Consider the following 144179-nt stretch of genomic DNA (forward strand, 5'->3'; position numbering starts at 1 on the left):
TCCTTGTAGCACATCAGAATTACCTTCCTTTTTAAGGCTGAATATTATTCCTTTGTATGTATACATCGCATTTTGTTTATTCTGAACATTCCATGTTCTACGATCATGAGTATACAAATATTTCTTTAAGACCCTGTTTTCAATGTGAATATATACCAAGGAAAGGAACTGCTGGATCACATGGAAATTCTATTTTTAACTTCTCTGGGAACTGCCATATTGTTTTCCACAGTAGCTATGCTATTTTACATTCCCACCAACAGGGCACAAGTGTTTCAATTTCCCCATATCCTTGACAACTCTTGTTTTCTATTTTTTTAATAGTAACTCCCTTAGTGGGTTTGAGGTGGCATCTCATTTTATTTTTGATTTGCATGTTCCAAATTATGAGTGATGTTAAGCACATCTTTCCATATGCTTATTGGTCATTTTTATATCTTTTCTAAAGAAATTTCCACTCAAGTCCTTTGCCTACTTTTTGAGTGAGGTTGTTTGTATTGTTGTTGTTGCTGTTGAGTTTGGGAAGTTCTGCCTATATTCCGGATATTAATCCCATATCAGACAAATAATTTGCAAATGTTTTCTCTCGTTCTGTGGGTTGCCTTTTAAGTCTGTTGATAGTGTCCTTTGATGACAAAATATTTACATTTTCAGTAAATTCAACTTGTCTATTTTTTCTAAAGTTACTTGTGCCTTCAGTCATAGCCAAGAAATCATTGCCAAATCCAGTAGCCTGAAGGTTTTGTCTTGTGTATTTTTTTGTGAGTTTTATTATTCTGGGTCTTACATTTAGATTTTTTATCAATTTTGAGTTAATCTTTATTTACAATGTTGGGTGAAAGTACAATTTCATTCTTTTGCATGTGGATGTCCAGTTTTCCCATCACCATTTGCTGAAAAGACAGTCCTTTTCCACACTAAATGATCTTCTTTGTTCACATACTGTCTTCTTGACTTTCTCTAGCTCTTCTGTTATGTCTTTCAATAGATTTAAAACAATTATTTTAAAGTCTTTGTCTAGTAAATCTTTCATCAGGTCTTTCTTTAAGAATGGTTTCTATTGATTTATAGATACACATTTTTTAATGGGCCATACATTCCTGTTCTTTGTATGCCTTGATATTTTCTTGTTGTTGAAAACTAGACATTTGAGTGAAATAATGTAAATCTGAAAATCAAATTTTCCCTCTTCTCCAGGCTTGCTCGTTCTTGATATTGTTCTTGTTTTCATGATTGCTGTGGATGGTCTCTGGGTTGAGGATCAGCCTGAGATATAAACTGAATGCCTCAGATTTTTACTGAGTCTTTCTCTGGGCGTGTGTTGTCACTCTCTGTTTTGCTCATATATGCAGTATCCTTTGAATATTCTAGTCTTTAATATATGGCTCCCAAAGGGAAAAAAAGGAAAAAAAAAATAGAGGAGAGGATAAGGTGCTGGCCCTTTAAATGGTCTTTAAGTCACTTTGGTGAGGGAGAGGGACTTCAACAAGGTGAACAGCAGCAACAATGACTGCCCACTCTGTCAGCACCTCTGTGATCAGAAATAGTAATCAGTAATGAGAGCACGTGTCCCTGGTATTCGGAATACAGGGTCCTTTGTGCACACCCTGGCTCCTGCAAGCTGTGTGTGAGCTGCTCCAGGAACAGGTGCACGGCTGCTGCCATGTTACTGGGAGTGGGGATAGATAGCTGCCTTTATGCTAAGAACTGAAATTGACTAAAACTAACTGAACTTTATGCTCTAAGTCTTCCCCTGGAAGCTGCAAGCCTTCAATATACTCCAGGATTCTGAAAGGGCTTATGAGAGAGTTTCTGTCAGTGTTACAGTTGCCTAGAAGGAAAGACAGACTCCTGGTGCTTCCTGGTCTTCCATCTCCCCAGAATCTCCTATGTGATTCATTTGCAGTAATTTTTTAAGGAAAATAGCTGGATATTTTAAAAGATGTTTGTAAAGACTAGTCATAAGGATACTATTATCATTGCACAAAGTAAAACTTATGGTTCCAATAGTAGAAAATGACCCAAATAAATTATGGTATGTTGATATAATACTATGACATTAAAAATTGTGTTATATGTCAAGGTTTTTATTAGAAAAATACATCATAGGGGTGCCTGGGTGGCTCAGTCAGTTAAGCTTCTGCCTTTGGTTCAGGTCATGCTCCCAGGGTCCTGGGATTGAGTCTTGCATCAGGATTCCTGCTCAGCAGGGATCTGCTCAGCTAATTTTACAAAAAATATTAGATTGGTTCACAAAACATAAAAAATAGTATGATTGAACTTTTTATAAACTAAATGTGTGTGTACGTGTGTGTGTAAAACACAAGCCCAATAAATTGTAATTTCTATGCATGAGAAAAAAGTCAAAATCCACCTGTATTTGTTATGCATGAGACATTAAGTTACACTAAGAAGAGCCAACTGCGTTTCCACCTTTACTATTTAAATATAATTCACATTCTTATTTTGGAAAAAGACCACAACATAAATTTTGTGTCTAGCTTGGCACAAGCTAAGAAATAAATAACTCAAAAGTATTTTAGGGAGAACTCAATCATAACAAGTTATGAGAGAAGGATGGGCAAATTTGTAAAGGGACCAAGAGAGTTTTGTGAGAAACAGAAGAAAATCTCTCTCTTCTGTTTTGAAGTTCACCATTACGGGAAAATTCCCAGTGGGTGGAAACACCATGCAGGCAGCCCACTCGTGCTCTTAACAAGATGATCACCATGAGAGATGCAAGAAGATGGACGCATAAATTGTGCTGAACACTAAGGCATCCAGGCACAGCATAGGGCTCCTGCTAAAACTTGACCAGCTCTGCTTCTAATGCCTCTTCTTCTAACTCACGCTCACTGTTTGGGGAAAGCACAGTTCTAAGTGCTCTGGGGCAGCTAGGTTATGCGGTCATGCCTCAGTGTATGGGCTCATGCATGTTTGTCCCAAAAGAGTTCTGTGCTGAAGCACAATATGGAAGACCAAGAGCAAAAGAAAAAAAAATGGCACATAAAAAATGCCAACAGTGGGGCGCCTGGGTGGCTCAGTGGGTTAAGCCGCTGCTTTCAGCTCAGGTCATGATCTCAGGGTCCTGGGATCGAGTCCCGCATCGGTCTCTCTGCTCAGCAGGGAGCCTGCTTCCCTCTCTCTCTCTCTCTCTGCCTGCCTCTCCATCTACTTGTGATTTCTCTCTGTCAAATAAATACATAAAATCTTTAAAAAAATATGCCAACAGTAATTTTCTTAGAGTAGTTGGGGACTTTGCTTGCTTGCTTTAGAACTTATTTTTTCTGGCTGTTTTGGAGAAAAGTTTGGAGACATACCAGTCATAAAATGGATTACTCTCCCTTCTACTAATTCATGCAACACAGGTAAGACATAAAATTCAAAGTAATATTTTTATAATCAGCTCACAAAATGGTTGAGGCAGCTTTTGGGCAAACTGTATTATTTTCTTTTCTCTCTATTTCTGCATTCTGAGAGTATTTATTCTCTCTGCAGATCTGTTTTGGGGGATTGATCAACATTTTTGCTGACTGCCTTTTGGAACTGAATCCTTTAGGAGCAATACCAGAGAGAGATAAGCCTCTAGGTTTCCATTTCAATAAATTACACAGGTTCTGTAAAAATAGAATCAGGACACCCATCACATCTGTGCTTTCATGATTGTGGGAGAAGAATATAAGGAAAAGATTTCCTGTTCAATGGCTGTGTGCCCCTGGTTTCAGCCTTCTCCTCGTGTTTCCTTTTAAGGGCTTAGGGTTGAGGAAATCTGGGGAAACTCCCATCCTAAAGAGCAATAAGGGAAGAATTCCTATCTACTCACACATATTCTTAGTTCCCTTCTGTGCTTGCTTATTTTGTCTAGTTTTTTACCTTTTAGTGAGAATTTGGAAGTTACAGAAATGTGCCAAGCAGACAAAAGGTAAAAATAAACAAAATTTGATTGTGTTAACTGTTTATTTTTATTCATGCCAGCCCCAGGCCTTTATAATAAAAAAAGAATTGGAAGAATTTTGGTTAAAGTGGTAAACCATACTTGTTTCCTTTTTTTTCTTTTTTCCAAAACTCTGCTAAAATGGCAATAAATAATTTTTACAAGACCTTAAGCCACGAGGACAAAAACTGCAAGAGAAAGAACAGTAGTCAAGAGGTTTCAACTAATATTTGAAAACCAGAAGTGGGTAGAGATGGCTTGGCAACCATGGCAATCAACGGTTCTACAGCCAAGCACCTGCAGAGGGGACCGCCTCCCACAGAAATCCCGCGGGCTGCAGCACCTGTGAGCACCAGGAACATAACAGTGAAGATGAGAAAGGGACCTCAGAAAGAGAAACTGACAGAAAAGTACAGAACAATTGGAGCCACAGACTCTTCTCCTCCTTAGGCAATGAGGTAGGAATTAGAAGTTTGTTACCTCACATGTGTTCATTCTTCTTTTACATTCTAAATAAACAATTCTGTGATCTTTATGTAAATTTTGAAAACTAAGTATTTAAAAATACTTGAAGAAAAAATAGATTAAATTGTTATCACGAATAAAACAAAATAAAACTGTTTGTACATTCATTAAAAAAAGAAGAAGAAGGGGCGCCTGGGTGGCTCAGTGGGTTAAGCTGCTGCCTTCGGCTCGGGTCATGATCTCAGGGTCCTGGGATCGAGTCCTGCATCAGGCTCTCTGCTCAGCAGGGAGCCTGCTTCCTCCTCTCTCTCTCTCTCTGCCTGCCTCTCTGCCTACTTGTGATTTCTCTCTGTCAAATAAATAAATAAAATCTTTAAAAAAAAAAAAAGAAGAAGAAGAAGAAGTTTCTTACCCGAAAACATTTCAAACCTGTGGAAAGAAAATACATTAGTGAAAGGTTATGAAGGAGACTACAGAAACCCCAGCCAGCCATCAGTCTGCCCCCATGTGGGACCCCCTCGTCTCTACCCTTCCCCCACTCCAATCACAAGATAGAGGCTTCTCTGAAGATACTCAGCAGCCCCACAGAAAATGACTCCAATACTGAAAATCATGGGCCCCTCCCCCAAATGTCCTCCCACAGCTTACTTACGTGAGAGTGGTTTATGTTTTCATTGCAGGTGTCCAGTAAATAACTGCAGAATGAAGTCGCAGGTCCACAAGCATTAAGTAGTTGCCCACGGTCCTCTAGGTGCTGCGGGTAAAGCAGGAAATAAAGTCCCTCTCTTGACCCAGCTTGCATTCTGCGGGAGGAAGGACCGAAGATAAGGAAAGAAATTAATTAATTAATAAAAATAAGTACCAACAAATAGATAATATGGCAGCTGGTGGGAGGGTATAGAGAGAACCAAAGCAGGGTAAGGGCATAACAGTATCGGGGTGAAAATTTACTGTTTTATGTGAGAATGTTAAGAGACAGCAAGATAAGAGGAATGTCAGTGTGAGGGAGAGTCCAAAAAGCTAGAGCCCTCGTCTTTTTAAAAGCAATGATAAAGCCCTTGGCCTTCCTCAGAATAGCTAGAAAGCCACTTGAGAGTTTCAAGCAGAGAACAAAAAGGATCAGACTTGCATTTTCGAAGGTTCCTTCTTGCCAGTGCGTGGGGAAAAGACCCTCTTTGTTCTGCTCTCCCTCCTAAGAGGAATAGCAAAGAGCCCTGAGATTTGTAGCTCCTCGTGATTCCAGCAGTTAGCTTTACTGTCTCTTAGCCGACCCTGACCACCTCAGAAAATTGAGGAACAGGCAGAGGAAGAAGCTAGGTCTTTTTCTCCCTCTCTCACAATTTCAGGCAGCAACTTTGTGGTGTCAGAACTCACTGTGCAGCCCTCACATGATTCTAGGTTTCCTGTGCAACAACTTGTTTTCAGAGTCTGGAAACATCATCTCATCCAGGAGTACCTCCAGCCCTAGGTCATTTCCCCACAATCCCAATCACCTTCTCTGCTCTTCCATCACAATTTCCTGTAAAAGTCCCTCTGTGTGAAGTACCTAGAGGTTATGGTTGTCCTGGTGGGACCCTGGTTAATTAAGAGGCTCCTGACATTATCAGGCAAGACTAATTGAGGTTTGGACTAGGATTCGATGGCTAAAGACCAAAACAGAGAAGCAGGAAAATGGACACTCAGGGATTGAGGGAAAGTTTCCAAAAAGCTATAATTACCCTTGGAGAGATTAAAAAAAAAAAAAAAAAAAAAAAAAGATGAAAGAAGAACCCAATGATAAAAAGAAAAAAAAATAAGACTAAGTTACTTAAATTTGAAAACATCATAGATAAAACAAAAATTTAATAAAAGGGTGCCATGGACTAAATGCTGGTAGCCCCCCAAAATATATTTTGTAGTCCTAAACCCCAATATGATGGTTCTAGGAGGTGGGGCCTTGGGAGGTAATTACATTTAGATAAGATCTCGAGGGTAATCTCCATGATGGGAGATTATAAGGACAGAGAGACCAGAGCCCTCTCCCACCTTCTCTCTGCAATATGAGAACATAGCAGGAAGACAGCCACCTGCAAACCAGGAAGACAACGGTCACTAGACATGGTATCTACCAGCATCCTCCAGCCTCTAGAACAGTGAAAAATAAATGTTCCTTGTTAAGCCACCCAGTCTACTGCGTTTTTGTTGTAACACTCTGAGATGACCCCGACAAAGAGTTGAAGTCTAAGAAATAACCAGAAAGCAGAACACAGCAACAACAGAGACTAAAACTACCAAAGAAATGAAAATCAGGGACTAATCTTGAAATCCAGTTTCCAGTAATAGGATTTCAAGAGTGTGAGAACAAAGAAATTAGTGAAGCAAATATTATTCAACCAAGAATACCACATTTACTCAACTTTCAAATCTGTGAGAAAATGGTAGCTGCCTGTTTTCAAATTTTCCCCCACATGAGCAATTAAAGCATGCAGGAGCTATACCTTTAGTATTACTACACAACAGAGATTATCATAAGCTTTAAACCCAATTCCAAATGCCAGCAGAGCTTCTACCGCCACCAAGCCTTTGAGTGTGAAGAGTAGGGAAGGGGTGACTTAGACACTTTGTAGAAGTATAGAGAAGCGAAGGGGGTGTATAAAAACAAAGAAGTCACTCCATGAAGAGAAATTTTGACATTAAAAGCCAAAATACTTAACATCAGTCAGGACTTGCTAAGTCACAGAATTAATTGCCGGGCAAGTCTTGAAAGTGAGTGAGACAAAAATGGCGGCCATAGGGAGCAGAGCTTCTGTGAAAGAATCGGCTTCATAGAAAAGCAGTTGGTGCCTTTAGAGACATAAGAGAAAGAAGAAATAGGAAGAGAAGTTAAGTATTCTGGGCAGAACAATATTGTGTTAATGTTACAAGTTCAAACAGTAAAGACAAAGCAGCTAAAAAATGGGGAGAGAAAGGAAAAAGTAGAAGAAGATAATTAATTGTTATCTAGGCAATTAGTAGGAGTCAAGGATACTTCTAAAAACTGATAGATGAGACAGTAAAGTGTTAATTATGAAAAAGGAATTGGGAATACAATAAAGGCAACTTCTAGGATAATACAAGTTTTGCTAAATACCAAGTGAAATTATTTTTAAAAAGCAATAAAAGACATATTAAAGACACCATATGACAGGAAAACATACATCCACATAACGGAATTATGCCAACTACCATATGAATATAGAGGAGCCCAAGCTCCAGAAAAGAACCCAACCAACCAATACCTTGATTGCAGCCTGGGAGACCCTAAATGGAGGACCCCACTAAGCCACAGCTGAACTCCTGACCCACAGAAACTATGAGAATTTAATGAACATGGTTACTTCAAGGCACAATGTTTGTGATGACTTAGTAGACAGACATGGAAAAAGAATATAGAAGTCGACAAGAAAAATAAAATAAAATAGACCTGATATCATCATGTGCTTAGAAAATACTTCTCTTTCAACCAAAATAAAGATATCAGAATATATGGGAGAAAATTCTGTAGACATAAAGAAATCAACCAATCAGAGGTGAGGAGTATTAATTCCAAGAACATATTAAGAATTTTATAAGAAAGGAGATGTTAACCATGTGGCTGAAAGTATATTTTCTTTTACTTTTTTTAAAAAAAATTTTGTTTGACAGAGATAGAGCAAGAGAAGGAACACAAGCAGGGGGAGAGGAGAGGTAGAAACAGGCTTCCCACGGGTAGGGACCCTGATGCAGGGCTTGATCCCAGGACCCTAGGATCATGATCTGAGGCGAAGGCAGATGCTTAACGACTGAGCCACCCAGGTGCCCCTGAAAAGTACATTTTTATACTATTGAAAATACTGATATTTATTTATCTGTAAATTATAATGTAACTAATGTGGGAAACAAAGGCAAAAGAAATACAGCTTAAATTAAATCTCCTTATAGCTTGCAGCCCACTGAGATCCCTGAAACACGCAGATCATGACGGTCCTCAAGGACCTCATGGCTGCCTTAGTACCTTAATGTTTAAAAGTAACCTTATCTTGGCAGCAGCCGGCCCTTCAAGGTTCTGAAAACCAGATTCCTTGAGATTTGTGCTATCCCTAAACCCCCATTAATTAAAAAGTACACAATCAGTCACTCCTCACAAACCCAGTATTGCTTTTTCTGCCCACAGGTCCTGTCTCATGAATAGGGAAGGGGTGAAGTTCTAGGTAGGTGGGTTAGCAGGCCCCTGCCCCCTCCCTCCAACTGGGCTCTGGAACTATTCCTGTCAGGTGGAGATGCTGAAACAGAGCTAAGCACGAGATAAGGGAACAAACCAAGAGAGCACAAGAATCCCAAGGCCACAAGCTTCTCAAGTCAGCTCTCAATAAAAGACTGGCCCTAAAATCCCTCAGGGGCAACCCATTTGGGTCCCTTCTCACACTACAGAGTTTTTTTCTTTCCTTTCTGTTCTCACCTTCCCTTAATAAACTTCTGATTCTCTTCACCCTTTTCCGTCCTCGAGGTTCCTTCTTCGACTCCAAGAGACACAAGAACCCTACAATCTGGTGACATAACTATGTTGGGTGAACTGTAGGAGAGCAATGCAAAAAGTCAATGCACTATGTCCAATAGGAATAAATCAAGAAAAAAAATAAGGCTTTTTGGTTTTGGTTTTGATTTTAACGTGGAGATACACCAGTGGAATTGGCAAGAAGATTTGAAGCGAGTCACTCTTTGGGAGCAAGTCTGTCAGGTGGGAAGAGGTGGCATGGTTACTGCTATTTTTTATGATAAGACATTAACACTTTTACTTGAACTATGTGCAGATGAATTTTTTATTATATTTGGCTTTAAGCAGTGGCATACTAGGGCCACCTCTTAACTGTTCATTTTCAAGTTTACTTTCACATTTTCCATGATTTCACATGTTTAGGAATCTTGCATGCCAGTTAGTCAACACAACCATATTAAAAAATTTAATTCCATAAACAATTAAATAAATTATACTTAAGAGGTAATAAATACTCAAAACTCATGACTTCCTAACTATTTTACTACATTTTACTATTGATACATTTTTTGAGATTACTTACAGCTATTGTGTTTATGATAGAAATATGATAGAATGGTGTGCTAATGTGCATTTCTTCCCCATTTCCCATTACTGACATCGGCTTATAGTCTGAATTGGCCACGGTGGGAGTACTTGCAGCCTGGAAATGAACAAATGTTTCAATTCAGAGCTTGGTTATTGTCTTTTTATTGTCTAAACTTCATAAATTGGGAAACAAAATGTTAATAAGACTAGATTTAACATTGTGCCATATTTGTAGCTTCCATAATGTGAATTGCACAAAAATCTTCAAAAATATTCTCTCAGTGTTTGAAAACTATCATTTAATTCAGTAAAGAAGCTCCCTGACATATGAGAACAAACATCTACATTGTTTTACTTTTGCCTCACTTGTTACCACAATGAAAACATCAACCAGTCAGAACTATGCTGACTCATCAATTTCAAGAGCAGATTGGCTACAGATAAGAGTTTCACAAAATATCACTGAATGCCTTCTCTGAGAATCGACTGACTATTTGGAATTTCAACAAAGAATATTATATATTTTATTATTATTTATAAATTAATGTTATCATCCCTTATATCAATAAAATCTATAAAAACTTCTGTACATGTTAACACATATCCATATTCATAACCCAATTGTTAAAATGCACTAACATGTTAGTGGGACTTAATATAATTCATTGATCTCTATTGCAAGAACTCTCTGTTCTCTCATTTCTCTGTGTTCAAAAATATGTATAATTTAAAATAAATTGATAATTCCTTTTCCAGAATTAGAACATTATAATATTCCAGATTGAAAGTGGCCACAAAATGAAACACAATAAATAAATTCTGATGTGAAGTCTTTAAAAGTGACTTGCCTTATATTTCAAGAGCCTTAAAAATATCCAAAATGTTTACCAGGTAATTATTACACTTAAATATATTTCACAATCGGGGCATCTGGGTGTCTCAGTCAGTTAAGCATCCCATTCTTGATTTTGGCTCAGGTCATGATCTCAGGGTTGTGAGATCAAGCCCCATGTTGGGCTGTATGCCAGGCATGAAATCTGCTTGAGATTCTCTCTCTCCCTCTCCTTCTGCTCCCCTCCCCCAACTTTCACATGCTCTCCCTCTCTCTCTATAAATAAATAAATAAATTTCACAATGGAAATTATTAGAAAGGTGAATAGTATCTATATAATAGGATGTTCAAATCATTATTTGAAAAAGCATAACTTATGGGAAATTCAATATTTAAACTTAGGTAAGGGGTTAAAGTCCTCATAATACATCGATGTGGTAAACTGCTCTGTAATTAATGATGAGAGTTGCGGATAATTTTTATGAAATTAGGTACCTATATAGTAAAATATTAGAAATGCACAAAGATAATATATAAAAACCTCAAGTATTAAAAGAAAAAACAAATAGAATTTTAAAATAATATCATGTTTATTATTATTACTGGGATGAGTGGTTATTTTCATTTTTGAATCTTTTCACATATCAACAATTACCAAATGTCTCTAATAGTACTTTCATAATGAAGAAAATATAAGATTGAAAAAATATAAAAGGAAATTGAATGGAACATTTTCTGATCCTCGGAGAAAGAAGAACATGTTATATTTAGAGACCATGAGATGATGAAGAAATTACATAAATAGGCAAAAGACATACACTAGTGATTCATTTTTTGTAAGAATATGATATAGTAAACAAGCACATGGGGACAAGCACAATATCAGATGTAAGTGAAAAAGGAAAGTAATATAAAATTAGTAAAATAAGGACTAAGGCAACATATGGACAAACTGAAATGAAACAGTAACAAAAACGTTTGGATTATAAACTGGAATGAGGCCTTTTGAAAGTATATATACACATTATATTTGTGTGCATATGCATATGTGTGTTATGTATCTGTCTATACATACATATATATGTATATATACACCCACATTTACCGATCATTCCTAGTCACTGATGGAACAACTTCAGTTCTAGATTCTTATCCTTAGCAAAAATTCCAAAACAGATAAAGCTTTTCACAATGTAAACTACTAGAGCAAAACCAAACATATAACAGGAAAATGGTAGGTTTAATCACACACACACTCACACACACACTCATATACAATGATATACTTATGAATTATTATAGATTATACACCCAGTTAAATTGTGTTTAAAATTTCTCATTGAAAGTATTTATATCTGAGTGGGGAAAAGGATACAGTATCATGTGAAGTGAAACATAGTGTAAAGTTGTAGAACCATGTAGGTAAAAAGTAATACTTAATACTAATTAAATAGTATATGTTGAATAGTATGCTCAATGTTCAAACATTTAATTTTGTTAATCCTCACAACTCTGAATAGGTACAAATATTACACCAATTTTATAAATGATAGAATCTCATAAACTAAAAATGATACATAATAGAAGTTAAAATATAACAGGTGTTAAAAGATTGTTTTCAATTATAAGTGAGTGTTTCTTTCTTTATGAGTGAGTTTTTCTTATTTTTACTACTCTGTATTTTTTAGAGAATCTTATAAATTGGGAGCCATTGTTTTGATAATTGAGATTAAGAGCAATGTACTTTATTTTTTAAATTGGTTATTTGGCAACAAAAACATACATCAACTAAATACAGTGAACAAACAATGAGAAAATGTTTGGTCTCAGATAGTAGCAATAACGGAAAACAAGTAGAACGGTCACAAATAGTGTCATTGTATATTAAAATGTATGATTTGATCAATAGAATGTCAAGAACAAATATATATTAAAATGTCATTTAATTAGATGTTTTTTTAGTGCCTAACAGTTGTGTAAGAATATTTAAGGTAAATACAAACAAATTAACTTCCAAATCAAACAAAATATAAAACTGTAAAAATCTAAAAAAGAAAACCCAAAGTAATATAATAAAATATTTATCAGATCTGTATCATGAGGGCAATCTCAGCTTTGAAGCAGTAGAGGAAAATCACAGAGGAATAAACAAATGTATTTGAATATAAAATATTTACCATATGCAGAAAGAAAAAAATAACTAAGATGGAATAGACCAAGAAAAATATTTTTTTAAAAATTCTGCAATTGGGAAAAGGCATCTGTCAATTTCATTTTGCATCTTGATTGATCTTTATATTAACATCTGATTAGATATTTGGGAAAAGATTAAAATATGTCACACACAAAACTGTATCCAGGCTTACAAATAGTAAACAAAATGTAAGAAAATATGCTCCTAAATAACCAAAATACGAATTAGAGCAATGGCCAAGTGTCTTTCATTTAACAGCAAAAAATACTGTATAAAAATGATACAAGCACCCAACGGATGCAATTACCATGAAATAATCTTGGCTCTATTTAAATTTTACAGCCTTTTAGGAAAATTCTGTAGCACAAAACAGTCCCATCATTTGACTTCATACTTCCATTATGGGACTTTCATTTTATGAATTTATTCAAAGCCCAGTGAATTTAGGATCATGCTATTCCCACAGCCAACCTGAAAAATAGAAATTACAGTCCCCATCTGACAAAAGAGAAAGTCAAGGCTCAGAGCCATTTAACAAGTCAACCAATGCCGTTTTCAGAACTTGACCTCTGCTTCCGAAGATCCAGTTTCTTGCAATGATACATGTTACTGCCAAGCAGTGAGGAAGTCCCCAGTCTCAAGGGGATGAGAGGATGAATACGGAGCTGCAGGTGTCCCTGCTGTGTCTGGTAGGTCGGCCCGCCATAACTCCCATAGACATAGACTGCCTCAGTGGATCCACATGGCTTATCACTTACAGCAAAAGCCAAATAGTGGAGCGCCCGGGTGGCTCAGTAATTAAGCGTCTGCCTTTGGCTCAGGTCATGATCCCAGGGTCCTAAGATCGAGCCCCTCATCGGGCTCCCTGCTCCATGGGAAGCCTGCTTCTCCCTCTCCCACTCCCCTGCTTGTGTTCCTCTCTCACTGTGTCTCTCTCTGTCAAATAAATAAAAATATATAAATAAAATCTTAGAAAAAAACAAAAGGCATGGTGACATTTCCCCATGTCCTTAGTTCTACAGGATGACTCTGAGCCAGAGGATCCAGATGCCGAGCAGCATGGGCAGTGGGTTACCCAGCCACCAACGAGCCATAGGACTTTACAAGGTGCAACTACACCCTAAAGGGAATTAAGTGGTGTCCCAAGTTTTTACTGACATGAGAGGTACACATGAAAGCCTCACAGAAGCCTCCTGTGAGATAGAGAGGAGGATGGATAACTGCCTTGACAGCTGCCTACAAGGCTGCTTATCTCCCCATGCATTGGGGCAATACAGCATGTTTGCAAAGACTCGGGTCAGGTTGTGGTGAAGCCTCCCCTTCCTGACCTATATGGAAACATACAAGATCATCAGGGCACTACAATGACACTGATGTCCATGTTGCTTCTTCTTTCTTTCTGCTTGGTGCCTGCTTTTTCCTTATTGACCCATGTTCTACTGTTACGGTTCCCTGGATAACCATCTTTCCAGTATGCCACCAAATTCAAGAGCGTCATCTGAATCCAATGAGGGCTTCTGGACCTGACTTTGTGCAGTGTGAGTCCTGTAGGTACATCCTGGGGTCCACATATGGGGTTGGAAGGAGCTACCAATGTGTACTAAACCAAGTTACAGAACTTGAGGGTAGATTCTCCACTTAGAGTATAATAGTTGTTTTAGTAGAAGAGGCCCCATTACAACCACCACCATTACCACATTGCACAAGTCCACGGGCATCTATTGAGTGGGACTGGCTTTACCCAGGCACTGGCTCAAGTAAGTGTTGTCATCTGTCTGCTGAATTCTCTCTGTCAGCAGCAACCATGAGGCAAGAGGACTTCTTAGGCCAGAAGGTCCCCCACAGCAAGGTCTTCTACAATACCTGCTCATATGGCTTATGTGATAGGACCTCTACTGAGATGTTTTAAAGGTTAGACAGCCACTAGAATAGAAATAGAATAGAAAATTCACAAAGTACAAAGGGAAAAAACAGCCCTGAACTCCCTTTTTTCCTGCTTGTGGACTCTGATCACCAGACTCTACCAATAGCATTTTGCTGAGTAAAGGTATTACATTCATTTACTAGAATTGTGTAACAGATGATCACATACTGGAGGCTTAAAACAACAGAAATGTATTCTCTACAGCTCTGGGGATTGGGATTCTGAAATCCAGGTGTGGGCAAGATTGGTTCTTTCCAGAGACTTTCTGAGACCCTGAGAAAGCCTTTGTTCCATACTTCTTGCCTAGTTTCTGGTGGTTGCCAGTGATTCTTGATTCTTGGCTTTTTTTTTTTTTTTTTTTTTTTTTTTTGGTAGATGTATCACTCTGATCTCTGGTTCCATCTTTGCATGGTCTGTCAGTCAGGGTCCTCCAGAGAAACGGAGCTGATTATGCAATTATGCCATTAGGGAGGCAGGCAAGTCCCAAGATCTGCAGAGTGAGTCAAGTGGAGACCCAGGAGAGCCAATGGTGGAGTCGCAGTCCGAGTGAAAACCTGAGAACCAGCAGAGCCAATAGAGTAGGTCTAGTCTGAAGGCTGGGAGGCTTCAGACCCAGAAGAGCCCAAGTTTCAGTTTGGGTCCAAAGGCAGGGAAAAGGCTGATGTCCCAGATCAAGGGAGAAAATAATTTTCCCTTACTGCATGAAGGGTGATGTCCCAGATCAAGGGAGAAAATAATTTTCCCTTACTGCATGAAGGGTGCAAGTATGTACTTGTCCTATTCAGGCTTTCAGCTGATTAGGTGAAGCCCACCCACATCAGGAGGGGCAGTCTGCTTTTCCAAGTCTACTGATTCAAATGCTTATCTCAACCTAAAATACCCTCCCAAAAAACATCTCAAGTAATATTTGGCCAAAAATCTGGGCACTCATGGCCCAGTCAAGTTGAGAACTAAAATTAACTATCATGCATGACATTCTCTCTGTGTGTCTGTGTCTAAAACTGTCCTTCTTATAATGGTACCAGTCAATAGATTAGGGCAATTAATAATTATTAGTTATAATTAATTATGACTTGATTACATCTACAAAGACTCGATTTCTAAATTAAATCACTTTTACAAGTACAGGAGTTAGGATTTGAACGTTATCTTTATGAGGAACACAACTGAACCCACAACAAGTATCCATAGATAAAAACTGTCTCAACTTCTAGCAGATTACAACCTCATGGGATGGGGCAATAGACATTTACTGGAATCATTTGAATATTTTGTTGAAAAATAGGAGCAATTTCCACCTATGCTAGGGCTCTCATGGCATCCACAGTAAGGGAGTGATCAACTCTGCACATGTTAAAGTGAATTTGATCTGGACACAAAATGGTGTAGTTCCTGGTATGGTATAGTGATGATTCCAACTAGATGAGCAATTTCTCTTTCCTGATAGAACCATGATAGAAAAATGAGGGGATGATACTAGTAGTTATTGCTGGTGTGGGTTTAAAGTGGTCCAACCATTTTGGAAAGCTGTCCGGCAGTGTCTACTGAAGTGAGACACACAGCTACTCTGTAACACTACAATCACCTACTAGATATATACCCAAGAGAGATGAGTACATACTTGCACCAGAAGACATACACAAGAACATGCACAATTGTAAAGAATTGGAAGCAGCCTGAATTTCCACCCTGTAGGAAAAACAATAAATATACGTATGTTTATACAAAAAATACTTGCCGCCATAAAAATAAGAACTATTGATACTACAGCAACATGATGAAAATCACAGACAAATATTGAGCAACAGAAGCCAGACAGACTTATACATATAAGGTTCATTTACATGTCATTCAAGAATAGGCAAAACTAATATGTTGGTGGTTACATCTTGGAGCATGTACTGACTGAAAAGGATACAAGGGAAACTTCTAGAGAGATGGAAACGTCCCACATCTTGATGGTGTTTGCACGTGTGTATATGAATACTATAAAAACTCATTAAGCTATACACTTAATATGTGTGAAATTTACTGGATGTGTTATGTACTTCAATAAAACAGTAAAAGATGTATTGGAGCCCTACGACATGACAAGCATTATTCCAGGCATAGCAGTACAAAAAAAACAAAGTATCTGTTCTCATGGAACTTTCATTCTAGGGAGAGAAGACATTTTATAAACTAATAAAAACCAATGAACAAACCATGTGTGTGTATGCCCATGCAAGTAGAAAAGAGAAAGAGACAAAAGGAGAATGAGCAAGAGATAGGAATGGCATGGTGACAGGCACTGAGTGAAAATGAATTAGATACAAGGAGATAAATCGATAAGGTAGTAGTTAAGCAGAGGCCTGAGTGGAGGAGTATGGAGGCAGCCAGGAAACTATCCAGATGGAGGAACGTTCAGGCTGAAGGACCAGCAACTACTGAGCTGGGCTAGCATGCGGACCTTGGAGGAACAGCAAAGCCACTGGTGAGAATGGACCAGAGCAGGAAAACTAGAGCATAGAAGGAGTGAGGTCCATGGGGCCGTGATGGAAATGGTAAGATTTAGGAATATTTCCACTAGAGCCAATGGGATTTGTTGATGAATTTAAAGTAGGATTTTTTAAGAGCATATTTTTATTTTGGGTCTGACTGTCTCATAATGCAGGTTTGAAGAACAAAGTGAGGAGTTCAGTTGTGATCTTATTGATCTGTGATTCTTCCTAGACATCCAAGTGCCATGCTCAGGCAGGCAGCGAGGCATACCTGTCTAGTCAAAGGAGTGGTCTACACTCGAATTTTCTATTTGTACTTTTATAGCATATATTTGGGTTTTTTGCTTGTTTGTTTGTCTTTATAAAATGGGGCTTGATAAGATTGACAAGAGAGAGCCTGAGGGGATGGAGAGGTTGGAAACTTTGGGGTTTTAAAAGAAGCAACTGCTATAGAACTACTTCACTGCTTAAATTATGTGCCTGTGTACCTTTGATAAAACAAAACCTAAAAATAAATGTAATAGCTAATTACATTTACTCTCACACTTAATTAATTTCTGTACACATTACATTCATATCTTCCCTCCAAGTTCATTTTTCTCCCTGATGAAATACATCTCAATATTTTAGCATTTGTCATACCTCTTGGTCTTTTTAATCTAAAAATGTCTAAATTGTCTTGAATGTTAATTTAGTTGATATAATGAGATTTCAGTAAGAAAACTCAAGGCACCCAAGTCCAAAGTAAGTTTTAAGACAGACAACACCTTAGTGGGTTTTTAAGTATATCATTGCTCACATTTTTCATACAAGCTATTTCTTTTTACATCTTTTTTACATTCTTAAATATAATTATTGCAAATATTTACCCAACTATTCTGAATAACCTTATTTGCAGTAAATTTAATATTTTATTTCTTAATTTTATACTATATCTTTTTATCATAAAAGATTCTATGCATTTTATACATTTTTGCAAGCCTGTGTTTGGAGAAGTTTTTGTTTGCTTTTGCTTTTCTTTTCTTTTTTCTTATTCTCTCTGTTTACCTCTTTTTATGTAGAGACTCTGTGTTGCCTCCACTTAGTCTCCCAGATACCAGGTTAGAAACAGTTAATCCTAGGAATCCTAGTTCATATTCATATGGGGGACAATATTATTTGAACAATGTGTTTTGGTCAATGCATATTAAAAAAAAAAAGGTCAATTGGTTCAGATGTGGACATGAAACTATGCCTTTGTCCAGCTGTCTTCAAATGTCAAAATCTTCTAAAAATGAGCCTTTGTTTGTTTTTCTGTCAGAAGGCTCATCCCTCACCCAACTTCAGGTCAGGAGCCTGGTTCTCGAATCTACCCAGTAGGTGCTAAACCCTGCCCTTGCTGTGCCTATAGCCACATTCCAGTAATCTTTGCCACCAACATATGTCCTGTTGTGTATTTTTTAAGTATTTTATCTATTATTGCTTTGAGTTGAGAATGGAGACAGCACCAAAGCATGAACTTAGTATAGCATCTTAACCAGAATCTCATCTGTTCTAACTTATTGAATTGAATACTTTGTTCATTTATTTCATCTCTCCTTTTAAAATAAAAGCAGTCTCAGCTAACATAATAAGAAAAAGAAATAAAGCATATACTGATTTGGAAGAAAAAAATGAAACAATCTTTATTGCTCATATGATTGCCTATGTAGAAAATCTAAAAGATTTAGTCAAAAAACTCCTGGAACTAATAGCAAGGTTGCAAGGTACAAGGTTAATAATATACAAAAGGTCAACCACTTTCTTGTGTAACAGTAAAAAACAAATGAAATTTGAAATGTAAAATCCAACACTTTTTACCTTAGCCTCTCCCAAAATAAAATACTTAGACATAACTCTAACAAAATATAAATACAAGATCTATACAGGAGAAACTATAAAACTAATGAATAAAATCAAATAACTAGATAAGTGGGGAGATATTCCATGTTCATGGATGGGAAAACTCAATATTATCAAGATGTCAGCTCTTCCCAACTTGATCTATAGTATATTCAATGCAATTCCAATCACAATCCAAGCAAGTTATTTTCTGGTGATGAAAACCTGATTCTAAAGCTTATGTGGAAAATCAACAGACCAAAAATAACCAACAGAATATTGAAGAAGAACACAGTTGTAGGACTGACACTACACAATTTTAATACTTATTTTAAGCTACAGTAATCAAGATTGTGCAGTATTGGCCATAGACAAATAGATCAATGGAACAGAATAGAAAGCCCATAAATAGACCCACATAAATAGTCAACTAATCGCTGACAAAGGAGCAAAGACAACACAATGGAGCAGAGAGTTTTTTTGTTTTGTTTCATTTTGTTTTTAACAAATGGTCCTGGATCAATTAGACATGCACATAAAACAAACAAACAGAAAACAGACTTTATGTAACCTGAAAGATTAACTCAAAGTGGACCACAGACCTAAATGTAAAATATAAAACTATAAAACTCCTAGAAGACTAGAAGATAACATAGAAGAAAATCTAGATGACCTTTCATCTGGCAATGACTCCCCCCCCCACCAGTAGAGAGTGCTTCTATGTTAAAAAGTTTAGAAGATGGAAATATCTCTTGGAGTTATATCCTGAAGATTTGTTCAGGAAGGTTAGTGTTAGCAGGCTTCATCCTCTGGGGGACTCAACAGCAGGTAAATAAAGGAGGACTGGAGACAGCAGCTTCTTCTGGAGGAAAGAAAGCCTATTTGCACACTGGTGTAGAATGCACTAGCAGCTCTCTTACGTCAAAATTTCTTTGGGATCCAGCTTTACCAATAAACTTGTTGCCTCTAACTATATATAGGGCCTTCTCATCTGTGCTTTGAACATCACAGAAAACAAACAATTTCCTTCCTTCAACTTTATCAAGTTGGCTGTTTATCACAACAACAGAGCAAAGGGGGATTCACAGCTTAAAATTAGTGCTGAGATTGTCAGTCATGACAGTTCCCCAACTGTAATCGCAGACATACCAACTGTAGCATCAGTCATGGCTGCAATGGCACCTCCATGAAGGAAGCCAGCTGCTCCTTGCAGGTAAGGACCTCCTTGAAATATGTAAACTATTCTTTCTTCAACATTATTATGAAATATCACATATTCAAGGCCCAGGCCTTCCTTAAAGCTTCTAGGGAAGAGCTGGGGCTATGACACTTGTTATTTTACAGGCTTTATGTCACAAAAAAGATTTTGAAGTCTTGAATACTTCCAGTTGATTTACATTTGTATTAAGGCAAACATTCCTAGGAGTCATCTTCATGTTTCTTCGTGAACTGGTCAAAGAGGAGGCTCATGTCCTTGTTCCAGCTGGGCACGAGAGAGAATGGTTCCTATTAATGATCTCAGAAGAAAACTACCTCTGCACAGCTGCATGGCCCCTCACCAGTGGGGGAACACCTCCTTGTGGAGGATCACTCCCCTTCAGCCCCCAGTTACAAGCAACAGCTCCACAGCTTGGCTCTCAGGGTGCCCAGGCTTTATCAGGATGGCTGCCTAGTCACCTGCCCACCCACTTGCTCCTGCCCATTCATGGAGGGGTATGTGACACCCAGCAATGACTTTTCAGATAAAACACCAAAGGCACAATCTATGAAAGAAATAGTTGATAAACTGGACATCATTGAAATTAAAACTTTCTGCTTTTTAATAGACACTGTCAAGAAAAATAAACAGACAAGCCATAGACTGGAAGAAAATATTTGCAAAGACATATGTGATAAAGATCTATTATCAAAAATATGAAAAAAAAATTTCTTAAAATTAAACAATAAGAAAATAGTCTCATTAAAAAATGAGATAAAGTCATTAACAGACATCTCATCACAGAATATATACACGTGGCAAATAAGTAGAGGAAAAGGTACTCCATGTCATGTCATCAGGGGAATGCAAATTAGAACAGTGAGATACTGCAGCATACCTACTAAAATAGCCAAAATGTCAATTAATTAACTAATTAATTAATAATACCAAATATTGGTGATGATATGGAGCAAGAAGAACTTCCATTCATTACGAGCATACAAAATAGCAGCCAATTTGAAAGATCGTGTGGTAGTTTCTTATAGAACTAAACATAGTCTTACCATACTATCAGCAAAAGCACTCTCTGGTATTTACCGAAAGATGCTGAAAACATTTATCTACACAAATACCTGTATATGGATGTTTATAGCAGCTTTACTCATAATTGAAAAAACTTGGGAGGAAACCAAGATATGCTCCAGTAGGTGAATAGATAAACTGTGATATAGCTAGACAATGGAATGTTATTCAGCACCTAAAGAAATGAACTATCAAGCCATGAAAAGACATAGAGGAAATTCAAATACATAGTTCCATGTAAAAGAAGCCAGTATGGGAAGGCCATACATTGTGATTTCAACTCTGTGATTTTCTAGAAAAGGAAAACTATGCAGGTAATAAAAACATCAGTGGCTGCTCAGGATTGGTAGGAGAAAGAAATGAACAGTCAGGGCACGGAGGATTTTTAGGGTACTGGAAATACTCTTTAGGCTACCATAATGGTGAATATATGTCATTATACACTGGTCAGAATGTACAAAAGTGTACCCTAATGTAAACTATGGACTTTGGGTGATAATGACATATTAATGTAGGTTAATCAGTTGCAACAAATATACCACTCTGCAGCGATGGGGTGTTGATAATGGAGGAGAGGGCATAAGGGATCCCTCTGAACCTTCTTCTCAATTTTGTTATGAACCTGAAAATAATAAAGTCTTTAAAAAACAAAAGCAAAAACAAAAAAAAGGAAGTATTTTAGTCCTCAGAGTTTGACCAAATTCTGTAAGTTTTCATAAAATCTTTTCATTAACTTTGTTTTCTCAATAACCTATGATAATATTTTTAAATTTCCTCTTTGGCTCCAGAGCTACTTAGGAATTTTTGTTTCTTTTGCACTCAAAATAGGAATCAGTGAATAAGTCACCTCTTTTTCTAATTTTAAACCTATTTTCAGCTCATCTATATATACATTTACCACTATATGCACCATGAAAAAGAAGCTCCAAGTCATCAAAGTCCCTATTTATCCATTCTCAGGAAGAGACACAAGAAATCCTACCTCAGCAACCTTCATAGCCATTTCCTATCTTTTACTGCTGATGAGATCCTGGCTGAAATTCTCCAGAGCTGACAATATAACCAATAACATTAATATGAGAATTTTTAGTAATACATGCCTCCATTCCACAATATTAGTTTTATGCTATTTTTTCCCTCTATCTTACATTCTGACAGTTCAAATTGAGAAGAGAAATGAAAACACTTCAGGAGACTTATTTATATCCATTTTATTAAATTCAAACTCAATCCATGAAGGCTGTAAGAGACTGTGTATCAGAGCTGGAAGCTACTTGGGGCAAATTTCTGCATTTTGTCCCACTTCACATTGTTAAATTCAGTAAAAATGCTTTGAGGAAACAGGCAGGAACATTGAATGAATTTAAATCTATTTCAGCTGCTGATTTAATCTGATAAACGTGCACCCCTCTTTAGAGAGTAACTAAAAGTTAAAATTTAAAATAGGCTCCATTTTACCTCACTCTATGTGAAGAAAAGGGATATTGCCAAAGGAAAATGTCAGCAGTGATGTCAGCCTTTCCAGCCTTCAGGGCCCGTGGTTTTATGTCAGTCCTTTGGTGCACGAGCACCTCAGCAGCGAAAATGAGCAGATAAGAAAATTAAGTGAGAAGTGAACTGGATAGGGGTTTCGAAGAAACAGGGAGGTCTTCCCTCTAGACCGTGTTTACTTGAAAACACCAGTTCTCAAAGGGTGTCCCTTGACCCAAGAGTATCAGTCTCTCTTGTGTGCTTGTTAGAAATGCAAATTCATGGGCACTTCTGAACCTATTGAATCAGAATCTCTGGGGATAGAGCTCAGAAAACTGTGTTAAAACCTCATCAGAAGATCTTATGCATATTAAAGTTTGAGAAGCATTGAGGTAGGGAAAGATATTCAATTAGGCAAATTGGGTAGAAGAAATTCAAAACGTCAGAACTAACTATGAAGACAAATGGGAATACTCACTTAGCTTATGGGATTGGTACAGCCAGAGCAAGACCATAGCCCACAGCTTGTGCAGAAGAGTTCCAGAGAGGAGGTTTAGATTTTTAATTAGCAGAGTTATTGGCAGGAATTATGCAGGATTTGGGGGCCTAGACAAGCTAAGGAGTTTTAACAGCTCTTGTCTACTCCCAGCAGTGAACTGGATTGTTAAGGAGTTAAACCAAAATTCAAGTCTGATTGTAAAGGTTAGAATCGAATTAGAATCTAATACAATCATTAGATAGATAAATAGGGCAGGGAACAAAATGAACACTACCACATATGCTCCACAAATGTCTGGAGCTAATCTCCTGCACAGAAACAAGAGGTCTGTAGTCAGTAACATTAGGTGTGGTCCCACTGGATGAGTGGGTTGAGGGCTCTGACTTAGTTTCTGCTTTGGTCAGTGCTGATTTAAGAACTAGCTCCACCAAGGCAATGCCTGGCAGGTGAAAGAAGGAGACAATAGTGGAGAAAATGGGAAACTACCCATTCTGACATTAGCATTGAAATTCTAAGATCCTAGAAAAATCCTAGTTCCAGAAAAACCAAGAGGTTCAGTGAGCCAACAGTCAAGTAAATTAAAATTCTCTGAGGTAAATATAACACCTGTAATTTACTCTTTGTTATCTTGGCATCTTGTTAAGTCAATTAAAAATATTACCTTAATAATAATTTTTAATAATTTAAGAGATTCATGTGATTTGAAGGTATATATTTATAGAAATTTGCATATCTGCTTACTCTTTATAGACTGTGGACCAAAAAATAATTGTATTATGTGAAATCATGTGCTATAGATTTGGGGTGGGTTTTTTTTTTTTGGTAATAATCAAAAAGAAAGGAAAAATTATATTTTCAGCTTTTAATCAATGCTTACTAGGTAGGCGGATATTTGAAGAGCTACGGGACACCTGGAGTAACAATACTTGAAACTAAGGGACAAAACTTTGGAGCAGATGTGTTGTGAATGAATTACAAAGTGGATGAATGAATCAATAATCACGAAACTATTGGACACATAAAGAGATTCCAAACAGGTGCAGGATAAAGCAACCAACTCTGATCTATTTTACCAAATTAGAGAGCTTATGTCATGTTATTTAGAACAACTTGTGAAGAAAACCAGTTCTCCTTAACTTGAAAAGAATTATTTCAGCTCTTGCTTTATACTTTTGATATAAATCACTACTATTAGAATTTTCTCTAGAAAATCATTCTGAAAAAAAACACATCTTTTAAATAAGGCTAATTTTATAAAATCTATCAATAGGTGTAAGGGGCTTGGGACTCATTCCTATAAATTATGAGTCTATAACAATGCCTTCTAGGTTTAAGATTACATAAATAAAAAAATCAAACATTAATTGAACTTAAAAAATGCATTATTTCTTGCAGAGAAACAGCTGCATGAGAGTCAAGAATACAATGATTTGAAGCCCTTTCAAAAGCAAACATTTTATATAAATTTTTATATAAATGTTGTTCAAAAGAAACCCTTTATACCAAGTCAGCATTGCAAAAACTATGAGGAAAAAGATGACTTTTATAGAAAACAACTGTTCTGATAAACTGTATCTAATAGTTTGGATCTTCTTAAATTGTCTGAATTCTATTTATCATGGTCCAAAAAGTCCTCAGGATCAGTCAAAGTAAGACAATTACCATATGATTTCACTCATATATGGAATTTAACAATGTATGTTAACAATACCGGAATTAAAATTAAAAACTTAATTGAGAAAAGCCTTCAGGAAATAAATACATACATAGGAAGTCGGTAAAATTTATTCTAAAATAGTTACCCAGGAAAAAGAATAAAAGAAGATCAATTTTTAATGTCTGGATCAAGCTATTCCACTTTAAAACAACCTTAATTCCTGGGGGAATGCAGAAAGACTGCCTGGGCTCTTCCACTCTCTTATAATTGGTATGAGGCTTGAGAATATTCCTGAAGGTTTTTTCAATCATTTGTTTTAACATATGTAATTAAATGACAAAAAATTTCTAATACTAAATAATTTTCAGCATGGAATTATTAAGGTTTCTTAGTATGGATGACCTGTTGGATACAATATGTTCAACAGGTGACTCCAACATTCTGAGTGTGTGTGTATGACACTCACTTGGATAAGAGAAGAAAGAGTACTTCTTGAGTGTGAGATATTAAATTTTTCAATATGCAAATGTCTCCATGGTTCAGTTACAGACAGTTTTAAGTAAATAATCACAGGGTAGAGGGTCTGGTTTTAAACGGTGAGTAGCTAGCAAAGTCAAATTGCCATTCCTTAGCTTGTTGTTAAATTGCCAAGGAAAATGGGTGGATGGATGGATGGATGGATGGATGGATGGATGGATAGATGATAGATACATACATACATACATACAGAATGATGACAAAGTAAATAATTATCCATGGGGAACTTAAGAGAAGTAATATGTTTAGGGCAAGGGTGGGTAGTGAATGTGTGGAGTGTAAACTGGTAGTGAGTTAGAGTAGGGAATAGTTAGTGAGTAGGTGAGGTTGAAGCCTAGTAAACAAGCATGGGGAGTAGATGATGAATGGTTGGTAAAGAACTGGTATGGGTCAGGGATTAACCAGTGAGTGGATAGGTAGTGAGTAGGTGTAGGTAGCAAATGGCATGAGGTAAATGGTAAGGAATGAGTGGGTGTGAGGTGGAGAGAGGTAGAATATTATGGGCATAGATTGTAGGGGAGGGAAGTAACTAATGAGTGTATAGAGGAGAAAGATTAGGTATGAGTGGGTATGCATAGGGAGGTTGGTAGAGAGTGAATGTGGGGTGGGAAGTAAATAATGGGTGTGTGTGGTTAGAAGTTAAATATATCTAATCATTTAACTCCTAAGTGAGTGGTTGAGGGGGATATAGAAGTGTGTAGGTAAGGAGTAGGTGTGAAGTGGGTTGTGTATAGCAAGTGGTTAGGTAGCATATGACACAGTATAGTTTTTAAGTCACTGTAGGGCAGGGTGTTAACAGGAAGTAAGTAGGGTTTGGGTTAGGATGTATATAGTAAATAGGTAGGTAGAGAGTGGATATGGGCCCTGGACATGGTCCTCATGATGAAATTTGTCTAGTTCATTGGACCTGATTTTGGGCATGGAACTTGGTTTTGTAACTGTACTTTGAACATGAATTTTACCAGGATTTTTAATCTAAAGTTTGATTCTGCACTGGGACTGGACTTTGATGCTAAGCATTAAAAGAGAAACACTTGCCTCAGACCTGAACTTCCTGGACTTGTCATGAAATCTAGATCTGGACCTTCAACCATGTCTTGGACCTGGACCTAGACCTTAGAAGTAGAAATTGAACCCAGTATTTGAACCTTGGATGCAAACCTCAAATTGTATCTTTGATCTAGACCCTGTACTTGGATCTTAACCTTAATCTTAGATCTGAAATTGTTCCTTGGATTTCGAAATTGAACCATAATCTGGATCTTGAAACTAAATCTCAAATCTCTGACCAGACGTTGAACATGACCTTAGGCATAGAAATCAGACCTGGACATGGATCTAAGGTTTAGAACTTATTTCTGATTTAGACTTTAGAATTGGACTTTTGGCCTGAGACCTACACATCAAATCTCAAACCTGAACCATGAGATACCCTGACCTGAAACAGAAACTGGACCTTGGGCCAGTTTTTATCCAGGATTTTGGACTGGAAATTAGTGCTGAATCTTGTACCTTGTATTGTACCTTTGACTGGCGTTTGTACCTTATCTTTTGGTTTTCTCATGTCAGGACAGGTTCATCTCCTCACAAACTTGGTTCAGATGTCAAGGCTGATGATACGACACACACACCAAAAGGATATAAAAAGTTTATTATTTACATAGTGAGATCTTTCTGTGGAAAGCAGGGAAGGACTCTAGGGTGGTCTAAAGATGGCTGAGAGAGCAAAGAGGGGCAAGTCAAGAACCCAATATTGTGTATCCTGAGAAGTTAAGAGTGTCTTGGCTATTGTCAATAATACCTCAAACATTAAAGGGAATAAGGATTACTTTATGAGGCCTTGAATTGTAGATGATCTTAGACTTACATTTTGGGTAGGTATGGGGCAATAATTCCCAAGTTCTTCATGCTAAACATTATGTTTTTTCCATTGGTTAAACCCAACGGTCAGTTTGTGAACAATGACCAAGAATCTACAAAAATGTGAAGATGAGGGTGATTGTTGCATCCAGGCAGGGCATCCAGTGCTAAGGTAGCTGCCTAAAGTTCAGTCAGTTGCACCAAGCTTTTGATTCTAGACTTTATCTAGACTTTGATTCTAGACTTTATTTATCCTCTTGTTTCTAGAGGGGTCTTCAGGCAACCAAAGGGTCCAGAAGAGGAGTGACTTCCTCCAGTGCCATATGGCAAGGGGCTGAGGGCAAGGGGAAGCCACTTTTTACTGGAAAGGCAATATACCATGTGGTTTGAGTCTCACTTTATCCTAAAAATGTATTTATTTTTGTAGGGTTTCAATGGTCACCCCCAACCTACAGTCTATTGTCTCGAAGACCTAAGACATAATGACAAATGGGTACAGTCACAGGCTCAGGACCTGTGAGAAACCCCCATCTCTAGAAGGACTCAACATGGAGCCAGTATCTTTCATTATACTGGTATATAGCATGGGGAATAGGAGATTAGAAGTTTATGGGTGACATGGCCTTTCCAGTTGGTCCACAGATTCCAGGAGGCAGAAAAGGAGGTTAGTAAAAACTCTAAAATAAAAGACTTTCTGGGGGCAGGGGGCACTAATGTAAGTGCCTTTTATATTACAATTTGTACAGATTTAGAGCCTTTTGTGGTAGGGGTCCCCATTCAAAGTGGGCCAATTGATGAGTAACAGAATAGTCTTGAGTAAAATTGTAAATGAAGTATATATATTGCCTCCAAAACCCAAAAAGGCTGTGAAGATGCTGTCCATTGTAGGTGATGACAGTCAAGGGTTGTTTCTTGACATTGTGAGGAATGAAATGGCCTTCAATTAACCAAATATTGGCCAGGAATTTTGCTGAGGTGATGAGGCCTTGTACTATGTATGGGACATCCCTTTCTGGTGAGCTCCTTTGTGAATGTTTGTATGTCCTGAACGAGTATGCCAAATGAAGCTCCTCAGAGGAAGATTCATCAATATAATGTCATATCTACATTCCTGGAGAAGGTTATATGTGGTGAAAAGATGGTGTTGGATGGACTGTTGAGATACTCCATGGGTAGCCGGGTTAAGGTATATTGTGTTCCTTTAAGGTAAAGGAAAATTGGTGATGAGAGGCTATGTAAATGGGCCTGAAAAAAATGTACTAGTCAAATCTGTGACTGCAAAGTATTTACTAGTTGCTGATTGGATGGAGCTAATAATTTCTGTAATACTGAGTTTTAGATACCTTAATGGATGGGACCATGGCATTTAATAATTCATTGTAAGCATCATTCATTCTTTCCAGGTGTAATAACGAGCTAAACTGGGCCTAAATAGACTTCATATTATAGGTTTCAATCCTTGAAAATGTTGTTTTAATTTATTCTGGGCTGTGTTAACAATTATAATAGGTTGGAACAAATCCACAGGGTTTTTTGTTTGTTTGTTTGTTTTGTCAAAACAATTTTAAGTGCCAAAGACTTAATTTAATTTTAATTTATTATTTATTAGGTTAGAGCTTCCTTCCCCACTATGAGATTAGAGAAAATAGAGCTATAACCATGGGGAATTTAGGCAAGGCAATAGTTTTAAGGTGAGACATACTTATGTTCCTTCTATTTTACATTTGCAACTCCTTTAAGATTATAGGAGGTACCTTATGCAAACTTAGTGAGAACCCCAGGTATCGGGTGACTTATTTAAATTTAGTGGGATTCCCCAGGTATAATTCTAATTTGAGCTCCAATACAGATTAAGGTCCATATTGATGAAAGTTTACCATTTGGAGCATTTCAGCAGATGTTAAAGTTAATTTATAATTTAGATGTTAAAGTTAATTTAGATATTAAAGTTAATTTTATCTTTTTATAGTATAATATGTGTATATTAAGTTTAGTAAATCTTTGGTTTCCAATTAGGTCAAATTGTGGTGCAAATGTCCCACATTCAGGTCTAAAGTCTAAGTCCAAGTCTAATTCTAAGCCCAGTCTCCAGGTGCAAAGTATGGGGCTAATTTCAAGTTTAAGACTATGTCCAAGGAACAGAGAAGTTCCAGATCCAAGTTTCATGTTCAACATACATGTCCAAAATTAGGTCCAGTCCCAGGTCTAAGGTCCAGACCTTAGTTCCTGGTCCAAAGCAAGAGGAACAGTTACTACAATCACAACCATGGTACTAAGAATAGATTCAAAGCATAGGTCTTTCAGTTCAAAGACCAGGTCAAATCAATTACAAATCCATGTTGGATGCTTAACTGACTGAGCCACCCAGGTGCCCCTCCTACTAAAAACATAAGAATAATGTATGCTACTGAACTTGCTTATTCTTATACTTATTTTCACAAATACTGCCTTGATACCTTAACTTGTTTGAACTAATATTAAGAAGATACACCAGAAAAAAAAAAAAGAAGCTACATTTGAGAATAATATATGATTATGTACCCATATACATAAATACTTACTGAGTTCACTATATTTGCTTTGATTTAAAATAAGAAGATATTTTTGAAAACAGTATGTGGCTCTCAGATTCTGTTCACAAATACTGCCTGGATTCATCACAATTTCCTCAAACACTAAATACGTGGTTTCTTTTAAAAGAAATGTGTAAATAAATCCTGCTTTTCAAAACTACTAAACCTGGACATTGAACCTAAACATTTGACCTGGGTCTGGATATGACCCTGGACCCTGGAATTTATACTTAGCCCTCAATATTGGACCTAGATTGTGGACCAAGGACCTTGGCTCTGGACCTCGAACCTTGAATTGCACCTAGACCTTGACCTTTGACCTTGGATCTAGACCTCAACTTATGCCTTTGAACTGGACCTTGGATATTAATCTCTAAATTTAGACCTGAACAACACACCTGCACTTATAACCTGGTTATGGACATGCACCTTGGACTGGGAAATAGGACTTGAACATAAATTCTGAACCAGAATCTGGTTCTGGATTTTTCTAATTCCTTCACTTGACCTAGAATATGTCTTTGAACTTAGACCTTTGACCGGGGCCTGTAACCAAAATTCAAACCTGTATATGGATGTCGAGCTTATACCTAGACATTTCAGGTCCAATGTCCAAGGCAAAACTAGGCATGAGGCCTCCTGAAAATACCAAATGTACAGTTTCAACATCAAGGTCTAAGTCAAGGTACAAGTTTAAAATTCTGGGCCCAAGTCCAGGTCAAATGTAGGCCCCATATCTAATACAAAGGTCAAAGGCCCAGTTCCAAGATCCAGGTCCATATCAAGGCACAACGTCAAAGTCCATGTCCAATCTTCACAAGTAATATCAGATTAACTGTACTGAAAGTCAAGGTCCCCTGGAAGAATCTAAAGTTCAGATCTAGAATCTAAGCTTAAAGTCCAAATTACAGGTCCAAGTCTTGCTCTAGTGCCTGATTTGATGTCCAAGACCCTGGACATTTGTGTCCAGGTCCACAAGCAATTGCAAGTTTTAAGTCATGTCTAGGTCTAATGGACACTAGACTGGATAGTTATAATGTCCAAGATCAAGGTAAAATCCAGATCCAGATTTCAGATCCAAGTCCTAGTTTGAAGTAAAGCTCCAAATCAAAGATCTAGACCTACTACTGAAATCTAAAATCCAAAGAAAATGTTCAAATTCCAGGTCTGAAGCCAAGTTCAAGGTCCTAAACAAATGTCCAGGATCAGGCACAGATTCTGGTCCAGTTCCAAGATCCAGTAAAATCAATGTCTACTTTTAGCATTAGTGTCCTAGACTCTCAGTTAAGATAAATGTCCAAGTCCAAGGTCAGGGCCATACCTAGCTCTGGAATCGAGGTTTGTGTGCAAGTTTCAGGTTTAGAGTCATAGTCAGGCATAGACATGAGGTGTAGGTTCAAGGTCCAGTTTCAGGGTCCAGAGCTGAGGTATATGTCAGAGTTAAGAGGTCCATGTCTAAGACCTAGCTCTAAGATCAGCCTCTCTAACCAAGACCAGGTCAGATCCAAAGTCCTGGACAAATCTGGGTCCATGGTTGAGACGTGACTTCCTTTTTTTTTTTTTTTTTTTTAAGATTTTATTTATTTATCTGACAGACGAAGATTGCAAGTAGGTGGAGAGGCACGCAGAGAGAGGGGAGGAAGCAGGCTCCCCGCTGAGCAGAGAGCCTGTGGTAGGGCTCCATCCCAGGACCCTGAGACCATGACCTGAGCCAAAATCAGAGGCTTTAACCCACTGAGTCACCCAGGTGCCCCCATGACTTCCATTTTTAAGGCACAAAACCAGATTCACATCTAGGTGAGATCCAAAAATAAAGAGCAGTTTGTGTTCTGAGGTTGGAACAATGTCCAGGTTCAAAATTCAGGTCCAAAGTTCTAGAACAAGGTCCCAGGTCCACATCCAGTACTCAGGTCAGAGCCAACTTTCATGTCCATAAATAAGACCCCAGTCACTACCTATCCTTACTTCACACTAATTCAGTACCTACAACCTGCCGCATACCTACTTGCTACTTACACTTCACCTCACAGTCACTTACTACCTATCCCTACTCCATAGCCATTAACTAGTTACCCCAGCAACACTAACTCTAAGCATACCTTGCCCCACCTCTACTCACTACCTTGCTTCATATCACCTCATTACCTGCCCCTCACCCCATACCCAATCACTAACTATACTCTGCCCCAAGCCTACTCTTTATCTCACTCCACCCCCTGACCTACACTCACTCTGTCTACATATCCATACATATACTAACGACCTACTCCTCACCCCATACCCACTCAACATCTAATCCACCCCACAACTAATAGTTACCTATCCTCTGCTCCAAAAACTCACTACCTATATGCTGGTTATACAGAAAGTACAGCTAGATTATAAAACACAGTAATTAGCCTGAGTGGCTCAGTGGGTTAAGCATCTGCCTCCAGCTGAGGTCATGATCTTGGGTCCTGGGATCAAGCCCCACATTGGGCTCTCTGCTCAGTGGGGAGCCTGCTTCCCCCTCTCTCTCTGCCTGCCTGTCTGCCTACTTGTGACCTCTCTCTGTCGACAGAGAAATAAAATAAAATAAATAAATAAGATCTTTAAAAAAAAAACCACAGTAATTAATTATAAGGTAATAAGCTGGTATTGACTAATTTGCCCACTTATTCATTCACACATTCATTTCACAAACATTTATTACTTACCTCATGCACTTATTTAATATCAGAAATTGTTTTAGATAAAAAATAAGAATAAAACATAAGAACAAAAATTAAACATGATTCCAAAACTCCAGAATACTTCAGCCTGAAGAAGGATATCCACAAGTAAATTGATTATCATAATTAATAAAGTGAGTACTAAAATAGAAAAAAGGTAGAGGCTCTGATGAAACAGTGAGACATCTGGCAGAAGAGTCCATGGGAAAAGGGGACACTTGCTCCAAACCCTGAAACACAAGTTGGCCTGAAGCAAAAAGAGCCTCATGGGTAAAAGAGCCTGTGGCATCATCATAGAATGACCACACAGATAATCAGATAATAGCAAGGCTATTAAATAATGTATATAGCAAGAATCATGTTGAAAACTGCAATAATGATTCAATAATGCTCACATACTTCTATGATGTAGGTGCTATTATCATATTCCTTTGTTAGGGGAGAAAACAAAGGCAAAGAGAGGCTGACAACTTTCCTAAGGTCTTGTGGCTACTGAGGAGGAGAACCAAGACTGCAGCCTAAGACTGTTAGGAAGCCAAAGCTTGGTATATACTGCTTTCCTATACCAACAAGAATAATGAAGGTTGAAAACAGGAAGTAGGAAAAGATAGATCATAAGGGTCTCATGTAGATTTGATAAAATTTGGGGCTTTCTCTTGAAGTCCATTGATAAATTCACATAGTAACATTTGTTAGGCATTTTGATGCTAATTATAAAAGTAATTTCATTATTGTTATAAAAATTATACAATAGGAATCCCCAAAATGGCAACATAGGAGGCCCCTGAATTTCCCTCCTCCCACAGACCCACCAAATATACAACTACACATGGAACAATTTCCTCTGAGAGAAATTCAGAATCCAGTTGAGTGACTCCTAAACAGTGGACCACCAAGAAAATAACAATATTGAAATGAGTGGGAAGGGCTGAGACACTCTCTCCTCATAAACTCCAACCATGCACATCATGCAGTCATGAGGGAATGTCCAACTTCCAGCTTTTCCCTGAGTAACAAAGGGTTTGGAACATACAACTAGTGCCCCACGTTTCAAGTCTACCATCCAAAGGATGACCTTCAAATCACCTAGCTCTGAAAGCCAAGAAGACTTGCATGTATAAGTTCCACAAGACTATAGCAAAAAAAAGCAGCAGCTGTTAATGGGCACACGGCACTGTCCATGGCTTTCCCTTTGAGCTCAGCACAGAGGGTAAAGGAAAAAAATGCCCACCTCCCAGTCTTTCCGGGGAAGGGGTTGGACTGCATGCTAGCTGCTGCTCCTCTGGGTGCTGAGTAAGAGCCTCCCCAGAGCCTGAAAGAGCCTGAAAGAGCCACGGGGTTCATCCTATACCTTCTCCTTTTGACTCACTCCAACTAAAACCAAGTCACCAGAGTCTCTCTAGAAGGAGTTTGTCACACATCTACTGCCCCAACTCTTATGACTTCTACTTGAAGGACCGGTCTTCAAATCTGTCCTAGATCTGATAGCGAAGAGGGCTTGGAATTCAAAAGTCCCACAGGGACATATTTTAAAAACAACAAAGCGGTTTTCAAACAGGCACACAGCAGTTGCTGTACCTATCCTTGGGCTCAGCACAGAGGAAAGCAGGTAAAAACATCCAAGATTCTCCCTGGCAAAGGAGATTTGACTGCCTTCTCTCCCTGCTGCTCCCTGAACCCCTTCAAAAATATCAGCGTTTTTTTTTTCAGCAGAATTCTTGTGAGCAGAAGGCAGTGGGATGATATATTAAAAGTTCTGGTTGGGCGGGACTGCCAACCTGAAAAAAGCGTCTTTCAGAATCAAAGGTGAGTCAGTTTTCCAGACAAACGAAAGCTGATAGAATTCGTTACCACTAAACTGGCTTTAACAAGAAATGTTAAAAAGACTTCTTCAAGTTGAAACCAATGCATGCTAATTAGTTACATGAAAACATATAAAAGTACAAAACTCACCTGTAAAGAAAAATACATAAATTTATAATACTCCAATAATGTGAATCATTCCGTTAGCTGAGAAGGCTCAATTATGTTCCAGACAACTGAACAACTCTTGGGCATGAACTCCTGCCCTGCCCAGACATCCTTTCAATCCTTTATATAATTTGCCACTCATTCATTAAATAAGAATGTTCATTGAGAGTTTAACTGATGCTGAACTCAGTGCTGGGCACAGAGATACACTTGTAAGCACGACAAATACAGTACCTCTCCTTGCAGGTTCACTGTTGAGTGACAGAGACTAACTCTGGACAAGAAATGACAGGTGAAATGTTTACAGTGATGGGAAGGTCCATTGACACATGAAATACAGGCACCCGACCTGGCTACAACGTCTCGAGAAAATTTTGAAGTTAAATCTGAGATCTGAAAAAAAAGACATTGGCTGGGGAAAGAGTGAAAGAAGAATATTCCAAATGAAGCAACAGCAGTATGTGTTGAAGGCTCTAAAGTAGAGGAAAGTCTGGCACTTTTGAAGGACAGAAAAATATTCCAATATGGCTGGGACATATAGAGTAAGGTGGGTGAGCTTGGAGACCTTGGCCATGACCCATTAAGGCAGGACTTTGGAGGCCACTTAAGAGTGACAGGACCCTGAAGTTTCTTCCACAGCAGAGTTCCATAGAGATGTGGAGACATTTAGTGTAGCCCTCTGAGTCACGCAGGCTTGAGTGATGTGGAAAGGTAAAACAGGAGACGATTCTTTTCCAGTGAATGATGAGGACATTAGACTAGACTGGTGTCAGTGGTGTGTGTGTGTGTGTGTGTGTGTGTGTGTGTGTGTGTGAAGTGAGAGAGAAATATCTCAGTTCACAAATTCAGATAAACAAAAAACCCTTCCCTGATAATAGATTCTGTACTATTTCAGTAATTTCTCATCTTCAGCATCTAAAATCCTATTTGCCCTGGTATCACCTTTTTTTTTTTTTCTGACTCTCTCTTCTCCTTCCGCTCTCTCTCTCTCTCTCTCTCTCTCACATACACACACATGCTTTCACTGCCTCTCTTCTTACCTAAGGCAATTTTAAATCATGTTGACTTCTCCAATTTCTCCATCAAATTCACTCAGCACTACTTTTTCTCTTCATTAGAAGGCAAGAGGTGGATAGCAAACAAAACATTTATTATTTTTACATAGTTCTTTTTTCTGCATTAAAATTAATTCATTGTGTGTTGTGAAGTAAGCTTCTGTCTTTTTAATCCAAATACTTGGCCACTTTTTCCAAAGCCATGTACAGAACAACCTGTATCTCCCTCTTTTGTTCTTTACATAGTGCTTATACATACCTGACTTACTTGGGATCTGCTTCCTTACAGTGGTTTATTTTCCATTTTTAATATTGCCTTGGCTAGTCTCATCTGTTTATTTTCCAAGACCTTTAGAATTATTGAATCAAGGTTTAAGAGACATAGATTCAAATTGCATTAAACCAATAAATCATTTATACTCAGTGGTAGCAGTGTCTAATTTATAATAGTTGACATTTTCAGCCATGAACTATTTGCTTCTCTCAATTTATGTCTTCTTTTATGTTTTCAGTAATAATTTTTACTATTAATTTTAAGGTTTTTTTAATACAACTCTCACACATTTCTTATTCTTTTGCTGTCACTATTTTTTTTTTTTACAATGCAATTTATATGTGGCTATTTGTTAGTCACTGAACAAATTCTTATTGAGCACACACCAAGTGTTAGGCATTGTACATAATAGGTGTTGATGAACAAGAGAAATGTTTTTAAAAGGGAGTTCAAATGTGCTTTGACATATATAACAGGAATGTTTACCCAGTCTCAAGACATTTCTTAATGAAATGATGCAAAACTAACTGAACTCAAACAGGACCCTTAGGTGGCATTTTGGAACCTGTGTGGGTAATTTTGTTGTCACAATGAATGGGGTACTTCTGAGATTTTGTATATGGTGGATGTCATTGACATTTTAGATTCAAGAAAGCCTAGTCACTAAGTAAAAGGATGACAAAACCAGATTGGAGGCAATGAGAGGAATATAGATGGAAATGCCCAGAAATCTCTGAAATGAACACATGGATATTTAATATTAAAACACAGGACAGGCCACCTGGCTGGCTCAGTTGGTTAAGCAACTGCCTTTGGCTCGGGTCATGGTCCTGGAGTCCGCGGATTGAGTCCCACGTCAGGCTCCCAGCTCCATGGGGAGTCTGCTTCTCCCTCTGTCCTTCTCCCCTCTCATGCTCTCTCTCACTGTCTCTCTCTCAAATAAATAAAAATCTTAAAAAAAAAAAAACAGGACAAAGCCATACTAGTAGTAACTGCATCACTGGCATAAGGATAGACACGACAGATTCCTGTAGAATATGAAAGGGTCGTTTCAAAAATTTTATTTATTGAATGCTTCAAGTTTTAATTTAAATTCTAGTTAGTTAACATACAGTGAAATATTAGTTTCAGGAGTAGAATTTAGTGGTTCATTACTTGTATATAACACCCAGTATTCATCATAGTAAGTGCCCTCCTTGATCCTCATCACCCATTAAGCCCGTGCCCCCCACCCCAACTCCTCCCCAGCAATGCTCAGTTTATTCTCTATAGCTAAGAGTCTCTTTTATGGTTTTCCTCCCTCTCTTCTTGTTCTTTCCCCTATGTCCAACTGTTTTGTTTCTTAAATTCCATGTATGAGGGAAATCGTGGTACTTGTCTTTCTCTGACTTATCTCACTTAGCATAATACTCTCTAGCTCCATCCATGCCATGGCAAAAGGCAAAATTTTATTCTTTTAATGGCTTGCTCTATATCACAAAAATGTTTTCATTTATGAGCCATTGTAATGTTTCTATTAAGGAGTATAAAGGCAGTGCAACTCTGTATCTGCTATGAGAAAGAAAAAAAAATGTAACTGGATGCCATCCTTGATAGTCAGCCCTCACATTAAAGAGAGAGGTGGGTCCTTCACCCAGGGAAAAAGCAGTGATGAGACTGTGTCCATGAAGGCTGTCCATAGACCAACCACATTTGGTCCTCATTTTCTAAAAGAGAAGTAGAGTATGATTTTGTAAGAATCTGGGAAATAGATGAAAGAAATCCACCTTGCCAATAACTAGCTGTAAATCCAATGCAGATTACACCCAATTATTAACACTATTTGTCCAGAAAGGTAAAGAGGACTTAAAAAAAATTTAAAAATAAACATTCCTCTGACTAATGTCACTCTCTTGAATTCTTCTATTACAGGGAATCAATGCACAAATTAAGGGAAGGCCAACTCCTCTAATTTTTATTGAGAATGTCCTAGAATATACACAAGATACAGAAAAGGTTAACTTTTTTAAATTTTTTTACTTAATTTTATTTTTTCAGTGTAAAGTTTAATTTTTCTTAACACATAAAGACCTCTTACAAGCCAATAAGGTAAATATTTTTAAAGAATGAAACATATAGGGGCTCCTGGGTTAAAGCCTCTGGCTTCAGCTCAGGTCATGATCCCAGGGTCCTGGGATCAAGCCCCACATCAGGCTGTCTGCTCAGCTCCAGCCTGCTCCCCCCACACACACTCTGCCTCCCTCTCTGCCTACTTGTGATCTCTCGCTGTCAAATAAATAAATAAAATCTTTTTTTAAAAAAAGAAGAATAGAAACATATGGAAAAGTCACAATCATAAAATATACAAAATTAAGAAATTTAAATGCAAAGAGACAAATGAAAACACGTTTTTTTTTTTATTTTTTTTTATTTTTTTTTTTTTAACTTTTTATTTTTTATATTTTTTATAAACATATATTTTTATCCCCAGGGGTACAGGTCTGTGAATCACCAGGTTTACACACTTCACAGCACTCACCAAAGCACATACCCTCCCCAATGTCCGTAATCCCACCCCCTTCTCCCAAACCCCCTCCCCCCAGCAACCCTCAGTTTGTTTTGTGAGATTAAGAGTCACTTATGGTTTGTCTCCCTCCCAATCCCATCTTGTTTCATTTATTCTTCTCCTACCCACTTAAGCCTCCATGTTGCATCACCACTTCCTCATATCAGGGAGATCATATGATAGTTGTCTTTCTCTGCTTGACTTATTTCGCTAAGCATGATACGCTCTAGTTCCATCCATGTTGTCGCAAATGGCAAGATTTCATTTCTTTTGATGGCTGCATAGTATTCCATTGTGTATATATACCACATCTTCTTGATCCATTCATCTGTGGATGGACATCTAGGTTCTTTCCATAGTTTGGCTATTGTGGACATTGCTGCTATAAACACGTTTAATGTTACTATTAATCAATGGAAAGCAAATTATAGCAACCAAAGATAGTCATTTTTATCTATCAGAAAGGCATACATTCTTTAAAGGATGATAGTATGCAGCAATAGGCATTTCTTAATACTACTTATATATGAGTTATGGATGAAAATTTGAAGAAGGTGATTTAGAAAAATAGGCAAAAGTCTTAAATGTATGTATATATTTATAATATGTGAAAGAATAGCCAATTAATAAAATAAATTATAGTACATCTTTAAGACAGTCAATAAAAAGTTGAATTAAAATATTTACAATTTAAGCAAGTAAAGGTATATATGTTATGATTCTAATATTAACATAATTATATATTCACATGTAGGCAAAGAAAAAATATTGAAAGTTTCCCACCAAACTTCCAGTATTCACCCCTCTGTAGGAGAATTCTGAGAGCTCCCCCCTTTATCGTGTTGCGTATACTCATTTTCCATGAACATGAATAATTTTTATAATTAAAAACGCACTATCAAAAAGAAAAAAAGTGTGAAACAGGGATTCATATAGGTGTATCATAACTTAACAAAAATCAAGTTGTAACCAAACGGTGAGTTTGGACCTTGGTGAGTCACACTTAGAAACTACCCAAGGAGGAATTGTCACACAAAGTAAACTTACTTGGAGATCACAGGGAATGACCTCCAAGCTCTGACTCCTAGAGCATGGCCTCCTTTTATTTAGGGTTAGGATGAATATTTAAAAAGGGGAGTCTTGTCATTATATGTAAAGGCAGGGACAGGTGCCTTCAGGAAATACACAGACACTGTAACTATGTTATGTAAGTGAGGCTGTGCTCCTCCTTGGGCGGAGATTTTAGTATTATAATGAGGTAAGGGACTGTTGGTCACTCTGTGGTCCTGGATGGTTCATCTCCACAGGTGTGAGTCGGGGTGAAAGTCAAACTGGTCTGGGTGGTCTGGGTTACCAGAGCTCCTGGTCCAGGTGGTTGATACTGCTTAAGGAGTAGTTTCAGTTTCCATTACAGGCTGTTATGCCCCTCAAGTCTTTTGCCTGAGTTAAGAGATAAACAGGAAAGAAGAGCTTAAGGAAAAATGCTGGACAGTCAGTGGGTATAAGTAGGTGAGCAGTAAAGGTCAGGTCCAGGGGTCCAGCTGGTGAGAAAATTGGTGATAAACCAAAATACAACATGCGTGCTTTTTCTTCTAAACTCCGTGTTTTTATTACTATTACTGTTACTTGCTAGTTGGAAATAAATATGTAAGTTAAAATAGCAAAATCAGAATACGCAGCTCCTAAAAGCACACAGGGGGTCCTTTCTGAGTGGATGGATCAGAAAAGTGTCCCCTCCCTCCTGGCTGATATAGCTTGATGCCAAGACCCCTGAGGCATGGCCCACTGCACTTGAAGCAGTGGGCACCACAGCCTGGTGGTCTTTTGTGTTTTGCACCAACTGCAACACGGGCAGTGGGACCAGGGAATATGAAAGATATTCAGGCTCGTTCAAAGGGCATTGAATATAAGATTTACAATCTCTTCCCTCAGAAAATAGTTGCAAGAAATAAGTCAGAACTTCACTGGCACCAAGTGAAACTCTCCTGAATTCTAAGGAGGAAAGTCCTTTATTATATAAAATACTAATTATGCGCTGTGTAATACTAATTATCTCACTGAGAGAGAGAAGTAAATCACATGGAACAAGCAGAAGAGCAGGTACTTATATCAACCAACGCAAAGATGATGGACCATATCTAATAAAGAACAATAGACAGTTAATAAGACCCTAAAATCAATATTTTTCCACAACAATGCAAGAGTAATTCAGGGGAGATGAAAAAATATGTAAATATGAGCAATTTTGTCTAAAGATGTGCAGTGCCTTCAAAGTGAGAACCATTTAGGAGCGATTCTGTGAAATAACCATAAATATGCAGTTTTAATAACACAATGTGATTAATAAAAACTATAATTAATCTAAGGTACTATGACTTATATAAGGGATATACCTATTAATTCTAGAAAAATCTTCCCAATCTTAAACTGATTATACAGTGTTCTGTGCCCCACACCATGATCCAAACATTTCATTTCTGTGCTTCTGGCATTTTTTTTTTTTAACAACATAACCAGAAATACACTACGAGGTTTCACCCGCTGACCAAATGCTGATATTTTAACACATTTAAGAAGCTTGGGTTGTCACAGAAAATGGTATGTTCTCCAGTAGCTCCCCAGCCAGATTTCCACTGACCCACTACTCAGTGACTTGCCTTCTTTAATTTCTTGACAATGTTGTTTGTGCTCCATTACCTAGGTCATGGAGTATCCAAATATTTGTTTAAACCTTGTTTCTGGGTGTGCCTGCGAGGGAGTTACGGAATGAGATCAACATTTGAATTGATAGACTTGAGTAAAGCACATGGGCACTGGCAGCCCTCCCGACACAGGTGGGCCTCATCCAACCCACGCAAGGCCTGAACAGAATAAAAGACTAAGAAAGCATCAATTCTCTTCCTGCCGGCCTGTCTTTGAGTTCAGACATCTGTCTTTTTCTCCCTTCAGACCCCTACTCAGACTGGAACGATACCATCCGCTCCCCAAGGTCCAGCTTGCTGACTGCAAACCCGGAGACTTCTTGGCCTCCCTAATCATCATGTACGCCAATTCCTTATCATAAATCTCTCTCCTTCAATGGATGGATGGATGGATGGATGGATGGATGGATGGATGGACAGAAAGACAGATACATAAACACATAGACAGAGGTGGAGGTAGAAGTAAAGATATAGAGATTAGAATATATGTCTATTATTGGTTCTGTTTCTCTGGAGAACCCAGATTGATAGAGATGATTACAAATAAAAGCACAAATATACACACGTACACACAGTGGAGATCATATGAGAAATTGTGCAGCTCCCAAAAGCAGTATATATACTCAGCATGCAGAGGAAAAGCTGTCTCTGAAAAAGAGTTACTGAGTTGGAAAAGTTCAGCATCTTGATCTGTGCGGTGTTTACATGAGTGAATGTATGTGTCCAAATTCATCAAACTGTACACTTCAGATGTGTGCACTTTACTGCATTTATGTTATAGTTGGGTGTAACAAACGAAGGTACACTGGGAAAAAATTCAGTAAAAGATTGAATGGGAAACTGTAACCAACAAAGTCTACATATGCCAAAACTGAATCTACTAAAGGATGTTAGACTGCTCCCACAACCACTATTACCACTAATTAAGGAGATGGAAGAAGGATAAGCAATTTGAGGGCCTGTCCTCTAGACCCAAACTGGAAACCAAAGTGGGGGTGGGGGGAGAGAAGAACTACTTATTGATGTGTTAATACTCTTTGCTAAGAAGACTGGTCTTTTGGTTGTCATGTGTATCATGACTGTGTTGTGTCAGTTAGCTGTAAATAAATCATCCTCAACCCTTAGTGACTTAAAACAAGACTGCAATTTCCTCCCAGCCCTATAGATTAGTAATTTGGGGCTGGGGTATACTCAGCTGGGCTTACTTGTGCTTTGTAGCCATTGAGGGTCAGCTGGGAGTTGATTGGTCCCAGAAAACCTCATTCACAAGGAGGCTCAGCAAAGATGGCAGAATGTCTGGGACAGCTGGACCCCTCTCTCCATGGGGTTCCCCATCCCCCAAAGACCTGGATGGGGCTTGTGTAGAAGGCACAGTGTTCCAGGTGTTCCAATGCTAGGGTGGAAGTAGCACAGTATCTTATAGTCCAGGACCAGAAGTGACAAAACATACTTTACCACATTTTTGTGTTCAAACAATCACAGAGTCAGCCCAGCTTCAAAGGGGAGGAGAAACAGATTCCACTTCTCACGGGAAGGACAACAGAGTCATGGAGGCATGGGAATAGCATGAAAGGAATTATTGTAGCCATCTTTTATAAAATGTTTCCCAGTTTATCATTTGACTTAGAACACCTTTTGAAAAATTAATATTTCCAGTATACATCACCCTGTATTTTGTGGTTTCTTACTTAGCTGTTACACTGAAAAACTCCTATTCCAAATCAAATAAACATTTACCTACATTTTCTTTCAATTATTTTAATTATTTTCGTTCAGGGTTCAGCAAACTTTTTTTCCCATAAAGGATCAGATGTTAATTATTTTAGTCTTTCTAAGCCATAGGGTGTCTGTAACAATTCTGCCTGGACAGCAGCCATTGGCATTATATAAACAAATGGGCATGGCCATGGACCAATAAAACCTTGCTTACAGATGGGCATGGCCATGGACCAATAAAACCTTGCTTACAGAATCAAGAGATGGGCTAGATTTGGACCTTGGGCTGTAATTTGTTCACATCTGCTTTAAGATATCTGGTTTAGTGTTTGTGGATATAGTGAGAAAAAAATATATATCTTTTCAAACAGTTGTCATAAAATAATTATTAAAATACAATCCTTTTCTTACTCTTTGTTACACCATATTTGTCATCTAGTCTTAGGATCAGTTTCCATGCTATACATGTAGTTCCACTAATCCCTCTATTCGTGCATTTATTTTTAAGTATCTAGAAAACCTTATCATCTTTAATTATGTTTGCCCTTAAACTACATTTTTGCCAAGAAAGTGAAATATGTCCTCATTATTCTTTCTTTTTAAATATACCTCTGCTTATCCTACAAAAATGTGAGTTTTTGCAGGTGAACTTTAGAATAATTTATTTTTTTTAATATTGTGACAATTTTTCTTTGGTATTCTCACCAGAGCAGCATTAAAATTTTATAGTAGTAAGGAAAAAATTCTTTACAGTATTAGGCCTTCTCCTTCAAAATCATGGCACTTCTCATTATTTAGTCCTTCTTTAATCTATGTTATGTTCAGAATCATAGTTTTCTTCTTAATTGGTCCACAAATTTCCTAGCTTCTTATTAGATATTTGTGGCAATATCTACATTTTACCTCGTCTTCTGGGTCACAGAGGAAGACTACATTTCCCAGCTTCCCTTGATGTAAGGTGGATGATGAGCCTGGATTCTGGTCAACGGAATGCGGATGGAAGTAATCTATATCGTCCATCCTCCTCCTGTGGTCTCTTGGATGGATACAGAAGATGCCACGGAAAGCTCTAAGGCCCAGGAAGATGTCAAAACTACTAAACGGAAGAAATTTGGACCAGCTAAACTAGTATGAGGAAGCCTGACTACCCAAATCCATCTGCATTATGATGTGAAATATAAACTTTCAGCTGTCCAGCAACTGAAGTACCATTTTTTTGTGATAACTGTTATTCTTCTCTGATTTATACAATATTTTGCACTTTTATTCCCATTGCAAATGAGTCATTTTTAAATTTTTTTCGAATTGATTATCTTATACATAGGACAACTTTTGTATTTGTAAATCATTTAATCTTGCAAGTTTACTAATTTCTCTGATTGTATTGTTTTTCCACTTGATACTCTTTTGATTGCCAGTTGGATGTGAGCCAAATAATGTTATTTAACTCTTCGTTTTGGAGTAACTGTAACTCAAATTTCTATTTCTTAATTTATTGAATTCCAGAAACTCTGCATTAATTATAAAAGAATCAGGGAGATAAAGATCATTTGACTTAACCTTGACTTTACTGAAAATGTCAAAATGTTTGCCACTATTAAAAATATTTCTTTAGGGCGCCTGGGTGGCACAGTGGGTTAAGCCACTGCCTTCGGCTCGGGTCATTATCTCAGGGTCCTGGGATTGAGTCCTGTGTCGCGCTCTCTGCTCAGTGGGGAGCCTGCTTCTCTCTCTCTCTCTCTCTCTCTCTCTCTCTGCCTGCCTCCCCATCTGCTTGTGATATCTCTCTGTCAAATAAATAAATAAAATCCTAAAAAAAAAATATTTCTTTAGGGGCGCCTGGGTGGCTCAGTTGGTTAAGTTTCTGACTCTTGATTTTGGCTCAGGTTTGAGATCAAGCCTCCACACCCAGCATGGAGCCTACTTAAGATTCTCTCTCTCTCTCTCTCCCACTCCTTCTGCCCCTCCCACCACATGCATTCTCTCTCTCAAAAAAATAAATTAATTAATAAAGTTAAAAAATATTCTTTTATAAAAGATATGTAGTCTTTACCATGATATTTTTCTACTTATTTTTTTCAAGAATGAGTACTGAATATGAAAAATTTATATATACTGTTCTCTTCTGGCCTCTGTAATAAAGTATATTCATTAGTTTTCTAATGTTAAACCATTTTCCTATTCCCTAGTTGGTCATGGAAATTCAATTTTTGGAAAACAGTGTTGTCTTCAACTTACTGGTAAAGGAATTTATTTATCTACATTTAAGGAATTTAAGTATCTATATATTTCAGTTAAAAGTTGTAGTATCTGTTTTGGATTGCATATATTAGGTTTTACTATCAATAATATATTTTTTAATTTATTTTTTATTTTCAGCATAACAGTATTCATTATTTTTGCACCACACCCAGTGCTCCATGCAATCCATGCCCTCTATAATACCCACCACCTGGTACCCCAACCTCCCACCCCCCACCCCTTCAAAACCCTCACATTGTTTTTCACAGTCCATAGTCTCTCATGGCTCATCTCCCCTTCCAATTTCCCCCAACTCCCTTCTCCTATCTCCCCATGTCCTCCATGCTATTTGTTATGCTCTACAAATAAGTGAAACCATATGATAATTGACTCTCTCTGCTTGACTTATTTCACTCAGCATAATCTCTTCCAGTCCCGTCCATGTTGCTACAAAAGTTGGGTATTCATCCTTTCTGATGGAGGCATAATACTCCATTGTGTATATGGACCACATCTTCCTTATCCATTCTTCCGTTGAAGGGCATCTTGGTTCTTTCCACAGTTTGGCGACCATGGCCATTGCTGCTATAAACATTGGGGTACAGAAGGTCCTTCTTTTCACTACATCTGTATCTTTGGGGTAAATACCCAGTAATGCAAATAAAAGGTATCCAAATTGGTAATGAAGAAGTCAAACTCTCTCTCTTTGCAGATGACATGATTCTTTATATGGAAAACCCAAAAGGCTCCACCCCCAAACTACTAGAACTCATACAACAATTCAGCAACGTGGCAGGATGCAAAGTCAATGTACAGAAATCAGTGGCTTTCTTATACACTAATAATGAAAATACAGAAAGGGAAATTAGAGAATCGATTCCATTTACTATAGCACCAAGAACCATAAGATACCTGGGAATAAACCTTACCAAAGAGGTAAAGGATCTGTACTCGAGGAACTACAGAACACTCATGAAAGAAATTGAAGAAGACACAAAAAGATGGAAGACCATTCCATGCTCTTGGATCGGAAGAATAAACATTGTTAAAATGTCTATACTGCCTAGAGCAATCTATACTTTTAATGCTATTCTGATCAAAATTCCACTGGTATTCTTCAAAGACCTGGAGTAAATAATCCAAAAATTTGTATGGAATCAGAAGAGACCCCAAATCGCTAAGGAAATGTTGAAAAACAAAAATAAAACTGGGGGCATCATGTTACCTGATTTCAAGCTTTACTACAAAGCTGTGATCACCAAGACAGCATGGTACTGGCATAAAAACAGACACATAGACCAGTGGAACAGAGTAGAGAGCACAGATATGGACCCTCAATTCTATGGTCAAATAATCTTTGACAAAACAGGAAAAAATATACAGTGAAAAAAAGTCTCTTCAATAAATGGTGTTGGGAAAACTGGGCAGCTATATGTAGAAGAATGAAACTCGACCATTCTCTTACACCGTACACAAAGATAAACTCAAAATGGATAAAAGACCTCAATGTGAGACAGGAATCCATCAGAATCCTAGAGGAGAACATAGGCAGTAATCTCTTCGATATCAGCCACAGCTACTTCTTTCAAGATATGTCTCCAAAGGCAAAGGAAACAAAAGCAAAGATGAACTTTTGGGACTTCATCAAAATCAAAAGCTTCTGCACAGCAAAGGAAAACAGTCAAGAAAACAAAGAGGCAACCCAAGGAATGGGAGAAGATATTTGCAAATGACAGTACAGACAAAAGGTTGATATCCAGGATCTATAACGAACTCCTCAAACTCAACACACACAAAACAGACAATCATATCAAAAAATGGGCAGAAGATATGGACAGACACTTCTCCAATGAAGACATACAAATGGCTATCAGACACATGAAAAAATTTCATCATCACTAGCCATCAGGGAGATTCAAATTAAAACTACATTGAGAGGGACACCTGGGTGGCTCAGTTGGTTAAGCAGCTGCCTTCGGCTCAGGTCATGATCCCAGCGTGCTGGGATCGAGTCCCACATCAGGCTCCTTGCTCGGCAGGGAGCCTGCTTCTCCCTCTGCCTCTGCCTCTGCCTGTCATTCTGTCTGCCTGTGCTCACTCTCTCCCCCTTTCTCTCTCTGATAAATAAATAAAATCTTTAAAAAAAAAAAAAAAAACTACATTGAGATATCACCTTACACCAGTTAGAATGGCCAAAATTAGCAAGACAGGAAACAACATGTGTTGGAGAGGATGTGGAGAAAGGGGAACCCTCTTACACTGTTGGTGGGAATGCAAGTTGGTGCAGCCTCTTTGGAGTACAGTGTGGAGATTCCTCAAGAAATTAAAAATAGAACTTCCCTATGACCCTGCCATTGCACTACTGGGCAATAATATATTTTTAAAGATTTATTTATTTATTTTTAGAGAGAGAAAGAGAGAGCATGCAGTGGGGAGAGGGGCAGAGAGAGAGAGAGACTCTCAAGCTGACTCCATGCTGATTGCAAGCCCCACAAAGGGCTCAATCTCAAAACCCTGAGATCACAACCTGAGCCAAAACCAAGAGTTCAATCATTAACCAGCTGTACCACCCAGGCACCCCTACTGTTAATATTATTTTGAATTTCATTGAATTCTGGAGTTTTTCATCAATAATCTAGTTTGGAGTCAAACTTGTTGCCTTCTTGTGCCCAGGGATGGTGAATAGTTAGATATTATAGAGTAACATAAATAAAGTTTAATAGGCACTTCCCCTTTCTGCATAAAAATCTGACCCTCAGTCAAATTTCTAGATCTGATCTCCTGGAGACATGATAAACGCAGAATATCAACTCAATTGCTGATAACACCATTTATGGTAAAACTTGGTTGTAAAAATGCATCTGGACTAGGAGAATTATATATACCTAGAAAATCATATAGTGCTTCTGAGTGTAATAACTCTTATAAATTTGTATCTCCCTCACAGGTACCCTAGAAGCATACCCTTGCAAATATAAGATTGTGGCTCCTGTGCAACATCAAAGTTTCAAGCTAGGGACTTCTCACTTTAACCAATAAATGTCTCATCCCTTTGAACCTAAAAACAAAAATATATTTGCCAGGTGACTCTGTGGACTACTGCCAGGGATACCCCAGAAGAGAAATACCTGCTTCCACACTGACGGCATGCTGTGCTTCTTGCCCTATCTCTTCCTTGGTGATTACCTTGCCAAGAGTGGCCTGTAGTAATCTTCTGAGTCTGAATGTTTAATTCAGCTTCAGAAGAAGATCTTTGGTGGGTGTTGAAATACCATCCTGAGCACATGCTCTTTTTCACCAGGATCTTCATGTAGCTCAGTATTGCAGTCATTAACAGGCTATGTTGGTGACTCCAGTTTTGCAAGCACAACACTTACATGCCTTAGAGCACAGGACTTTTTGCTGCCTCCTTCCACACTGTCAATATGTGGGTGGGGGTGTGATCTTTGTATTGCCTGATGGTCATTTCAATTCACTTTTCTGCTTCTTGTACATAGGGTTTTCGTGTACTCCTGTCTCGAATACTTGTAGCTGTCTTAAAAAATGCCCTTCATGCCACACTGACAGAGGTTAACCATTGTTATTATAAAGTATTTGATAAGGTCAATGTCTGAATCACACGTGGTGTTATTTTTACTGTCTATCATTACTCCTGGTCATCACTCATCTGATCTTTTTTCCAGACATGCCAGGCAATTTTGTTTGAATGTCTGAGTGTTCAGTCTAAATAACTGTATTTTTTCATTTTCAGAAATTCTATTTACTATTTTTCAAATCTTTTTTGATGTCTTTTTATTTGACCATAAAGTCTATGTTCCTTCTTTTACAATTATTTAAAAATAACCTGTATTTAAAATAAAATAGTATTATACCTACTTGGCTCATTCAGATTTTTTTTAGCCTTCTTGAAGTACCATATTTTGGATTGTTTATTAGTGGTCTTATACAATAGATTATTTCCTGTGTGGTTTATTTTGACATACAAAGTTATGTTATGGAAATAAATAACTTTCAAATTTAAATGTTTTAAAAGCTCATATCCACTGAGCTGCTGGTTCAAATTACTCTTCAAGGCAGTGTCCTCCTTATGACACTCAGGGCTATAAGGCTCAGAATTACATGTTCATTATCGTGATATGCTTCCACAATTTATCACCATGGCAGAACAAGAAAATTACAAAGAATAGTACTCAAACTCTTAAGTGCTTCCAGCAAGAAATGGCCATGTAATTTCCAGTCACATTCCATTGGCCAAAGCAAGTAATATGACATTCGAAGGGAAGGGGAAATGCATTAATACTGAGTTACCTAAATGAAAAAAAAAAAAAAAAAAAAAAACCAGAAATGTTGGTGAATGACCTTAAGAACTACAATCCATGACATCTAATTTCTTACTGTGAGCTCAGTTTGTTTGGAAGCTGTTTTTTCTGTGGGTACTCTGTGCCTTATATATATATTTTTTTCTGTGCCTTATATATTAAGGTGTCCTTACAGAGATTTGTATTAATTTCTGCCTGATGTTCTAACAATTTTATATCTATAATCAGTTTTCTGTGAATTTTCCAGCTTTGGTTATCTCTACTTGCAAATTATTGGCTCCACACTCATTGGTTGCTCAGATTTAGAGTTTCAATATTTCACTGGATGGTTTGCCTAGAAATTTTGGACCCATTACATGAAAGACATAGCAATCAAGGCTCCCATTTTTTACCTTTTCTATTCCTGTTCGTATCCAAACCCCAGCTTCTAGCATTTAAAACTTACATCCTCTGTGATGTCTTCATAAACAATGTACTGTGGAGAGCCATGCAATAGAAACTAGGAGTCACGTACTAGGCGAGGCTTGAGGAGAAGGGCAGACCTATGGTATGTGGGAGCGCTCAAGGGTAACGCACAATCTGTACTAAAGTATTGGGACTAGTATAAGATTAACCAGGGATCACGGGAAAGACACAGGAGTAAGTGAACAATAGAGTTCCGGGAGCTCACGCCATTAGGCACGAGCACCCTGCATGCTCCGGACTGAAGTCATCTGTATCCCTTCTGATTGGGTGTTATACTAGTCGTGTTATGTGGTGATTGGTTGCTTTATATCCGCTGTGTTCTATAATTTGGGGCTATAATCGTTGTACGGGGTCCCGGGGCTGAAGATTGTGAATAAAGAAGTTTGCCACTCACCTCGTCTGCGGGTCGTTCTTGCGGGCCGAGAGCGACAATGTACCATCAATTTTTGCACTTCAAATGTTTTAAATGAATGTCCTCTTTTTATGTCACTTGATATTTCCTAGTAGTGCATTCAAAAACTTATTAAAATTTATTCTGCATTTATATTTTGTCTATATTATTCAATCTGCCAAGTTGCCAAAACACAACTGCAGTGCTGCATATTTGTTTAATTGCCAATCTCCCCCACCATACTGTAAAATTATCTCAAAGATAGGACTCGTGTCAATTTATGGGCTCCATCCTCCTCTTGTTCCCCAGGACTCAATAAATGTTTGACAACTGAGAAATAAATAACTATTACCACTTTAAGGTAATAGATAGTGTTAATGAAAGCAGTCATCCATTCTTTCTGTTCCTGTACATGTATGCCCTTTAGCCTATCAACAGATGGAAACTGTTTTCCTTCCCATGAATCTGGGCTGGTCCTGTGACTTGTCTTGTCCAGTGGAAATCAATGGAAATGATGTTCTCGGACTTCCAATTCTAAGCCTTAAAAGAGTCACAACTTCTCTCCTATCTTGGAGCTCAGCCACCTGGAGGCTAGGAAGTCCAGACTAAAGTACTAAAGGAGATCACATGATGAAAAGCCCTGTAGAATGAGATGTCACCTCACATATTCCAGCCTCCACCATGCTTTCAGCTGAAGGAATATGCCAAAAGACCTTAAACAAGATCATATTTGCACAATTGAGCCTTGGTCAAACCATGAAATTGACAAAAAATAAATTGTTGCTGTTTAGACCACCAAATTTGGGGATGGTTTATTACATAACAATAAATAATTGAGATAGTTAGCTAATAACCAGTTAACTAAATATGCTACTGTTGGGCATTTACTTATTTATTTATTTTTAAAGATTTTATTTCTTTATTTGACAGACAGAGATCACAAGTAGGCAGAGAGGCAGGCAGAAAGAGAGAGGGGGAAGCAGGCTCCCCACGGAGTAGAGAGCCTGATGTGGGGCTCAATCCTAGGGCCCCAGGATCATGACCTGAGCCAAGGGCAGAGGCCCCAACCCACTAAGCCACCCAGGCGCCCGGACATTTATTTTAAAATTACAATTTTTAAGCGAAAGATGCTAGAAAGTAAATTATTGGCTTTAAAGTGACATGACTAAAGGAAAATAATCTTAATTTAATCAAGCAATTTTGAAAATTTTAAAAACTGTTTCTAAAACTCAGATACATAGATATCTGGAGACAGGTCTCTTCTTGGGCTAAAAGGAGAGCAGTTAATTAATTTGATTTTGCAAACTGGTCTCTGAAAGGATTTGCTGAATTTGAGTTAGTTTTAATGTTTGTATACCTCTTAGTTTTAGACAGTGGAATTTTTTAAGAAATAGAGAAATATAACCCATAGATTTCTGGCTCAGGAATCTCACCAAAGATTTTCTCACGTTCAAATGATTTCAGTTCTTTAGTGAAATCTAGCATTTAAAAATAAAACAAATGATGACACCACAGGACTGATGCCAAACAAAGGCTTCAGCCACGATCACCATGAAGATTGTAACTTTTCATGCTTTTGACATTTCATAAGTTCTGATTGTACGTTTTTAGGGAAATGAAACAAATTCTAAATTGTTAACCTCTTTTATTACAAATGTGAAATAACACATTTCATATTATAGCATAGTAATTTTTATATTATGAATGTCCAGCTCAGGGCAATAAAGCCATTCCCCTGCATTTCAGCAGAAATGTCCAGAAGATGTCAGGTTTTTGGATGAGAACAACTTGGCAGGGACTCGTGCAAAATATAAAGTGTGTTTCAGCTTTATTCTTGGTGACTGCTGTATTTTGTCAAAGTTTCTTGAAAGAAGGAAGAAAGGAAGACAGACAGAAAGGCAGAAAGAAAGAGAAAGAAAAAGTCAGAAAGAAAGAAAGAAAGAAAGAAAGAAAGAAAGAAAGAAAGAAAGAAAGAAAGAAAGAAAGAAAGAAACTGCAGCTTTCTCTAACCTTAACATTTTTTATTTGATCTTGTAGAAATAGAATACATTTATCATCCATATCATTTATGTTGATGATTGCTTAAGCATGAAATAAGAGAAAAGAGGAGAAAATAGGGCTGCTACTCACTGTTAAGCACATGTTAATGATATCCCTACCTTCTGTATGAACTCTGAACAGAACTTTTAATCTTAATATAGCTCTTCCAACATAGTTCTTCTGCCATTATTCTTTCACTAAATCCTCACCTAGGTAATTGTATCCTATTGATGAAAGAAACCTAATGATACTCAATTTCCCTTTTATCTAGTAAAAGCCACATCAAGTGAATCTGGTTATTAAGTAAATAGCAAATAAATTGAATGCTGTAATAAATGTCTTCATCTACATACACTACAGACAGGAAAGAATGAAACTGTAAATACAGATTTTAAATGAGTTTAAGATAAATATAAAAATACTGTATCTTGAGACATTATGTATGTGAAATTCAGATGGCTCTTAGGTGACAGGTTTCAAAGTATGTACAATTTTCATTACTACAAAAAACTTTAGCTCAACAGAACACTGAAAACAGAACACTGACACTTTTCTGCTAGTTTGAATAGTAGCAATGTGAGCTATATCCACATTATACAAAATAATGAGGACAATGAAATAGCATATAAATTTTCCTGCCTTTATCTATGTAGTGTCATAAAAGGCTTCTCCTTTTCTCTTTGACTTCATAACATTGCAGTTCCCCAGAACTCTATCACTGCATTTTTTTCTTCTCTGGCTATGCACAACAAAATTTCTATCTTCACTTCATTATTTATATTCAAGAATCTGGCAACTATACAATGACACACACACACATACACACACACTAGTTCTTGAAGCTCAAACTCAATTAAATAATTTCCACTTACAACCAAATCACGAAATATATTTCCCTTTAAAAGCATACAACCTACAGGAGGAGGCAAAGAGCTATGTGGCTTTTTTTCTAGAACTGTTTGTTCTGTTCCCCCCAAAGGCAATGATCTGTGCACACTGGCTAAATTCTCCCCAGGTGGTTGGTTCCCGGTGTGGGCCAAGAAGTGGTAGCCTCTGTCTGATAGGGAGCCTCATTCTAACCGCCCCCACTTCCTCCTACCAGGTCAGATCTCCTTCTCTGCCCCCAACTCAACTCCCCGAGGACTCATCTACTACTTTCCAAAGTCCAAATGAAGATGTATGGTTATTTCCTTCTTACTCTACATCCCTACATTCTTTCTGGTTCTGTTTTTACATCATAACTCCATGCCTGCCTTTCCTCAAGATTTACATTTTGTTCTCAAAAGCCTGTTCGTGTGTGTGTGTGTGTGTGTGTGTGTGTATGTGTATTATATATAGTATATACATATATATTCACAAAAAGTCCATTTTAAAATATATATATAATATATATTACATATATATAATATATATTTTTTGTGAATATATATATATTCACAAAAAATCCATTTTAAAAAATATATAATATATATTATATATATGTATGTGTATATATATATAAAAAGTATATATACATATACTTTTTAAATCCTGAACTTTAGAGTTTGTGTATCTCTTTTTATTCCCACCATACTAATTCCTTCTAGAGGCAATGTATTACCTCTAACTGACTACAGGAAAAGTAATTCTGAAATGATCAGGTATAAAAAACATAGTGGTGAATATTTCTAGATGTTATCTTTTATAACACTTCCCCTGAAGCAATGTATTAAATCCAGGAAACCTGGAGGATTAAAATACTTGTTAATCCTTTAAAAAAATATCTAGTGGACCGGTAGTCTCAGCCCTCCAAAATCCAGTGCATCTTAGACAAACCATAAGAGACTCAATCTCATGAAACAAACTGAGGGTTGCTGGAGGGTAGGGAGGTAAGTATAGGGTGACTGAGTTATAGACATTGGGGAGGGTATGTGCTATGGTGAGTGCTGTGAAATGTGTAAGCCTGAAGATTTACAGACCTGTACCCCTGGGGCAAATAATATATTACATGTTAATAAAAAAAATTTGAAAATCAAAAAAAAAAAAGTTCATCTTCAATACAACGTTTTCAATGAAATATTTCTTACCCCCATATATAAAAGTAACCATAAATGTTTCATTATAAATATTGTCTCCACTGTAAGAATCAATGGGCTCTGGATAAGTCTGTCTTCTTCTCCATCCTCCACCCTTGTTCCTCAGAGTAGCACGAATGTATATTAGAAAACCTGTGAGAAGTGCAAAATCCCAATCCTCATTCCTCATTTCCTGAATCAGAATCTGCATTTTAACAAGATCCTCAGGTGATTCGTCTTCACATAAGTTTGAGAAAAGCTCTGCTCTGTAGCACCATTACAAACATGAGCCAAGGGTCTCTAAACTCCTCCCCCCCACCACTCCTTCTGCCAATCCCCCAAGTCTAGAATTGTTTTGCTGCCACTCTCTAAAAAAATAAGTGCAAAAATCATTATGCCCTTTATCCCTACTTACTTGGGAGACTAAAATTCCCCAACCATCCCTTGAAAACTACTGCCTAATTCCTGTGAGGTTCTATATTTTCCTTTTTCTGAGCCTATCTGTCACCCTTCTTTAACTCTGAAATTGTCATTCTGGCATCTGGAATGCATGGTCAATTACCAGAAAATTCCCAATGTTTTCCAATCTTTGAATATTTCCTTCACCCTTATGCTGTTTCAGCACTGCTTAACCTGTAGCCCTGATGAGGAGAATCTTTCCTTTCCCATCTCACTTGTAACACCGGGGCTGGAGACAGGATAGGTATCCTCCTTGCTCCTGGGTGCAGTTCCAAGACCAACCCTTCATGTTCTCTAAACTCCACTCTTCAGCTTTCAACCTCCCAGCATCAATCAGTACCACCCACTGCCTTCCTTACCAGTGTCATCTACAAACTCTTGAGTCAGTCCTCCCTCCCGTCTCATTCCTGGGAGACTTTAGTTCCTGGTTTGCTGTCACTCCTCCATCTCTATTCCTATTATAATTCTTGGTGATCTTAGTATCCACAAAGGTAATCTTCCCAATACATTTACTTTCCATTTTCTTGACTTCCTTACCTCCAAGGATCTGGATTTTCACTCTATCTTAGTTATGATTCCCAGGGTTCTTCCAGTGTTATAACTAGTCATCACCACCAGTAACTACAACACCTCCATAATTTGAATTCCAGAATTCTACTTTCAACCACAAACTCCTATCTTCTAATTCACTCCCTGTAGTACTTCAGTTTCAATAAACCTTCAACCCACCGAAACCCATAATCCATTGTCACCCACCTCTTGTCTTCTAATGCTTACTCAGTTTAAATACCATGGTACATCATAGTATCATTCTCTGACATATATCCTCAACACACTTAACTATTGTTTTCCTTCATTACTTCATTTGGAAAAATTTCAATTCTATGCCCATATACTCTCCTTTTAATAGCAAGGATGAGCCATTCCACTGCTTGGGCAGTAGATCCCATCTCTTCTCACTCCTGCAATATAAATTTTTCCTTTCTCTTTTGGACCATTGCTATCACCATAAAAGCATATTGTTATTTCTCTCATCATAAAAGGAAACTTTTTTTTGGCCCCACTACCCCTCTCAACTGTCACCTTTACAGAAACCTCAAAAGAGTTGTCTGAGGTTCCTTGCTCATATCCTTAGCCTTTCACTGTCTTTAGAATCCACTCCAGTGAGGACTTTTTCCCAAAAAACTACTCTCATCAAGGTCACAAATACCCTCCACATTGCTAAGTAGTCCCTTTCCATATAAGCTCTACCTATCAACAAAAATACTCTTTATATTGTTAAATCTCAATCCTCATCTTACATAACCTCTCAGCAACATTTGACTCCATTGGTCCCTTACTCCTTGAAGCATACCATACTTGGTTTCCACAGCACCACAATCCCTAGGTTTCTTCCTATCTCACTGGTTTCTCCTTTTCTGTCTTCTTAATGTTGCACTTCCCCAGGACACTAACACTGGATTTCTTTTTTTCTCTTGCAACACTTCCTGCTTCGATGGTCTAGTCTCATCTTAAGGATTAAAACACATCCTGATGATTTTCAAATTTGCATGCCTAGTCTGGGCATCTCCTGGAAACACCAGACTGTCTGGTGTTTATCTCCATTTGACTATTTAATAGGCTTCTCAAACTAACATGTCCAAAACCAAGTTGCTGATTATTCTCTAAAATTCACCCCTATCCCAGTCATCCTCCATTTCATTAACTGCAAGCTCACCAGTACTCTATTTGTCTGTGAGTGATTCTTCAATCTCTATGTCACAAAGATGAAATATTTTATGTCTATTTGATCGTCAGTTTTTTAGGAATGAGATACAAAGTAAAACAGATTTCTTCTTTGAGTTGACAGGGCATGACTTTCAGTTGGAATTAATTCCTCATAAATACAGGAAAGGTCTTGGATAAATAATGCATTGGCGATTGCCATAAAAAAGAATGAGGATTTCAAAGATTTTTATTTTACGGACTTTGACTGCCCTCTGAGCTGAGCATTTAATAAACTCAGTGTGATATAACTTGAAAAGTGTCTATTTAGGTGGCTGTCCATGTTACTGAAGAGTTACATGATAGTCATACCTACACAGTGACATATTTTGTCTACTACAGAAGTCATAATGTGACAATCTGGTAACTTCCAGGTGGGAGGTTGGGGATTCAACTGGAAAGATGTTTCTCAATCTTGATCAAAGTTGATACCATTTAAGAGCACTGTTATAAGGTATACAATCCCAGCCAACATCTATAGATTTTGATTTGGTAAATATATGGTGAGGCCCCAGGACCCATATTTTGGTGAATACCTGGATGAGTCTTATATCCAGGAAATTCTGGAAAGCACTGGTATATAAAGATGAGCCTTGGTAATCCTACAGGTCTCCCCTGGCCGTCATCTAAAAGCTCACTTTATGACACTTTGCTTTTATGAAAATGTACATTAGTACATGTTTTCACTAAAAGAAAGAAATCTGAATAGGATAGTTGCTTTACTCCATTTCAACTTGTGAAAGATTTAATAAGAATACTCTATTTTCAGATAGTGTGGGAAACCTGTTTTCAGAGATACTACCATTAAGAATTTCTTGATCCAAAGATACCATAAAATAAATGAAAATTCCTGCCACAGACAGAAGATATTCATAACATATCCAAAGAACGCAGAACAGGAAGTCTCTTATCAGTGCTAATGAGGTAGGAGTTAGTACAATCACTTCAGAAAATTACAGGCATTACCAAGGTAGAGACTGGACATACTTTTGACCCTGTAATTTACTCTAAATATTAGACAAAAGAAGTGCTTGCACAAATACATCAGAAGACATGCACATTCTTAGCAGTGTGATTCATAATAGAAGGAAAATACCCTAGAAACAATTCAAATATCCATGAATAGTACAATGAGTAAATACATTGTGGAATAATTTTACAATGGAAGATTACACAGCAATGAGAATAAATGGACTACAGCTATTAGAGCTATGTATTAATGTACACAAATCTCAAAACAGCATTTTGAGTGAAGACAAGTCACAGAAGAATATCGGCAGTATGGTTCCATTTATACGAAGCTCAAAAACCATCAAGCTGAAAATGTATCGTTTATGCATTTATACCTATAGTTTGCAACCTAAAAAGGAGAGAGAAAATTGAGAATAGTTATAACTTCTGTGTGGGAAAAAAATAAGGAGATATAATTGGGAAGGGCATAGGATACTTTTGGTTTTATTTAATTCCTAAATTGAGTAGGGAATATATGACTATTTGTTTTATTATTCTTTAACTGTTTAGTCTAGTCATATGGTATATTATATTTGAATATAAGACTGACACCAATTTTAAAAACATAATGACTATTTATTGAACAATCACTTTCTGCCACCCAACTGGATATACTTAACATAATAAACTGAATATTGCATGGCATTTCCTCCCTATTTTATTGACAAGGAAACAACTACAAACTTGCATTGAATAAACTTGAGCATCTAATAAATGCCCCATGTCCTTATGGTTACTAAAACCAAAACCTGGATTTGATCCAATCTAACTCTGAACTCATCTGCTCTCTTACTTTTCATATTAAAAATGGTAGCTACTATTGTGCCTGGAACTCTTCCAAGCACTTTACATGCAACATTCACAATTTTAGAAATGAGGAAATTGAGGCACAGAGAGAGGATATGATTAATCTAAAAAAAACGACTGTAAGTGGTGAAGCCGCCTCCCCTGTGTTCTACTGCCTGCCAAAGTTAACCTCCTCGATCCCTCTGTAAAACCCTTCTTCATGCTCTCCTTTCCTTCTACTAGTGTTCTTAATTCAGGATAATTTATTACCTTTTAGAACACTAGACTGCAAATTCTTTTCCTTGCTTTAAGTTTTATTCATGCTTATTATCCTGATCAATATATCCTCTGCACTGTTCCTATTATGGCCTTTCTAAAATAAAATGTGAACTACTCCCAGGAAGAGGTGTATTGACTTCATGTGGATATAATGTGATAAATACAAAAAATTGAATAATATATAAGAAAAATGAGTTTAATAAGCACATAGAATGAGAAAGGGTGCTGGCAATTAATAGAGTCCTATTCCCCATTCTTACTATACATAAAGAGCACTGTAGGCATGCCTATATTTCCCAGGCAAAATAATAATAAAATAATTTTACTCCAAATATTAGCCCCAGAAAAGTGCTTCCCATTCTGGTTCTTGGGAGTTTCCAAACATAATAGCCAGCTATTTGACAATCACTCTAAAGTAAATTTTAATTGTTTACTAGGTATGTCAGTAAGGGTCCAGTAAAGAAAAGAAAATAAATGGGATGCCCCTGGTGGCTCAGTTGGTTAAGCAGCTGATTCTTGATTTTGGCTTAGGTCATGACCTCCAGGTTGTGAGATGGAGGCCCACATCAGGCTCTGCACTCAGCAGGGAGTCTGGAGGTTCTCTCCTTCTGCCTCTACCCCTACCCCCACTTGTTCTCTCTTTCTCAAATAAATAAGTGAATCTAGAGAGAAAGAGAAAGAAAGACAGAAAGACAAGGAAGAAAGAAAGAAAGAAAGAAGAAAAGAAAAAAAAATTAAAGAAAGAAAGAAGGAAAAGAAAGAAAAAAAAATTAAAAGAAAAGAAAAGAAAACATACTCCATGCAGCACAGAGAGAAAATTTAATACTGAGAACTAGATTCAAGGGCATCAAAAACGTTAAAAAGCAAAGAGAGAATGGTGGGAAAACCCCCAAATTAGCAAAATCAGGAAACCAATACCAGATATCCCTAGGTCCAGAGGAATGATAGGATAAAGTGGTATTCCCTGAAGCATGGCACCAAGGTCTTAGCATAAGAGGAGCTCAGGAGCGTAAACCATACTGTGGGAAGTGCTACCCAGATATTACAGAAAAGGAGAAATATCTGGGTTTTTCCCTCCTCTAGCTAGTGCCTCCTCTAGATAGAGCAAATTTCTAAGAGTTTGGAAATCCACTTCCCAAGCCACTAGAACAGAGCAAGGGGAGGATAAAGAATGAACTTAACGGCAAACAGGTAAATGACTAGCCCAAAGAACCTTCAATTATATTTTTGTGCCTCATTCTTAAATATGAACAAAAAAGTTACCCAGAAGGAAAGATAACGGGGGGTGGGGGAATGTTTTAAACATGAGAAACAAAAAGCAATTATCTTCTCAAAGAGATCTGAGATGCTACCGCACTGATGAAACAATAATATGAAGCTATTAAAAAGTCAAAACCAAAAATAGAACCCTTAGAAATTAAAAATCATTGTTAAAATTAAAAAATCACATAAAAGTTGGAAGATTAAACTCTTCCAGAAAACAGAACCCCAAGATAAGAAATTGAAAAATATGTGCAGAATTACTTGGGAAAGTACATTGGACAAACTAGAGTTCTAGAAAAAGATGGGAAAATAGAGGCAAGAACATTTGTAAAGACAATCTCCTAGAACTGAACAGTACAAGGCTCCAGATTTACAAGGCCCAGTAAGTGCTCAGCACAAGAAATAAATCACACCTAGGCAATTACTCATGAAATTTATCAAGGTAAAGAAAAGACCTAAAAGCCTCAATAATAACAATAATCAAAATCATAATCATCACAACAAACTACAACCCAGGAACTGCATTATTAGGTCTTTATCCAAAGAACAAAAACATAATTATTCAAAGGGGCACATGCACCCTGATGTTTATAGCAGCAATGTCCACAATAGCCATAATATGAAAAGAGCCCAGATGGCCATTGACAGATGAATGGATAAAGAAAAAATTATATATATATATATATATATATATATATATATACACACACACACACACATGTGTGTGTGTGTGTGTGTATACAGGCTTTTTTAATACATATATATACATATATGTATATATATATACACATACACACACACAGAGGAATATTACTCATCCTTCAAAAGGAATGAAATCTTGCAATATGCAACAACTATGGAACTAGAGGGTATTATGCTAAGTGAAATAAGTCAGTCAGAGAAAGACACATGCTATATGATTTCACTCATTTGTGCAATTTAAGAAACAAAACTGATGAACACAGAGGAAGAAAAGGAAAAATAAAACAAGATAAAAACAGGGAGGGAGACAAACCACAAGAGACTCTTAACTACAGAGGACAAACTGAAGATGGAGAGGAAAAATGGCAGAACAGGGGAGGACCTTGTTTCATCTGGTCCCTTGAATTTAGATAGATATCTATCAAACCATCCTAAACACACATAAATTCATTCTGAGATGTAAGAAAATATATCTGGAATTCTACAAGCAGAAAAGTGACTGCTCTGTGCAAGGTAGGAGGTAGAGAGTTGTGAATCTGTGAAGAAAATATCAAAAGATAAATGGAGGGGGAAGGGAGCTTCCATGAACTGGCTACTGGAAAATGATCTAACACCGGAGCGCAAAATCAGAACCCTTAGAAATCTGCTCCAGTGAAAGACCTCCCTTTCTGAAAGAGGCTCAGGGGATGAAAAGGGTAGAATTCTAGGTGGGTCACTGCAGTCTCAGGATCCCAGGAGACAGAGAACAAAGGGAGATGCCTGAACCAGCAGAGTACCCAAGCAGCGAAGCAGGGAAACTGGTTAAGGTCAATGAGCCCTGGAGAGGACTCTCAGCCTGGATTGTCATAACCCATGAGCTGGGCCAGCCAGGTGACTGCTCTTTGCCTGAGCCCCTTGAAAAGGATTGTGCCATTTACCACCTAAGGGCCATTTACCATCCCTCAGGAGGGGCAAAACATCTGCACCCATGACTGGGCAACAACTCTCAGGGCAGTGGCTCCAGAAAGGACAGTAGGGTGACACCCAGCCATGGCCCAGAGAGCAGTGTATGCATGAGCCCCCAGCCACCTGCAGTCCCGAGGATACAAAGGGCAGTGACACTTGTGGGTCCCTGGGATTCCCCCAGGAGGACTAAGGTGGGCAGGCACCGCAAGAGTCTGCAGAGTTTGATGCACACAAAACTGAAGACTGTTTGTCCCAGAGGGTTTATTAAAGAGGGGAGACCACAATCTTTCAGCCCTGGGCCAGAGACTGGGGCAGAGCCATTTTTGCTCTGATCCTCTAAAGAAGCGCAGAAGGCCTCCAGGAAACAAATGCCACACAGACTAACTGCTCACATTGAGCCCATTCGCACTCCCCCCACACACAAGGGGTGGGGCAACTCTGCCCAGGCAAAGACACCTGAGAAGCAGAACAGCAGGCCTCTCCCCCAGAAGACAGACTGGAAGAGCAGGTGGACAACTTTATGGAGCCCACAAGGCTGTTAACCTCCAGCATCAGGGAAAAATAGTATACTGAGCTCCAGGTGCTTTCTCACAAGTCATTTATCTTTCACTCTCACACTTTCCATTTCTTTTCTTTTCTTTTTCCTACTTTTACTTTTTCCCCCTTTGACTAAATTCTTGTTTTACCAACTTGGGTTTTTAAATCTCTTTTTAACATTTTTTACATCTACATTTTATTGGTACATGCTTCATTTTAGTCCTTTTTTTCACTCTATTTTTTCATTCTATCCAATACATACATATATATATACATATATATATATATATATGTATACATATATATGTATATAGAAAGAAAGCAAAATTTATATATATGTGTGTGTGTGTGTGTGCGCACACATATATATATAAAAGTTTTTCTTTCTTTGCAATTTGGGGATGTAGTGTCTTCTAACATCCAGACCAAAATTCAGTCAGGAACAAGTGGATCACCCTGCTTTGTCCACCCTGCGAGACTATAGTCTCTCCACAGCCCCATTTTCCTTTTTTGTTTCATTCTGTTTTACTTTTGTTTGCTTTTCTTTTTCCAACAACTTTGGATCTGTCTAGGGTATATTTTATTTGGGTTATGGTTGATATTTTGGACTCTGCTCACTTGCTCCCCCATCCTTCTCTGGGCAAAATAACTTGAAAGAGGAATTCACAACAAAAGAAAGAACCAGAGGCAATGTTCTCTGCCACAGAGCAAACTGATATGGATGTAAGTAAGATGTCAGAGATGGAATTCAAGATAACAATTATAAAGTTGACAGCTGGGCTTAAAAAAAATAAAACACAGTAGAGAATCTTTAAGGATGGAAATGAGATCTACTCAGGCCAAACTTAAAAATGCTATGAATGAGATGCAGTCCAACCTGGATCCTCTAACAGTTAGGGTAAATGAGGAGAAGAGAGAATTCGTGATCTAGAGGACAGGATGATGGAAAGGAAGGAAGTTGAGGAAAAGAGAGAAAGACAAATCAGAGACCATGAAGAAAGGCTTTGAGAATTTAATGATGCCCTGAAAGTTAAATAAATAAATAAAATTTTAAAATGTCAGATTTATTGGGGTATCTAAGGGGATGGAAAGAGATAGAGGTCCAGAAGGTATATTTGAGCAAGTCATGGCTGAGAACTTCCCTAATCTGGCATAAGAAACAAGCATTCATGTCCAAGAGACAGAGAAAACCCCTCCCAAAACCAATAAAAATAGGTCAATACCCTGACATACAATAGTGAAGCTTGAAAATTTTAGAGAATATTTGCAGGAGAGGGGGTTCCATACCTATGGAGGGAGGAACATCCCAATAACATCAGACCTACCCACAGAATCCTCACAGGCCAGAAAGTGATGATATATTCAGAGTATTACATGAGAAGAATATGCAGCCGAGAATATTTTGTCCATCAAGGCTCCCACTCAGAATGGAAGGAGAGATAAAGAGCTTCCAGGACAGACAGAAACTGAAAGAATATGTGACCACCAAGCCAGCCCTGCAACAAATATTAGGCAAAGAGGGACCCCAAGAGTCACATAGACCAGAAAGAAAGAGGGACAATCTACAGAAACAGGGACTTTACAGGCAGTACAACAGCACTAAATTCATCTTTCATTAGTTACTCTGCAAATGGGCTAAATGCTCCAATCAAAAGACACAAGTTATCAAATTGGATTAAAAAAGCAAGACCCATCCATATGCTGTCTACAAGAGACTCATTTTATTTTTTTTAAAGATTTTATAGAGATAGAGATCATAGACAGAGATCACAAGTAGGCAGAGAGGCAGGCAGAGAGAGAGAGAGAGGAGGAAGCAGGCTCCCTGCTGAGCAGAGAGCCCGATACAGGGCTTGATCCCAGGACCCTGGGATCATGACCCGAGGTGAAGGCAGAGGCTTTTTTTTTTTTTTTTAAGATTTTATTTATTTATTTGACAGACAGAAATCACAAGTAGGCAGAGAGGCAGGCAGAGAGAGAGGAGGAAGCAGGCTCCCCACCGAGCAGAGAGCCCGATGCAGGACTCGATCCCATGACTCTGAGATCATGACCTGAGCCAAAGGCAGAGGCTTAATCCACTGAGCCACCCAGGCACCCCAAGAGACTCAACTTAGACCTAAATACACCTCCAGACTGAAGGTGAGGGTAGAGAACCACTTATCATGCTAACCGACCTCAAAAGAAAGTTGGGGTGGCAATCCTCATATCAAATAAATTAGATTTTAAACCAAATACTGTAGTTAAGAGATGAAGAGGGACACAAGAAGATCTAACAATTGTACATATTTATGCCCCCAACTATATAAACCAATAAATAACCAAAGTAAAGGAATACATTGATAATACATTAATAGCAGGGGACTTCAACATCCCTTTCACAGAAATGGACAGATCACCTAAGCAGAAGATCAACAAAGAAACAAGGACTCTGAATGACACACTGGACCAGATGGACTTCACAAATATATACAGAACATTCCCTTTTAAAACAACAGAATACACATTCTTCTCAAGTGCATATGGAATGATTTCCAGAATAAAACACATACTGGGTCATAAATCAGGTCTCAATTGATACCAAAAGACTGAGATTATTTCCTGCATATTTTCAGACCACAATGCTATGAAACTAGAACACAATCACAAGAGGAGATTTGGAAGGAACTCAAACACATGGAGGTTAAAGAGTACCCTGCTCAAGAATGAATGGGTCAACCAGGAAATTTAAGAAGAACTTAAAAAATTCATGGAAACTAATGAGAATGAAAATCATTTCAAAACCTCTGCAATCCAGCAAAGGTGGTCCTAAGAGGGAACTACATAGAATACAAGCTTCTCTCAAAAAATTGATAAAATCCCAAATAAGCATGCTAGCCTTTCACCTAATGAAGCTAGAGAAAGAACAGCAAATAAAGCCCAAACCAAGCAGGAGAAGAGAAATAATAAAGATTAAAGGACAAACCAATGAAATAGAGACCAGAAGAACAGCAGATCAATGATCTACTGTTCATATCAGTATGAACAGTACTGATATGAATGAATCTATGATCAATGAAACTAGAACCTTCTAGTGGGGTCCTATCATACCCAGAAATTGAGCTAGTAAGTATTCACCCAAGATATGAATGTAGTGATCTGAAGGGGCACCTGAACCCCAATGTTTACAATAGCAATGTCCACAACAGCCCATTTATGGAAAGAGCCCTGGTGTCCATCAACAGAGGAATAGATAAAGAACATGTGGTAATATATATAATGGAATACTACTCAGCCATCAGAAAGGATGAAATCTTACCATTTATATCAACATCTATGGAACTAGAGTGTATTATGTTGAGTGAAGTAAGTCAATCAGAGGAAGAATGGTTTCACTCATTTGTGGAATATAATGAATATTGCAGAGAATCATAGAGGAAGGGAGGGAAAAATGGAATGGAAAGAAATCAGAAAGGGAGACAAACCAAACCATGACAGACTTTTAACTACAGGAAATAAGCTGAAGGTTGCTGGAGGGGACGTCGTTTCTTTATGGGGTAACTGGGTGATAGGCATTAGGGAGGGCCCGGGATGTGATGAGCACTGGGTGTTATATGGAACTGATGAATATGTTGGCTAATTGAATTTAAATAAAAATTTCAAGAAGTCAGTTGGTTATAACTAAGCATGTGGTCAAACTTATCTCTGTCAACTCTGTCTTAGGAGAGATGCTGAATTTCTCATAATCTTGAGAACAAAACAAAACAACAACAACAAAAAAAATGACAGAGGGAAAGAGTGGAGGAGTCTCAATGCTGCTTCAATTTGTTTTAGAAACAGCATAAAGAAAATAATGGAATTATTCTCTAGTTTCTTTCCATCTCCTTGAGTCTTGTAAATCATTTTCCATTTTTATGGATAGGCTTTGAGTAGTTTTAAGTTCACAGAAAAATTGATAGAAAAGTACAGAAAACTATCATACTCTCCCCTGACTTCCTCTGTAGTTTTCCCTATTAACATCTTGCATAAGCGTACATTTGTTACCATCAATGATGACTAGTCCATAGTTTACACGAGCATTTACTCTTTGTGCTGTGCATGTCTGTGGGTTTTGACAAATGTATACTGCCATGGATCCACCATTATAGTGTCATACAGAATAGTTTCAGTGCATGAAAGATGCCCTCTGCTCCACCTAGTCCTCCTTTTCCTGCTGCCCCTCAATACCCTGGCAAGCATTAATTTTTTAACTGTCTATAGTTTTGCCTTTTGCAGAATATCAAATGGTTGGAATTACATAGTATGCAGCCTTTTCTGACTGGCTTCTTTCACTTAGCAATATCCTTTTAAGCTTCTTCCATGCCTTTCACGGTTTGATAGTACCTTTAATCAATAAATAATATTCCATTGTACAGATAGGTCAGTTTGTTTATTCATTAATCTACTGAAAGACATCTTGGTTGCCTCCAATATTGGCAATTATAAGTAAAGCTGTTATAAAGATATGTGTGCAGGTTTTTGTGGACATAAGTTTACAGCTCCAAGGAGCGTGACTGCTGGATGGTACTGCAAGATGTCTAGCTTTGTTAGAAAATGCCTGTCTTCCAAGGTGATTGTATCATGTTGCATTCTTACTAGAAATGAATTAAAGTTCTGTTGCCCCATAACATTATCAGCTCTTGATGTTGTTAGTATTTTGGATTTTAACCACTCTGACAGGTAGTAGTAGTATCTCATTATTGTTTTAATTTGCAATTCCCTGACGACATGTGATATTGAACAACTTTTCATTTGCTCATTTGCCATCTGTATATCTTTGCGGAAGTGTCTATTCAGAGCTCTTACCTTTTTTTTTTTTTTTAATTGCTGATTTTTCAGAGTTCTTTGTATATTTTGAGTAACAGTCCTTTATCAGATATGTTTTGCAAATATGTTCTCCCACTCTGTGGCTTGTCTTTTTCTTCTCTTAACAGTGTCTTTTGTAGAGAAGAAGTTTTGACCTTAAGTAAATCACACTTATTTTTATCTTTCATGCGTTGTTCTTTGGTGGTTGTATCTAAAACCTGGTAACCAAACCCAAAGTCACCTCCGTTTTCTCTGATTTTATCTTCTAGACTTTTTTAGTTTTGCATTTTATGCTTAGGTCTGTGATTCATTTTGAGTTAATTTCTGTGAAAGGTGTAAGGTCTGTGTCTAGTTTCACTTTCTGAATGTGGATTTCCAGCTAGTCTAGTAGGTTTGTTGAAAAGACTATCTGTACTCCACTCTATGCCTTTACTCCTTTGTCAAACATCGGTTGACTATTTTTGAATGGGTCTATCTCCTGGTTCTCTGTTTTGTTCAACTGATCTGTTTATTCTTTCACCAATACCACACTGTCTGAATTCCTTTAGATTTACAGTAAGCCTTAAAGCCTAGTATTGTCCATTTTCCATCTTCAATATTGTGTTGGCTAGTCTTTTGTTTTTCCATAAATTGTAGAATAAATTTGTTGATATCCAAATAACTTGCTAGGATCTTGATAGAAATTGTGTTGAATACCAAGTTGGGAAGACCTGACATCGTAAAATATTGAGTCTTCCTATCCATGAACACAGAATCTCTCTCCATTTACTTAAATCTTTGATCTCCTTCATCAATTTTATAGTATATAAATAATAAGTAATATAAATCTTACACATATTTTAAATTTATATCTATGTTGACCTTCCTCCTCCTCTTTTTGGTGATGTAACTTCAGCAAAACCAACCTTCACAATAATACAACTTAGCTGCTACTCTCTGAACAATTTAAAACCCCAGGATGACATCCAGACTCAGTTTCTTTTTGTTTAAATGAGCATTACCAAGTAAGAAAATGCTCAAACTAAGAAATACATTCAAATAGAATAATATTAATACAATCCAAATTCTAATGCTCATTTCACTGAACCACAGTGCACTGATGTCACCAAAGGTGTGGTGCCCACATTAAACTTTGATGAATATTTAGGGTATCTGACAATGGTTTTGAATAACCCTAGGCATGTTCTGAAAAGGAATCAAGAGGATAAGGTTTCCAAAATAGTCTAGTTTAGGGCATTTATTATTGCACAATTTGTTGAGGACATTAATTAAATTATGTTCATCTCTTCAGTATTGAGGTCTTTGTTCCCTTAGCCATGGTGGTGTTTCATTTGCTTTGTATCCATACTCATGAAAGAAGATTAATATCTTCAGACATAAAAGCATAGATTTGCTTTACCACCCCTCAAATGTCTTTGGTAGAATCCCTAATTCTTAATTTCAGCATCACATTTATATATTTTTTTAAAAGATTTTATTTATTTATTTATTTGACAGAGAGAAATCACAAGTAGATGGAGAGGCAGGCAGAGAGAGAGAGGGAAGCAGGCTCCCTGCCGAGCAGAGAGCCCGATGCGGGACTCGATCCCAGGACCCTGAGATCATGACCTGAGCCGAAGGCAGCGGCTTAACCACTGAGCCACCCAGGCGCCCATCACATTTATATTTAAACAAAGACTGGGGCACCTAGTTGGCTCAGTTGGCAAGCATGTGACTCTTGATCTTGGGTTGTAACTGTATGTACTATGTTGGGTGTAAAGATTACTTAAAAATAAAATACTTTTTTTTAAGGGCTTAATTTTTTTTAATTTTTTTAAATAAACATATATTTTTATAAATTTTTAAAAATTATGCTGTAGTTTTGATTTCCAAATTTTCACTGCTGGTATCAGGAAAGCAACTGACTTTTGTATTTCAACTTTATATCCTGTAATCTTGTTTTAACTGCTTCTTAGTTCCAGATTTTTTTGATTCTTTGGGGTTTTCTACAATCATGTCATCTGTGAAGAAAGATAATTTTCTTTCTTTTTCTTAAATCTATATGCCTTCCTCCCACCCTTTGTCTTGTTTTATGTCATTAGCTAGGACTCCAGTATGATGGTGAATAGGAGTGTATGTTGGGGGGGTGGTCTTACAATTTTTTACTTTATTCTTTTAAATGAACTAAACTGGGCATCACCAAAAGAATCATCTCTCATTTAGGGAATATTCCAAAACACTAACAGAAATTGGGAGGACAGTAAGGAGGAAGAGTGTTAATTTTCTCATCACAAGATACCAATTTTATGGCCTAAAATTAAAACATTTTAAGAATATATATATCTTACAGTCAGTCTAACCTTCATGTTTTTCTCAATTTTTCTTAACCTAAGAGTTATAACTAAGGAGCAATACCACATGCAGTAAATTAATGTTTATCTTACATTCAGAAATAAGAAATTTTCATTTTGATTTCAGTTCATTTTTGTTAAACTCCAAGTATCTTATACATAGTTTTAATATATTTTTATAGATCTGTTTTCTAGCTATTCACCTCGATATCTTCCTATCTGTGTAACTGTACAGAGAGAACTGGCATGAGACTTGTGTGTTAAAAAAGCATTTTACTGGAGCACTGGGTGTGGTTCATAAACAATGAATACTGTTACGCTGAAAAGAACTAAATTTAAAAAAAAGCAATTTACTAGGTGAAGAGTAGTGATTATTTTCAACAATTTTTTCTTGCCTGTATTGTCTGAATTTTTAATATAAAATAATAAAATATGTAATATAATAATAAGAGTATTATCTCAAAAATATAGTCATAAATGTTTTAAGATGTACTTAACAACCAAGAAAATTAAGATAATAACCCTAAGTCCAGATGTGGATGGAATTTGTCCTACAAATACACCATATGGTTAATTTTGACACCATGTTTACACGTGTTCCACCTTCTGTAGCAGTACTATATAATTTACGGAGTTAGGTACAATGTACTGACTTAACCCTCCCTGTCTGCACCTCACTGAGGAGTGAAAATACTAGATCGACTAAAAAACAGTACAACCACAGGCTTCAGTATTATACAGAACCCAGTTTATGAAACAGCTAAGTTGATGGACTACCCTCTCCACTCCCCAATTAGCAACTCTTGTTTCACCTATAATAAAAGCTAGGACAATAACAGGATCATTCTTAAATTATCAACAATAATTTCAATACTATAGGTTTAATTCATGCGTGTTTAAATTATCAGCTTGCTTACTGACTCAGGGTAAATATGTCACTAATTGATGTACTTTTTAAGTATATTTGATTCTTAGTGGCACCTGGATGGCTCTGTCTGCTGAGTGGCTGACTCTTGGTTTTGGGTCAGGTCATGATCTCAGGGTCCTAGGACTAAGCTCTACAATGGGCTCTGTGCTCATGGGGAGTCTGCTTGTGGATTCTCTCCCTCGGCCCCTTGCCTGGCACTCTCTCTAAAACAAATAAATGGATAAGTCATATATGTATATACATACACACACAGACACACACATATATAACATGGATTCCACTTTTTTTCTTGCAATTTTTTTTTTAAGAAAACAACCATTTGTCCTGTAATTTCTCCAAATGGGCACTTTATCCCCCTGACTGCATCCTGGTAGTTAAGTTTAACATGTTCTTCAGTCCCTATATTTTTTGTAAATTGATCATTACATCTACAGTTTTGATGAGGGACTAGGTGTAATTATTCTTATTTTTTGTTAAAGCTATTTCACAGGTGATGTTAGATTGTTCTTACATCAGAGGTTCATGTCTGATATTCTCTCTTTTATGATATTATCAGGCACTGATAAGCAGTACCCAGATTGTGGGTTGGAAAACTATGGCCTGTGGACCATCTGATCATGTTTCTATTACTGTAAATAAGGTTTTTATTGAAACACACAGTCACATCCATTCTCTTACATATTTCTTATGGCAGCTTTTACTACAACAGTAGAGCTACAACAGAGACGTTATGGCCTCCAACACTAAAATATTTACTATCTGATCCTTTATTGGAAATGTCTGTTAATCTGATTTATAGCTAGGTCCATTAATCTATTGTTAGTACAACATGTAATGTTCTCACTGTATAATTTTGTTGCTGCTGTTTAACACCTGCAACAATTTCATAAAAAGAAGTTTCCTCTTATCGATGAGTTCAGTCAGATGGTATAGGAAAATTAGAATAAATGCCTGATTCTTACCCTTTATTTGCCTGTTTTCAAATTAATTAGATGCTTCATTTATATTCTCCAAAGGTGACTGAAAAGTATTTAGGTATAATTATAAACACAAGGATTTAAACATATCCAGTGTGTTTCAAAACACTGCATTTATCATACTTACTGTCCCTTCTTTAGCCAGCAGGAAGCTCTTCAGATAAGCTCCTGAGTCCTTCTGACAGAACTCTTGTAGCCTTCTAGGATAATAATAGTCCAAACTCATGCTATAGATATCCTGCCTCAGCCTTGAATCCTCCATTTTTCCACAAAGCACTGGTTTCTCTTCCTAGAAAATAGTATAAAAAGACCATAATCTGGGGCTAGGAGCTCATTGCTACTGGGCTGAACATTGTTTGTAGTCCATTTTAGAGCATAGAACGAGGCAATCTTATTTATTTCTTTCAGATAAGATACTCCATAAATTCATTGTACTTCCAATTCAAACTAAAGATGACAGGGTTTTAATCTAACCATGCCAGTCTTTTATCTGCTTTTCCTTTCAGGGACTCTGAAAATTCTAGCTTTCAATGACACCAACATAGTTACTCACTTATTTTAAACCCATAATACACAAATATGTCTCAAAAACAGTACCAACGAGGGGGAGGAGTCAAGATGGTGGAGAAGTAGCAAGCTGAGACTGCTTCAGCTAGCCGGAGATCAGCTAGATAGCTTATCTAAAGATTGCAAACATCTGAAAATCCATCGGCAGATCGAAGAGAAGAAGAACAGCAATTCTGCAAACAGAACAACAACCACTTTCTGAAAGGTAGGACCGGCGGAGAAGTGATTCCAAAGCGACGGGAAAATAGACCCTGGGGGGAGGGGCCGGCTCCCTGCAAGCTGCGGAGCAACCGTGCACAAAATCAGGACTTTTAAAAGTCTGTTCCGCTGAGGGACATCGCTCCAGAGGCTAAACCGGGGCGAAGCCCACGCGGGGTCAGCGTGGCCTCAGGTCCCGCAGGGTCACAGAAGGATCGGGGGTGTCTGAGTGTAGCAGAGCTTGCGGGTATTGGAACGGGAAAGCCGGCTACAGAACAGAGCCAACAGTAAGCTCACAGCTCGGTGTTACCTTGAACCGGTCGCAGGCTCGGTGAGCTCGAAGCGCGGCCGGAGGTCAGGCAGACGGGAGTAACTGGGCGCTGTTCTCTGAGGGCGCACTGAGGAGTGGGGCTCTCGGCTCCTCCGGGCCGGAGACCAGGAGGCCGCCATTTGTATTCCCGTCCTCCGGAACTCTACGGAAAGCGCTCAGGGAACAAAAGCTCCTGAAAGAAAACCCGAGCGGATTACTCACCCCGGCCCCGGGTAAGGGCGGTGTAATTCCACCTGGGGCAAAGACACTTGAGAATCACTACACCAGGCCCCTCCCCCAGAAGATCAACAAGAAATCCAGCGGAGACCAAGTTCACCTACCAAGGAGTGCGGTTTCAATACCAAGGAGAGCAGCAGAATTCCAGAGGAGGAGAAAGCCAAACACGGAACTCATGGCTTTTTTCCTGTGATTTTTTTTAGTCTTGCAGTTAATTTAATTTTTTCTTTTTCATTTTTTGTTTTTTCTCGCCTTCGGGTAAAATTTTTTTTTTAACTGTTACCTTTTTCTTTTTTAACGATTTTTTACTAGTTTATCTAATATATATATTTTTTCTTTTTTACATTTTTCTTAGGTATTTTCTTTTTTAAAAAATTCTTTTCTTTTCTTTTTTTTTTCTTTTCTTGTTGTTTTTTGTTTTTTTTCTTTCTTCCTTTTTGAACCTCTTGTTATCCCCTTTCTCCCCACTCATGATTTTGGATCTCTTCTAATTTGTTTAAAGCATATTTTCCTGGGGTTGTTGCCACCCTTTTAGTATTTTACTTGCCCCTTCATTTACTCTTATCTGGACAAAATGACAAGACGTAAAAATTCAACACAAAAAAAAGAACAAGAGGCAGTACCGAAGGCTAGGGACCTAATCAATACAGACATCGGTAATATGTCAGATCTAGAGTTCAGAATGACAATTCTCAAGGTTCTAGCCAGGCTCGAAAAAGGCATGGAAGATATTAGAGAAACCCTCTTGAGAGATATAAAAGCCCTTTCTGGAGAAATAAAAGAACTAAAATATAACCAAGTTGAAATCAAAAAAGCTATTAATGAGGTGCAATCAAAAATGGAGGCTCTAACTGCTAGGATAAATGAGGCAGAAGAAAGAATTAGTGATATAGAAGACCAAATGACAGAGAATAAAGAAGCTGAGCAAAAGAGGGACAAACAGCTACTGGACCACGAGGGGAGAATTCGAGAGATAAGTGACACCATAAGACGAAACAACATTAGAATAATTGGGATACCAGAAGAAGAAGAAAGAGAGAGGGGAGCAGAAGGTATACTGGAGAGAATTATTGGGGAGAATTTCCCCAATATGGCAAAGGGAACGAGCATCAAAATCCAGGAGGTTCCGAGAACGCCCCTCAAAATCAATAAGAATAGGCCCACACCCCGTCACGTAATAGTAAAATTTACAAGTCTCAGTGACAAAGAGAAAATCCTGAAAGCAGCCCGGGAAAAGAAGTCTGTAACATACAATGGTAAAAATATTAGATTGGCAGCTGACTTATCCACAGAGACCTGGCAGGCCAGAAAGAGCTGGCATGATATTTTCAGAGCACTAAATGAGAAAAACATGCAGCCAAGAATACTATATCCAGCTAGGCTATCATTGAAAATAGAAGGAGAGATTAAAAGCTTCCAGGACAAACAACAACTGAAAGAATTTGCAAATACCAAACCAGCTCTACAGGAAATATTGAAAGGGGTCCTCTAAGCAAAGAGAGAGCCTACAAGTGGTAGATCAGAAAGGAACAGAGACCATATACAGTAACAGTCACCTTACAGGCAATACAATGGCACTAAATTCATATCTCTCAATAGTTACCCTGAATGTGAATGGGCTAAATGCCCCTGGCAAAAGACACAGGGTATCAGAATGGATAAAAAAACAAAACCCATCTATATGTTGCCTCCAAGAAACACATTTTAAGCCCGAAGACACCTCCAGATTTAATGTGAGGGGGTGGAGAAGAATTTACCATGCTAATGGACATCAGAAGAAAGCAGGAGTGGCAATCCTTATATCAGATCAATTAGATTTTAAGCCAAAGACTATAATAAGAGATGAGGAAGGACACTATATCATACTCAAAGGGTCTGTCCAACAAGAAGATTTAACAATTTTAAATATCTATGCCCCCAATGTGGGAGCAGCCAACTATATAAACCAATTAATAACAAAATCAAAGAAACACATCAACAATAATACAATAATAGCAGGGGACTTTAACACTCCCCTCACTGAAATGGACAGGTCATCCAAGCAAAAGATCAGCAAGGAAATAAAGGCCTTAAACGACACACTGGACCAGATGGACATCACAGATATATTCAGAATATTTCATCCCAAAGCAACAGAATACACATTCTTCTCTAGTGCACATGGAACATTCTCCAGAATAGATCACATCCTCGGTCCTAAATCAGGACTCAACCGGTATCAAAAGATTGGGATCATTCCCTGCATATTTTCAGACCACAATGCTCTAAAACTAGAACTCAACCACAAAAGGAAGTTTGGAAAGAACCCAAATACATGGAGACTAAATAGTATCCTTCTAAAGAATGAATGGGTCAACCGGGAAATTAAAGAAGAATTGAAAAAATTCATGGAAACAAATGATAATGAAAATACAACGGTTCAAAATCTGTGGGACACAACAAAGGCAGTCCTGAGAGGAAAATATATAGCGGTACAAGCCTTTTTCAAGAAACAAGAAAGGTCTCAGGTACACAACCTAACCCTACACCTAAAGGAGCTGGAGAAAGAACAAGAAAGAAACCCTAAGCCCAGCAGGAGAAGAGAAATCATAAAGATCAGAGCAGAAATCAATGAAATAGAAACCAAAAAAACAATAGAACAAATCAACGAAACTAGGAGCTGGTTCTTTGAAAGAATTAATAAAATTGATAAACCCCTGGCCCGACTTATCAAAAAGAAAAGAGAAAGGACCCAAATAAATAAAATCATGAATGAAAGAGGAGAGATCACAACTAACACCAAAGAAATACAAACTATTATAAGAACATACTATGAGCAACTCTACGGCAATAAATTTGACAATCTGGAAGAAATGGATGCATTCCTAGAAACATATAAACTACCACAACTGAACCAGGAAGAAATAGAAAAGAAAACCTGAACAGATCCATAACCAGTAAGGAGATTGAAACAGTCATTAAAAATCTCCAAACAAAAGCCCAGGGCCAGACGGCTTCCCGGGGGAATTCTACCAAACATTTAAAGAAGAACTAATTCCTATTCTCCTGAAACTGTTCCAAAAAATAGCAATGGAAGGAAAACTTCCAAACTCATTTTATGAGGCCAGCATCACCTTGATCCCAAAACCAGACAAGGATCCCACCAAAAAGGAGAGTATAGACCAATATCCTTGATGAACACAGATGCGAAAATACTCAACAAAATACTAGCCAATAGGATTCAACAGTACATTAAAAAGATTATTCACCACGACCAAGTGGGATTTATTCCAGGGCTGCAAGGTTGGTTCAACATCTGCAAATCAATCAATGTGATACAACACATCAATAAAAGAAAGAACAAGAACCATATGATACTCTCAATAGATGCTGAAAAAGCATTTGACAAAGTACAGCATCCCTTCCTGATCAAAACTCTTCAAAGTGTAGGGATAGAGGGCACATACCTCAATATCATCAAAGCCATCTATAAAAAACCCACCGCAAATATCATTCTCAATGGAGAAAAACTGAAAGCTTTTCCGCTAAGGTCAGGAACACGGCAGGGATGTCCATTATCACCACTGCTCTTCAACATAGTACTAGAGGTCCTAGCCTCAGCAATCAGACAACAAAAGGAAATTAAAGGCATCCAAATCGGCAAAGAAGAAGTCAAATTATCACTCTTCGCAGATGATATGATACTATATGTGGAAAACCCAAAAGATTCCACTCCAAAACTGCTAGAACTTATACAGGAATTCAGTAAAGTGTCAGGATATAAAATCAATGCACAGAAATCAGTTGCATTTCTCTACACCAACAGCAATACAGAAGAAAGAGATATTAAGGAGTCAATCCCATTTACAATTGCATCCAAAACCATAAGATACCTAGGAATAAACCTAACCAAAGAGACACAGATTCTATACTCAGAAAACTATAAAGTACTCATGAAAGAAATTGAGGAAGACACAAAGAAATGGAAAAATGTTCCATGCTCCTGGATTGGAAGAATAAATATTGTGAAAATGTCTATGCTACTTAAAGCAATCTACACATTTAATGCAATTCCTATCAAAGTACCATCCATCTTTTTCAAAGAAATGGAACAAATAATGCTAAAATTTATATGGAACCAGAAAAGACCTCGAATAGCCAAAGGGATATTGAAAAAGAAGCCAAAGTTGGTGTCATCACAATTTCGGACTTCAAGCTCTATTACAAAGCTGTCATCATCAAGACAGCATGGTACTGGCACAAAAACAGACACATAGATCAATGGAACAGAATAGAGAGCCCAGAAATAGACCCTCAAATCTATGGTCAACTAATCTTCGACAAAGCAGGAAAGAATGTCCAATGGAAAAAAGACAGCCTCTTCAATAAATGGTGCTGGGAAAATTGGACAGCCACATGCAGAAAAATGAAATTGGACCATTTCCTTACACCACACACTAAAATAGACTCAAAATGGATGAAGGACCTCAATGTGAGAAAGGAATCCATCAAAATCCTTGAGGAGAACACGGGCAGCAACCTCTTCGACCTCTGCCGCAGCAACATCTTCCTAGGAACAACGCAAAAGGCAAGGGAAGCAAGAATAAAAATGAACTATTGGGATTTCATCAAGATCAAAAGCTTTTGCACAGCAAAGGAAACAGTTAACAAAATCAAAAGACAACTGACAGAATGGGAGAAGATATTTGCAAACGACATATCAGATAAAGGACTAGTGTCCAGAATCTATAAAGAACTTAGCAAACTCAACACCCAAAGAACAAATAATCCAATCAAGAAATGGGCAGAGAACATGAACAGACATTTCTGCAAAGAAGACATCCAGATGGCCAACAGACACATGAAAAAGTGCTCCATATCACTCGGCATCAGGGAAATACAAATCAAAACCACAATGAGATATCACCTCACACCAGTCAGAATGGCTAAAATCAACAAGTCAGGAAATGACAGATGCTGGCGAGGATGTGGAGAAAGGGGAACCCTCCTACACTGTTGGTGGGAATGCAAGCTGGTGCAGCCACTCTGGAAAACAGCATGGAGGTTCCTCAGAATGTTGAAAATAGAACTGCCCTATGACCCAGCAATTGCACTATTGGGTATTTACCCTAAAGATACAAATGTAGTGATCCAAAGGGGCACATGCACCCGAATGTTTATAGCAGCAATGTCCACAATAGCCAAACTATGGAAAGAACCTAGATGTCCATCCACAGATGAATGGATCAAGAAGATGTGGTATATATACACAATGGAATACTATGCAGCCATCAAAAGAAATGAAATCTTGCCATTTGCGACAACATGGATGGAACTAGAGCGTATCATGCTTAGCGAAATAAGTCAAGCAGAGAAAGACAACTATCATATGATCTCCCTGATATGAGGAAGTGGTGATGCAACATGGAGGCTTAAATGGGTAGAAGAAGAATAAATGAAACAAGATGGGATTGGGAGGGAGACAAACCATAAGTGACTCTTAATCTCACAAAACAAACTGAGGATTGTTGGGGGGAGGGGGTTTGGGAGAAGGGGGTGGGATTATGGACATTGGGGAGGGTATGTGATTTGGTGAGTGCTGTGAAGTGTGTAAACCTGGTGATTCACAGACCTGTACCCCTGGGGATAAAAATATATGTTTATAAAAAATTAAAAATTAAAAAAAAAAAACAGTACCAACAAGCCTACCAAAAATATTACCAAAAACTCTTTAAGTTTATGCTTTTTAATTTATCCTTCTATCACAGAGATTATAGCTCTAAAATCACTTAGAACAGCTGCTCTGTATTTCAAAAGTTTACTCTCAACGGATTAAGACTTTAAAAGTAATCATGTAAAATATTCACAGTTCCAAAATCAAATCTACTAAATGAGATATATTCAAATAGGTTTCGCTTCTATTCTTATTCTCTCTACACTACAGGTAATCATATAATTTTAAAATTTCATCTTTTCATTAAAAAAATTAAATATGGGGCATGTGGGTGGTGCAGTCAGTTGCTCATCTGACTCTCGGTTTTGGCTCAGGTCAGTGTTGAGTCTGCTTGTCCCTCCGCCACCCCCTTGTGTGCACCTAAGCACTTTTCCTCCTCTTCTTTAAATTTTAAAATCTTTAGAAAAACATTATATGTGTGAAGATATTATTAAAATTTCTTAGGTGAGTTGTGACAAATTGTACACATTTTTCTCTACCTTGTTTTTTTCCTTTAATGAGACCATGGGGTGCCCACATGGCTCAGTTGGTGAAGTTACAGGTAACTCTTTCCCTCCCAGGGCTGTCTGAGCCACATGCTGGGTGTTGAGATTACTTTAAAAAATTAATTGAGGAAGTGGTGATGCAACATGGGGGCTTATGTGGGTAGGAGAAGAATAAATGAAACAAGATGGGACTGGGAGGAAGACAAACCATAAGTGACTCTTAATCTCACAAAACAAACTGAGGGTTGCTGGGGGGAGGGGTTTGGGAGAAGGGGGTGGGATTATGGACATTGGGGAGGGTATGTGCTTTGGTGAGTGCTGTGAAGTGTGTAAACCTGGCGATTCACAGACCTGTACCCCTGGGGATAAAAATATATGTTTATTAAATAAATAAATAAATAAATAAATAAATAAAAGACAAATTAAAAAAAATTAATTGATTTCTAAAAAGACCTTGATCAGATATATATACTTGTCAGTAATCTACTCATAGTAGTCAACACCCTAAGAATCAACTGAAAAATCTAAAATGCAAAAACAGTTTGAGAATGGAACTTTTAAGAATATAAATATCCAAGAAAATGCTGAGAACTGGCTGATTATTCAGTTATACTAATGTCTCCTTCTTCCTCCGGCACACAATGAAACTGTTTCCTACAACTGGTGAGTTCTTGTCAATAAGATTTAGGAGAAAGTGAAGGATGCTATTTTCAGGCTTCTAAACTCTCACTCAAGCTTCCACCTTCTTTCTCTTCCTTCATCTCTTGTCTGGAGGCAAAGAGGGACCAGAAGATTCCAAGGCCCTAGAAATTGGCAGCACTACACAATTTTTAGGAGCCTGACATGCTAAATGACTGTGTAAAACAGACCTCAAGTCCACCTTAGACTGGGTCTGGGCAAGGAATAAACAGTGTTAAACCAAAAGTTGTTTAGTAGCCTAACTTGATCATACAGGACCAGTGCAGGAAATAAAGTCTCTGAAGGAGACTCGGAAATGGTCAGGAAAGTAATTTTTTGTTTTTGTTTTTAATTATCCTAAAGCAAAGGTAGCAGATAGTTCCAAAAGGAAGTAGCTGATGATGCCAAGTGCTGTAAAGAAGTAACAAGAACTGTTTCTTAGAATTGACAATGCAGGGTTGCTGGTAATGAAGTATATGCCATCTAATACTCTCACAACATTTTCACTGTTCTAGTCTAGTTATTATGTTTATGGGGAATTAAGACACAATAACTTCTTTACAGTACTTTAAAAACTGTATTTGACATCATCATATTGAGCTCTAAAATGTTTTTGCCCCAAAGACACTTTGTTTCTATGTGCAATTTTTAATTTTTTTCTGGAGTTCTTGTAACACATTCATGATTTTGCATTACTTGAAGTGTAGGTCTATTATACTTACTAAGCATCAGCTTCTCCCTTTAAAAAAATGTAGCTCCAAACTGTGGAAAGAACCAAGATGCCCTTCAATGGACGAATGGATAAGGAAGATGTGGTCCATATACACTATGGAGTATTATGCCTCCATCAGAAAGGACGAATACCCAACTTTTGTAGCAACATGGACGGGACTGGAAGAGATTATGCTGAGTGAAATCAGTCAAGCAGAGAGAGTCAATTATCATATGGTTTCACTTATTTGTGGAGCATAACAAATAGCATGGAGGACATGGGGAGTTAGAGAAGAGAAGGGAGTTGGGGAAAATTGGAAGGGGAGGTGAACCATGAGAGACTATCGACTCTAAAAAACAATCTGAGGGGTCTGAATTGGAGGGTGGGTGGGAGGTTGGGGTACCAGGTGGTGGGTATTATAGAGGGCATGGATTGCATGGAGCACTGGGTGTGGTGAAAAAATAATGAATACTGTTATGCCAAAAATAAATAAAAAATAAATTAAAAAAAAATAAAATGAAATGAAAAATTCTCCTCAAAGTTGATACAAAAATGCAAAAAAAAAAAAAATGTAGCTCTTCCCAGTTTCTGATACTTACGTTAGGTAATATACAACAAAAAGACAGGTGCTATGGGGTCCTTGGTTCTTCACAGATCCTCCCTGCTCCCCACCTTTTTGTTGTGTGGTGCTTACTTTATAAAATCACTATTTGTCTTAAAGGGGAAATAAAACATAAATTCCCAAGAGGGATTTAAAGGAAGCCTAGTAAAAGGAAATAGAGAGTTTGGGACAATACAGAGGGGCAGGATGTTTCAGAGGAATCAATAGATAAGGAAACAGAAATGTGTAAGTCTAGTTGAAGGAAACAAATAAGAGAACATCAGAATTGACACAAGTCAAGGACAGCTGTTGTGACATCAGCTTCAAAATGGTGAGCTCTGTACCTAGCATTTGTCTCTATGTGCAGAGCCAAACCAGCAGGGGATTTTTCCCCCACTTGGATTGTGAGGCATAACTTCCTAGGGATTTGTTCTAAGGTGGAAAGGTCCCTAAAACCCAGGATATGGTAGAGTTTTACTAACCCTTCATGAAATAGCTTATTACCTTAAAGAAAAAAAAAATAACTTTAAAGTTTGAAAATGTAAACTAGTAAGAACTGTCAATGGTAATAAAATGTAAACATTAGCAAATTGGAATTAGCCTTTACCTAAACAAATATACATATATATATATATATCATATCATATGGTACAATATTATTTTGTACAAAAAAATAGAACTTCTTAAATTATGCAATAAGAACTCCAGTTATATGTTTTCAATACCCACTTTGAAAGTCTATAAAAGGAAGATGTAGAGATGTGATTTTTAACTCTCCTTCAAATAAGCAAAGAGAGAGGTGCCTAGGTGGCTCAGTTGGTTAAGCACTTTCCTTTGGCTGAGGTCATGACCCCAGGGTCCTGGGATTGAGCACCAGGTCAGGCTCTCTTTTCAGTGGAGAGCGTGTTTCTCCCTCTCCCTCTGCCTGCTGCTCTGCCTACTTGCGTGCTCTCTGTCAAATAAATAACTAAAATCTGTAAAATAAATAAATAAATAAAAATAAAAAATAAAAGCAAAGATATCTTGCTTGTAAATAAAATAAATGTTAAAAATATCATATATTCCATTTGCAATTAAAGATTATATTTTCCTACTTTAAGAAACAAAAGACAAAACCTCTGGGTAAAAAAAAATCATTAACCTAAGCAGAGGTCTTATTACTTAAATATGATGTTTTAAAAAATTCTCTATCTATACAGGGTTTTAAACTTTTTCTTCCTTCAGGCAGAGATTCAGGAATCTAAAGAGAGCATTAATTTAGCTTATCTCAAATGACACCATTCGTATTTCACTGATGTTTTTAAATTAAGGGGCAATTTAAAATTTTTACCACATATACTTCAATTTACATTCATCATTAGTTGTCAGACCAAAATTTTTAAAACTTGACTTTCCCCCATATTACAAAAAATTTCATACATACAAACTGTTCACTGAATACCCCCCCACCACAACTGAGAGTCTACAAGTAACAGTTCCCTATATCTGCTTTTATCACTTACCTATCCATTCCTCTACCAAACCATGAATCCACTTTTTTACCTAAGTAAGCTACAAATAATTGTATACTTCACTCCTGTTTAACTAGAATTCAGTATTTGTTTATAGTGCTTTAGTTTCTGAGGCAAATTTTTCATAAAGTAGAATGCAGAGACCTTAAGAGTACTATTTGATGAGCTGTAAGAACTGCATATGCCTGTTACTATGGACTGAATGTTTGAACTCCCCAGACACATTCTGAGATGGAGGCGGGGCTTTGGGAGGTACTTAGGTACTAAGGGTGGAGCCCAATGAAGGGATTAGTACCCATATAAGGAGAAGGACTAGCACTCTCTCAGCCATATAAGGATACAAAGAGAGGATATACAGAGAATACAAAGGAGAGGGAAGAGGTACTCTACCAAGAACCCAACCATGCTGGCACCCTAATCTGGAACTTCAATCCTCCAGAACTGTGAGAAATAAATATTCATGGTTTAAGTCATCCAGTTTATGGTATTTTGTTATGCAGTCTGAACTAAGACACCTGTGGAACCCTAACCCTTGTCAAGTTACATATTTTTACCCGAGTTTCCTTACTCTCCTCAGTCCTTACTTCCACACACTGTTTTCACCAGGCCTTAACTCTGCCTTGCCTTTTTCTTCTTAAAAACAGAATTGCAAAGTATGCACTCTTTCCCAGAGACTTCTTTCATTCATGTTTTTGATATTCATCAGTATTGCTGTAGATAAACATTTTTTTCTAAATTGTGTAGTACCATTTAATTGTGGAAATACACCTTTCTGTTTATCTGTTCTCCTTTTTTTAAACTTTTTATTTTAATTCCAGTTAGTTAACATACAGTGTTTAGTGTCAGGTATACAATATAGTAATTCAACACTTTGATACATCATCCTATCTTCTCTTCTTTTGACGGACCCCTGAATCACTTTAGGTTTTTTGACTATTACAAATAAACCTGCTATGTTCTTCTGTAAGTCTTTAGGTAAATATATTTTCATATATCTTCAGTAAATACCTAAAATTGGAATTATGAGGTAACAGGGCGTTGTGTGCTTAGTTTTATAACAAACCATCAAACCTCTTCCAAAAAGATTGCTTCATCTTAAACTCCTACCAACAATAAGAGCTTTTACTGATTTCTATTTATGCCCAGATTTGATGTCATCAACCTTTCTAACCATTCTTGTGGGTCTGTAGTAGGATCTTTAGATTTGATACCTATGGTCTCATTATCATTGAGTTCAAGTTATGTTCAAATTTCCCTTGTGATTTCTTCTTTGACCCATGATTTACTTAGAAGGATGTTATTTAATTTCTCAACACTTGGATTTATCTGGTTATCTGGTTGCTACAGATTTAATTCTGTAATGGATAAAACAATGCATGATTTTGAATCTTTATTTATAGTTAAGACTTGTTTTATGACCCAGTATGTTCTCTCTTGGAGAAGTACCATATGCACTTGAAGAGAAGGTACATGCAGTTTGGGGGAGTACTGTTCCATTTATAACTTAGTTAAGTCAAGGGAGTTGATCATGTTCAGATCTTCAATTTCTTTACTGATTTTTCTTTTCTAATTTCATAAGTGCTGAAAGAAATAGTTAAAATCTCCTGCTTGTTTGCCAATGTCTTTTTCTTAATTTTTGTCTCATGTCATTTGAAGATAACACAAATTTATGACTGATACAAGTTCCTGATGAATTGACCTTTTATCATTATGCAATGCTTTTTATCTCCAGTAATTCCTTTTGTTAAAATCAACATGATCTAGTATTACCTGCTATCAAGAAACTCTGGTACTAAATTCTGACAGTCTTCTCAGAGTTTCCATTTCCATTTATTTACTCACAACCTGTGCCTTTATATTTAGACTGCATCCATCCAATTAGCATATTGCCAAATCTTTGGATTTTAAATGCACTTTGACTTGTGTTTGAGGGGCATTTTTAAACACAAACATTACATTTAGATGACATACAATTATAAATGTGGTTGCATTTGTTCTCCTGCTTTATTATTTGGGTTTTTTTTTTTTTTTACTGCTTTGCTTTTTTGTTTTTCTCTGTTCTTCCTTCCCTGTGTCCTTTTGGATGAACTGTATTATTTCCTTGAATGCCATTCTAATGCATGATTAGCTGAAAGATTATTATCACTCCAGAACTATTTACTTATTTATTTTTAGTAGTTGCCTTCTTAGTACTATAGCACTTAGATATTCTGATTCAATGGCTTAGAGGTCAGAAGCCCATACACTGTATTGCAGGTGGTCTATACACATGGCGAAGTTGATAGGGATATTTTGTTTTGGTCCTAAGGGCCATTTTAAAATTCTGAATAGACCTAAGAGTCATTTTTAAATTCTGAATAATTCCTCATCCCTAGGACTGCAGCCCATATGTCATCTCCGAAAAGTCCTTATAGGGGACATCTAAGGGAATCCTCTCTTTATCCCACCATTCCCCCCCCCCTCTCTTCACAACACCCCCCTTTTATTTGCTATGTAGCATTTATACAAACTCTCTCTCCTTCCACTGCAAATTCCAAGACTCCACGAGGGTCTTATACTTGCTTAATAAATAATTACCTACAGGCTTTCAAATAATTATTCAAGGAATGAGTCACTCTAAAAATCACAAGCTCACCTGTTACCACCAAATATCTGAATTCATAATAGTCTCACCAAAGCATGTCAGATAACATACACATATATACATTATAACTCTTTCTCCAAACCGAATCTAGGGTATCCCTAATGAAGGACTCAATTCTAGATATAGTCCCAAGACTGATACCACAAGGAGGCCAGGTTTAGGGGTTGGAAACCATTCCGAGCGAGGTCGGTCATAACGTGATTGTGTTACTCGTAAACTTTATTTTGATCCCTAAAATTAAATACATATAAAAAGGATGGATGGTCAGGAGGTATGAGAACAAGATGAACCGCTGAAAACAAGCATATCAGACACCATCCGTTCAAATGGAATCTAATTAGCAGAGATTTACCCAGCTCGTTTCTAATAGAGCAAGCACGGCGCAAGGCCGCAGGCGGTCTTGCTATGTGAATGCGAAGAGGGTGATATCTGGCTGGTGGAGCACCGAGGATTTAGGGAACAAAACCATATACTCCACACTCACGCTGCAGAAGAAAGCCAAACCCTACAAGAGTGGCACGTCATCTAAGCGCCGCAGCGTACCTCTTCCGGGATGGGTGTCCCAGCTGTACTTCAAGCTGCGCCTGCGCACAGGGTCTCCGCGTAAAGAACCAATGAACGGAAGGGTGGGCGGGCTAGAGGGCAGAGACTCGGCTTCCGGTTCCGGTGGCCCTGGGTCAGTCAGCTTTTGTGCTACGTGTCGCTGGCGTGTGAGGTGTTGGCTGACAGGTGAGGCTGTGTCTCCTGGTGGGCTTGGGCTGAAGCCTTTGTGACAGGCGGCGGCAGCGGGCGTGGGTGAGGCGGAGGGTGTCGCCGGGAGGCTCTTAGGGGCTGGCGGTAAGAAGGGCCGGTTGCTCCGGTCGGAGACCGAGGTCCGGCGCTTTCCGCTGCCCGCACACTTCCTAGTACGGCTTCTGTGGAAGCAAAGCCCCAAGCCGGCGGCGTCCCCAGGGCGCGAAGCAGAGTGGCTCTGATGGCCTCTGGTCCTTCAGCGCTTAAAGACCTGGCCCAGGCTTTGGCTTCTTGGCTGTTTGCGCAGGGCCGCCTTTGTGTGCCACTCGTACTCTGTTGGGGGCCGCCAGTGTGTTCTGTGCTCCAGCCGGAGTGGATGGCTGCGGCCGGAGTTCCCCGCGGACTTGGCTTTGGGGATTTGTGCGTAGCGTCCTGTCTCGGAAGAGCTACACTCAGCCCTGGCCCTCCCCCTCCTGCGGGCTCTAGTGGGAGGATGGGTGTAGACTAGACGGAGAGATCGTGGTGTGTCACTAGATCCCCTCCCCGGGAAGTGAGTGCCGGGTTTGTGCATTGTGAGCGCCACCCCCCGCCCCGAAGAAAGACCCCTTAGCTTCTTTCAGGACAGCGATAAAGTTTAAGCCCACTGGGTTTGAAGAATAAACTTAAGTGAAATACTTAGAAAACAAGCCTAAGTGTGTCAGTTTAGGCTGGAATCTGTACTTTTTTGTTTTGTTTTATAAGATGGAATTGACTCGTCTCAGACAGGAACTCGTGGCTGCTCTCCTCTCCATTTTGGTGTAACTGAGCAAGTACTTACTTTGTGATAAGGGACACCAGTGAGTGTTTTTTTACTCTTCTGTTTGGTTTAAACAGGCATCATGGATCAGGTAATGCAGTTCGTTGAGCCGAGTCGGCAGTTTGTGAAGGACTCCATTCGGCTGGTGAAAAGATGCACTAAACCTGATAGAAAAGGTGACAGCTTTAAAATGGGGGGAAAGATTAACTCTTTGCATTTTCTAGGTCTTTCCTTGATTAATATCTTACAGTTTAATAATTGTTGCGTTATTTTCATCTTACTGCTTTTTAATACTGTCATTTCTTCCTAGATTTTATGCACTTTTTTACACTTTACAGATCTTTCTGTTCTGTGCATTTTCGTGTAGTGAAAGGTGGTTACGGTCTTCATTCCCATGTTAGGTTTGCCTTAGTCATCATCAGTGACTTTAGAGTTGTTAGCCTCTTCCACATTTCCACTCCGGAAACTCTTTGGGAGTCGTCCCTGTGCTGCCACTGCCCCCTTCCCACTTCTTCCCCTAAACAAAACCTTAACATGAAATCAGTAGTATAGTTGTTGCCAACCTTGGAAGTTAAATTCTTGGTCATCATGATTTATCTGTTAAAAGGTGTGCCAGAATTTGTTTACCTTTCTTCATTTGAGTGCGCCTGAAGTTAGGAGCTGGGAATGTAATAGAGAATATATTAGGTTTTAGTGTGGATGTAGTATAACACAGAAAACATGTCATAGAGAATCGCCCTTGCTCTGAAGGACTTTAGAATCTTTGAGGGAAGGCGGTCATGAAAGGCAGTTACCACTTCAATTCCAGCTGTGGTAATTCCTTTAGAGGAGAAATAGGAGTTTGGACAGGACATAATGGGACTAACCAAGTCAGGAGGGCAGGGGGAGCTTCCCCGAGGAAATAACATTAAATGGATGCATTACCAAGGTCTGAAACTTTAACATAGGGTTGTGCCCAGCCCAGTTTGCTTTCTCAGGCTTTATTTCGGGCTTCATTATGTTATCAAAGACAACAAATGTATTGTTTATTTAAAAAAAATCATGTTCTGTGTTTCTGTAATTAATACTTTTAACAGTATAACAACTTTATTTATTTTAACGGTATAACAACTTTTAAAACCTACTATGTATTTCTTTTATTCATGTTTCTTTTTTTTTTTTGTATTCTGTTCATTTGCTACTAAGATAGACTATTTTGCTGCCTGTTGTTGGATTCACTAGCCACTTTATTTCTGTGTCCTTAAATATCAATAAAATATGAAAATTTAAAGATCTGTCAAACAATTTATTTCTTAATAGCATGCTTTGTTTAATTTAAAATGATAGATTTACTATAAGGAGTAATGTATAGCACTAAGTTTATTTATGTCACTGTTAGTTTTCTCTCCTATACTTGCAATGACAGTGCAAAAAATAATCTAAATTTTGTGTTTTTAAATCCAGAATTCCAGAAGATTGCCATGGCAACAGCAATAGGATTTGCTATAATGGGATTCATTGGCTTCTTTGTGAAATTGATCCATATCCCTATTAATAACATCATTGTGTAAGTAAACTTTTTGAAATAGACAATATCTAGGATAGAACACAAATTGAAGGGCACCTGGGTGGCTCAGATGGTTAAGTGTCTGACTCTTAATTTTGGCTTAGGTCATGATCCAGGGTTGTGAGATTGAGCTCTGCATCAGGCTCCTCTTGGGGGGTCTGCTGGAGATTCTCTGGCCCTCTGTCCCTCCCCCATTCACATGCGCTTGCTTGTGCGCGCTCTCCCTCTCAAATAAGTCTTTAAAAAGAACTGAAATCATTTTGAGTTGACAGCCTGCTGTTTTGTTGATACATAGAGATGTCTTTTGAATTTTTAATGCTGCTAGAGTCTACTGGTACTTTTTGAGTACCTGATAGTTAGGAGTGCTTTTATATGTTCTGCAGTCTTTGTAGCAACTCTGAAATAGGCACAGTTTTTTTTAATAAGTAAAATTTTAAAGGGTCAAGGAAGTGGGTTAAAAGCCCTCAGTATGTGATAAAGCAAGTGATAGAGCCAGTAGTCAAATTTAAATCTTCTTTATGCTGTATAGTAACTGGTTGGTTTTTAAGGTGCAGAAGAAATGCTTCCTGTCTGAAAATCACTACTTTGATAGAGTTCAGACTAGACCAGATCTTGTAGCTTCAAATCCTCTTTTCTTTTTACTTAACAGATGTCATGAACTTGGGCAAGGTACTTAGCTTCTCTGTGCCCAGTTTATTCCATAAGGCTAAGAGCTCTTACTTGGATTATAGGAAAAATTAATGGCTTAAGTCGTGTAAAACCCTAAAAAAGAATTTGGGTAGGAATAAGAATGGAAATGGAAGTTGTTGTGACTGTCATGAACCACTGTACTAATGGAGGGTTTCTTAACTTTCAGTGTATTAGGAGAAGAAAACGTTGAGAAGCACTGAGATCACTTTATTCTTTTCTAAAAGCTTTTCTTTTCCAATTGATTATAAGTTATGAAGAAACTTAATGGCAGTGAGCAATTAGAATAGTTCATGTTTAGGCATTTTATTTATTTATTTATCCTTAAAGATTTTATTTGTCAGAGAGTGCACACAAGCAGGGGGAGCAGCAGGCAGAGGGTGAAGCAGGACCCTGGGATCATGACCTGAGCCACCCAGGCATCCCAGTTCTAGGCATTTTAGTTTGATGTAAAGACTTACTATGAGTTGCAATACTTACTTGTTCTAGGATTCTTGTATTTATTTAATCTGAGCTTTATCTTTCATTTAGAGGTAGTGATACTTACTAGGCTTATTCAAGGGGATAGAGAGGTTTGGAACAGTTACTTAGAAATGTTTTGTAGGGGCGCCTGGGTGGCTCAGTCAGTTAAGCGGCTGTCTTTGGCTTGGGTCATGATCCCGGGGTCCTGGGATTGAGTCCCTCATCGGGCTCCTCTGCTTAGCGTGGAGTCTGCTTCTCCCTCTCCCTCTGCTGCTCTGCCTACTTGTGCGCTCTCTCTCTCTCTCTAATAAGTAAAATCTAAGGGGAAAACAAATGCTTTGTATACTATAAATTTTTTTAAGTCCTAGATGCTTTACTCTAGATACTGGTGGAATTTGTCTTCTAAATGACAAGTGACTGAATGATACTGTCAGGTGGATTTTTTAAGTAGGTCATTATAGTTATTAAGCATAAGTTATTAAACAGAAGTTCTGCAAAGAGAGACTTTAGGATCAGTGAAAGTTAGACGTGGAAAGGATCAGGTCTCAATCTACTCCATCACTTCAGAAATCTCTGCGATATTACTGGTGAGGAATACCCACGCTAGAATGCTGGAAGCATGCAGAGAATACTCAGGTAGAAACACTCTGCATCCCTGGGCTATACTTAACCTCATCAGTAAACAGAAGGGGTGGGGTGGGTTTCTGTGAAGTCCCTTCTTTTCCACAGAGCTCAGGGCCTCCTGCTTCCCATTCCAGTGTCACACAGGTTTAATGGATACAGTTACTGTTTTCAATTGATGTGGAACTTGTTTCCTGTAAACATCCCTCATTTTTCTTAGTTTTACCCTTTGGAATAACAAGTGTTTGTCTCTTTCAGTATTTTGTTATATGAGTGCTTTTTACATTTTTTCCCCAGCCTTCACTTAAATCTGTCTTTTTAACTCTGTCTTGCCAGACGTTACTGTCTGCCTTGCATCCTTGATAGGGCCTGTCTTTCACCTTAGATTACGAGCTCTGAGGGAATCCTGTTGTAGATATTTACATACACACACACACTCAAAATGTTAATATATGTTAAGATGTTAATATATGTAAATGCATATGTGAGTGTATATATGTATTCTGTAGTGTGTGTGTATCCAGCAGAACCTAGTCCAGCATACTCTCCTGTACCCATGAAAAGCAGTGAATAAGTGTTTGTTGAAATAAGTGAACAGCTTATAGTTCTTTATCTTTTTCTAATGGTCATGGTGGTAATAATGATCTCTAACATTTATTGAGCAAGTGTGCCAGGGACTATTCCTGCTTTGGTCAACTCCTTTAATCCTCACGACACTTCTGTGAGCCTAGCACAACTATTTTCATTTTATAGATGAAGAAACTGAGGCATGAAAAGTAGGTACCTAAGTTTCTTGGCTGGTAAGTGGTAAAGCAGCATATAAAACCCAAACTGACTTAATAAAATATTTTTAAAAATAAATAAAAATAAAGAAATAAAACCCAGGCTGACTGACCCAAGAGCCTATATTTTTAACCCTTATTAAGAGCCAGCTCTCCATTGAACACTCGTATTCTGAGTCACATTCCTTACTTCATGCTCCAGTTCGCATTTCATCAGTCCTTCTAAAATCCAGTATTTTGGATTGAATGCCTGCTACAGATGTTTTCTTGCTCTTGGCTAAAATCCTCAGACAGTTTCTCACAAATAACTGCTACAATAAATTTCCTTTATCCTGGGTTTAAACAGTTGGGATGGTTTGTTTTAAGTTTAAGAATGGAACATTATCCTTGTTAAATTCCTATTTCCTAGATTCCCTTAGGGAAAATTTTTGAGTTTTTATTCTGTCCAACATGGTTATTTATCCTAGTTTTGTACTAGAGAATCTTTTATTTCATTACCTAAGTTGTGGCCTAAAATACTGTTTAGGACAGACACTCTTAGTGCGCACGCTTTTGGATTGAGATCAGTTGGGTTGTTCCCAAGAGCGTTTTGAAACAAGTATTCAGTTTCCTTTCTTTTAATTGTTTCCATGGCAGACACACAATATCATTTACCATTACCAGTCAGAGATTGTACGTACCCTGACTGGTGGAGCTTGCCACTTGATCTCAAGGGGGGTGAGTTCAAGCCGCATACTGGGTGTGGAGCCTACTTTAAAAAAATTATTAAACGATACTGAAATGTATATCTCAGCAGACTGTTACAATGTTTAGGCTTTTGAAATTTAGAAGTTCTTTTGTAGAAAAGGTGATTTTTGTTTTCATTATGATTAAACCCCTGTTTTTAGTGATCGTAGTTGGGAATGGTTGAGCTAGTTTTAGTCTTAATTTTCAGCCGGTTGATTATGTATCAAATTGAAAAACTTAATCAACTAACTGTCCTATATGTAATTCATATTTTCCATCCTGTTTAGAAAGAGAAGACTTAAATAAGACTTACTAAATAAGACCATAAAACACATTACCCAAAGAGGATTTAGAGTTTTTAAGATAAGCCTATGCAGAAGCCACATCATCTCTAAGGATCTTTCCCATTCTGAGATTTCAAAGTACAGTTCTTCTCCTTTATGCTCTCTTAGGGTTCTCAAATAACTGATTTTAGTTCCATAAAATTATAGAAACTGTATTTCAAATAATAATTGTTATTAAAATGTTCTATACACTGAGATGGACCATTTTTCTTTCTTTTGCAGTGGTGGCTGAACACCTTTTTAGGAGACTTTTTCCATCTTGGGGATTGGTGAATAAGTGAGGATTTGAGAAGCTCATGGAGTAAAAATTTGCCTATGTGTTTTGTGTTTTTCTTTCATTTTTGTCTTCCAGGGTGTTTTGTATTTGTAAATTAAAACAGTTTCAAAATAAACCTAACTTTTTTCCATCATAGATATTAAACAAATTTGATAGGATATCATGGGTTATTTTCGCCTCCTTCCTTCTGTCCTTCATATTTTGCTTTATAGGAGAAATTAAAATGAAATACTGCACTTTCTGAGCACCCCTTCTCATAAACATTTTCATATCATGGGAAAAGAAACAGAGCAAGTAATGTTGGTAAAGGTAATCAAAGAGTTTGAGGGTAGGGTAGGAGTTTTGTCTGAACAGGCAGGTGGAGCTCCTGTAGATGTTTAGGTGCTTCATGAAATAAAGGTTAAAACTTCAGAGTGAGAGAGCAGAAACATAAGCATTCTGAATTATGTGAAAAATTCACTGATAATTGAATGTGAGATGAAAAATGGCCTTCTTTTCCCTTAAAAAAAAAAAAAAGTAATAAACAGGAGAGATAGTTTATTCCCCTTTGGCAGGGTAGGGGCGGTGATTTAGTCTGTTTATTCAGTGTTTAATTACTGAACTTTATTTCCAAAGTTCCAGTATGTTTATAATAAATTGGTTAGCAACACTGAGAATTGTTGAATTAGTATATCCTACATCTGAAAATAATATAACTATGTCTGATGAATGTCCTGATTCTTCATGAATAAGGTAGTCTGGAGTCTTACTGGTATGGTTGAAGTGTTCCTCAGTTTTGGAATCCAGTGCAGAGAGGAAAGTCTGTTCTCATATTGATAGTAACTGATTTTCTGCCTGTTTTGAAATGCTAAGTACTTCAGTTTTAAATGAATGGCGGTCTTCAAGGAAATAAAAATATAGCCTTGGAACTTGAATCATAGGGCATCCATATGGCCCCATTTTATAGATGCTAAGCTCCTTAAAGGCAAAAATGTGTGTGTGTGTGTGTGTGTGTGTGTGTGGACATGTGTGTAAGCACATGTATGTGTATGTGTGCACAGATGCTTAGATATGTACATATACACGTGCACATATATACATAGAAATTATGATAGAAATTATTCTAAAATGTAGACTTCCTTTGCCTCTGGCAAATGTGTTTATCTTCTTAGATAATTCTAGACACAAGTATTTTCTTAATATAAGGTAATTATGAGTCCCTATTTATAACATGTATTTTGCTATTTTTTATTTTGCTGATTTGCTGGTTCTTGATGCATGGATAGGTAAAGTATTACATATTTTATATTTATACATGTAAAATGAGGGCTGACCAATAACTGGTGATAGACCAGAGTAACCTTCACACTTAATTGACTCTTAGGTAGGAAAAATAAATAAAATAGATTTTTTTAATTAACCATACCAATGTATCTAAGAGCTAGAGTATTTGTGTTATAAAACAGTACTTCTCAAACTTTAGCAAGTATAAGAATCATCTTTGAGAATTATTTTAAGATACAGCTCCTTGGGTTCTACCCCTAGAGATTGATTGAGTAGGTCTGGGTGGGTCTGAAAATATTCATTTCTTTTTGCCTGCTAATGGCTGCTGATACATGGACCACACTTTTGAGTAGCAAATTTTTAAAGTTCTTAGTAGTTGTGGTTTTTTTTTTTTTAAGATTGTAAGTAATCTGTACACCCAGTGTGGGACTTTTTGCTTACAAGCCCAAGATCAGAGTCACGTGCTCTACTGATAGCCTGCCAAGCACCCCAAGAGTTGCTGAGGCTTTGTGTTGTTTAAATACCTATACCAAAATAAAAGAATGCCCTTTTTATGGTAGTTCTGCCATTTCCATGAAACCTATGCCTTAAAGGAAGTGGCTTTGGCCATCTAGTCCACTAGACAACTCTAACCACAAAAAGTCAACAAAAGTACACATCACAGAGGAAGAGTCCAGACAGCCCTGAGCCCTGATGGAAGAGTAGGAAATAAAGCCTGGTTCCAGTTCCAGTTACTTTGTCACTGCTTACAAGTGGTGTTTTACCCCAAAATCTGCCCTTGGGCCATTTGTCTCTTGTTAAGAATGTTCTACTTGGAATGAAGGGTGTTTAATTTAACCTGAGTGCAGGAAGCACCATTTTGTTTTTTTGTTTGAAGGAGAACCTTATGTCAGAAAGTAAATGAACTGAAAGTGTTTAAAATGAGCTGAATTCTACCTCTTACGTTACACGTTGGTCATAATTTTGCTAGAGAAGGTCTTTTCTGGGTAGATTTTCAAGATTATTTGGATGCAGTTGTCTCATTTCCCTGACACTTATTCTACCTACACTCTTCTCATTCCATAGCCACTCACACAGTCATGTATTTGCTTGTCTCCCCCATGTGTTTTCAGCTCCTGATCAACCTTGCTTAATAGTGTGGTTTGTGGGCTCCTGGAATGTCTTATCATGAAATGTGTCACTGAAAGAGGACATCAGTTGATTGACTAATTACAAATTACTAAAAATCTATCTGCATTCTCCTACAAAACACTTGTTGAATTTCTAAATGAATATTATCACAAACGTTGACAGATGAATAGAGGTTGGAGTATATGCTTTATAGGATTAATGATCCACAAATAAGGCCTTACAGTTTTCCAACTATTCCTTCTCAGTTGGTCCTCACAATAACCCTGTGACAAGTAATGTATTCTCCAAAATAATATCTACAATTTACTTCTCACCCCTCCACTGCCACCACACCACCACACCTGGATATTTTTTCTTTGTTGTCTGCCCCACTAAAAAAGTTCCAGGAGAGAGACATTTTGTCTAATTTAATGGCAAATCCCAAGCGCCTAGGGCAGTGTCTACATGTAGTAACCACTGCTTACTAAGTGAAGGAAAAAAGTATTGTATACATCGCAGATTTAATAGTTTCTTACTTTTAAGGGCAACAAAGATCATAATAATTTAAATCACCTGCCTAGTACAGTGCCCAAAGCAAATCCTTACTTAGAGCAACCTAGTATCAGAAAATTAATACACACATATGTATAGTGTGTGTTACTGGTTTTTTGATATAAGAACACATATACATATATGTGTGTTTGTTTTCTTTATATATATGCCTGTACCATGGTCTTAAACTACGTACTCCTTAGCTTTTCAACTTGGAACAGTAGCAATTCTGTGCCTTTTTCCCCGCCCTACCTATGGCCTATATGGAAAATAGTTTCTTTCTTCATTAATGATTGGGGATTCCCTCTTGTGTCTCTGTATGGCAATGTAGTTTATGTTTTTGGTTTTTTTGTTTTTGCTTCTTAAAGATGTGATTAGTATCAGTACAATTTATAAGGTTTGTTCCCCTGCTTTAAGAGCCACACATGGCATTCGGGGGGCCACCTGCAGTCTTGACTGTGAGCTAGCCAGCCTTGCAAGAAAGGACTTGGAGTTGGAGCAGATGGTTGGCCAGAGTAGCACTCTTCTAGAATGTTTTCGAGGCCTTGCAAACCAAACAAAAACCTAGATTGGAGGACCAGGAAAACTGGCCATTTCTTTCAACTCTTCTGGCATTATTCTAAGTGTAATGAGCATAAAAGTCTCTGCCCTTCCCCGTAGTAAGAATATTACCCCTATAGATGCGAAAGGGCTTTGAAGGCTAAACTCTATGGACATGAAATAAATTATGTTTTTGGAAGGTCAGGAGCATAGAACCAAGTGAAAATATGTCAGGCCACTGGTCACAGTAAGTCACAATAAGCTGAACCAGTATCAAAGCAAGTTCTTTGTCCTCTCAGGAAAGAACAGTAGTTGTTGCACCAATAGTGCCCAGGACAGTCGTAGAACATGTCACCTCAGGTTAAGTTTCCTTAACCATTTTGAACTGCAGTCTGCTGATCCTCAGAATGGGTATATTAATGCCCAGCTTTCAGTGTTGAATTCCCTAAGGTCAGGAAATACCGGTGAGTGAAGTGGGCACAGTGCCTAGAACATAGGTATTCTAATGTTAAATCTTGTTTTTTCTCTGATCCTTCCACCTCCTCAGAGGCAAGAGGCCCTGAAGCTCTATAGAGCTGGCCTTCCTCCAATTGGTACAAGCTGGAGTTCTAATAATCTTCATATGGCACTGTTTGTTGTCCTGACAGCTTGCCCACGGTCACGTTAAAATAATTTCTCACATTGTCTGTTTCCTAACCCAGAATGCAAGGAACTGACATTTACCAAAGGCTAGGGGTGTTTAGGTTGAATTAGTGAACTGATTCCCTACTATATGTTAAGAAGTTGGCTAGGTACTGGCAATAAGAAGGTGCACTTGCTTGCTTTCTATCTTTCTATCTTTCCTTAATATTTTATTTATTTGACAGAGAGCGAGCACAAGCAGAGCATGAGGCAGAGGGAGAGGAGGAAGCTGGCTCCCTGTGGAGCAGGGAGTCTCGGATTATGACATGACCCAAAGGCAGACGCTTAACGGCTGAGCCACCCAGGCACCCAAGAAAGTGAGTCATCTCAACCCTGACTGTGTAAAGGGGTTGCAAAAAGTCCTATCGGTAACAATTTATTCTGACCACTTCCCTAGTCTTGGTAGGGTAGAAAGAAGTACAAGCACAGTGGATGATAGAAAATGGCATGGTTAGTTCTTTGTAGTAAGGTGTGAAGTTGCTATCTCAAGACTTTTTAAAATGGTGAACTTTGTGGGGGGCTGGCTGGCTCATTTGGTAGAGCATGAGACTCTTGATCTTGGGGTTGTAAGTTTGAGCCCCACATTGGATGTAGAAATAACTTAAATAATTTTTAAAAATTTAAAAAAAAATTTTTAAATTGCACATTTTACCTGTTTAGTCTCTGAAGAAATTGGGGAAGATGATTTCTAAAGTGCTTTTCTGTGATCTAGTTTATTCAGAGAGGACTCTGAGTTATCTGTAAAGGTCCACACCCCACCAAAGCTGGCCTTTAGTTCAAGAGCACTCATTGGGTCTGCAGTGTTTTTCTTCTGATGCCAAGTGTGTGTTTTTCCATATCAGTTCACCAATTCTGTGACACCAACTCAATGTCCAACTATTTATTTCAATTCTTACACTCTCTCCCTGGTGTTAGAGTCAGACCACACAAGTTAAAGGGCTCAGTCCCACATGATGGCCCTTATTTCAGATGCCAGTTACAAGTGGGGTCCACAGACAGTCCACACTATTGCTCAGCCAATCACAAATGTGGGGATTCTCACAAAATCTACGCCCTTCAGATTTGACAATTCACAAGAAATGACACGACTTAGGGAAGTGCTCTACTTTTATCTTTATTGGAAAAGATACAACTCAAACAGCCAGATGGAAGGGATGTATAGGACAAGGTATGAGTGGGGAGCAGGGAAGAGGATGAAGAGCTTCCATGTCCTCTCTGGGTGTGTCACTCTTCCAACACATTGATGTGCTCCCCAACAGGGAAGCTCCCTGAACCCCATCACATAGGGGTTTTTGTTGAGGCATCATTTATGTACATATGGTTGATTAGATCGGTAGCTATTGGTGATTAGATTTAATTTCCAGCCTCTTCTGGCCCAGAAGAATTCTCTATCTAATTCTAGTTGTCTTTCAGTCATCGGCCCCCATCCTGAAGCCACTTGGGGGCCTGCCCAAAGTCACCTCATTGGCCTAAATTCAAGGGTGGTCAAAAGAGATTACTTATAAATAACAAAAGACACCCCTATCACAAGAAATTTCAAGAGTTTTAGGAACTCTGTGCCAAGAACCAGGGACAAAGACCAAACATACATATTTTTGTATTATACCACAGGGTCCTTAATGAAAAAAAAAAGGGAGGGGGACTTGAGAGTATATATATGAATGTGTAGTGTCTGTGTGTGTGTGTATACATGTATTTATATGCTGTATATTTAAAGAAATACATGCTGACCATTCCCAATTTTTATTACATAGTAGTGTCTCCCCAATGTATTATTGTTCAGCAATAATAAGTTTGAGTCTTTACAGACAAATTCAGCAGCTAAACTTGGAAAAAAATGTTAGCATTTGTTAGCAGATGTTAGCGTACAAGATCTCTTATCTACTCTCCTTTTACAAATGAGGACATTCCAGCACTCCCATCACATTTATGATTGGCCTTCAGAATTCTACCGGAAGTAGACTTCCATTCTCCATGTACGTATGTATGTATTTAATTATTTAACTTACTAATCTATGTATTACAATGTGGACTCACTGACTCACTTTTTAATGGTTTATAATTCATTTCTGTCAAATATGTCATTATTAAAAATTATATTAAAAACAGAAGTAATAAATACCAAATATTAATCACTTGCTAAGTATTTCTTTTTCAGTGTTTTGGTCAGTTGTTCCCTTAACCTGATCTGGATTGTCAGAGTTAGTTTCTGCATAAATAGGGTTATTAACAGTAGAAAGTTTTTTCACCCTTTCTAAATGCTATCTGTCAATATTATGGGTCTTAATGTTGACATGATCAGACCTAGACTAAGCTATAATCAGAACCAGCAGCTGCAAAACTGTATTTATAAACTAGACTGAATATATGAATGTTCTGTAGCAGTAAGACATATAGAATAAATGTCAATAAGAGATAATGTTTAGGGTCAATAAAAAATACATAATATATAAAATAAAAATATATAATGTGTGAAGCAAGTTTCAAGTAATAATACTTAGCCTTATTCAAACTACATGCCGTGCATTATTTTATAATAATTGTATTCTATTTTACTAAAAAAAAAGTTGGGGAGGCTTGCACTTATGAAATGCAAGGGGCAGGGGTTTACTGCTTTCGGCCTCTAAAGGACAGAGGAGTCAGAAAATGAACTTACCATTAACAACCAGCACAGACTGAAGACCTGAGGTTCTTTGAATGTTCAAGACTATATAAGCCCTCAGGGCCTTTGCATGACTCAGGGCCTGGTGAGACAATCTTGGTAAATAGTTGAGGCTGAATTCTGGCAACTTATAGGATGGGGCTTTGGAACAGTTTAACTTTTATTTGTCAAAAAAGACAATATGAATGTCTCATATTCTAGTTTTATGGTCTGAAACTCATACCTGCTATATTCCGTAGCTATAAACCTTAGTGCCTCTCACACACAAACATTTTATTAAACTAATAAGGAGTAAGGATTTTAGTCAAGTGGTACAGAGACTTGTAAATAGTAACATCAGCCTTTGGCTTCAACACTCTGACTTGCTGGTCCATTATCTAGAAGCCTGACTTTTATTTTAGCTGTTTCTTCTGGTAATTCTCCTAATCCCAAAATCATAGGAATTATTTCTAGGTTTACCTACTTAAATATACTATTGATCCTCTGTTATGATAGATGATGCTTTAGCTCACTACATGCTTGCTGCTTTTCCTTTTTCATCCTCCTAGTATAAACTACTATTTTTATTTGTCCTATGTTTGTGCATTTAAATAGTGTGTTCACACCTCTGTTTTTTGTTAACAATGTGGGCAGTATCTTTTTAACTCCCCACTTAGAGGATGTGGATATTTATAGGCTTGTCTTTATTTGGCTGCTGCTTTCCATCACCTCTCAGCCCTTACCATTTGAACTTTTACATTTTCAGACTTGATAGCATTTACTGTTGTCATTTTTTGCTTTGTAAATAGGTATATTCTAAAAGTTAAAAAAATAATAAATGGTGTTTACATTACTATAACCTAATAAATATTGCTGACTTCCCAGCCAAGAAATGTATTATAGTTACGTTTCTTTTTTGATCAGCTTTCTGTATATTTTGTGTTTATGTTTTTATTTCCATTTTCCTTAACATAGTCTGCCTTTATCACTGTGTCTCAGGAGTGTCACATGTATGGCATTTTCCCTCCTCTGCACGTCTCCCACCTCCCTCTGGAGCCCTCGGTCCTCTCACTGCTGTACAAAGTATTTTCTTGACCTGAAACACAGTGTCATCCTGACATCTTTCTTCCTTTGGTTCCTTGAGTTAGTGATAATGTTTCCCAGATTCTAAATCTTTCACTTGCTTGGTTCTTTTATTTTGCTGCAACTTATCACCAATAACTTCCTAAGTAAAATGTGTAAGAGATCAAAATATCTTTAGTCTAATCTCACACTTGATTGTTTTATTGCATATGAAAAACTTAGTTCTAAACAACTTAAATATTTTCCCTCAGACCTTTGAAGATATTTATAATTAATTGCCTTTGGTAATATAGTGCTGCCAAGAAAACTATTTCCAGTTTTAGTCTCACTTTTTGTTGATGAGTTTTGTTATAATTATTTTTTTGTTGTTCTGATTTTTGGTTTTACTTATATTCATGTTAGTTAACATATAGTGTATTATTAATTTTGGGGTAGGTTTAGTGATTCATCAGTAGCATATAATGCCCAGTACTCACTACATCAAGTGCCCTCTTTAATGCCCATCACCCACTTACCCCACCCCTGATCTACCTCCAGCAACCCTCAGTTTGTTTTCTTCCTCCCTCCCTCTTTTCCTTTTCTTTTGCTCTTTTCTTTTATTAATGTGGTCTGTCACATTGATTGATTTGCAAATGTTGAACCACCCTTGCAAGAATCCCAGGAGTAAATCTCACCTGGTCATGGTGAATTTTAATGTATTGTTGAATCCTCTTGGCTAGTATCCTGGCATCCATCAGGGATATTGGTCTATAATTCTCCCTTTTTGTGGGGTCTTTGTCTGGTTTAGGGATCAGGTTACTGCTGCCTCATAGAATAAGTTTGGGAGTTTCACTTCCATTTCTATTTTTGAAACAGCTTCAGAAAAAATAGGTATTAGTTCTTTAAATGTTTGGTAGAGGTCCCCTGCAAAGCCATCCAGATCTGAACTCTTATTTTTGGGAGATTTTTTTTACTGCTTCAATTTCTCTGTTGGTTATGGGTCTGATGAAGTTTTCTATTTCTTTTTGGGTCAGTTTTGGTAGTTTATAGGTTCCCAGGAATGCACCCATTTCTTCAGAATGCTTAATTTGTTGGCATATAATTGCTCATAATATGTTCTTAAAATTTTTTGTATTTCCTTGATGTTGGTTCATGATCTTATTAATTTGGGTCCTTTTTCTTTTCTTTTGGATAAGTCTGATTAGGGGTTTATTGATCTTACTAATTCTTTCAAAGAATTAACTTCTAGTTTCATTGATCTGTTCTACTGTTCTTCTGGTTTCTATTTCATTGATTTGTCCTCTAATCTTTCTTATTTCTCTTCTCCTTTTTGGCTTAGGCTTTATTTGCTGTTCTTTCCCAGGTCCTTTAGGTGTAAAGTTAGCTTGTGTATTTGGGATTTTTATAATTTTTTGAGAGAGGCTTGTATTGCCATGTACTTCCCTCTTAGGACCACCTTTGCTGTATCGCAGTTTTGAAATGTGTTTTCATTCTCATTAGTTTCCATGTATTTTTTAAGTTCTCCTTTAATTTCCTGGTTGATCCATTCATTCTTGAGCAGGATGCTCTTTCACTTACAAATATTTGAGTTCCTTCCAAATTTGAGTTCCTTCCATTCTCTCTCCTGCATCATTTATCCTAGCAGTTTGCACCTCCATTGTTGTTTGCTTCGCAATAATACCCTTTTTTATTTCAGCCTGATTAGATTATATTCCAGAAAGGGATCCTCTAGTGTCTTCTATGCTTTTTCCAAGCCCAGCTAGTATCTTTATAATAATTATTCTGAATTCTAGCTCCAACATTTTACTAGTCTCTGGCAGTTAATACTGCATCTTATTCTTTTTTCTGGGATAAATTTTTCTGTCTTGTTATTTCATCCAGAGAAGAATAGATGAATGAGGGAACAAAATACAAAAATATAAACCCCAGTGTAATAATATGCGTTAGACCAATCAGAAGAGATCAGAAACCAAAAAAGAAAGAAAGAAAAAAAGAGAGAGAATATAATCAAACAGGTAGACAGAACAGGGTGATACATTAGGTCCTGAGTGTATTTTGATCTGTTTGGTAGAAGACACTGGATCCCAAAATTGTAAAGAAAAACTTAATTAGATACAAAAATGAAACTGATTACAGTGAAAGGAAGCCAAAAATGAAGACTCTCTCTCTATATATATATATAAATATGTATATATGTATATAATGTAAATGTAGAAATGAAAATTAAAAATAGACATAAAAATGATTAATAAAATAAGTTGAAAATAAAAAAAGAAAAGGAAATTTTAAACTGAAAGACTGAAGAATCATGAGAAAAATCCTTGAATTCTATATACTGTTTTCCCCTATCAGTTCTGTGTGATTGGTAAACTTGGTACTTGCTGGATGTTCATGCTGTTCTTCTGGAGGAGGAGCCTGTTGCACTCAGGTGTCTCTGGCTGAACAGAGTTGCACCGCCCTTGCCAGGGGACCGGGCTCATTGTGAGCCCTCTGGATTGCTCTATGTGGCTTTTGTTCCCTGAAGACTTCCCACACTGCTTTAGAGGATGAAAATTAAAATGGCAGCACCCTGATCTCCAACCCCAAAGCTGAATGATCTCAGCCCCGACTCTGCAGTGCACCCTCAGGAAAAGCTGTCACTTTTTTCTCCCTGGTTTCTGTCTGCACTCTGTGTTCACCAAGCCTGTGACCACATGTTTTTATCTCAGGCACCGACCCTATTTTGAATCTCCAAACTTTGCAGACTCCCACAGTTTATACCCTGCAGCTTGAGTCTCCAAGATTCCTGTGGTACACATCCATATCCACACTGACACCCCTGCCCTGGGGCTTTGCTGTGGTTCTGTTGCTTGCTGGGCCCCTGCTTAGAGAGCGGTCACTGGATCATGCTGCGGTTTGCAGTTTGTGGCAACACTGAGCTGAAAGCCCACTCCTTGGCTCACTGATTGCAGCTGGCTTCCCCTCTCCAATGCTTGGGAACTCTGCTGCACTCAGGTACCCCCATTCTTTCTGTGACCCTGGGCATCCTGAGACCACAGTGTCCCACCTAGGATTCTGTCCTGCTTCACCACCTCAGCACCTTTCGGGCAGGGATGTCCCTCACTGGAGGAGACTTCTAAAAGTTCCAGTTTTGCCCTCCAGTGCTGTATCTCTCCAGTAGCCAGCTATGGAGGCTCCCTTCCCCTTTGGTTTATCTTTCAACATACCATCTCAGATTCACTTCTCCACACTTCCTACTTTGCAAAAAGTGGTTGATTTTCTATTTGTAGAATTGCAGCAGTTCTTTTCTATTACCTCAGGTTGAGTTCACAGGTGCTCAGAATGATTTGATAGCTATCTAGCTGAATTCAAGGAACTAGATGAAGCTAGGGCCCCCTACTCCCCACTGTCTTCCTTCCAATCTCCCCAACTTGTTTTTTTAAAGAAGGCAAGGAGTTCTGACCCCTTGATTAATAATGGAACATAATAATGGAACAGAATGACAACTAATCACACTTCCTTTTCATTGAGACATGGAGAATATTACAGGCTGGATTGTGTCCCCACCAAATTCACCTACCCCCAGTACCTCAGAATGTGATTATATTTGGAGATAAGGTCTTTAAAGAATTAATTATGTCAAAAGGAGGTCATTAGGGTGGTCCCTATTTCAAAATGATGTTCTTAAAAGGAAATTTGGACACAGACAAGTGCAGAAGTAAGATTATGTGAAGATAGAGAAAGAGGACTGACATCTACAAGTTAGGGAGAGAGGTCAGAAGAAACCAACTTTGCTGACATCTTGATTTCTGATTTCTAGCCTCCAGAATTGTGAGAAAATTAATCTCTGTTTAAGTCATTGGTACATTGTTATGGCAGCCCTTGCAAGCTAATACAGACGGCAAGTTTTTTGCCTTTTTTCTCTTCCTGTTTCCTAAAAGAAATACAAGTTCAAGTGAGCAAATTTTGGGGTACACAGTAATCTCATAAGAATAAAAAGATCATGAAATATGTTTTCCTTTGTTACAATGAAAACATGTAGAGTTTTGTGAAATGTGTACCAGAGAAAAGAATCAGATTGTCTTTGTTTTTTAATTAAAATATAGTTGATGTACAATATATAATGCCAAGTGGATACATAGTGATTTGACAGTTACATATTATGAAATGCTTACCATAGGTTAAGGGGATCGCAGTTTTTAACTGTGTTGTAACAATTCTTTATTAATCAGTTAATTTCATTGTCAAGTAGCTTTCTTTTAAAGGTTTTTATGAACACTGTATTTCCTGTATACATGGTGTTTAGATAACCTGTGTTTATATATCAGTGGCTTGAGTGGATATAAAATTGGGTGCCACCTAACTTTTCTTGAAAATTTGACTGAAATTAATTACTCCATTATAGCCTAGCACGGTGTTAGTAAGAAGAAATTTGGCACTAACTTGAAATTTGTCCTTCTTATTTTGTCTCCTCTGTATGATTAAAGAATTCTTTCTCTATTCCTGAAATCAATCAGAATAAGAACTGCCTCAATAAAAACTGATACTTTGTATAGTTTTTTACACAAATTCTTCAGAGAAGTTTTGTGTTCTTACATCTTGTAAAAAGTTGTCTGTTCAGTCTGCTGGTTTATCTATTTAAGGAGACTTCCCTTTTGTTACTTTTCCTTTGTTCTTTATATATTTTCTTAATTGTTTTACCTTGCTTGGTTCAAGCCTTTTTATACTTTGTTCAATTTTTAACTCACTTCTGTTTCTTGCTGTTTGTAATTTGTGCTCTGATATTATTTTGGTTCTCAATTATTTTTAGCGTGCAGTTTTCTTTTTTTATTTCATTCTAGTTTTAAAATTAGTTCACTGATGAGAAATCATTTTCTGCAATTCTGCAATTCGTGTCTTTATTAAGTTGTTTTTTTGTTTGTTTGCTTGCTTGCTTGCTTTGTCACAGAAAGTAGTTGTGGAGAGTTTTCTTCTGTTTCTCTTAGATTTCTACTCTTAGGTTCCTTATCTGACTTCTGACTTCTGAATGCTATTGTCATTTCTTTGTGATTTTATTTTTTAGTAGTATGACAGTATAATTTAAACTTAATCCTTTTTAAAAAAATATTTTTATACAAATTTTAAAACATATAAAAATAGAAATAGGATAATTTTCATTTCTAGGCAGAACATGGGCGATTCTGTTGGCTTTCACTTTGCTCTCTGTCCTGCGGCATCCCTCATACTTTGCAGAGTCCTGTTTATCTCTGTAGAACTATAGCTTAGAAGCTGTATTTTGCTTCTCTTCCCTTCTCTGTAGCCTGAGGATGTAGGAAAATGGCATAGGCCTAGTTCCATCTATGTTTCCTTTGTTTAAGAATGTGGATTTTCTCCTCTGAGATATGACCCAGTATCCTAGTCTACTATTTACTTAGTCCAGAGTGTACCCCATTATTGTAGGGGAAAACCTGAGACTGTTCTAATTCCACACAGATCTGATACCTCTCATCTCTGCTCAGTGCCTTCCTTTAGAGGCTTCTAGACTTAAAGATTTCTTTTTGAATTTTGCCTAACTTTCCTATTAAACCCCTCAGAATACTTTTCTCCAAGGTAAAAAATATTTATGGAAATTCCCAATATTTCATTCACTCTTTCTGGAGCTTAGTTAGGGTAAAGGTTAGGAAGGTGTGCCAAGCCACACCAAAATGTTTTTTTTCTTTCTCCACTATTCACTGAAGTTATGGCATGAATTTGTGTCCTTTTTCTTTTTCTTGTTCTTGAAATTTTTGCTGCCACTCGTAATTACTGTTCATTACATTAGCTGTTGGAGGAGATGAATTCTGGGCTCTCTGTGTTACTTGACAGTGCTGTTTTAATAAGTGGATGGGAGATTAAAATAGGCCCTGCTATCTTGTGATCCTTTTAACCCAGAACTCTTTAATTGGAAATTGAGAGATCTCTACACTGTTACAAAAAGCTCTTTGATATGTCCTGTTTTTGTCTTCCACTCACTTTCTTTGAACTGCTCTTACACCTACCCTCTGCTAATTGATGCCATAGGAGTAATTTAACCCTTAAGAAGATAATTGTTTAGCCTACTGGTATTATACCAATTAACATGGGCTAAAGCCGAGAATAAAAAATAACAGAACAGTACAAATGGCCAAACCAGAATTATTGTTACAGAGCAGTGAGTTTAGTTGCCTGTTTTTACAGAAAGAAATGGAAGCAAATGAGGAAAATAAATATAAAGTCCTGGCATTTAAACCAAGCTTCCCAACTCTTAGGTTAGAGTTATTTTTCCATTTTATCTCTTAGTTTCTCTACCATCCCAAAGTGACTCACCAAAATGGCTACTTCCCAGCTCTTTAATAAATGGGAAATTTAATACCTAGCCTTTGGTTTAGTTCATTCTAGCCTAAGAATTAAGTACCAAGGAAGAATATAATGTATTCACTATGCAAGAGGACCATCTGTCTGCAATATCCAGTCCCCTCAGTTACAGCTAGTTAATTTAGTGGATTTTAGTATCTTCTCCCTTTCTGTTGTTCATAATGCAGCCCATTTAAGACAATTAGTGCTATAAAGTGCTCTTGTCAAAGGGGTTGGAATATCTTGGATGAAGGAAGATCAGTCGTTTGGCCAAGAGTGTTTAAGGACTTCAGCTTCCCATCATGATGGAAAAACTGGGAAAGCACCTGCCCTCCCAAAGTAAGAAAATGACAAAACTGGACAAAATACATGGGAAAAAACAACAACAACAACAACAACAACAACCTGTTTTCAGAGCCTGGAAAACAGGAAATACAAAGCTGATCATAAGGGGAATATAAAAGAGAGTCTTAAAGTCACTCCAGCATTCTGCCAGAAAGGCACTTTGCAAAGCCAAACCACAAGATAGGGAGGAGCCCATTCAGAGAGTGGTGGTCTTGAGTTCAGAAGGTAATTATTAGAGATGAAGAAATCCAAGATGGCTGGAATTCTTAGGGCTGATAAGCATAGGGGGTGGAGAAGGAAATCTGCAGAGTTCCCCTGGAATCTGTTGATGAAAACTAAGCTGTGCTAATGTAAGCTAGACACCACAGGGCTGGGCTACCACTGATCAGGAGCACTAAGATGATTAACTCCCGGAAGACACAAGATCTGGAACACATATCAGTTCATTAGCAATCCTATGACATTCAAAGGATAGAGATAGTACAAATATATGTCATTAAGTTTGATAACTTAAAAGCAATGGACAAATTCTTTGTAAGACAAGGTTATTGATGGTAAATCGATTTACCTATCTATGGCTTTTATATACACATATATAAAAAGAAATTGAGTTCATAATTAAAAACCTTCCTACAAGGAAAACTTCTGGCCCAAATGTCCTCAGTAATGAGTTTTACCAAACATTTTAAATGACAACAACAACGTAATAATAATAGTAATAAGCACAAGCTCATGTAGAAGAGAGAACCCTTACCAGGTCAATTTTTGAAGCTAATATAACTGATAAACAAAACCAAATACTCAAAACTGCCTGCCAATGTTTCATGGCATTGATGCCAAAATTATTAACAAGCTATTAAAAAATTGAAGCTAGCTATGTATAATAAGGATATTATATTATGACCCAGTCGAATTTTTCTTAGGAGTACCAGGTTGGCTTAACATTTGAAAAATCAATGCAATTCAATGTTAGGAGAAAACATGTGTTCCTCCTTCAGCAGAAGAAGAAAAGATGCATTTGACAAAATTTAGTTTATATTTATTACAAAAAAACTTTCATTGTAATAGGAGTAAAGGGGAACTGATAAAGGACATTTTTTAAAAAAAATATAGAACTAGAACTAATAACATCATACTTTATGGCAAAAGACGGAATTCATTTTCCCTAAGATCAGGAACAGGGCTCCATTCCCATCACCTTTCATTGAACAGGAAGTCCTTGCCATTCTGGCCAGTAGGAAAAAGCAAGACAGAAGTGAAAGGCACCTTTTGTGTTGGGAACCAAAATATCAATTTGCTTTATTTGCAGATAGCATTACTGCTTATAAAAGTTCCTAAAGAATCTCCAAAAATTATGTTGGAATTCATAAGTGAATTTATAAGGCCACAGGATGCAAAACTAATATACAGAATCACTTGTATGTCTGTATATTAGCAATAAAAAATTAGAAAATGAAAATTTTAAAATAGCATGCTTATGTGTTAGCATCAAAATCATAAAATATCTCAGATTGGGGCCCCTGGGTGACTCAGTGAGTTAAAGCATCTGCCCTTGGCTCAGGTCATGATCCCAGGGTCCTGGGATCGAGCCCCACATCGAGCTGTCTCCTCAGTGGGGAGCCTGCTTTCCCTCTCTCTCTGCTTGCCTCTCTGCCTACTTGTGATATTTGTCTGTCAAATAAATAAATAAAATCTTTTTTAAAAAAATACTTCAGATAAATTTAACAAAATGTATGCAAAACCTATATACTGAGAACTACAAAAACAAAACAAAACTCAACAACAGATCTGCTTGTGGATTGAAAAACTCAATATTATTAAGAGGCTAATTCTCCCCAAATTGGTAGATGCAGTGTCAGACCCAGTCAAAATCCCAGCTAGCTGTTTTGTAGAATTTGACAAGAGTAGCATAGGCAATCTTAATGATTTATAAGGAAATCTTAAAGCTGATAAGGAAATGAGATGACCAAGAGTAGCCAAAATAATTTAAAAACAAGGACAAATTTCAAGAAGTCAAGTCTTAAAATAGAGCAACAACAAGCAAGAAAATGTAGTGTTATTCTCAGGTTTGGTAAATAGATAAAAGGAACAAAACAGGGACTCCAGAAATAGCTCACACAAATATGGTCAGTTGATTTAAAAAAAAAAAAAAAAGGCCAAAGAAATTCAATGGAGGAAAGTACAGGTTTTTAACAAACAGTGCTGGTACAACTAAATATATGGGAAAAAATAAATCTCAATAAAATCAAAATCAGTAAAGATGAAAACTATAAAACTTCTAAAAAACAAAATTTGTGATCTCAGTATAGGCAAAAATTTTAAACAGGTATAACTATAAGATATTAATGAATTAGGCTTTGTCAAAATTAAAATGTTTGCTCTTCAAAGAACAATTCAAAATATAAAAAGGCAAGCCACAGACTAGGAAAATACACTAATAATATTTATATCTGTTAAAGAGACTTGTATAAAGCATATATTAAAAAGCTTGAAACTCAATAATTAGAAAATAACCCAAGTCTATTTAGGTAGGGAAACAAATTAATTAAACATTTACAAAATAATATATATGAATGAACAATAACCACATGAAAAGATACTCACTATTATTAAAAATTAAAAGTATCATAAGCTACTACTACACACCCACCAGAATAGATTTTTTTTAAAAGGACAGCATCAAGTATTAACAAAGATATGACTCAGCTGGAACTCTCATTGATTGCTCTGGGAATATAAAATGATCTGACCATTTTAGAAAATACTTTAGCTGTTTTTTATAAAATTAAACATCTACTTACCCTAACACCCAACTGTCTACTTTTATTGAGTGTAAGCCCTGTCTCAGTATGGTGTTTTTTAAAAAAAATTCTTGTTTTCATATTTGCAAATGGCATATCTGATAAAGGGTTAGTATCCAAAATATATAAAGAACTTATATAAATCAATACCCTAAAAACAAATAATCCAGTGGAGAAATGGCAGAAGACATGAACAGGCATTTCTCCAAAGAAGACATCCAGATGGCTAACAGACACATTAAAAAGATGCTCAACATCATCAGGGAAATGCAAATGCAAACCAAAACTACAAAGAGATACTAGCTCACACTTGTCAAAATGGCTAAAATAAAAAATGCAAGAAACAGCAAGTGTTAGCAAGGATGCAAAGAAAAAGGAACCCCCTTGCACTATTGATGGGAATATAAACTGGTACAGCCACTGTGGAAAACATTATGGAGGCTCCTCAAAAAACTGAAAATAGAGCTACCATATGACCCAGTAATCTCACTACTGGGTGTTTACCTGAAGAACACAAAGACACTAATCCAAAGGGTATATGCACCCCTGTGTTTACTGCAGCATTATCTGCAAGAGCCAAGATATAGAAGCAGCCCAAGTGTCCATCAAAAGAAGAATGGCTAACGGCGATGTCACACACACACACACACACACACACACATACATACACACACATATACATATATACACACAAACATACACACACAATGGAATATTATTCAGCCATAAAAAGAGTGAGTTCTCGTCGTTTGCAATAACATGGGTAGATCTAGGGAGCATAATTCTAAACAAATGAGCCCTTCAGAGAAAGACAAATACCGTATGATTTCACTCATGTGATATTTAAGAAAAAAAAAAAAACAGTTGGACAAAGAGGGGGGGAGAAGAAAGAGACAAAAAACAGACTCTTAACTATAGAGAATAAACAAATGTTCTCCAGAAGGCAGGCTGGTGGGGGAATGGGCGAAATAACATGAAGTAACAGACGGAATTGTTGAATCACTCCACTGCCCACGTGAAACTAACATCACACTGAATATTAACTACACTGGAATTAAAATAAAATCACAACAAATTTCTGTGTGAACCTTGAAACAACTTTTCAAATTTATTGTATTCGAGAACATTATATTTTTTAAAGGTTTGCGTATTTTTACCCGAAGAACCTCAGAAAGACACAAGGTGGCGGTGTCCCTCCAGGAAAGCTTGCGTTCAGGCTCTAACTCAGCGGCCAGTTTCACCGGGCCGGTCCTCAGTCCTTCAGAACTTCCTGTCCTTAGTACTTTATTTTCCAGGCGCTTATCTAATATTCTTTTATTAATCAGTCATCTACTTAATTATTGTCTACATTCAGTAGCCACGCCACACAGCTTTTAAACATGCGAAGACCTTTTAAAGAGCTTTGTTTTGGTTTTCTGCCGTAGTTAATAATAAAGTGGTAAACAGTTCGCAGTAAGATATTTTGTTATCAGGGAGGCCCATGTCGACTATAATTTGTTACGCGCCGATGGAACATTTTGAGAAATTTGCCTCACCTCCCGAGTGTTCTCAGTTTCCTGATAGCGCTTCTGACTTGTAGTTCAGAAGGTCAGCCACCAGGGGGCAGTGCCGGAGCATAGTCAGGAACACGAAGGTGATGTGGGAAAAGCCAATGGAATTCTTCGCTCCTAGGTCTGGGAGAACAGTTTTTACTGTAGCAACTGGGCTGATCTTCTACAAAAGGAGACTATAACCAAATAATTAGTGAGCACCAATAAGTATTCATTCTATCAAAAGTAAAGTGTGTAAAGAAAATGAATACATTTCTAGAAACCGTCTATTTGATTCAGAATGTTTTGGTTCAAAACATTATTTCTGTCATGAAGTAGCTCCTATGAGTGAACCCTCCTGAGGGTGACTGTAATCTCTGGACTGACTGTGTAAAACAACTAGGTGAGGAGGGAAAAGAACATGGACAGATTCTGGAGGAGAACGGATCCTCAAGAGAAGAGAAGACACTTGGTGAATTTCCCATTTTTTTACTTCTACACTGAGTGCAGCTCCAGTGCACGCATGTGGTTAGCGGAAGCTCAGATAATCCTAAATCTCATTTTCCTGTCTGGAAGAAGCAGAGGACAGAAGTACCAGGGTACCTAGAAAATGAAGGGGAGGTAGCCAGAGGAGGTCTAACTTCTAGCTAAGTCCTCCACCGCGCTTGCACAAGGCGACTTCCAGCAGCTGATGCTGGACACTGGGTCTTCCTCCTGCTTCCTGACCACCTGTCCGGGCCCCTCCTCTCCGTGCCTGGAGAGACCAGAGCCTGATTCTAATCCCGACCACTGTCTGTAATGCCTTGAACTTGTTTATTAACCTCCCTGAGCTTTAGTTCTTCCAGATAATAAAAGAAACTGCCTTCTCCCAGGGTTATTTTTAAGGATGAACAGAGATAATTTGTGTAAAGTGCCTGGAACGTAGGAGTTGAATAAGTGGTTAGTTTGCCCCCCAATTCTCTTTGTGGTTTATATAGAGTCTTGTGACTAATTCTCTGATTCTGAGGTAAATTCTAGTGGCAAACCTCCAAGTCAGCTTGAGACTCTGGACCTGAGCGTTTGTAAAAGGCTCTGAGCCCACTTCTCAGAAGGTGGTTTTTGTTTCTTGGCTTTTTTTCACTTCTCACAAGCTTTTATCTGTCCCCTCTTTTTAGATCCAGGTTGGAAGGATTATATGTCACATTTTGGCAGTGAGCACCACCTTGCTAGGCTCCCGGAAGAAGCCTGAGGTGGCTGCGGCCCGTAACACACTGAGTCGTCAACTTGCCAAGAGTATTTCAGAATTACTTGCCCATCTCCAACATCGGCCTTTCTGACACTAGACATCCAGTCTTCATTAATTCTCATTTCCCATGGCCTCCTATTTTTTCCTCGGGGTTACATTTACATGATTTTGGGTGACCGTGTGCACCAGTTATGCAAAGGCCTACAATCCCAGTCGTAGAGTCATCCTTGAGTCTTTCCTGACTCTGCCATCCAGTCAGTGCTCACGTGTGAGGCCTGTGGACTAACCCGTCTCGGCTCATCTGCCCTTCCCTCACCTGGATCACGCGAGCCTTCTACCTGGTTTCCCTGCTTCCATTCATGTGCCCTGGAAAGCCATTCTCCTCCAAACCCAAGAGTCAAACTTTTAAATATATTTATCAATTTATATGATAATCCTTCACTTCAACTTCTCTTATAGCTTCTTGCTGTAGTTTGAAAATAACCTGACCTGCTTACAGGCCCTCTGATTACTTGTCTGATGTCACTTCTAACGCTCACTGTTTCAGGCGCTGTGGCCCTGGCTTTCTTCCTGTCCTCCACACATTTCGAGCTCCTTCACGCAATCTATTATGCTTATCGTTTCCTGTGCTTGAATGCTCTTTCTTTGCTTGTCTGCCTGCCTTTTATTACTCCTGCTTTGATTCTATTACTGTCTCCTCTAAAAGGGTCCCTTCCTGGCTGTTTTAACTGGAGCAGTCCTCACGCAGACTCAGACGCCCCCAGTCCCACTGCACTGTTTCATTTCCTTCATAATACTCATCACCATCAGAAATGGCCTTTTAAAAAAATGTAATTTTTATCCCTTTATCTATAGCAATGCCATTCAGTTCAGATATAGAGTTTATTGGAGAAAAACAGAGAAGTAGCAGAACATACACAATCTCTCTAATGCACATTGTTACTTGTTAGAGCTTATGTCAGGTATAGGTGGTCGGCATGTCCCATGGCCAAGGCTCCAGTAAAGAAGGACAGTCCCTGGGGCACCTGGGTGGCTCAGTGGGTTAAGCCTCAGCACAGGTCATGGTCCTGGGAAAGGTTAGGGTCCTGAATCAAGCCCTGCATCAGGCTGTCTGCTCTCAGCGGGGAGCCTGCTTCCCCCTCCCTCTGCCTGCCTCCCCCTCTGTCTCTGCCTGCCTCTCTGCCTCCTTGTGATCTCTCTCTCTGTCTATCAAGTAAATAAATAAAATCTTAAAAAAAAAAAAAAAAAAAAGGACAGTCCCTCGGGATGTTCTGTATATTGATGGTGCGCATTTTGGGAGGAGAAGGAGGGCCAGAGAGCATCCATGAGACTACACACAAGTTCCCTGGTTGGGGAAGTAACCTCAGAAAGGAGGATCCTCTAGAACATGGCAGCTTGTAATTAGCCTGGTAAACTAGTAATTAGCCTGGTAAACTAACTCAGTTCTCCTTTCCAAGCTCTCTGCTGTGCTGCCAAAAGTGGGGAGGACATAAGCATTAGGGCCATCCCTTTTGTCTCCTCGCTCAAGTATAACCATCACAGAGGCAGTTGTCTGTCTCATTTGCCACTAAAATAGTGCCGGGCACACCGAAAAGTAAGCCGGATATTTGCTGAACAAATAAAAGAAAAATGGCATGCGTACCAATGAAGTAAATGACCAAAAGGAACTGAAATAGCGAGGGAAAGGCCATACTTGAAATTCTGTCTTGGTGGTGGATGGGGTCCTGCTGGGTAGATGGGTGTCTAAATTTATTGAAGCATAAGGGACAGTAGAAGCTACAGGTGAAAGGACTCCAGCTGTTAAGAGCTGGGGAGAGGATAGGAGTTAAGGGTTTTTCCATTGCTTTTATTTATTTATTTTTTAAGATTTTATTTCTTTATTTGACAGAGAGCGAGATCACAAATAGACAAAGAGGCAGGCAGAGACAGAAGGGGAAGCAGGCTCCTTGCTGAGCAGAAAGCCCAATGCAGGGTTTGATCCCAGGACCCTGAAACCATGACCTGAGCCAAAGGGAGTGACTTACCCCACTGAGCCACCCAGGCACCCCTCCGTTGCTTTTAAATGCATATCTGTGACAACTTCATTTACAGAGTTCTATCAACTTGACTTGTGCTGTCTCTTAAATCAGTGGTATGCTCTTTGGTATTGGACCCAAATTTCTTCTTTTTTTTTTTTTTAGAGTATCAGATGAGGATTCTCTGGGAGACTTGTTCCAACTGCCTTTTTTTCACTCTCATATTGTTTTGCTCCTCACAAACCAAGATCACAATCTGTCCTGGATTGTGTTTGGCAACAAGAGTAACCATGAGGTCATTTCCACTATTATAGGGTCAAGGTTAGTAATGCTTATTGCATCCTAATCGATTTTTGGAATGCTACTAAATTACTAAAATAAGGGAAAAAATAAAGGAAAAGTATGTAATGAGCTAAATCCTGAGAAGTATGACTCATATGTGAAGTACTCACCAAGCACTCAATCGAATTCGTCTCTAGAGGATTTCTCATCAGAAGAAACTTCCCTTGGGTTTAAGTCAGCATTCTAGTTTTATTTATTTCATAAATATAAATCCTTGAGATAGATATCATTGACTGTAAGAGTAAGAAGATTTATTTTTGTCATGTCGATAAAAACCATGAAGTAGGCAAAACAGAATTTTTAGTTGTCTCTACCATGACCCATACTTGAAATCATTTTTCTCTACCAATGCAGTATCTGTTTTTCAAGGCTCTTAGGGACTAAAGAATGACACATAATGGAGAAATTACACAAATTAGTTGACTCTATTTCTACAAGTCAAGGAATCTGTTGCAATAATTTTAAGGCAATTTTCTTTAAAGATTAGTTTAAAACAATCTTAAACTCTGAAATTTTATTCTCTTGGCTACTTTCCCCCTAAATATTCTGTTCAGCAATTTCCCCCACTTTCATTCTACTTTCTTCCTGTTTGTTCCTGGGCTATTATTTCCTCCTCCCTCTGATCACCTCTTAACCACTAGTCAAACTCCTCTGTCAACCCTTTCATGCTTTACACTTTGTTTAAACCTCATCTAATCACATAGCTTCAGCTTTCACTTAACCACAGACTTCAAGCCTAACTTGGAATAACCTTTGCTAATTGCCACATGGAAAACTGGACATGTCCATTTAACTGTCCTACAAATTCTTCCCACTCTGTTCTGTCCCCACCACCAAGCCCTTTGTTTCCTTGATTTCAGTGCATGACGAACATCACCCACCTTCCCATGTGTAAGCAAGAGTCTTCATGTACCACCACTTTCCATTTCTAGTCATTGAGCCTCTTATTATGTATTTACTGAAAGTCTTCCCTGTCTGCTTATTCCTCGGCGTCTCCAGTCAACCGTCACCTCATGTGTGGTGCCTCTGAAGCTCATTGGTCACCCCATTTGCACAGCAGCTGGGAGGCCGCAGTCTTGAACCATCAGGTCTCTTGAGGATTTACCTCCCGGCCCTTCTGGGTTAGACCTCTTCACTGCTAATAAGGCTCTCAGTCGATTATACTGAAATAGTGAGTCTATGAGGAAGAGCTCAAATGATGCTAATAAGTATTTCCTATAAATAAAGAATGTGTTAGAATTAGGGAGTAAAAACCACAGAGGGGAAAGGTAGGAACCTAACCTTCAGAAGAACAGGTAGAAAAGCAAGGATGGGGTGCCCTGGGTTTCGATTTCAGCTCCAACCTTGATTTGACTGTGGGTGAGATACTCCCATGATTTTAGATTCAGTTTCCTTACCTGTAAAGTGGAGAGAATATCTCATTTATCTCTCAAAGGGACATTTTGACAGTCAAAAAGTGTTGTATATCAAGTTTCCACTTGGAAATTTGTATATGGTACATTCTCATCGAATCGAATATCTTTAATACTTAGGAGTGTATGACTTAAATGCTTTAAATAACAGTTTAAGGAAATAATAATAGAGCTATCATATAGAAACACACAGTTTCTGCCAAAGAGTAGTGCTGACAGGCATTCTTGAAGGCCCCAGGATATCTAGAATGGAGGGATTATAGGCAGGTAAACTTTAGACAAACAGGATCACACAAAATGTCGTCTGACTCTTCAACTTCTAAAGAAAGATTTTGTTGCACAGAGCAAGAAAAGAAGGTTTGTAGATTTTTATGGTCTTCAAATAAATCAGGCTAGGCTCGCTTTTCACTTCTGCCTAGCGACTTCCAGATTGGAAAGCATTTTTCCAGCCACTACCAAATCGGGGAAAATACAGATGAATAAACCGTCTCTCCAGGTGCCACTCTTGGACCAACGGAGTAACCTAGATGTGGGCTAGGTGACAAGGGTGAAGATAGTTGGAAACTGCCATTTGTGTCTGCTACACACACCAAGAAAGACTTTAACATGGTTTGGGGTTGTCGAGATCTTTTAGGGCAGCATTCCACTAGCTGAAGAGGAAACCCAAGCTGAGAACGGCCGAGTTGGACAGTCACACAGCTACTGAGTGGCAGAGCCAGGCCTGGAGCCCAGATCCGAGTCCAAAACTCTTTTTCTGCTGCCCCACAGCTGCTGCTTTACAGTATTGAGGTTTTGGAATTTTACTCATTCAAATGCAAATGTTTTGTGGGCTTCTTTAGTAGGACATTTTTTTTTTTGGTCTTATTTTACTAACTAGGGTTTGCTGTATTGAGCCAAGGAGTGCAGATATGGAGGTGTTAAAATCATCCACCTCTTCTAAAGCCTTATTATTTTCCCTTTGTTTCTCTTTACGACATGGAACACATGCTTCCTTTCTTCTTTACAGCCTGAATTGGAGGCAGCAGTACATGCGACTTGACTGACTTGTTCTACCGGATGACACAGTAGTGAGGATGAGATTAGTGAAATCAGTGTAGCCCACGGGAAAGTCCTGCCCGTCCCCACTCCAACCCCTCCTGTGGGAATTCTTCCAGGGGACTTGTTGAGGGAAGGCGTTGCTATGAGACAGTGCTGCAGCTGGGCTCTGTGGGGGGTCTGGGTGGTCTCCTAAAAGCGAGCAGTATCTGCACTTTGAGAAGATTAGAGGTTTTATGTGCCACCAGTATGACACCACTGGCATAGGTCATGACCGACATATACTATAAAAAAGCCTCTCGTTCATTCATCCATTATTTATTGAAACCATACTATATGCCAGATATGCGGCTAGGTTCTGGGGATATACTGTCCTTACCCTTGAGGGAATCACACCTTGCTAGAGAGGGCAAAGAAAGAACACAAAAGACTGCCTCTACCAAGGGCAAGAGAAAAGAGAGGAGGAAGGACACAGGATGATGGTCGGTAAGTCCCATTGTGGCTGTACAGACAAGGGAACACGTACCTGTAATACAACGTGATGGGTGCCATGGGAGAGGTGAGATGAAGTTCAGATGTGAACACACCAGAATAGCATCTAACCCCATCTTCCAAGGTCAGTGAATTGTTTTTGGAAGATATGATATTTAAGCACAGGCTTAAAGAATGAGAGGTCATATAGGTAAAGAAGTACACAGAGGATGTTCTTGAAAGAGGGATTGTCGTATAAAGGGCTCTGAGGCATCACGGAATCTGGGAACACAGGGACATACAGGTAGTACAGTAGTACTAGTAGGAGTATTAGTACTAGCAGTACTGGGAGTACTAGTAGTACAGTAGGTCTGGAGCACAAGCGAACAAGGGTAGGCCCAGCGAAGGAAAGGCGTGAGAAGATAGAGTAGTAGTTTGAAGGGCCTTGAAGGCCAGGCAGTCGCTCTTCTGGTCTTTGTCCCAGGACTTTGAATGGGATCATTGCATCTCTGGGAGAGCAGTGTTACACCACATGTCCCCATATCCCTGGCCTGTTCGCTGGGGTTTGTGGTACAGAAACAATACAAAACAAAGAGTACAGGTGAGCTCAGAGTATGGGGTATGTACACGGACACCCAGAAAGAAGATGTTGAGTGGGGGAGCCTCGTTCTCTGAGTCTTAACCTGCATCTCAGAGGTAGAGCAAGCGGATAACAGAGGTAGGACTAGCCTCAGCTGACGGAAACAGATTCGAAGTAACAAGAGGTGAAGCCCGATAGACATGCATTTGCCTTTCCCGTGGAATAGTCTAGGGCTGCTGTGGCAGCTTGGCCATACCCACCTGCAGCCCACTGCCTTTGTTTCAGAAGCATCACTCTCCGTGTGGTGTTCATGCTGTGGCTCCTGAAGCTAGAGCTACCACACTTGCTTGTGGGACGTTGAGCTCCCAACCAGCAGCCCTTTCCTTAAGGGCTAGTGCTTTCTCCTGTTTCTCCCCAGGTCAGTCAGGCTCAACTGTGTGCTTCTTATTGGATTCCTCAGCCTTGCTTCCTGGCACTCTGTTTGATGGAAATTTCTAAGTAACTGGTGTGTACTTCACAATTGCTTACTATTATTTCCAGGGCTATTATAAATTTTGGTCTTTTAAAAATTTATTTTTTAACTTTTTATTTTTAAATAATTTTAGAGTTCAAAAGGTTGTGAAAATACTACAGAGAGTTTCCATATACTCTTCTCCCAGCTTCCTCAAACGTCAGTGTCACGCATAACTGTATTATAATGATCAAAATCAAGAACTTAAATCGGCAGAATACTATTAATATTTCTATACACCATATTCAAATTTCAGAGTCCCACTAATTTTCTTTAAAAAAATATATTTGGGGGCACGCCTGGGTGGCCCAGTTGGTTGGACGACTGCCTTCGGCTCAGGTCATGATCCTGGAGTCCCAGGATTGAGTCCCGCATAGGGCTCCCAGTTCCACGGGGAGTCTGCTTCTCTCTCTGACCTTCTCCTTGCTCATGTTCGCTCTCACTCTCATTCTCTCTCAAATAAATAAATTAAATCTTTAAAAAATATATATATATATATTTGGGGAGTTTTATTTATTTGAAAGAGAGAGAAAGCACAAGCAGGAGGTAACGGGCAGAGGGAGAAGTAGGCTCCCTGCTGAGCAAGGAGCCTGATGCAGGGCTCGATCCCAGGACCCCAGCTGGGATCAGGACCTGAGCAGAAGGCAGAGGTTCTGCCCACCGACTAAGCCACGCAGCGTCCCCTCACCCCCACTAATGTTCTTCTTGGTTCAAGATCCAGCCTGAATCACAAGTTGCATTTGGTTGTCATGTTCCCACAACATCACTTTTGTGCTTTCAAACTACATTGTGTCAGAAGACATATGGTAATCTCTTCCCCCCCATACCAGTGATTTTAACTTTGGTCTTTTGGTAGGGTAATGTCTGCCAGGTTTCTCCACTGTAAAGTCATGATTTTCCCTCTGCAATTATTAAGTATCTTCTGGGGAGATAAACTGAACAATGCAAATATCTTTTTTCTCATCATACTCACCTCCCCCACTGATTTTAACCCTTATTGATGACTTCTGCCTCAAGCAATTACCACTGTGCATTTGTCAAATGGTGATTTTTATTTTCAACTTTCCAAGAGCCATATGGATACACAATCTGCAGGGGGGACTTGAGCGTATCTGGGAATTAACGTTCCTCAAACCATTAAACCATTAGGTGGTCCCTGATGCTTTATCCACTACAGACCATTCCCTGGCTGTCATATAAAAGCATGTCACTGGGAATAATACCTGACCTTCTGTTTTTCCTCTTCATTCTCTTTTGAATCTAGATTCTCGCCTTTATTTCTGTAGTAAATTTGCATTGACTTTCCAGGCTTTCCAGCTCAGTCCTTCATTGTCTCTCTGGTTTATTAAACTTGACCTCCTTCTTGACTTTTGACCTTTCTGTCCTCTGAATTTGGAGTTCATGACAGCCTTCAGCACGCATTCCCTCTTCTAGGTCAAGCTCTGCAAATCCCCACACATTTGCCGAGGCGTTCCGTAATGCTTTCCCTCTAGAGGAGTGAGAGCCAACATTGAACAGATTGTTTAACTTCTTGGGAATTTTGTGGACATGTCAAATTGGATAAGTAATAATTCTGTCATTAAAAAGCTATGCTATAGTTCATTGATTATCATCAAGAAGAGCAATAGGGAATAAGGGGAAAGGGTAAAAGAAGCAAGTCCTATTAAGGAGTGCATCAAAATCTCCTTGGAGAGCTGGGCAAAATATTTTTTTTTATGTTTATCAAAAGAGTGTATGAATCAAAAAAAAAAGTTGAGAAGCAGTGTCTTAGCACAAACTAAGCTATTTTCAAAATTTAGACATGAGTAAAAATAAGAAATAGGATCGGGGTTAGGGAGTCAAGCTAGTCTCAGCAATGGCATAGAGGAAAAGAAGGAAGCTGACGATCACAGTACTTTTAAAAGCTGAGTCCTTCCTATGCTCCGGGCACCTCGCTGGGTTCTTAGCAAAAACTAACTCCTTTGATTTCCACAACAGACCTGTAAATTAACAACAGTTTATGTCCTCATTTTTAGATTGTTGATGTACAGTGGTGACGTAACCAAGAGGCACTCAGGCAGTAAGTGGGAGGGCCAGTGCACCACCCCAGACCTTCTGCTCAGAGACCACATCTAGATCATTACCAACCACTCCAGGCCAGGTGTGAAATCAGATAGACATGCATTTACCTTTCCCGTGGAATAGTCTAGGGAAAGGTAAATGCATGGTTTTCCTTGACACGTGGGTTGCCTGCCCAGCGTGTACCATGTTGAGAAATTCAAGTGATGGGCTTCCTTTGTCTGAACTGGAGGGCTGGAATTGAAGACCCCCTGTTGGCACTCCAAGCAGGCAGTGGTTACAAGCGTGTTCGTACCGATGACCCCCACTGGTACACTTGTGGCAGAAATGCTGCTCAATGTTAGCACGACTTTGTCACCGTGGGAACCTTCTGCTTCCTACATAACCCACCTTAGCTTCCATGGCAGTGGAGGTACCACAAGGAGGCCATTTGGCCTCATTCTCGTCAAATAAGAGAATCTGCTATTACCTGTAAGATCCCAGTCACACACATAAATTCACTCTGAGCACGAAGGAAATTGAGTAACTTACGAACAGAGTGAGAGGGAATCATACCCAGCTAGAGAGGGCAAAAAAGGAACAAAAAAAGGCTGACGCTATCAAGGGGAAGAGAGAAGAGGAGGGACCAAGGCTGATAATTCGGATCAATGTGGCCATAGTTTTTGTTTAAAATATTGAAATATTTCTAACTCGTTGATAGATGGTCACTGCTCCAAGGCCACCCTCTTCTCCATGCCCTGTCAATCCAGCCACTTTTTTATTCCTTCCAACAAAAGAAAGTTCATGTCTGTTTAGTTTTATTGATTGATGTCTATACCCTATACATAATATTAAATATTTTATGTATTAGCCCTTAAGAAAACTAATAGTGAAAATGTGGCACAACTACAGATCTGCCTCTCATTGCTTTAGCCCAGAGAGGAATTTCCATGGGGGCACTATCTGTCTTTAGAAGGAAATACTGTTCTGATTTGCCTGTTTTGTCATTTAGCTCTGATATGGATGATTCTGGTTTCACTTTCCTTCCTAGGTACAAACACCCAACAGAGAACTTTCAACTCAAATTCCCCTGAGCCATTCAACAGGGCCTTCTCTTCAGGAACTTCATCCTCTCCGGGTGAGAAGCGCTCAACAGCCCTGGGCCTCCTTCTCCAGAGAGACATCAGAGTATCCTGGTATTTATCCAGTGGCAGAGGAGGGAGAGGCTCACACATTCTTGGGCCCTGTGTGGCTCCTTTTCTCATATTAACAGTTTGCACACAAAAACACAGTTCACCACAAAACTAATTAAAAAGGCATTCCAGTCAGTACATGCATCTTGCAAAGGACATTAAATAATAGGTTCAAAACTCAGACCAATGCCTATCTAAAGTCCCTTCTTCCAGTCCCCAGTTTCTTTGTGCCCTAGAGCCGCTCTCCTGTGACTCCATCAGCCCCCAAAGCCTCCTCAAATCCTCCACCTTCCTCCTCTTATGCCCGTGCTTTATTTTATAGAAAAATAGCCTCTCATAGTTCCTCCTTCATCTCAGGTCTACTTTCTCCTTGTTTCTCCCTTTTCTGGTGATATGTCATTAAAAAAGATATACAAGGGGCACCTGGGTGGCTCAGTGGGTTAAAGCCTCTGCCTTCAGCTCAGGTCATGATCCCAGGGTCCTGGGATCGAGCCCCGCATCGGGATATCTGCTCAGCAGGAAGCCTTCTTCCTTCTCTCTCTCTGCCAGCCTCTCTGACTACTTATGATCTCTGTCTGTCAAATAAATAAATAAAATCTTAAAAAAAAAAAAAAGATACACAAGTTGTGTGCTGGAGGAACAACATTAAAATGAAGAACACACAGGCACAGAAATCTGGCTCCATCTGGTCTCACAGAAAGGGATGTACCGATAGTGTTGGTCTTTATGGGTCCATTTTGTTTTGAGAAGATTCGGGAAGTTTTCAAAAAGCCAAAACTTTAAGAGTGTCAGTTTTTATGCATTTAAGAAGCTTAGAGTTGACTGTCCTCAATTATTATTGCCTCAGATATGTTGGTGGCGTGTAGTTACTAGGAGGGGCCATTCATAAGGGAGGAGTCACAGCTGGTGTAATTAAGTCAGTCATCTAAGCAAACCTACTTCCTGTGAGTAACACAAATTAACTGTAGTGTTGTTTAGGGAATTAAGGTGATAAGGAAATGGACTTGGGGCCTCAGACCCAACCTAGAACTTTTGCAGTTTGTGCCTTTAGCTTGGGTGACTTACCATTCTGGTTTCAGCAAGACCTGGATCCTTCCTCATGCTCCCTTTCTTGTATGTGTCTTCTGCTGGAATCACCCATACAATAGTTTAAACTCTTCAACAAAATTAAAAAAAAAATCATCTATAACCTTAGCTCACTAAAAAATTGTGTTAACTTTTCAGTGTACCACTTTGGTGTTTGTCCATAACCATATAAAGGATGTAACAAGAACCTTCAAAAATTATCTCAAATATGTTTCATGGTATTACATTGTATTTCAAGTTACCATTTTTATTGCTAAATATGTCATTGAGTTGTTATGTCCTAATTTCCTTTATCATTCCTTATTGTTAGGTACTTGGTTTGTTTTTATTATTTTATAGTTAGTCTTGCAATTAATACTTACAAGGACCTAGCTTTTTTCCCCTTTCTACTATTTCCTAAGGATAAATTTCTAGACAGTAGAATACTGGCCCAAATTATATGAATATCTTCATAACCACTTAACTTTCCATTAAAATATAGGTACCAATCTATACTACTTGCTTTATATATGCATTCTACTTGTGTATGTTACCAAATATTCTTTCACATTTTTATTTTTAATAAATATTATTATTTATTAAAAATAAAATATTATTTTATCTTTTTAAAGATTTTATTTATTTATTTGACAGACAGAGATCACAAGTAGACAGAGAGGCAGGCAAAGAGAGAGGGGGAAGCAGGCTCACTGCTGAGCAGAGAGCCTGATGTGTGGCTCAATCCCAGGACCATGAGATCATGACTTGAGCTGAAGGCAGAGGCTTAACCCACTGAGCCACCCAGGCACCCCTCGCATTTTTATTTTAACCTTACTTTTGCTTACAAAGATTTTACATTTTTATTTAATTTATTTAATTTTTATTTAATTGAATCTGTTTTTTATTTAAATTTATTAGCCAACATATAGTACATCATTACTTTTTGATATAATGTTTCATTAGTTGAAACAAATGTTTCATTTGATGTAATGATTCATTAGTTACATGTAACAATCTGGCTTTTTTTCTATCTTATATTGCTCCAATAATTAGAATGTTATTAAAAAAAAAAGAATGTTATTATCACTTCAAGTTCTAAGAAATCTTGCCTTCCTACTAACTCACCTATGTTTTCCCTAATATTTAGTTCTTTGATGTGTTTGGAGATTATTTGAATATTCTTTTTTCAAACCCTATCTAATTTTAGCCCAATATCATTAAGTTTTTGCTTTTCCCACTCATGGTCCAGCAATGTTTCAATAATCCCACACTAACCCAGGTCAGGTTCTGGGCTCCCTATGGTTTTCGACTTATACATTTTCTTTTCCTCATCTGTATTTCTTTATGTTAAGCATGAAATGTTATATAGTATGTTTTGATATCTGGCACAGATACGTATTTCTTGTTATAATTTTTCTCAAAATATTCTTCTCTTCTGCCCTGTCAGCCGTCACTCCCATGCCACGTGGGCAATTTCTTCTTTTATCACACCCTGAGCCAAGCCAGCACTGTGGTTATTCCACCTCTAACTGCAAATCCCACTGAGCCTGGCATTCTTTCCCCTTACTCTCTGTTTTATTCCAAGTAACACTGACCTTTGGTCCCTGGGAATATTATCCTAGTTTCTCAATTGGGCTGAGCAAAACGATCACTCATTTTAGAATAGGACCATCAACATTTCACTTTTCTCTCTTTCTTTTCTTTCCACCAAAGCTGTGTTGTAAATCCCCAAATCTAAAGGAACACATCTGTCCTCGGTTTCTCTTCCTCAGCTGCCTAGGTTGAAATCAAGTAATTGCTGATTGACATTTATGACAAATCACTATTATTGAATGTTTAGGATTTGTGTAGGTGACAGAAGACTGAAGTTGGCAGATATAGGTGAAGCTTTGACCAAAGAAAACATGGTGCATTCTTAAATCTACAACTTTCTTTTAGGCAATGTTAAAAATTCTAGATCCAATTATTAGAGGCATGTCAGTCTAGACTAGGAGATTGCAGAAGTACAGGCATGTAAGAACAAATTTCCTTTTTGAAAGTGGTATTAACATAGGAAACTACACAAGGAAAAATAGAGAGGGTGAGGGAGAAAGAATGGGACAAAGATAGAGACTTGAGGATTCTTATCTCCAAAAAACCAATCTGCTAGAGTTTTTACAGTTTTGTTTTGTTTTTTTCAAGCTCGACAAAAACCCTTCACAGAAGTAATCATCCCAACTTGCAGAAGAGGGAGCTAAAGTTCAGAGAAGTTGAGTGAACTCAAGGAAATCATCCTACTGGTGGAAGCAGGATCCCAACTCAGATCTGGGTGTCGTGAAACCGTTCTTTAACAGCTCTCACCTACCTGCCTTTCTGGTATTTGTCCAAGCATGGAGGAAATACCAACTAAACCACTACGCTAGTTGTGGAAATTCATATCTTGTTGAATGAATGTATGCTGTTGCTCCTTCCTCTTGTCTGATCCCCAAATCCATGAATTCACCGACTTACCTACAACCTACCAGCCTGTGAACATCATATCGGCACCTCAAACTCAACAAACTTGCCCCAGACAGCTCCTCCTGGTCTGGGGTTGGCTATCTCAGAGAATGTTCCACAATTGGCCTGATCATTAGGAGTCAGAAAACAGGAAGTCAGTTCTTCCTCCCAGTGCCCTGTGACCACCACCCTGGTTCTCTGGACTCCGCACATCGCCTCTTACCTTCCTCCTGTCTATTCTCTTCAAAAGGCTTGTTGTACCTGTTGTGTAAAACAGTGGAATGGCTCCTAGCGGGAAAGGATGGCATAAAATCCAAAATCCTTCCTCAGCGTACACAGCCTAGCAGGGTCCGGCCCCTCCCTGGCCCCGCAGCCCCATCTCCCACACCCTTGGCTCTGTGCATGTCTGTCACAGACAGCCTTTCTACACTGCCCCAAAGCCACTGTATTTCTTCCAGTCTCAGGTTCGGGGCATTTGAATAATTAATGATTCCCCACCCGATTTCGTTTTCCCCGTGGTTCTTAGTGTCTTCTAAGCTATTTTATAACTCACTTATGGTATCGTTGCTTATTGTCTGTCTCCCTACACTGGAATATAAGTTCCCCTACAACAGAGGCTATCATCCATTTCATTCACTAGAACCCCGAGCAATGTCTGGGTCCTTCTGCTTAACAAACAGCTGTTGAATAAATTATTTCATTCACTTTCATGTATGTCACTTAGATGAATAAAGAACCTAGACACCAGATTTCTGGATAGTGTGTATTACCTACAAGACAAAAGGGCCCATGTTGGGTGAGAGAACAGAGGTTGGCAGCTGTCAGACTCATAAGCAGTGCAGCTTGATAGGGACTAAATCAGAAGCCTGCCTTTGGGTCCAAAAGGTAAGTGAAAAACAGGATTATGGTATGAAATGACGTGAAAGACGGGATTATGAAAAGTACTTTAGGTTTTGACGGTTGTTGTTGGTTTTCCTATTTTGTTCTCGTTAACATCTGGCATTGGTTTGGTACACTCGTTATAATCCGTGAATCAGTGTTGAAACGTCAATATTAACTGACATCCGTAGGTGACGTCAGGGGCTCACTGTCTGTGTGCGGGATGATGTCATATGTCCACCATCAGAGTACGCACAGAGTAGTTTCACTGCCCTAAAATCTCCTCGTGCTTCACTGATTCCACCCTCTCCCCACAGCTCCCAGCTGCTGGCACCCACAGATCTTTTTACTCTTTCTCTAGAATGTCTTTTCTAGAGTGGCATGTAGTTGGAATCATATAGTATGGAGTCCTTTCAGACTGGCATCCCAGCATTTCCAGATAAACTAACACAGTTCAGGGAAAAAGCAATGAAGACGATGGAAGGATTCAAAATCCTTTGAGGAAATGCTGAAGGTACTAGGGGTATTTTAACTGAAAGGGAGAGAATTCGAATACTCTGATGAGCATCTTAAATAATGCCAAAGGCAGTCATAGGGAAGAGGGCTAATCTTGTTCTGTAGGACCAAGAGAAATAGACCTAGGAGAATGGGTCAAAGCATTTGAGAGGATGGTGAGGGTCCCCCCTCCCCGTTTTATTGCATCAGGGAGCATGAGAGTGGCCATCTGACAATCTAGTCTCAAAATATCCCATCCTTGATAAATCCTTAAATATACCCCAAATGAACTTTATTCTAAAACTAATCAAATTTTCTGAAACCATCTTAAAATCGAGTCCAATAAATCGAGTCCCGTACAGTCTATATGCCAAATGTTACAGGATATCCTTGAAAGTGATTAAGGTTGATTTTTGTTTTTAAGTTGATGTTATAAAACCCTTAAACAAGAACACCCGCTATCACATGGGTTGCGATCTTACCTGGCAAAAGGCAGACATTGTTTTTCTTTGGTGCTATGTGTTTCGGTGTTCAATGCATCGTCTGTGTGCTCTCAACTTCAGTTCAGACTTCTCCCCATGGCTTTCATCGGAAGCACCCTTGGGTGCCCCCCAGGGCTTGTTACTGACCGATAAGAGAACCCAGGCACTTTCCCTTTGGAGGCCAGAGGTGCCCATCGGGCATATGCCGTCTCACAGAGCAGCACGCTCACAGCCGAGTGAGTCACTTCTTCAGCTGACTTGGGAGCCGAGTTGACTCTTGGCCCAGGGCCCAGCGATTACAACTCCTGACAAAGATTGTCCCTTCTTTTTTGAGATGAAGTTGATTAGGGCCTTAATTTTATGCTGGTTTTATGAATCTCCCTTCATTTTTGGAGACCTAAGTTATCTGGTATTTTCCCTAACTGATATTCTTAAACTCATCTTAGTGTGTTGCCCCTCTCTGCGTTTCCCTACTATGTTTGTAGAAACAGACATCCAAGGAACAAAAACAAAAAGAGAAAAAAAAAAAAGACCCTACAGTCCTGTGGATGAATGTTCTAGTTTGAAGATGCCAGGGCCCATGCTTCATTTTCTAATACCCAGTATAATCTCGTGGTGAACGAAGTTGGGCTCTGGATAAGAAAATCGCTTTCCATATTTAACAACAGTGCCCTCGGGACACGCCTCAACTTTATGAACTCTGCCTGGGCTCCTCATATGAGAGTCATAAAGGCAGTTTCAACTCAAACTTGTATTTCTTTTGGCTTCAAGGGAGAACTATATAAACTTTAATTTGGCTGTGCAGGTCAGGAAAGTAAATGTCACTGCAAGCCCCCATTTTAGATCAGACTCCACACTTGACACCCTCTGGCAGAGTGAAATACATAGAAATAAGAAGCCATACTTATAATGCGATCAGTTTAATTAGATCCTACGTACTAATAAAATATCAAACATTGGCAGCCGCCATCTTCTGACTTACATCCCGTTAACATGAATGCATTACAGTGTTACTCTCTGGTTTTATGTTCAAACATGATTGCATCTTTCCATATTCCAAAATCCTTTATTTGTTCAGTCTGCTGCCAAAAGAATCAAGAGAGAGGAGAAGACTGTAAAGACAGCACTGGCCTTTGTGTTAAAATGGGATTATGGGCCATTTTAATCCAGCGCCACTTCTGTATTTTCTTGAAATTACTCTAAGTGATAGATTAGGGAGCCTGCGAAGTTCCTGTGCCAGGAACTGGAAGAGATAGGGAATTCTAGAATTTGTCCTGAACGGGACACGTCAAGTCAGACATTGGGGTGCTTTGTGTGTGGAAGAAGTGAGGGAAGAGGAGAGGTGTTGGAACAGCTCAGTTTTATAAGTATTATTTGGCCCCAATTCCAGAAATGATGCCGAATGCTGGGACACGGTGCCGAGCAAGAGGCTGGGCCTGCCGGGATGCTGCAGAGCTCGCTCCGGACCCCAGCACGCGGAAATCCCCCCACAACGCGTGTAAATGCCATGATACCTGCGGGGCAGAGAAGTGCTCCGTGAGAAGGGACAGAGCTCTTTGACCGGTGGTGCTGGGGTACACTTCCTGGGAAAAGTCACACCGGTGGGTTCTAGGAGACCCTTCCAGCCTCTGCAAAGACCTAGATTTAAGAGGTCATGGTGTTGGGGGAGAGGCCTCAAACACTTGGAACAGCGGGTGACGGTATTCCTTGAGGCAGTGGCTTTAGCACCATCTCTGAGACAATCCTCTCCCCTGAAAACGTGCACATACAAAGACACTGCATTTTGTAAACTCTTTACGGATTTCAAGATCTTGGAAGAGACCCTGTCTTAAGCAACTACATTTGTATTTATAGGCCACCTGTCGGGCACCTATTCGTACAATGTCCCTGCTGTCAAGGAACCAGAGTTGGTGAGTTGCAGTTAAGATACTTACTGTGTGAGAACTTGTCCACAGTTTAGGAAGGTGTTTGTTACCACTCAACACTATGTTAATAAAAATCCAATTTAAAAAGTCTTGAGAGCATCTTAATACTAGAAGAACCTGACGAGATGAACTCCCTTGGCCTCTTTTGGTCCCAGACTAGCCCCGCTTCTCTACAAATCATGACAGATCCATGTGCATTTTCTTCTTGAAGATTTTGTAAATCAGGAAGACCACACTCTCATATTTTTCTTAAATGAAACGTTTTCTGTTGCCACTTGGTCTTCCTCTAGTTCTTCCTTGTTAGTTCTCTCTAAACACTGAAGAATGCTGACCAAGACTTCTCTGAGAAATGTATTTGTCCATTTGTCTGTGGACTTACATGTGTGTTTTGTGGGTAAAGACTAGAGTAACAACAACAATAATTTTGTCAATTCTCCGTCATGTGAGTAAACCATGTTTCCCAGCAGCAGTGCACACAGAAAGTCAGGACATGACTGACTCTGGCCTGTACAACATTTCTTCTTTAGATTTGTTTCGCCAAGCCAAGTCTCCCTTATATTGATATTTCTGAGATTTTTTACTGTAAGGTGCATTTCCTTGCCTTGACATTTATAATGCTACAGTGTATTTTCTAGCACTTTCATTATAATTTTCCACAGTCATGGAAACACTGATTTATGTCCTTAAAGCAGTAGCAAACAACTTTTGGATGTTTCTTCTTAAAAAATAAGTGAGTTTTGTTAATCAACCTGCAAATGTTTTTGGAGATTATGCTGTATACAAGGCTTTATGGTTTTGAAATAACAAAATACTGAAAAATGTTAAATGCAACATGAAAATTCGCTGTTTGGATCAATGCTTACACAATCTGGGTATGACATAGTTAAAGAGTGATGCCCAGGGCTACTTCTGTGGCTTTTTATTAAAGACAGGACTTTATCTACTGGTGTAACCTTAAAGCTCACCAAGACACTGAGAAGGCAGAAAGTCTGTGTTCAGCCCTGTCTCCAAACAGGAAATTACTTTTTGTGTCAGTGTTGGATGAACTAGTATGCAGTGCCACCCCTTTGGGTCACTAAACCATTAGTGAGAAACAATACTCATTGGAAAGCTGGCAAAATCCTTGTTTAATATGATGATCAGAAGCCTTTTAGGGTAGTTCTTACGTAGTTGGAAGACATCCTTTGATAGGCCATTGGAGTGGAATCTCAAAGAGGGACAAGCTCAAGTAATAACAAGTCATTAACCTGCCTCTGGGGAGACAGGTCTGGTCCCCCCACTTCGGGGGAGGGCGGGGAAGGAGTTCCACCGTTCCGCATCTTTCCCAAGCAACACTTAGCCTTTTCCCCTAGGAAAACATGCAAAAGACAAATCTCATATCAAGGAATGCCAGATTACCTCCCTACCCCATAACAGACCTGTGCTGAGCGTAAAGGCATTTTCACGGTCAGTGGCGTCTGAGCTAGGTGAACCACAGTATCCAGAGGGCAGAATCAAGAACACCTCTTCCCTTGGAGGGTTCTCTTGCCAGCCGGACACTGACACCTTACATTTACATGTCTGGAAAGGTCCTGCATTTGAATAAATTTTCCCCCAGAAGCGGTGCCATAATATTAGGATATTTATTTGGCTAATGGCATCATATCAGATAATTTGGGGAGACTTATAAATAACTACATTTATTTACTTAAGGCTTCAGGCCAGTATCTCAAATACTCTTCATAAACAAGGTCGTATTATGAAGGAAACTTGCCAGAACACTGTTTCAGAAAGTTTTTGTTTTCCAGAATTACGCAAGCCAGAGTGGCATTCCAAAATTTTTATTTTTCACCACTGAAATACATACATGTAATATATAAACATATAATATATATGTATTTTATTTATAAATTATAAATTTATAAAATATATAAGCTATATGGATATATGATTGTAAAATATGTATAAATTTATATATAAATGCATATATATTTTTGAATGTGCAGTTGTACTCCCCATCCCCAACAGAGGCAGTCTTACCATTTCTACCCAGTATCTTGAGCATAGTGGCATTTACGACAGTGTTGGACTATGCATATTACCCCCTTTCTACTAATTTCCTCACCTCAATCACTGTACCTACACCCTCCACCCCCCAAGCATCTGTGCTGGGGCATCAGGAAAGGTATCAGCTGCCTCTTCCAAAATTATCAGACTGCATTTTCAAATGAAGATATGGACTAACTGCTGAACAATCTTTGCCTCCTGAAGACTGATACCTTCCAAGACAGAACCATTGTCTGTACACCTTCTTGCCCCCCCCCCAGGCCTGGCATGGTGCTTGGCACAACACCAGGGTTCAGTTCATGTTTTCAGAATGAATGAATGAGAGAATGAACAAACGAACTACTTACCAGGAGAGGATTTAGATAATTTAGCTCATCTAGGTGTGTGTGTTCTTGTCAGGGTGACCAGGGCAAGCACCTTACTTCAGGCAATAGCCAATCCAAAGTCTGCTCACAGGAAAAACAGCTGGCCCTGGATGGGCCTCATGGTAGCAAGGCAGGACTTGTTTCTGTACCTGATCCAGGTTCATACACTGAAATCAATCAGGACACAAGAAGTACTAGGCCAAAAGCTGCCTAACATTGCCCAAGCGGCAAGGGAAGTAAGTATTAAGAATATAGAAACATTAAGGGTGGTGTTGCAATATTTTACATTTTTGCCTGAGGTCCCTCTGCCAGTAGGATAAAGGCTGCGAGATCAGGGACCCACAGGGGAGACTTTAAGAACATTCACAAGACAGGCAGGCCCACTAACACGTTCAATGCCCTTTTAGCTTCTGATCGCTCAGTTTTGTTCTCTCTAGGTCTAAAATCACTTAAAAAAAATAGATCATAGGACTATATCAACAGGAAAATGATAAACTCCCACATTAATTTCCACATGTTTTGTGACATGTGCCACTTGGGTCCTGGAGGAGGCATTGCAGATTATAGAACATCGTTTCTGGGCCCTCCCCCCACGTCCCCATCACTTCCCAGCCCCTTGGGGGCCTTCATGCTGCCTCTTGAGATCCTCGGTCCCCCTCAGTCACATCTGTCCTCTTGCTGTGCCACAGAGAAAGGCTTCTTAGCTGCCTGGTATCACATCCTCTCTGAATTCTCAGGGGAGAACATTTCCCAGGCCTGTGCCTCTTATCACATGCAAGGACAGAGGTCAGCACCTTAGGATGGGAGTCAGAAAAACGTCTGTTTTATCTTTTTTAAAGTTTCATTTAAATTCCAGTTAGTTATACGGCGCACTGTTAGTTTCAGGTGTTCAATACAGCGATTCGATGCTTCCGTACGACGCACGTGCCCCCCTTCATCCCCACCACCTGTGTCCCCACCCCTCTACCGCTGGTGGCCATCACTTTGCTCTCTAGAGTTCAGAGTGTTTCTTGCTTTGCTTCTCTCTCTCTTCATCCCCCCTCCTTGGAAAGCTGTTCATATATGTCTGGAATCTGAAATTTCTAGAAACCAGAATATTTTCTCAAGTCATTCGTTGAGCTCTGAACTTGCTATACTCTCTTCCCTCCTGACTGCTGTTCTCAACTTTCCTCAGATATTTGATTTAAGATTGAAAAGCAAAAGGAATCGCTGACCTCAAAGAAAATTTCTTAAATTTCTTTCATAGGAGGGGTTAAGCCAAGTGGACGTTTATGTGTTGTGTAGTCGTAGCTCATACAACATGAGATGGCTTGAGCTGTGATAATATTGGATTAATGATTGGATAAATGCCAGATTGAACAGTTCATGACTTCTTCAGAACATTACTGGTGGGTGAGATAGAACAGAATCATTTTTACGTAACCGGCAACTTAATGTTTGGGAGATAACCCACATAAAAGAAAAACAACCATAGATAAAAGTAATGAAATAAGTATTAGAAACTTTTTAAACTATGAATCAACTATGGAAAAAATGCACAAGTTGGAGAGGTTGAAGTCAAATACGAGGGAAGGAAATGTTTCCAATAAACTCGGCCCGATGTTTCCGATAAACTTGGTATTAAAAAAATTAAGGTGGCGCCTGGGTGGCTCAGTGGGTTAAGCCCCTGCCTTCGTTCGGCTCAGGTCATGATCTCAGGGTCCTGGGATCGAGTCCTGCATAGGGCTCTCTGCTCAGCAGGGAGCCTGCTTCCCTCTCTCTCTGCCTGCTTTTCTGTCTACTTGTGATCTCTGTCTGTCAAATAAACAAATAAAATCTTTAAAAATAAAATTACGAACTTGGAGGCAAGAGCCTCTTGATTCTAATCCTTAACATACCATATTGTACCTCTGCCTAGTTCTACCTCATACATAAAGACCGTCAACCAAATAGTTCAAACAATTAAAGATATAAGGTAGATGTTAACACTCAAATTTAGCTTGTTTTGGTACTGACTTTCAAACAATTTTGTTTCCATACATTGCTTTTCGTTATTCTAAGGTGGGGATTTTTGATTTAGAACCCCTTGATGAATTTCAGAGAACCAGCTTCTGCCCTGCAGTTTGCCATGTTCTGCAATTTCCTGTGAAATAACTACTCGAATCTTCTTTCTCTTCCCCTTGGATGACCATGACCCTTTTCTGATAGTAGTGGTGTAATTCTTTACCAAGGTAAGCACTTGGCTGAATCACTTTACCTACTTCTTATCCACTTCTTTGGTCTTTTCTGAACCATTTACTGACCAGAGCTTTTGTCTCTGGACACCTGTCTCCTGGTCAGTACCCTCATTTTTTCTTGGATTGTCGTCACTTACTGTCTCTCCACCCTAAATCCAGTGGAGTCTGTCATTTGGGCAACTAAAAAGGACCTGTGCTGCCATTTCTCCATCTATCTTGCCACGTCCTAGTTTAAATGCAACTCTGTCTCCCCTATGCAGAACACGTCATCCCCTGCCAACGTCGGCTTGCAGCTCTCACATTCAAACAGAAGCCCTGAGGTGTAGTAACACTAATCATAGTCAAACTACTATGGCTTCCCTTGCATATGCCCCCTGGAAAAGGAGCATCACAGGCATCATGCTGACTGTCCTCGAGTTCAGACATGCCATCTGACTCTATTTCAGTGATTGACAGAACACTTGCTCATGCTTGAAGCTGGACAACACCTCTGGGCCTCTTCAAGGCAATGAGAATCACGAGTTTCAGGGGGCTTGTCTGACTCTAGTAGCCTTTCCCCTTTCCTGCAATATATTTGTATTGCAGTGTCAATGATCAGGGATTATATTCTGGAGGTTGTGGACTCTAATAGTATCAGGGCAGACAAAGAACCCAATCTACTGGAAAAGAATGGTCTGAGGACCAATAGATCTAGTTCTACTTGACCTGTGTCTGAACTTGCCCAGTAACTCTCTTTCTCCATGAGCATAGCCACAGATGGCCATAAACCTCTGTAAAAGGGGTGCTGGTCAAGAGAAGCTCTCCTGGGTCCCCAAACCACTGACTCCAATTTTGCTTTCCTTTACTCAAAACCTTTTCCTTTGGATGTGATGCCCTACATTGTGTTTGTAGATTCTCAGTCTCCCTTTGTCTGGAAGGTGATCTGGGATTCACCTTTGTTCCAGCCCCTAATTATACCAGCTAACCCTTTTCCACCATGACTGTTGAACAGCTGAAGCTGAAGTCCTGGGATCCTCCTTGCTTTAAGGAAAGCTGGGTACTTTCAGCCTCTAAAAACTCATGCTTGTGCCTCAGCACCTGTAGAGAAAGTCTCCTTCCATGGACCTCTCCCTTACTCACAGCAAAGGTGTTCTAAATCAATTCTGTTTAAAATATTGAGTCCAGTTAGTCCCTACCACACTTCATATTTCTGATCTCCTTGTTAATGTAAGCCTATACTCATCTCTTCTACCCCATACGCACTTACTGCTTTTTGTTCATTGATTCATTCGTCCATCCTGCAGATATCCATTCAGTGTCTACTGTCTGTCTGCCCTCTTTTCAGCAGTGGAGTACAAAACCAGTCATGCCTTCTACTCTCAAGAATGTACAGTTGACGAGATAGTTTGTTAAACAAAGAATTAGACATTTTCAGTATTCCTTCGGGAACCACAATTTTGGTAAACAAATTTTGTGAAACTGACACTCTGGCCTTAGCTGAAACCTGCCTCTGTCCTGAAGATGACGAGTCCCTAGTGGCCATTTCAGGAGAGGTCGCTCCTTCTGCCATTCTCAGAGCTAAAAGGTGAGGTCAGCAGTTTCTGTTATCCCCAGTGTCCCCTAAGGCCGCGCATTGACCATTCTTATGGACAGTTATGCTCCTTCGAGTATCTTGGCCATCATAAACAACTTCTTCGCTTTCTCATTTTTCCACCATTTATCAAATTTCTAGTAATCTGCTGCATGTACAGAAAATTTGGCATCTGGCTCGAAGTCTTTTTTTCTCCCGTCATTCTGGGTGTCAGGATCCACCACTACTCAGATGGTCACTCTCTGAATCCTAGCCTCAGAGTGCCTTGACCTCGTTATGGACCTTCCAAGAAGACAAAGCTTTCATCCCTTCTCGGCAGTGGTTTCTAAACAATACACATCCAAAATATCTTGGTTCCATTGCTAATCGGCTGGATGAGAGGGCACAGGTTGAGACTAAGCTTTTATTTTGGCTTCTGATTTCCAACACAAGTGAAGCCTTGGAACAGCATAATCCTGACTTAGCCACCCAAACACAGGCCCCCTTGTGTGCGATTCCAGAGGGCAGGTACCATGACAGAGCAAGAGGCAGGGGATATGGGCCAGTGTTGTCCACGTTCCAAGGCTGCAAGTCTATCTCGAAAATAGGGACTAATGAACTTGGCTTCCATTGATCTCAGAGACCAAATAAGAACCCCCCCCTCCTCCCAAAGAGAAGAGTGAGTAAGGAAAAAGAGGAAAGTAACAAAAATGCGCATCTTAGTCCTGTTCCCTACTAGGGAGTAAAGCAAACATCCTCTCCCTTCTCAGGTGAGCAAAAGGATGAAGAAAATAAGCATTTTCGCTTCAACAATCCTCAGTTCCAACAACCATTATCTCCTTTTTTCTTTACTTTCCTGGCGTCATACTTGAACTTATCAACCAGAAGCTAGTCAGCTTCTAAAATACTAGATTTTATCTTTTCCATTTCCAGGGCTTCAGCTTCATAGAAATGTCTCGTGCCTTAAATCTCTATTTTGTGAGAGTCTATTAGATCTGGCCTGGTCTCTCTTTTTTCTTTTTCATACTGGACCAAACAGCAGTCTTAGTTTCCTGTAACTCTTGTCTTTCTTTGATACCTGACCAGTAGAATCCAACCATGTGTCCATACTCAAATCTGCTATTACTATTCCAAATCTAAGTAGTTGAGTACTAACGTTAGAAAACAAACAAACAAACAAACACAATTACATAGAACTGTAGAATGGTACCACTAAAGATCCACTTTCTCAAAATCCAGCTGCCTTCACATTTTATTCAATTTTTCTAATTGTCTTTGGACAGAATTTTTTTTTTTTATTTTCTTCTCAAGCATGCTGCTCAACACCCTTCATCATTTTTAGCAGGTTACCTTGCATACTACCTCTTAAAGAAAAATGACAACATCCGGCATACCTGGCCCTATCTTTAAGTGGATCTACATCTGTGCATATTGTCATATTTAAGATCAGTAAAGCCTGTGCCCTTAGCTATTTCCCTTCCTACATTATCTAGGACCTTATCTCACAGTCAACTCCTCGTCCTGTGGTTTACTCTCTCTTCTGGATCTTCTTTACCCTTGTTTTTCTGGTTTCAAGACGGGTTCTTATTGTGTCTCAGACTTTAAGTTCTTGGCTCTCTTTTCACTTGTGCACAGTTGGTTGACATCATGAACATGTCTTGAATTCAATATCACCTATTTATGAAGACTCAAATCTTCATCTCTATTCTACCCCTCCCAAGCCTCAGAGATAATTACCTAATTGTGTCCTGGACATCATCACTGCATGCTTATTTGGTGTCAAAAATAAAATCATCTTCTACCTCTTTAACCCATGACACTTTTGTATTCTGTGAAGCTGGTGCATGGGGTGGACAGTGCTACCTACCACCCATTAGCCGAGCTCAAAACCCAGAAGCTCCGTCTTGCCCACCCCTTCTGTAGCCACATCAGGTTGCTTTAAGTCCTGCAATTTTTACTTTATAAATATTTCTCCAATCTGCTCCTTATTTCCACATCTACTTCCACTATGCTGATCCAGACCATTACTAGATATTACCTAGATGATTCAATAGCTTCCCAAATAATCTCTAGGTCTTAAGTCGTGTCCCTTTTAAGTCTGCCCTTCATGTTGGTGTTCGAGCATTCATCTTAAAATGAAAATTTCAGACTTAGAACTTGTCATGCCTGCAGAAGAATGTCCAAACATCCCAAGAGCGTCCAGGGCTCTCGAAGCTGCACCTCTCCAGGCTGTCACAGCTCCCCCTCTGTCCTGCATTTTGTGATTCAGCAAAACGGAGCTGTTTGTGGTCCCCAACTTGCCATAACACTTCTAACCACTTTACACTTTTTCATCTTGTTCCTCTGACTATTGCCCCTCACTTCTTTGCCCAACTTTAAGATTTAGCAAAAACGTCACTTCCTGGGAAGGCTGGGTGGCCAAGTTGGTTAAGCATCTGACACTAAGTTTCAGCTTAGGACAAGGATCTCAGGGTCTTGGGCTCCAGCCCCACATCGGGCTCCCCGCTCAGCAGGGAGCCTGCTTCCCCTCTCTCTCTCCATGTGCCACTCATGCACTCTCTGTTTCCATCTCTATCTCTGTCTCTCTCTAAAATAAATAAATTAATTTAAAAAATCACTTCCCCCCAAGACATTCTCCCCAATCCTACAGACTTTGTGGGGTTCCTCCATATTCTAATGATGCTTTTTGTATATAAATTTCTTAAAGCCCCCTCTCCCGTTCATTTCCTTTTGAATCTATATAGCTATAGTAACTAAATAATAATTTTCTCCATGTCTAATTACTCAGCTACTAGAGGACTCTACAGTTGACTAAAATACTTTTCCTGTATGTGAAAACAACGTATGTTACGTAAATGTGCCTTGCACACCTTACCATTGTACCCACTAAGCTGTACTGTAATAATACACGTTATATTATAATAACCCTTTTAAATCTCTCCTTCGGCAGTATCTAAATCCTTTGTAAAGAATAAATACATATTGATGTAACTCTACCATCTGGCAAAGTGTCACAAAACAGTTGCCCCGTAATAATCTGTTGAATTAATACTTTCTTCTCTATCTCAGGGTGATAGCCTGCTGTCTTTTTTTTTTTTTAAGATTTTATTTATTTATTTGACAGAGAGAGATCACAAGTAGGCAGAGAGGTAGGCAGAGAGAGAGAGAGATAGGAGGAAGTAGGCTCCCTGCCTAGCAGAGAGCCCTATGTGGGGCTCGATCCCAGGACCCTGAGATCATGATCTGAGCCGAAGGCAGAGGCTCAACCCACTGAGCCATCCAGGCGCCCCTGCCTGCTGTCTTTTTGAAGGAGATTGGAAATTTTGATCTTTTAGCCCAGATGTTTGGCAGTCAAGACATAGAACATCAATAACATTAGGAAACCGCCTTATCCCTTCAATCTTCTGTATGCAAAACCAGCACAATGTGATAGTTAGGACGGTGCAACTTGAAAGGTCTTCCCCTGGATTAGGACTCAGTTCCAGCTTGTGTGCTCTCTCATGTCATGTGCTGAACACAGATGCCCAAGCCCCTTTTGAAGCAGGCTTGCTTTCTTTCTTTCTTTCTTTCTTTCTTTCTTTCTTTCTTTCTTTCTTTCTTTTTTAAATTAACATATAGTGTATTTGGGTGACTGGATGGCTCAGTGGATTAAGCCACTGCCTTCGGCTCAGGTCATGATCTCAGGGTCCTGGGATCGAGTCCCGCATTGGGCTCTCTGCTCAGCAGGGGGCCTGCTTCCCTCTCTCTCTCTCTCTCTGCCTGCCTCTCCTTCTACTTGTGATTTCTCTCTGTCAAATAAATAAATAAAATCTTTTAAAAAAAATCTTAAAAAAAAAAAAAAACATATAGTGTATTATTTGTCCCAGAGGCACAGGTCTGCGAATCATCAGGCTTACACAGTTCATAGCGCTCACCATAGTGCATATCCTCCCCAATGTCCATTACCCAGCCACCTATCCCTACCCTCTTACCCCCAGAAACCCTCTGTTTGTTTCATGAGATTAAGAGCCTCTTACAGTTTGTCTCCTTCCTGATCCCATCTTGTTTCGTTTTGTTTTCCTTCCCTACCCCACACAACGCCCCGCCCTGCCTCTCAAATTCCTCATATCAGGGAGATCATATGATAATTGTCTTTCTCTGATTGACTTATTTTGCTCAGCTAATGCCCTCTAGTTCCAAACACATCGTTGCAAATGGCAAAATTTCATTTCTTTTGATGGCTGCATATTATTCCATTATATATAGAGAGAGAATATATATATTCTATATATATATTCTAATATATATTCTATATACTTTTTCTATATAAATTTTATATATTCTATATATATAAATTCCATTATATATATATCACATCTTCTTTATCTATTCATCTGTTGATGGACATCAAGGCTCTTTCCATAGTTTGGCTATTGTGGACACTGCTGCTATAAACATTTGGGTGCATGTGCTCCTTCAGATCACTACATTTGTATCTTTGGGGTAAATACCCAGTAGTGTGATTGCTGGGTCATACGGTAGCTCTATTTTCAACTTTTTGAGGAAACTCTATGCTGTTTTCCAGAGTGGCTACACCAGCTTGCATTCCCACCAACAGTGTAGGAGGGGTCCCCTTTCTCCACATCCTTGCCAACATCTGTCACTTCCTGACTTGTTAATTTTAGCCCTTCTGACTGGTGTGAGGTGATATCTCATTGTGGTTTTGATTTGTATTTCCCTTATGTTGAGTGATGTGGAGCACTTTTTCATGTGTCTGTTGGCCATCTGGATGTCTTCTCTGCAGAAATGTCTGTTCATGTCTTCTGCCCATTTCGTGACTGGATTATTTGTTCTTTGGGTGTTGAGATTGATAAGTTCTTTATAGATTTTGGATGCTGGCCCTTTATCTGATATGACATTTGTGAATATCTTCTCACATTTTGTCAGTTGTATTTGGTTTTGTTGACTGTTCCTTGGCTGTGCAGAAGCTTTTGATCTTGATGAAGTCCCAATAGTTCATTTTTGCCCTTGCTTCCCTTGCCTTTGGTGATGTTTCTAGGAAGAAGTTGCTGCGGCTGAGGTCGAAGAAGTTGCTGCCTGTGTTCTCCTCAAGGATTTTGATGGATTCCTGTCTCACATTGAGGTCTTTAATCCATTTTGAGTCTATTTTTGTGTGTGGTATAAGGAAATGGTCCAATTTCATTTTTCTGCATGTGGTTGTCCAATTTTCTCAACACCATTTATTGAAGAGGCTGTCTTTTTTCCATTGGCCATTCTTTCCTGCTTTGTCAAAGATTAGTTGACCATAGAGTTGAGGGTCTATTTCTGGGCTCTCTATTCTGTTCCATTGATCTGTGTGTCTGTTTTTGTGCCAGTACCATGCTGTCTTGATGTTGACAGCTTTGTAATAGAGCTTAAAGTCTGGAATTGTGATGCCACCGACTTTGGCTTCTTTTTCAACATTCCTCTGGCTATTCGGGGTCTTTTCTGGTTCTATATAAATTTTAGGATTATTTGTTCCATTTCTTTGAAAAAAATGGATAGTATTTTGATAGGGATTGCATTAAATGTGTAGATTGTTTTAGGTAGCATAGACATTTTCACAATATTTGTTCTTCCAATCCATGAGCATGGAACGTTTTTCCATTTCTTTGTGTCTTCCTCAGTTTATTTCATGAGCACTTTATAGTTTTCTGAGTACAGATTCTTTGCCTCTTTGGTTAGGTTTATTCCTACGTATCTTATGCTTTGGGGTACAATTGTAAATGGGATCGACTCCTTAATTTCTCTTTCTTCTGTGTTGTTGTTGATATATAGAAATGGAACTGATTTCTGTGCATTGATTTTATATTCTGACACTTTACTGAATTCCTGTATGAGTTCTAGCAGATTTGGAGTAGAATCTTATGGGTTTTCCACATAAAGTGTCAAATCATCTGCAAAGAGTGATAGTTTGACTTCTTTGACAATTTGGATGCCTTTAATTTCTTTTTGTTGTCTGACTGCTGAGGCTAGGACTTCTAGAACTATGTTAAATAGCTGAAGCAGGCATTACTTCTTAACATTTAAAAAATATAGTGGACTTCCTGGAAATACTTTTGGGCAGAAATGGCATCTTATTTGTTCTTACTTTCCCTTTAAAATATCCATGAAAGCATAAAAAGCAGAGCAATAAAACCCACAGCAGCTCTAGCATGAGCTCTATCACAGGCCAGGATCTGGGAATAGTTTACACTAATTACAAAACCCTTGAGATCAAAGCAAGACCCCTTATCAGCCAGCAGAGCACAGTTAAGTAACTGCAGGCGGATGGCTGACACAGGGCAATGTGCCCAAGGCAAAGGCTTTTATGACCATCTCTTTCAAATCTATGTTTGTTCTTTTTTTCTCCAGTCCCTTACTGCATCTTTCCCTTGCTACAGAAACAAAACTCCTTTTTTCTTTTTTTCCAGAATAAATTCAAACCATCCTCTCTCAGACACTGCCCAGTATGTAAAGATTTCTACTGGGAATAAAATGACCTGAATAATTAACCTAAATTTTCTTGCAGTTGCCTTAGGATTATAACTCGATGGTCCTATGCCCTTCACTCAGTGTAAGATGTGTGGCTTTCTGGTTCTGATAATTATTCTATATCTTCATCTGGGTCTTCAGGCCTAGGGTCCTTTTGATGTTATGGAGTCTGTAAATCCATTTCACTCACTTATGTGGGCTACAACCTTCCTCTGGATATTGGCTTTTTGAAATTTAGGTCTATCTGACCAGGATAATTTGTGAGCTAAGTGGGGCAAGTCCTATCTGTGCTCTTGTGTCCAAATTTCCTCTCCGTGCTAAGCCCATCATTGCTCATAGCAGTGTGGGATGTTACGGCCTTTGCTCACTGCAGGTATTTCTGTCTCTCACTGACTCACATCTCAGCTGGGAAGTTACTAACTGGTGTTCTTTCCATAATTACCTAAGCTGACCTTCCGGTATATTCGGTCAGTGCCCTCCTGCTCCTTGCTGAGCCTGAGTTGGTAGGAGGATGACTAGCATTTCCTGCAGGGTGGCTGACAGACTTTGTCTAATACAAATCAGCAGTTTTCTGGCCTGCTGCTTTTCTCCTCTTCTGTGAGATGTACGTCGAACGCACATTAAGGAGGCAGGGAAAGTTTTTCTGAAATAATAGGAAACCCAAGGTTGCCTTGGCTAATCCTTATGCTGATATCATTACCATAGTTTTGAAATAATACTCTATGAAAATATGCAGAATGCGGATTTTTCATAATCCAGTTTATAATCCAATTTAATAATCCAGTTTCAACTATTAGGTTGGAATCTTCACATCCTTAGGCTTGAAAATGTTACTAGGCACCTTTTCAAAATTCTCATGGTCTTTTGTTTAGCTGGGTAAACTGAGGGTGACAAGCTTGATGCATTCCCTTAGCCCCTTGAGAATTGTAATCATCCCATACACTTCTCTCACTTTTTTCTTTTTTCTTCTCCTAGAGTCTGATGCAGTAGTATAAATGGGATTTCCATTTATTTATTTTTCTTTTAAGTGGTTCAGAATCATTAAATGAAAATAACCCTGTTTTAAATATGGTGATTGGTAGATCTGTTTCATCATAAAGTATTGTGGAAATAAAGACTAGTAGAATAAATCTCATCTTATATAGTAAGTTTAAAAAAAAAAAATACCAAACTGTGTAGTTTTAGGTCTTGAAGCAACAAGATGAAAGGCAAACTATCTCTTCCATATCAAATTGTTTTTGATTGTTCACTTGACTTCATTACGTTTTATTTCTTTCTAAGAAGGGAGAATGATTATACAGTCACTGCTAAGGTATTAGCTCATGTGAAAACATGAGCTTTTTGAATTAATCCAGGGGTATCTCTGAATTAAAAGACAACAACAACAATCACTCTGATCTGTAGAATTCTCTGATTTCTGTGGTGTGACTATTCCAACCCTGGTTGATTTTAAGCTAAAGTAGTTCAACTACTGCCTCACAAAATTCCTGTCTATTTAATAATTGATGCTTGCCCAAGCCTGTATGAGCTGGCTTCAGCATGACCCTGGGTGTGGTGTTGACCCCAGATGTCCATCATCTCTCTGTTAACTGTACCCAGATAAGGGTTCCCCAGTGCACCTGGTTATTCCAGACCCAAGCCAGTATCAGCAGTGAGCATTTCTAATAAACTCCTTTCTACGATTTGAATATCACAGCATATCCTGACATAAAAAGGCCTTCTTTATACAATAAGCTTTATGTTTCCTGTATTTTTTTTTTCACACTGGTTTTTTCACATTCCTGGTGCAAGGAACACACCTTCCATAAACTTCTACAATCAAGAGCTGTTTTGCTTGTTTCAAAACCTTTCTGTTTGATGTTGCATGGAACATTCCACTGTAATTAACATGCGTGTTGCTTGGCACAGTGGCGTGATACACAGCACACTGAGGCTAAATAACTGTGGTAAGACAATAATCTTAAAGGGGTGCTGGTCATCTGATACTGCCGGCTCCAATGTCCCAAGCTGTAGCTCCAAGAGGGGAGAATCCTGCCTGTCCAGACAGATACGGAAACTGAGAGGTCGGTTGGTCTGAACTCTTTATCGAGGAAAACCGAAAAATGTTGTAAATATTTGTAGAAAGCCCTTAGTCTTTGCATATGTACTTCCTCAAATATCCATTTAGAGTAACATTTGTCAGTGATAATACCGGAAGGCTTTGTGTTCCTGCAAAGCCCATCTCTGTTTTCCTCACTAGCTGGGTGGGTCTGCGCTTTGCCGTAGTGAAGGGCATTTCTGTCATGGACCTTCTCCGTCATACTGTCAGGGTGTGTGTGTCTGGAGGAGGGGTGGGGATTTTAATCTCCTTTGAGTAAACCTGATTTTGAAATAGATTTCTCAAAACAAGGTTATCATAATACTTCCTGGATAGTGGCATTAAATTCTCCCCAGCTGACAGCAGTAATTTGGAGGGAATACTGTTTCATAGTTCCACTCTCAATCCCCTTTGAACCAAATACCTTCAATATATTATGTGTTTGTGTAGGAGAGATATTAGAGTAATAAAGCCACCTCTTTCCCCTCAACCCAACTCTGGATTTCAGGAGAGAGATGTAGTGGTTCATAAATTCAGAGCAGTGCGCCTTCCTAAAATAAGCCAATAAAACAAGGTTGGGGCACAGAAGGTGGTTGGATCCCAATTTGAGGGTTGGGCATGGAAAAAAAGTGGGTGCCTGAGGAGAAGAGGGTCTGAGTAGAAGAGACTGGAGGTCCTGCAGGGAGTGAACTTGAGTGTTGTCCTCCTGTTGCCTGCAGGGGGCCTCTTTCAGGAGCTGCTCCCTCAGTGTGGAGGGTTGGGACCCAGTCAGAGCTGGACAGAGCACAGTCCTGAGTACTGACAAGTTTGCCTGGGGGTTATTGACTGGTGTGAAAGTTGAGGTGTTCACAGCACACAGGGCAGGGTTCTTGGTACA

At 38.6% G+C, this 144179-nt stretch overlaps 1 protein-coding gene, 2 long non-coding RNA genes and 1 pseudogene across 6 annotated transcripts; 2 read left to right on the forward strand and 2 right to left on the reverse strand.

Annotated features, from left to right (window-relative positions):
- Nucleotides 1-5055: 5055 nt before the first annotated feature.
- On the reverse strand, nucleotides 5056-85257 carry LOC309844646. 3 transcript variants are annotated; one of them, XR_014300796.1, is made up of 5 exons: nucleotides 85129-85257; nucleotides 71057-71218; nucleotides 9475-9594; nucleotides 8856-9127; nucleotides 5056-5194 (listed from the first exon to the last, which is right to left on the reverse strand). It is a non-coding gene; the product is annotated as an uncharacterized lncRNA (long non-coding RNA). The 3 variants fall into 3 exon arrangements; XR_014300797.1 differs by lacking the exon at nucleotides 85129-85257 and adding an exon at nucleotides 85070-85124; XR_014300798.1 differs by lacking the exon at nucleotides 85129-85257 and adding an exon at nucleotides 81933-82075.
- On the reverse strand, nucleotides 19648-41244 carry LOC309845808 (acyl-coenzyme A thioesterase THEM4 pseudogene; annotated as a pseudogene). Its single transcript has 2 exons — nucleotides 41177-41244; nucleotides 19648-20252 (listed from the first exon to the last, which is right to left on the reverse strand). The product of its transcript is annotated as an acyl-coenzyme A thioesterase THEM4 pseudogene (transcript).
- SEC61G (SEC61 translocon subunit gamma) lies at nucleotides 85198-87663 on the forward strand (the record flags this gene model as incomplete). Its single annotated transcript, XM_082691745.1, has 3 exons — nucleotides 85198-85314; nucleotides 86191-86289; nucleotides 87557-87663. Exons 1-3 carry the CDS (start codon nucleotides 85200-85202, stop codon nucleotides 87661-87663), a joined length of 321 nt encoding a protein of 106 aa, XP_082547871.1. The 5' UTR covers nucleotides 85198-85199.
- Nucleotides 87664-120018: 32355 nt separating this feature from the next.
- LOC309844649 lies at nucleotides 120019-125525 on the forward strand. Its single transcript, XR_014300801.1, has 3 exons — nucleotides 120019-120143; nucleotides 121092-121178; nucleotides 124480-125525. It is a non-coding gene; the product is annotated as an uncharacterized lncRNA (long non-coding RNA).
- Nucleotides 125526-144179: the final 18654 nt, after the last annotated feature.

This window comes from Mustela nivalis, assembly GCF_964662115.1.
Source record: "Mustela nivalis genome assembly, chromosome: 12".
Taxonomy (NCBI): Eukaryota; Metazoa; Chordata; class Mammalia; order Carnivora; family Mustelidae; genus Mustela; species Mustela nivalis.